Consider the following 107464-nt stretch of genomic DNA (forward strand, 5'->3'; position numbering starts at 1 on the left):
CAAATCCTCTGCTTCCCTCTATAGCATGTGGGTTGTCTTAGCTTTTGGTAATCTCATCTATGGCCACCACCTAAATGATGGCAATTCCCAAATGACTCTCCACCCTAGATCTCTCTCTGTTGATAGCCTACTGGTCAGTTTTTCCAGTATGCCCCAGAGGCACTTCTGATTCTATAGATCTTAATTTGAATTATCATGGTTTCCTTACCATCACTTCTCTTTTATTCCCCCTCTTAGTGGTGCCAGCAGTTGGGGCTATTCTTTTTCTCTTATCCCCCTGCATCTGATATAGTTTTGATGTGTGTCCCTGCCCAAATCTCATATTGAAATGTAATCCTCATTGTTGGAGGTGGGGCCTGGTAGGAGGTGATTGCATCGTGGGGGCAAATTTCTCACGAATGGTTTAGCACCATCTCCCTAGGTACTGTCCTGGGGATAGTGAGTTCTTGTGAGAGCTGGTCGTTTAAAGGTGTGTAGCACCGCCTCCCTCCCCCCTCCCCCCGAAACGCTCTCTTGCACCTACTTTGACCATGTGACAGGCCTCTCCAGAGGGCCAAACAGATGCCAGCATCATGCTTAAAGCCTATAAAGCCTGCAGTACTGTGAGCCAATTAAATCTCTTTTCTTTATAAGTTACCCAGTTTCAGGTATTTCTTTATAGCAATGTGAGAATGGACTAATATAACATCCAATCAGATACCAAGTTCCATCACTTCTGTTTCTGAAATCTCTCTCCATTGGTTCCCTTCCTTTGCATGGCAGTTGTCACTGCATTAGCTCAGACCCTCATTCATTTATTCTGGATGTATCAGCTCTGTCTGAATTATGAAAAATTTCACCTAGAGTCTCATGTCTAACCCTTTGTTTTAGCTGTTTGCTCAGCCTGGTTTACCCTTCTCTACCACACCTATTGGGCTACTTGAAGACATAGATTTAAATCACTGATATGGTTTGGATCTGTGTCCCCAGCCAAATCTCGTGGTCGAATTGTAATCCCCGATGTTGGAGGTGGGGCCTGGTGGGAGGTAATTGGACCATAGGGACAGAGTTCTCATAAATGGTTTAGCACTATCTCCTGGTGCTGTTTTTTGTGACAATAAGTTCTTGAGAGACCTAGTTGTTTAAACATGTGTGGCATTTCCCTGCCCCACCCCGCCTTGCTTCTGTTCCAGTCACGTAAGACATGCGTGCCTGCTTCCCCTTCACCTTCTACCATGATTGTAACCTCCCTGAGGGCTCCCCAGCCATGCTTCCTGTGCAGCTGCAGAACCATGAGCCAATTGAACTTCTTTTCTTTATAAATTACCCAGTTTCAGTTATTTCTTTATAGCAATGTGAGAACAGATTAATATAATCACCTTCTCAGAGAAGACTTGATTCTTTTCATCAACTCCTTTCCTTTAAATTCTTCTTCTCTGTGCTCCCAATAGCACATCATGCTTAAGTCTATCATATCACACATTATGTATCACTCACACATTGGGTACAACTATCAGTACCCTGATAATTGATTTGCTTGTCTTACTCCTTCCCTGGATTGAGAGGTCTTTGAGGACAGGGAGACCATGTCTAATATCATTATCTTAATACAACCTAGCAGATTGTCTGGGAGGAAATCAATAAATGCTCCAGAGAATGAATATCCATTCACACTGTAGACTCCTTAGGAAGATCTGAGAGAGTTTGTTCACATAATATTATAGCATTCAACGTGTTTATTTAGTCTTATTAAATTTTGACTGCAATTTAAAAAAAATTTGCATAGTTGCATGGTTGAAAATAATCAGTGGTGATGTTACTCAGTTGTGCAAAATATTTGGGATAATAGGCAGCACTATTCGTGCTTATGTTCTCATTCATATTGGCAGCAGCTTCTTCCCTTATCCTGTTAACAAGAGATTATAATTTATGAATGGTAATTTGAAAAGTGGACTCTGTGTTGAACTTTGGTTTAAGGCTCAGGAGATTTGCATCAACACCAATGAATAAACTAACCTCTTAGAGGTTGCTTTTTATCTTTCCTAGTTCCTGTCCACCAAAATGGTCACTATACCAAGAAAATTCCTTGAAATAGATTATCTCAGAACCTAAGCCATTGCTAAATCTGAAGGTTGGACTTCCTTTGGGATGGTTTTCATTTACATTCACCTTCCTCATGTAACTCAGATTTAGGTCTCATTCTAGCTTGGCCTGTGTCTGGTTTGGGCCAATCTCTTAAATCTTCCTGGACATCAGTTTCCTTATTTTTTTTTTTTTTTTGAGACAGAGTTTCGCTCTTGTTACCCAGGCTGGAGTGCAATGGCGCAATCTCGGCTCACTGCAGCCTCTGCCTCCCAGGTTCAAGCGATTCACCTGCCTCAGCCTCTCGAGTAGCTGAGATTATAGGCACCCACCACCACGCCCAGCTAATTTTTTGTATTTTTAGTAGAGACGGGGTTTCACCATGTTGGCCAGGCTGGTCTTGAACTCCTGACCCCAGATGATCTGCCCGCCTTGGCCTCTCAAAGTGTTGGGATTACAGATGTGAGCCACCGCACCCAGCCCAGTTTCCTTATTTTTAAAATCAGGTTATTTGCTAAAATAGCTAGGAAGACTTTTCAAGCTCAAATATCCTACCGTGGGTTCTTTTATCATCTTATTGCCCCTGTCCTTTTTCTCTTCCTCCCTGACTGGTGAGCTGGTCCTCCTACCTGCCCTAGCATGGCACATGTAGATACACTGTGTTATTCAGCACTTTGCTTTGACCTAGAGGTTTTCTTCAACTTGGAGGGCTGAGAAGCAATGTTTGCTTGTGTCGTTTGGAATGGTGCCTGTTGGCGTGCACAGATCCTTTCCACAAAGGGCCTGTGAGTCCCTTCCTTTTAGGAAGCACATTCCTGACAGTGGTTGCAAAAGTAGAGAGGGATTGCAGAGTGAACACAGATTCTTGTGTCAGAGCGACATTCCTAAATGGCAATGTTCAGCAGACTTAGGTGATTGTGATCTATGGGGGATATGGGGAATGAGTAGGTATGCGATTCATTATGAATGTCACACAAATGAAGTGTCCAAGGGTTTGGAGCAAGGAAGCACTTCATAATACCTCACAGCTTCTGGATTATTTTGTTACATTTTTGTTTAATTGAGGGTACAACCAGTTAAGTTACAAAGCACTTCAAGTGAAATCATTGTTTCATCAAGAAGTGTCTGTATTTTATGAGGTAAACTAAGATTATTCCCGATTTGATTCACAGGTATTCTAATTTCATCATTAGATGCAAAAGGACAAGTGAGGTACAAGCTGTTTTTTGATGAGATGTGCATGGGAAGTGTTTCTATAAAACAGTTGTCTGCCACGTGGGAAGGCAGGTCTGGGCTGTTAGAAGTAGAAGAAAGAGATTTAAAGAGCTGGGAAGGAGGGAGAAAATAAAGAAAGGTGGCCTGTGAGGATATGTACAGACAGAGAGGTAGCAGGCGCTTAAGGCCAAGAGGTGAGCTGTCCCTGTCTGGGCAGAAGAAGTGCGCTAGGGGCAGCTGCCTGCACCCCCTGCTCTGAATTCCTGCAACAGCGGTCCCAGGAGAACAAGAGACAGGTCCTGACAAGCAGTAGAGTCGGTGCAGCGCGCCCGGGTTCGGATAGGGTTAAGGCCAACACCTGCAGCTGAAGTACGACCCACATGGGAAGTAGGAAGTGCGGCGCCTGAGCTTCCTGTATAAATAAACGCGCTGCTACCGCTGCTGGCGAGCTGTGCCCCACGCTCCCGCTGCAACAGTCCCGGGCATCGCAGCTGCCAGTCAAGGCTAGGAGGCGGTCGGGGACTCCGCCTCCTCCCGACCCGTAGGTCTGGGAGCGCAAGTCCTGTTGCAGTCTTGCAAAGTGTAAAGCTGTCAGCCGCAGAGCACGGAGGAAAGACGGAGAGAATGGAAGAGCTCCTGTCCGGTGTGCCAGCAGCCCGGACTGGCGGTGAGCGCGAGGGAGGCTACTGAGAAGCCCGGCGACGGAGGAACGCAGGTCTGCTGCCAGGTAGGTTTAGCGAGCTTTTTAAAGGCTACAGGCGTTGCAAGACCGGAATGGTGTTGCTGGACTAAGGAAAAAGGACAGGAAACTCACTGTGACACCACAATTTTTCGATTTTCTGTCTCTAGTGCTCAAACCATACAGAACTGAATTCATTCTGAATGCCTTAAACACCTGTTAACTTAGAAGAAAAATGCCTTTGTTAAAGGAAAGTAGTTTCATTTCTAATAAAACAGTTTCTATAATAGAATGTATTGTAGAATCCGAGATTAGACCAGACCTCTCCCTAGGTCTTAAGGGGAGACCAAAAGTTGGCATAATCTCGGATTATGCATTATAGTGCTTATTTTATCAGGTAATTGCTAATGAAACAGTGAAACTCTGATACTACGAGAGCCATTCTCAAATTTAAGTTAAAATCGAACTGATTGTCGTTTGTGCAGGGAAAAGGTAGGTATCTTTTGCTTATTCTTTCTAAAACACCTTTTGTTTTTCTCATGAGTTTCAAGGATCCTGCTGTAAGTCTACTCCTCATGCATATACACTATTCACATAAAGATTTCCCAGAAATTAATTCCCTTCTCTGGGAAATGTTCTTTTTTCATGTTCTCATAACAGACTGTCAGTTTCATATTGCTTTCTGCCACATGTATCTTATCAAAACATTAGCTCTGAGGTTCTTAACAGGACTATCTCTGCTCTTCCGATTTGGCATTTCTGGACGTTTATTTGAACATTGAGAGGTATAAATTAAATGGCAATGTATCTAACATTTCTGAGGAAGCAGATTAGGGGGTGTCTGTGCCCAGAAGCAAAATAAATGAACTTTGGGATGACTCAGTTTTTAGGGTGTGGGTAAGAGGCAAAAGGAACCTAGCCAGTCCTAACTGAGTTGCTGGCTAATTAGAGTATCTGTCTGCCGCAGCTTTCACTGAAATGAGCCTCTTGGTCCCTTTCACATCAAATCCCTCTGTGAGTCCCTCCTTCTCCTTAGTTTATCTTTCCTTCACAACCTGGGTCCTTTTCATGGACAGCAGTGCCTTAAATACTTCTAAAACTATCCTGAGGGGGAGAAAAACCTATAGCAGATCCACAAAGCCACTTGTAGATAATTGTATTATGAAATCCAAGGTCATGGTTTCACACAACTCCTGCTCTGCCCTTGCACACCTTTGACTGGCATTTTTTTTTTTATTTTTGTCGTGGGCATAAACTTAGAAAAGTGGGAAAGGGAAAAACCTCAGTTTCAAAAGTAGTCTCTGACTAATTAATTATCTTGATTAAAAAAAGGTAAACATATATAGTGAACGTGAAAAAGATGTTGAGTAGTAGAATTGGGTTGCTTGGCTTTTTATTTAAAACAAACAAAACTCAACCAAAAAAACCCCCCAAAACCCCAAACAATCACCCTAGATAACTTTCTCCTACACTACTGTGCTGGAAGTCGGGCTTGAGTGTGGTCAAATCCTGCCCATTTACCCAGAGTTTTACAAATATTTACAGTCATCTATGCCAAATATCTTTGTGCTGAGTCCCAAAGAACATTCTCAGCATTCAAAAGGCCCATTCTCATGAATGGTTTCAGTTCATTGGCAATTTAAAGGCATTCAGGCTTCCAAACTAGGTCAGCTTAAGACATGTCTTTTTAAAATAATCAGTTTTTGGGTCTCAGATTATGAACCAGGTTTTTGGAGCCAAACTCTACAGCAGAGAGAAGAGTATGCTCTCTCTGGAAAGAAAAAGCTTATTTTATCTACCTGGTATGACCATTTAACTTCCTGAAAAACGTCTTTCTCCTCAGTAGTATGAATATTTTTCATCTGAGGAGGTGCACTTAAAATTTCCTTCTTGAAAAGTCATTTCAATATTTTAGACGTTTAGAAACATTTATATGTATGTCAGAATCCTTTCTCCGAAGTGTTTCTGCTAATCCTGGCTTCTTTGTTTCCCCTGGCCTTGACTTTATGACATTACTTTCTTGGAGAGTGAAGTTTTTAGTGTTTGAAATCTCCAGTTTGAGATAGAGGTCAGGAATCATGCTGAACCCAGATGTTACTGAAGGAACAAAGTCTGAGCAGTTTTGGGACTAAGCCTACTTTGTACAACTGATTATTTTGGATGTGGGAAAAGGGCCAAGCTGCCAGACAAGTCATGCTTTTCACTTGGACTTTGGGGAATAGGTATCTGTAGCCATTGCTCCTAAGTACTGAAACATTTCTTTCAGGGGTGCCTACCTTAATTTATAGAAGCTCCTTACCTGAAACAAATGGTCAATATTTTCAGCTTGTGAATTTCTGGAAGTGAATACAGATGAGAACCAGGCCTTTAATATTTTCTCTCCTCCAAGTACAATCAGAAAAGTTATCCACTCTACTACTGAGTGACTGATTTGCTAGGTGCTAGGTTAGATGCTGGGATATAAAGATGGCTAAGATGTGGTCTCTGTCCGGAAGAAATTCTCATAAGGTCAGAAGTGACTTGGGTCTAGAGTGGTAGTTCTGAATTCACATTGCTTTGCCAGATTATAAAAAGTACTTCGATGTTTGTCACCTCGATCATCTTAATTTTCTTGGTAGTGTTACCTTGACCATTTGACCATTAAGAGGTATATGACACCTAAGTTAATTTATGTAAATATTTTAATTCATAATTTTTACCTTTAGGTGTATGTGGGAGGTCTTGGACTAAAGTTTTAGTTTTATTAACTTTGGCATTTGCTATTTACCCAGTCGGTGAGTACTTTGGAACCTAATGCATCATACCATAGTTGTTATTAAAAAATGGATAACTATATATTAAATGAGTAAAAATGACCAATGCTTCTGCAACGTGGAATGAGGATCTTCTCATCTATGAGCAGATCTCTTTCTTGAATTCAAAACACAGCAATCTAAGTGAAATAGACTTTTCTTATTCATAGCTGGAGATACTTCTGATCACATGGCTTGGAGTATTTATTAAGAGCATACTTTGAAAGCCATGTCCCATTGTTTTCTAAATCTTTTGAAGTCACGAGTTTGAGTCCCAGCCCTTCATCAACTTGTTCTTTGTTTTTCTTGGGAAGATAAAACAAGACAACTCGTTTCTGTCTGTTGAACTTGTGGCTGAAACCATAAACCCACACATTCTCCTGCATATGATTATATGAAATCCTCTGTTGAAAACCTCCTCAACTAGTTGACTCTTAATAAGTAGGAGCTGGGTTTAATCACCTTTACATCCCTAGCACCTAATGTGTAGAATTTGTTCTTTGTGTGTTGACTTTGTTTCCTTCATGATAAATTCCTGTTATAGGAAATTAATTGGCAAAGACATACAAAAATCTACACCTGCACTTTGCTCAGGTGGGGTGAAGATTCCTCTTCCAAACTGGTTTCCAATTTGTTTCTAATTAAAATTTCTATATGAAACTTTTAACTTTAACAGGAGGGGGTAATATTGGCACATGCTTTTATTCATTTGAAAAAAAATTTTTGATTTAGATATTCGTGCTTTAGCGGCTCTGGTTTTCTGGTAATGTCCTGACCCAAGAAATCAGCCTGGCTCTTGCTCTATAAGGCTCTTTGAAATACCACTTCTCCTTGATTGGTCAATTACATCATTGTCTGACCTGCCTTTAAGTGGCGTTCCTTCCTGCTTCTGAGCTTTGTTGTTATGCCAGGCATAGGGAAGAAAATTATTTAGCAGGGCTGTGTGAATAATTGTGGGAGGCAGGGAACCACTGATTAAAACAGGAGTGGGCAAGGCACAGTGGTGATATTGAAGAGGTAGCTACCATGATGAATGCAAAATTGCCATGCCAAAAATATCATTGAGCTGTTATTCTCATATTCACTCCCACCTTCTTTGATAAGTTTATATTGTTTGGAAAACTGGGAATGGATTTCTACCTCTTGGGCCTTACCCTGTAGGGTAATGAGAACATGGAAAGAAGGCAAGAAGAAATGTGCTTTTAAGAAAAAGCCAGTTGCGGTGGCTCATGCCTGTAATCCCAGCACTTTGGGAGGCTGAGGTGGGCTGATCACGAGGTCAGGAGATCGAGACCATCCTGGCAAACACGGTGAAACCACATCTCTACTAAAAATACAAAAAAATTAGCCAAGCGTGGTGGTGGGCGCCTGTAGTCCCAGCTACTCGGGAGGCTGAGGCAGGAGGATGGCGTGAACCCAGGAGGCGGAGCTTGCAGTGAGCCGAGATCGGGCCACTGCACTCCAGCCTGGGGGACAGAGCCAGACTCCATCTCAAAAAAAAAGGAGCAGCAGTTTGCAAATGTTAAAACTAGATGTGCCAAGGGCCAGGCGCGGTGACTTACGCCTGTAATCCCAGCACTTTGGGAGGCCGACGCGGGAGGATCACGGAGGTCAGGAGATCGAGACCATCCTGGCTAACATGGTGAAACCCCATCTCTACTAAAAAAAAAAAAAAAAAAAAAAAAAAATTAGGTGTGGTGGCAGGTGCCTGTAGTCCCAGCTACTTGGGAGGCTGAGGCAGGAGAATGGCGTGAACCCAGGAGGCAGAGCTTGCAGCAAGCTGAGATAGCACCACTGCACTGCAGCCTGGGCGACAGAGCGAGACTCCGTCTCAAAAAAAAAACGATGTGCCAGATGTTCTGTCCTCTGTAGGATTTGGAGTTAGCTTATCACAACGTCATGTACATTGTTGGCCATGCTTGGACATCAGCACCAATATATATTTTGTAAGAAAAAATATTAGATCTCACTAAATTAGTTGTAACAGACTTTATTCATAACCTAATTTCAAGCAGCAAAGAGATTGTTTGGAAAACAGTTCTTGCTAATACTTTAAGATGCTTCTCCTTCCTGATGAAGTGCCTACTTTTTTTTTTTAACCCACAAAAAGGTTAATAGGGCTATATTTGCATATCAGTTCCATTTTTAGAAGGTTAATAGTCTCCAAGTTACAAAGTTGTGATCTCATTGCCATCCTAGAAACTGTTGAAATGACGATGTTAAAACTAAGAAATTATAGACTAAATAAAGTGCTTTTTGAGCACTTTAAGCCATGAAACAGTGGCGAGAAAACAGAAGTCCTCTTCTCTACCACAGGAGGCACAGTGATACAATACTGCCACCTCACAGAGCCTGAATAGGTGAATATTTACTTTCTTACATCTAAGACCTAAATATTTCCTGGGTTTGTTTATGCTAGAGGATATTTTCTAATCTATTTCATTTTTTCAAATAATGACAACTTATGTGTAATATCATGTATGTACTCATTGAGTTTGAGCATTATTCTTTTAAAAAGGGCAGATCATGAGGTCAGGAGATCAAGACCATCCTGGCTAACATGGTGAAACCCCGTCTCTACTAAAAAATACAAAAAATTAGCTGGGCGTGATGGCGGGCACCTGTAGTCCCAGCTACTAGGGAGCCTGAGGCAGGAGAATGGTGTGAACCCAGGAGGCAGAGCTTGCAGCGAGCCGAGATCGCGCCACTGCACTCCAGCCTGGAGACAGAGTGAGACTCCATCTCAAAAAAAAAAAAAAAAAGTAATTAATAGATATACAGTTTATTTAAGTAATTGCAGTTCCCTGACTACGAGAGGGGCAGCCTATGTTTCCATTTGTTCATGTCCTCTTAGGTTAGGGCATGCATTAGAACTGTTTTTCTGATTGAAAGAATGTACGCTGGTTCATCTTGTCCTTGAATGACCAGAGAGCTGGTTGGAGATGCAAGCGGAGAGTAGAGCTACAACACTGGCCACAAAGGAGGTCTACCATAAGCCCTTGCTTCCTTCATTGCTGTTGCTACTGCTACCAGCCAGCAGGTCACCCTGCCATTGTATTTGGATTGTATTTAGGGTAGAACTTCAGCTAATGGCTGATAATGCTCAGCACTTTACTAGACTCAATTAGTACCATTGGGTTCACTAATAGTTTCTGTTAGGAAAAGGAACCAGTAGCTAACCAAACTACTCTATTGGGCAGAAGTACCAAGATCAACATAATGCTGATTTTCAGATTGCATTGAGTGGAAACTGGTTGCCTGGTGTGTTCTTAGCTGATATGGGGATAGCTTTCCTAACAAGGCAAGGATGGGACCTTTAGATTGCTGCTCTTTTTTTCTGCTTTATTAGAATATTAGCTTCCCGAGAATATGTCTCCATTTTACAAGGCAACACTTCAGCCTTTCTTCATCACCACCCACCCTTCTCAAAAACTTTCCCCTTTGCTACCTCCCTCCCATATTTATGCATTCATATCTGTTATTCTAGCTACTTCACAGTGATGACTCGATGTCTCACAAAGGCATATAAACACATTGAGAGTATACATATGTCTCCTCTTCTGTTTGTCCCCTGTACTTGAGTAACTCTTAGAATTTCATAGCATAGCTTGGAATTAAGACCTCAGTGCAGATCAACTGGATTTTTATTTACATTAATATCCTGTGGCATCAGTAATATCTAGCTGATTCATTTTAGTAGCTTTCTATTTCTCTTAGTCTCCTTAGTTGTGCTTTAGCAGTTTCTCCAAATTTTAAAGTTTCTGCATAATAAAGTAAAAATTCCAAAATAATTAGGGATAAGTGTCCTAATAATAATTAGGGTAAGTATCCTAATAAAACATTATCCCTTCCAATTACACTATCTTTTTGTGTAAGGGAATAACTGTGTTGATTTTGGATAATCAAACAGACATAAACTACATTGGTTAAAAATACTTTGAATAGCTGGGTGTGGTGGCTTACACCTGTAATCCCAGCACTTTGGGAGGCCGAGGTGGGCGGATCATGAGGTCAGGAGTTCAAGACCAGCCTGGTCAATATGGTGAAACCTCGTCTCTACTAAAAATACAAAAATTAGCCCGGCGTGGTGGTGGGCACCTGAAATCCCATCTACTTGGAACGCTGAGGCAGGAGAATTGGTTGAACCCGGGAGGTGGAGGTTGCAGTGAGCTGAGATCATGCCACTGCACTCTAGCGTGGATGACAGAGTGATACTCCGTCCCCTACCCCCCAACCAAGAAAAAAAAAAAAAAGCTTTGAATGTTGGCTCTCCCATCATTTGCATTTTTGGAGCAGATTGCTTTTTCAGGCCATCAGCAGAATATGAAAATTCCTTATACATTCTGTGCTGAAGTATTCCCTTCTTTGACAATTCTAATGACAAGACACGAGGGGAAAGGCGACTTTCCATTCTTTCCTATCAGATAGTACTTGCTTCTCATATAATGAACACTTTATAGTGCAAGAGACACATAGAGCAGGTAGAACTGCTGGTTCTCCTTTCCTGGTAATTTAGTGCAAACTCAGACGTTTCAGAATGGCTTTCCTTCCTTACATGGCCCAACCAATCTGTCTTGTTCTATGATTAGGTATATATAAGCAAGTGATACCTGCTACCAACCTTAGAATGCCTAAACTTGAAAGGCAGCTGTCAGATTTCAAGGTGCCCCTTGCATTCTCTGCCAAAATTCTTTTCACAAGGGGTTCTTGACACTCGGTGAGAGGCACAGTCACATCTATAATCACTGTAAAAGTAATTATAATTGTTAGCTTTTAAAATCAAGTGGTAGGGTGGATAATTCAAGTCACTTTCTTATTTTTGATAGAAATGTGAGGTATGAGGCAGTAGGAGTGAGTTAGCCTCTTTCTGGAATGAAGACTTTTCTTGAAACCTGGAGGGGAGTGGATGTGAATTGCTTGTGCCCCTGTGAAGTTGTGGCCCAATGGGAGGGACAGGAGGAGCTGGGAGTGTGTTATCAAATGCCCTGAGCTTCCTGAGGCTCTACTATTGGGGGTTTCATGCTGTGAAGACCGGTGAATAGTAATATGACACAAAGGAAGAAATGCAAGGAAACCTTGGAGCCATTCACAGGCATCTCAGGTGTGGGGAAATTCATTAGAGGCTTTCAGGATTCTCCTGTTTACTGATTGAAGAGCTCATTTTGCAATGAATCAATGGTGAAAGGATTTCTTGTTTGATATTCTTTTTTTTTTTTAAATGAAGTGCTCACTGCATTTCATTCATTTTTTTAACTATCCATTGTTGGTTTTGCCCAAAGTGAGAAACGAAAGGGTTGGTTTTTAGTCTGTGCATGGTGCAGGTTTAGGCTTCTGCAATGGTGCCTGGGGGGCTGCTGAGTGGGGAAGGTCAAGGGGACTGGCTCTGGACACCCACTATTGGGTGCTGGCACTTGTCTACCTGAATCTCTTTTATACAGTGGTGGTTTGACTAAGATTTTTGTTTTTGAAAGCTCATTGCTTGAAAAATGTCTGAGAGCCATTGCTTTAGGGAATTGGTGTTATTGTACACAGAAAAATAAATCACTTTTTGAAGAATCATTTTGGATTGTTCACATCTCAAGGAGATGAAATATGTAACTTTTTTCCTCTATGTCACTGAGTCATAAGTCCTGCCTTTTTGGAATGCTTGGAATTTTTTAAAAAACAAAATGCATCTCTGCTATGTAAAGGTTTTTCTATTATAAAAATTACATATGTTTTTTATAACTTTGACTTCATAGCCTATAGGCATGTAACTCCTTAGTTTTAAGGAGTAAAAACTTACGTACTGTTTATAGTAAGAGACAATTATGTTTCACATGGTCTTGATTACCACAATTTTTAGTTCTACCTTCAAAAGAAGACTATTTCTAAGAAATATCTAATTATAGGTATTCCATTATGGATAATAATTGAGGTATTATTAGAGGAATCCAATATGTCTTTCAAGAGTATCCAATTAATTTCTAAGAGGTATCCCAATTATGTCTTTGTTTTTCAAGAGTACATTAAAACTTTGGCCTGTTTAATATTTCCTTCTAAAAAAATAATATAGAGTAAGACTGAGAAATACTTGGATTTCTCGAAGAGTACCTAGATCTCTTGCTAGGTCAGAACAACAGGATTGGCTATTCACACCAGCTTTCTCCACATGGCTAAGTGTATTTGACATTTGGGGTGTGGGATGGTTCTGGCCTGTGTCATTACCCTTTTTCTCCTACTCAGGAAGCATTTACTACCTACGTTTCTTCTTGTTGTTTTACTTGGGATTTCTCTTGAAAGAAAGATAATTCAGAATAGATTGCATAAGCAGTGAAGCAGCGTTGAGAATGTACAGGTGAGAAGACAACAGATGGGAAGTTGGTGGGACTGTGTGCCATGAGCCCGGGAGTACTGGAGACGCAAGCTGATGACAGTTGTTTAAGCATGAACTGGGAGGAAGGAAAAGGTAAAGTCATTCATTTTTACCCGTATGTTTATCATAAAGAGAGATTTTTTACAAAAACTCAAAATCCTGAATTTGACGTGCAGGTCTATTTGAATTTAATTTGCTCTTGGATGACAGCTCCTCAGTAGTTAATGGAATAACGCTGTGTCTTGAACTTTATCCGGCATTTGCTGAGAAAAAAACCATGTCTTCCACATGGAAACTAACCATTAGTTAGCTTCCTATTTAATTATTTTGAATCAGGTTTTCTGGTACTGAGTACTGGGAGTAGGTGAAAAACCTTGAATGCTTCAGGTTGCTCGAGTTAGTAATCGTTGACTTTCTGGTATGACATTAAGAAAGTGGATGTGGACAGATTGACAAGCAAATATCTCATTTATTTTTTTCCTTTTCTATCTAATCGAATTTGATTTTCCCCTACTTGTTTTAGTACTTTTGTACTTACATATTGAGACTTAAGCTATTGTTGGGAGTAGGTAGCAAATGATTACATGTAATTTCTTTTGTCTGAAAATTAAGAGGAAAAGAGCTTGGTTCTTGTAGGGGGAGGTGTATTTGCAATTATTTCTATGGCAGAATTTATTAGAATTGGCCACTCTTTAAAAATAGTAAGAACTATAGGATTTTGCTTTTGTTTAACCAGAACATGAAATTTCCAGATGTGATATAAAATATGAATATGTGGAGAAATTATTTTCACAATTATTTAGTCTCTTTTAAAGATAAAGATTCAGAATAAAAACAATCTAGTAGAAGAACTTTGGCTGTAGTTTTTATTTTTCAGTCTAAAGATGTCTTTTCCCATGGTCATGCTGTGTGGGGAGACAAATTTTGTTTCTGTGCAGCTTCAGGGACCTTAAGGATAGCTGTAGTCATGGACTTCAACTCTCTTTTCCTCTTTCTGTCCCCCTTCCTCCTTCTTTTCTCTGCTTCGTCTGTCCATGTGATATCCACACAAGGCAGCTCTGGTGTAATGGATCTGGCACTGGGCTTGGTGGCCTCAGAAGGCTGAGGATTGTCTTCTGCTCTGCCATGTACAAGCTCTGAGAACTTTGGCAGATTACCTAACTTATCAGTATCACAATTAATCTATAAAATGGGGAAAACAATTATTTCATCATCCCAAGCAGAAACTCTGTACCCGTTGAACATGCCAGGTGAGGAAGCATACCCTGACTCGGGAGGTGGAGTCGGGAGGGTCATGTCAGTCCAGGAGTTCGAGGCTGCAGTGAGCTATGATTGTGCCACCACACTCGAGCCTGGGCAACAGAGAGAGACCCTTTCTCTAGGAAAAAAAAACCCCACAAACAGTAACTCTTCATTTCCCCCTCCCACCAGCCCCTGGTAACCTCTATTCTTCTTTTTGTCTCTCAGAATTGACTACTCTAGGTACCTCATTTAAGTGGAATCATACAATATTTGATTTTCTGTCTGGTTTATTTCAGTTAGCATGATGTCTTCAAGGTTCATCCATGTTGTAGCATGTGTCAGAATTTTATTTCTTTTTATTCCACTGTATATATAGACCACATTTTGTTTGTTCTTCTGTCTTTTTAATTTTTTATTTTTTGAGACGTTTCATTCTGTCACCCAGGCTGGAGTGTGGTGACGCAATCTTGACTCACTGCAACCTCTGCCTCCTGGGTTCAAGTGATTCTCCCGCCTCAGCCTCCTGAGTAGCTGGGATTACAGATGTGCCACTGTGCCTGGCTAATTTTGTATTTTTGTATTTTTTGTAATTTTGTATTTTTAGTAGAGACGAGGTTTCACCATGTTGGCCAGGCTGGTCTTGAACTCCTGACCTCAAGCAATCCACCTGCCTCGGCCTCCCACAGTGCTGGGATTACAGGCATGAGCCACTGCGCCCAGCCTCATTCTTCTGCTGATGGACACTTGGGTTGCCTCCACTGTTTGGCTATTGTGAATAATGTTGCTATGAATATGGGTGTACAAATATCTCTTTGAGACCCTGCTTTCAGTTCTTTTGGGTATATACCCGATTGCTGGATCATATGTTACCTCTTTGTTTAACTTTTTGAATGACATTCTATTTTAAGTACTTTTTGAGTCTGTTGAATTGATTGTAGTGATGCAACTCCTAAATATGTTTGCTCATAGTGATATTTCCCGCCCCTGACCTTCATTAAGGTATAATTGACAAATTACATTTGCAGTATACAATGTGATGTTTTGCTCTATGTATATAAATGCTTAAATCAAGCTAATGAACATCATCACTTCACATTTTTCTTTGTGTGTGTGTGGTGAGATCATTTAAAATCTACTCTTGGCCATTTTCAAGTATACAGTGTATTATTACTAACTCTAGTCACCAAGCTGCGTGAGAGCTCCCCAGAACTTATTCATCTCATCTAAATGAAACTTTGTAAGCTTGACCAACATCTCCCCATTCCCACCCCACCATAGTGGTCTTTTAATTTCCATAGCTCATATGATGTGAATCAGGACAGTGAGGTCAGCTTACATTTCAGGACTTCAGGGATACCTTGCCGAGGTAGGTGAACCACTCTCTAGCCCGTCGTTCCCAGAAATGCATTAGCTGTAAGTTTTGGGATAACTGAGGGTGAGAATTTGATCAGCTGGCCTCCAGACGTGTTGGCTAAACAATAGCTTTATCAATCCATATAATATTTTCTGCTTTGGACCTTTCTATAGGGATTGAGGAGACTGAAGAATGCTGAAGACAGGCTGATGGGCTCAGCTGGTAGGCTCCACTATCTCGCCATGACTGCTGAAAATCCCACTCCTGGAGACCTGGCTCCGGCCCCCCTCATCACTTGCAAACTCTGCCTGTGTGAGCAGTCTCTGGACAAGATGACCACACTCCAGGAATGCCAGTGCATCTTTTGCACAGCTGTGAGTTTTCCTTGATGCTTTCACTATGAGAAAATACAAAGGGAAAAATCATAAAAGTAGGATATATTTCTGTGGTTTACTGAGAAACCAGAGTGTGCTACAATATGATCCTGCTTTGGAAAGCATTTCATATTTGAACCTATTTCCAAATAGTATCTTAAATGGTAAATCCTGGGTTTACTTGTTTTAGCTGAGTATAATTTATGTTTGAAATTTAATTATTGGTTGAATAAATAGTCTTTCTGTTAAGGTTCAAACTATGGAACAGAATAGAAAAATTTTAACATGCTGGCCAGGTGCGTTGCCTCACACCTGTAATCCCAGCACTTTGGGAGGCCGAGGCGGGCGGATCACAAGGTCAGAAGATCGAGACCATCCTAGCTAACATGGTAAAACCCCGTCTCTACTAAAAATACAAAAGAAATTAGCTGGGCTTGGTGGCGGGCGCCTGTAGTCCCAGCTACTCGGGAGGCGGAGGCAGGAGAATGGCGTGAACCTGGGAGGCAGAGCTTGCAGTGAGCCGAGATCAGGCCACTGCACTCCAGCCTGGGCGACAGAGCGAGACTCTGTCTCAAAAAAAAAAAAAAAAATTTAACATGCTGTAGTTAACTACCACCTATAAGAAACTCACCAGGTATTTTAAATGATGGAGAAGTCAGGTAGTAATTTACTTTATGTACTGAATTTTCATTCATATACTTGTTCATCTTCTACAATGTACATGATATAAATTGTACTTTGTCATAGCTCCTTTTATGCTGTTTTCACAGTATGCTGAATCCTTCTTATTCCACTTAATGAGAGCCCTATAGACCTGCAGAAGTGGGCTTATCTCTTTTAGTGTGACACCTGGTATCAACACCTGTGACCTTTACTGCCACTTTTCCTTGAAGGTTGGTCGGTTAAGGTATAAAGGTAGGAAATAGATTGAGTTCCTGTAGGCTTCAGTGATGACACAGAATAGCATTGTTCATTTAATCAACAAATATCTGTTGAGCAGGAACTATGTCCCAGGAATGGTTCTAGGCACGAGGATTTATCAGTTAAGGAAACAAAACCCAGCGAAGTTTCTTGCTTTTAGGAGCTTATATTCTATATAAGAACGTTGTGTAGGAGTTCAGGGCTTAGAGGATGTTGCTGTTTTAGGTAGGGGGATCAGAAGTAGGCCTTGCTGAGGAGTGATGTTTGTGCTGCCTCTCCTTCCTCTTGTTGTTAGTGTGTGTTGCTTTATAGGAAGTGAGGAAATGGCCTTGTCATCTCAGAGCAACTTCAGTTTCCTTTGGTCTTGCTTTGTTTCTGAAGGCTGTCCTTCAAAACAATTATTTCTCTGACTTTCTCACCCTTGCTGCAGACCCTTGCTAATCCTTGAAACAAATGAGTCAGAAGCAACATGTGGTGAAAATCAGTATGCAAATATTTCACTGAGGGTTACTGCTGTTTAAAAGAATTCAATTTTTGCTATGACATTTAACAGTGCAGAATTTAAGCGTGTGCGTCAACATTGGGGAAATAATACATGGTGAAGGTTGTATTTCATCTTCTCAGGGAGCTAACACTGTCCTGTTATTGTTTCAGTAGATTTTAGTTCCTGATTCAAAACAGCATGGCTGCTTCTCATTTCTCTTTCAGCAATTTGAGGGTAGGAGTTAGTACAGTTAGCTTTTTCAGTCATCTAGATTCACACTTCCTCATTGTTAGGGAGTGCTCAAAAGCAGAGAGTCAAATGGCTGAATGTTTTTTGGTATCCCTCAATTTTGGATCCTTTTGCACCTAGAAACATTAACTTTCCCTGGCATCCTGTTACCTGTTACCTGTGAGCTGCCAAAATAGTAAGCGGTGTATGATTACATTAGTGTCTGTAAAATTGTAATTTGAATCAGATTCACCTGAAATACTCCTCTAACTTTCTTTTGGTTAGAGATTTATTTCTTGTTTTTAAAAAAATGACTTAAAATGTGTCTAATACTTCCCAGACTTTAATTTGCATCTGTATTCAGTATCAAATGTTTTGTATTTTCGAGGCTGAAAAGAAATTTGTAACTTTTTCATATGCCACATACTACTGACTTCTACTTTTAAACAGAATTGGATGACATCTCCCAATTGCTTGTGCCTACCATATATTTAAAATGGTTTTACTGAGAACCACCCCCCTGCCCCAGGGAGTATCCACATGTAATGATCTTCCTGCTAGATTTGATGTTATGCCGGTATATACTGGTATATGTAATGTATATATTTTTTCTTTTCATGTTAGATGGATAATGTGCTTATGGTGTAACCAGGTTTGAGGGAGGCATATCTCATGTGACTGGGAGAAGCCAATCATCATGCTTATGAACTACAAGAGGATCTATACTGGTATATTTTCTTGGATTTAATAAAGCTTTAACAATATTCTGTCATTGTCCTGTCTTCTGTAAGAGGCATCCCTGGCCATTTTGCTGTGAGCCTAGCTTTTTTTGTTGTTGTTTCCAAGATCACCACACTCCAATTCCAACTCTACCCCAACTCAGCTGTGTAATTGGGCACATGATTAATCTCTTTGGGCCTCTGATTTCTCCTGTGTAAAATGAAGGTGCTAGGATCCTTCACAGTGCTTCAAATAGGGGGTGCAGTATACTCTGGGTATGCAGAAGGGACAGATGTGGAGTATCTGACTTGACCATTGAATGTTAATCAGTTATTTCCTTATCTTTAGAGAGACCTGGCCTTTAAATAGATGCCCCAAGTGTGTTCCACGGACCACCAGCTCTGGGAAACAGAGATATCCTTGAATGAAATGTTCCATGGTCAAATTAGCTTGGGAACTGCAATGTTCTTCTGTTCCTTTCTTAGAGGGATGTAAGGCACATTTGCATATTAGAGGCTCTGTGAAATCTTGTGGTTAAAGGGAAAGCAGGGGAATCTTGTTTAGCTTCTTCTGATGAAGCATTTCCCTTTGACCGTGCCACCCTTTTGAGTGGAACATCTATTGCCCACAACCAGTGCTCTGAGGAACACTGCTTTAAATTATTTCATGTAGGTAATTCTTGATTTAAATAACATCCAGGGAAAGGAATGTGGTAGATGTTGTCTCAAATAAGCCATCAATATTATCTAGGTTCTTGTTAAAGGATGTTCTAGCTGTGAAGATGGTTTCTGCTAGACTGTTTGCTCAGTTTTAATATGCAGAATAAAGTGTAATATAAAGCAAGAGAAGCTGCATATACAGGAAAAATTGGGCATAGTTCTTACTGGCATGACTGACGTCATAGAACATGAGGTGTATTACAGATCCAAAGAGGTTGATGTCTTGGGGTTACAGAGAAAAAGATGTAGCATAATTACTTGTTCTATTTTGAAGGTTAAATATCTCAGGGATGTTTGTCTGTTTATGACATGCAAAGAGTATCTGTCTCTCCCTTCCTCTCTTTTGCCTGTATATTTAAATAACCCAAATATGAAAATTCTAACTTTCCTTTTCTGGGTTTGCAATGCGTTCTTTCAGATAATGCCACATAATGTTAATTCAAGCGAAATAAATTCACAAGTCAGTTATCAAAGTAATGGAAATTTGTGAGTTTGCTCCCTTGTGTACAATATTTGCTTCTGATTTATTTTAGAAGTGATTTCTGTCAGCCGTGAATTAAGGAATAGTGAAAACACAGTTGTTGCTTGTTTTTATAACTTAGATAATTTCACCTGAAAAGAGTCGGTATGTTGGGCATGGCCTATTTACCTTTCAGATTAAATACAGGATGTGCTAAGCAAAAAGAAAATAAAGTCCAGCCATATTCTTGCCTTTTTTCCATTACGTTCTATTGGCTCTAGGTAGTTAGAACTCCTTTTACTATTCATTTCTTGGAGCCAAATGGATTTTCCAATGTTTAAAAAGTGAGAGGAAATATAAAACATTTTAGACCAAGCCGTTCTTTCCCTTGGGGCCTGTCGGGTGACCTTTAAGAAAAGCCCACAGTTGGTTTGGGAGACCGTCTTAGTCCATTTTGTGTTGCTATAACAGAATACAGAGGCTAGGTAATTTATAAAGAAAAGAGGTTTATTTAGCTCACAGTTTTGCAGGTGGAAAGTTAGAGAAGCACGGTGCTGACATCTACTTGGCTTCTGGTGAAGGTCTCATGCTAGGTCAAAACACAGCAGAGAAGGTCAAAGGGAAAGTGGACATGTGAAAAGAGACAAAACCCAAGGGGCATCCTGGCTTTCTAAAAACTCACTCTGGCAGGAACTATTAAGAATTCATTCCCGCAAGAACTAATTCATTCTCGCCACAGCAAGAACTCAGCCACTACCTAGAGAGTGGCACCAAGCCATTCCCCAACTAGGTCCCACCTCCCAACACTACTACACTGGGGAAGAAATTTCAATGTGAATTTTGGTGGGGATAAACAAACCATATCCAAACCATAGCAGAGACATTTACAGTTTGGGAGGATTTGCAATGTGTATGTGCACACACAGTTTGGTAACTTTCAAATGAAGCATGAATCTGTGGTGGATCTTTCCTGGGTTCTAACTGTTACCTGCATTAGGAGAAAGTAATGCCACTTTCCTATTTCTACCTCTGTTTCTCCCTTGCAGTATAGCATAGTGTGTTAGAATGCAGATATGGAGATAAGAAGACTCAGGCTCAAGTTCAGGCTTTGTCATTTGATGGTGTATGATTTGGGGCAAGTTGTTTGCCTTCTCTAGACTTTAGTTTCTTTGCCTGTAAGACGGAGGGAGGGAGGGGTTGACAATACCTACCTTTATTTCCTAAGATCCATCAGTGTGCTGAGCTGTTACGTTCTTCAAAAAGATTTCAGAGAAAGGAAAGCCTATAATGATTTGACTGGCTTCCTCACTAGCCTTTTATAAAAAGGTGGTTATATAGGTAATTACAACCTCACTGCTATTCTGAGATACTCAGAGATTAGCAGTTAGGATAGAGAGAAATGTCTCTTTTGGATTTGTTCAAAGTGTGGCTTTGAAATATTTAAACTAAATATCTAGAATTAGGACTTAACAGGGAAAAAAAAGTGCCAATACAACTTTGACAGTAAATAGATGAGCACATTTATGGTGGATATAAAAGATTCAGATGAAAGGGTGTTTCAAAGTACCACATATTTAAGAACTTGCTTACTTCCAAGAACATAATAATATAATTACTTGTTGGCTTGATATGTTAGTCTAGTATCATTTTAAGTTCCTTTTATTGAGAATTCTCTGGAACCACAAGAAATAATGAGGGATCTTACTCAAGGCCAATGCCACAGAATGATTCTCTGTCCCCTCTTCTGGTCATGAGACCTGCCAACCTTTCCCAAAGCTTTCAAATTCTCCAGCTCCAGATTCCCACGTCTTCTACTACTATTAAATGGGCCGAACTAAGTTCTGCCAGTTCAAAGCACTGTATTATTCTGTTGGTTTCTGGTACCTAAATATGCTTGCTTGCAAGGTTAGTTTTTTTCTTTATTATTATTATTATTATTATTATTGTTATTATTATTTTTGAGATGGAGTCTTGCTCTGTTGCCCAGGCTGGAGTGCAGTGGCACAATCTCGGCTCACTGTAACTTCCGCCTCCCGGGTTCAAGTGGTTCTCCTGCCTCAGCCTCCGGAGTAGCTGGGATTACAGGCATGTGCCACCAGGCCTGACTAATTTTTTTTGTATTTTTAGTTGAGTTGGGGTTTCACTATGTAGGTCAGGCTGGTCTTGAACTCCTGACCTCGTGATCCACCTGCCTCGGCCTCCCAAAGTGCTGGGATTATAGGCGTGAGCCACCGTGCCCAGCCGCAAGGTTAGTTTTATGCTTTCCCTTAACTTTGCTTGGGGTGGTTAGCAGTAAATCAGTGAATTTGTCTTTGTTTGTGAAATAACTTCAATATACTCACTGCTTATATCCATTAAGAGATTTAATGACAATACTATGGTGACTTTTGTATTTATTGGTCAAGTCACAGGTTTACAATGCCGATTTTATTGGCACTATATTTTTCCACTGACAACGGAGCCACTGCAGGGTCAGATGGCATCTGTGGAAAAAGAGCAAACAGTAACAGCATGAGAAATGGATTAGAGATGACTCAAGGAGGAGCTGGCTTCCTGGACCTATGATCTCATCCATGCCTAATGCTTACCACTTACTTATTCAAGGAAAGTAGTAAAATGTGGCAAGAGAGGAAAGAACAGCAGAAGAAAACCATACTATTAAGGCCCTAATGTCTTTGTCATAGCATCATAGTCCTAGAATTGTAAGTGACCTTAGATCTTCTAGTTCCCCCACCCTCCTAATGAAAGAAGTCATTTTCTGGGATGCCAGTATGGTTTGGCATTTAAGAGAATGGGTCTCAAGTTTGGTAGCTTAGGCTTTATTTATTCAACAAATATTTGCTGTGTCTTGCATAGTTCTGATGGTTTGAATATAGTGGTGAACGATCAGATTAAGCCCTGGTTTTCAAATAACTCAACTTTTCGTATGAGACATAGATGCTAACAAGTAAATACAGAAGTCAGGTGATGGTTTGTGCTATGGAAAAATAGGGTGAGGGGGGTCAGGAGTGCTGTGGGGAAGAGGGACTTCTACTTTATTAGATGATCAGGGAAGTCTCAGTGATAAGGTGTTATTTGAGCAGAGACCTGAAGGAAATGGGGAACAAGCCATACAGATATCTGGGAGAAGAGGGTTGTAGGCAGAGGGAAGCAGTATGGAGGTCTTAAGTTGGGAGTGTGCTTGGTGTATCCTGTTACAGCAAAGGAGGCTGGTGTGGCTGGAAAAGTGTGTGTGTGTGTGTGTGTGTGTGTGTGTGTGTGTGTGTGTGTAGGGGGAGTAGTAGGAGATGAAGGCTAAGTCCCATGATCTTCTCTCTGCAAGCTGGAGACCCAGGAGAACCAGTGGTGTATTTCCAGTCCAAGTCTGAAGGCTTGAGAACTAAGAGAGCCAGTGGTATAAGTCCCAGTCCGAGGGCAGGAGAAAACTGATGTCCCAGCTCAGGCAGTCAGGCAGGGAGACGAATTCTTTCCTCCTTTTGTTCTTTTTAGGCCCTTAATGGATTGGATGATGCCTGCTCGCAATGGGGAGGGTAAACTGCTTTACTCAGTTTACCGATGCAAGTGCTGATTGTATTAGTCTGTTTTCACACTGCTATAAAGAATACCTGAGATCTATAAAGGAAGGAGGTTTAATTGACTCACAGTTCTGCATGGATGGGGAGGCCTCAGGAAACTTACAATCATGGTGGAAGGGGAAGCAGCCACGTCTTACATAGTAGCAGGCGAGAAAGAGAGCACCACACTTATCAAACAACCAGATCTCGTGAGAATTCACTATCATGGGAACAGCATGGGGGATACTGCCCCTATAATCTAGTCACCTCCCACCAGGTCCCTCCCTCAACATCTGGGGGTTATAATTCAAGATGAGATTTGGGTGGGGACACAGAGCCAAGCTATATCACTGATCTTATCCAGAAACACACACACACATGCCCAGAAATGAGGCATATAGGAGGCATCCTGTGGCCAAGATGACACACAAAATTAACCTTTATGCATAGAGAATAAACTACAGGGGCCAGGGTGAAAGCAAGAAGACTACTTAGAAGGCAAACGTAATAATCCAGGCCAGAGATGATAGTGGCCTGGACCAGCAGATGGTAGGGGTTAATGTCTTTGGGCAGTCTATTGGGTCATTTTCTTTCATGTAATATAGGGATAATAAGAAATCATCTCACAAGATTATATAGAAGATTACAGTAGATAATCTAGATAAATTACTTAGTACACTGCCAGAATACAGCTAGCATATATAGCTCTACTCTTTTTAGTGTGGTTATCTAGCTTTTGACTGATAATTTCCAGGATTGGGACATACCATAGTACTGACTATTCAATTATTGGAAATTTCTAAATTGAAACCATCTTTGCTCTACATTCATTTGAAACTGGTTTCTATGTAAATTCTAACTATTAGCGTTACTTCCACTCTCTAAAATAAAATTGGTTAGAATCTAATTTTACTATTCCTGGTTGAAATCTAATTCTACTCACTAGCTGCATATTATTTGAATGAAGGTTATCTTTTTTTTAGAGGGCGGACGTCAGATTACTCATGAAAAATTCTCCTATAGTGCTCAGTCCAATGTAGGAAATAGTGAGCTATCTAGTAGTGAGATAAGTAGGCCTGCTATTAGTTCCAATTCTGTCAATAACTCTATGACTCGAATCAAGTTATTTCTCTAGAATTTCCTCATTTGTAAAAATGGTGGCTTGGTTTGGAATTTTTCTTTTTCTTTCTTTCTTTTTCTTTTTTTTTTTTTTTTTCCAGACAGAATCTCATTTTGTTGCCCAGGCTGGAGTACAGTGGTGCGATCTCAGCTCACTGTGACCTTTGCCTCCTGGGTTCAAGTGATTCTCCTGCCTTAGCCTCCTGAGTAGCTGGGATTATAGGTGCCTGTCACCATGCCCGGCTAATTTTTGTACTTTTAATAGAGATGGGGTTTCACCATGTTGGTCAGCCTGGTCTGGAACTCCTGACCTCAAGTGTTCCTCCCGCCTTGGCCTCCCAAAGTGCTGGGATTACAGATGTGAGCCACTGTACCCAGCTTGAGATTTTTCTAAAACCATGATTTCTTTTTCTTCATCATTTTCTCTTCTTTAAGCTGAGAATCCTCAATTACTTTAACCAGCCAAATTGTTTTCCTATGGGAGGTTTCAGTTTGGTAAGGAAGATATATCATTCATCTTACTAGTTACTATTTTAATATGCATTTATCTTCTACATTTAGGTCCTGTAATCAAATTAGCATGATCTTATTCTATTTTGGATGGAAACATGACTGTAGTGGAAACTGTGGCATTCACTCGGATCCCTCTTCAGGGCAATGTTTCTATCCTCCATTTCCCAGGGACTGGCTTATGGAACAATGACTGATTGCTACAGGGATATAAAGGTCTTTCCCTTTCAGCTTAATGAGGTGCCGCTGCGAAGGGCCCTTCCTACCTTGAGAGTACCCTGTTGGAATGTAGGGCCAGATCAGACCCTGGCTGCAGCTGCATGGCGGGTCAGGATCTCCCTCTGCCCACTTCTATTCTCCTTACTTCCTTATAGGCATGACTTTGGTGAGAGTATACCCCATACTCTTCTAAATGGAATTCTCCATCCCTGAATCAATTTCTAGGGAACACAGTTAAAGACACAAATCCGTGAATTATTATTTTTCTTCTGGTAATGCCTCCACCTATATAGTCCAGAAAAGTGTTTTTTTTTTTTTTTTTTCTCTGCAAAATGAGCATCTCATGACCTTTACAGGGTCTGCCTTTCATCCCATTGCCTCTAAGTTAACTAATAAAGTGTGATATATTCCTTAAGTGTGTTATATTCCTGCTTTATTAGTATATTTACACAATTCTATAGAAACTGGAAAATTTGGCTAGGTGTGGTGTCTCATGCACTTTGGGAGGCCGAGGCGGGTGGATCACTTGGGGCCAGGAATTTGAGACCAGCCTAGCCACCATGGTGAGACCCTGTCTTTACTGAAAATACAAAAATTTGCCAGGCACAGTGGCGCACACCTGTAATCCCAGCTATTTGGGAGGCTGAGGCATGAGAACTGCTTGAACCCGGGAAGTGGAGGTTGCAGTGAGCTGAGATCTTGCCACTGCACTCCAGCCCGGGCACCTGAGTGAGACTGTCTCAAAAAAAAAAAAAAAAAAAAAAAAAAAACCCTGGAAAACTCTTCTTTTTCTGGGTAGATCTCTTTGAACATACTTTAACATATCTTACCTTCTTGCCATAGGTATATTAAGAAATAGTAACTTATGCCCTCCCCCACCCTCTTGGGTTGACAGAATTCTTTTGGGACAAACTTCACTTGCATAACCTTTTTTTTTTTTTTTTTTTACTTTTTGAGATGGAGTTTTGCTCTTGTCCCCCAGGCTGGAGTGCAATGGCACGATCTTGACTCATTGCAACCTCCGCCTCCTGGGTTCACGCAGTTCTCCTGCCTCAGCCTCCTGAGTAGCTGGGATTACAGGCAGGTGCCATCATGCTGGCTAATTTTTGTATTTTTAGTAGAGATGGGATTTCACCTTGTTGGCCAAGCTGGTCTCGATGTCCTGACCTCAAGTGACCTGCCCGCCTTGTCTTCCCAAACTGTTAGGATTACAGGCGTGAGCCACTGCGCCCCGGCCTACATAACATTTTTTACTTCGATCATAGGCGTAACAAGTACTTTAGGCTTGGTATTCGGGTAAGGGGTGATGTTATAATGTGGAACAGAATTTTATTTCTTTTTACAAAGGAAGTTGTGAAAAGATAGTTTGGTGATCTGTGCTTGTATGTTGTGTAGACTTTTCCCCCCTTAAGCATGCCTTTGCCAAAGTTTAATTCTTCAAACCACATATCAGAATGTAATAGGCTGGCCAAACATGCAAATCATGACCAGAGAGCAGGCAAAAGTTGGTTTCTGATGAGAGAACTTTTCCATTGTTGCCACTAAGTCACCAAAGTTTATGTATTTCTTCTTTTGAAGTTGCACCCTTATTCCAATATTCTCTAAGTCTATTCCCACCTTTGTCCAGACTCTACTGATCCATTTGGTACTAGTGTGTGCCAGGCATGGTGTTAATTGTGGAGCAAGTGGCAGTCATCAGACACAACCAGCCCTGCTGTTATGTGGGCAGTAGACCCTCTGATAAAGGAAGTACAATATGTTATAAAGCATACAGAAACCCACCTAAAATAGACTCAGGGAGGTAGGAGGTTTCCTAAGGGCTGAGACTGAAAGATAATAGGGATTGCTTGATGGCATTGTTGATGGGGCTGTGGGTGAGAACAGTGCTCCAGGGAAAAGAGGCCAGCCACATGTGAGAACACAGAATCAGGGAAGAGTGACCTGCTGAGGAACCAAACCGGAAGATGTTCCTGGGACACATTGTTGGAAGTGTGGGTGTGCTCAGGCAGGAGGCCAGAGAGGCAAGCAGAGACTAGATGGAGGGCCTGGTATGCTGTGTTAAAAAAACATTATGGAGCCACTGGAAGGCTTTGTTTGGGAATGAGATAGGGAGGATGGCGTCGGTACAGGATAGAGAATGGACTGAAAGTGGGCAAGGCTGGAGCAGGAGGAGGGAACCATGGCAGGCTGAAGCAGAGCTCGGAGAACAATGTCCTTATCAACTTAGGATACATGTGTATGGCAGACTGCAGTTTTGATGCCTGGAGTATTTAAATTATTTTTGTGCCCCAATTTCTCTTTTTTCCTATCCATTTGGGATACTGTCAGCTTTCTTTTCTTTTTTTTTCTTCTTTTCTTTTCTTTTTTTTTGAGACGGAGTCTCATTCTGTTGCCAGGCTGGAGTGCAGTGGCGTGATCTCTGCTCACTGCAACCTCCGCCTCCCGGGTTCAAGCAGTTCTCCTACCTCAGCCTCCTGAGTAGCTGGGACTACAGGCACGTGCCACCACTCCCAGGGAATTTTTGTATTTTTAGTAGAGACGGGATTTCACCATGTTAGCCAGGATGGTCTCGATCTCCTGATCTTATGATCTGCCTGCCTCGGCCTCCCAAAGTGCTGGGATTACAGGAATAAGCCACCGTGCCCAGTGAAAGTACATTTTTAAAAATCATGGCTAGTACTCATAGAAGAAATAGGACCCTAAAGTACAAAATAATCATGTTTCAGGGCTCTCTTGGTTTATTACATTGAAGATAATTTTTAATTATAAATGTAACACATGCTAATTTAAAAATAAACCAAAAAACCTCAAAAAGCATGTGCATGATTCATATATATATATATATATATATATATATATATATATTTTTTTTTTTTTTTTTTTTTTTTGAGACGGAGTTGTGCCCTGTCGCTCAGGGTGGAGTACAGTGGTGTGATCTCGGCTCATTGCAATCTCTGCCTCCTGGGTTCAAGTGATTCTTCTGCCTCAGCCTCCCAAGTAGCTGGGATTACAAACATGCGCCACCGCACCCAACTAATTTTTGTATTTTTAGTACAGAGGGGGTTGGCCAGGCTGGTCTCGAGCTCCTGACCTCAGGTGATCTGTCCACCTCAGCCTCCCAAAGTGCTGGGATTACAGGCGTGAGCCACCACGCCCAGCCCACCTGTACTTTCTTCTAGACTCTTTCCCTGTGTACTTACGCACATCACTTAATAGAGAAATGGGATCTTTAACTACAGATACTTTTAACTTGAGTTTTACAAACATAGTACATTGTGGACAAGTTTCTGTGCAAAAATATACAGACCAACCTTCCTTTTTAAGTATTGTATAGTGTTCTATGATATGGTTGTATGAAAATTTATTTAACTGGGCCCCTCCTAAATAATGGATTTTAAGGTTGTTTCTAGTTTTTGCTATTATGAATACATTTTTTTTACTTATATAAATGTGAAAATACCTGTCCTTAGGATAACTTTTTAGAAATAGAATTGCCTAACCAAAATAGATGTACATTTTAAATCAGTATGTGTTACCAAATTACTGTTCCAAACTGTTGCACCAGCTTGGCAACTCCACCAACAGAGTAGGAACAGAGGCCTCTCTTTTGACACTCCGGGTATTTTCCAACTTTTCACCTTCTGTAATCTGGTATGTGAAAAGAACATATCTCATGGTTTAATCCATACTTCCTCTTTTTAGGAGGAAGCAAATTGTTGTAAGAGAAGCTCATCTCATGAATCTATCTTTAAAAAACATACAGTATGCTCAGTGCCAGTATAGTTTCAACTGATTTTATACCTTGGTATTAATAGTAATCAAGTTAGAAAAAAATGGGCCATATCTAGAAAAGTATATTACACATAGAAGACATGAATGAATGAAAAAATGGTGGTGTTCAGACTGAGGGAGATGCCTTATCACACAAAAAAATTCATGTCCAGTGACAAAATGTTACTAAGTAGGTAAAGGAGGTTTAAAAAATTTAGGCAAGTTGAAAAAGGGTGGTGAGTTAACTAGAAAATTCAGTTTTTTAAAATCCCATTTTCTGTATATTTCAGTTCATTAAAGATTGGTTATATAAGGCTTATCTATGTGGATTCCAGATATGCAGTGTACCCCTTGGAATCAGGTGAGACACAGTGCCTCATTTCCATGGAAATACATGGCTCTGTGTTAACTGAAAGCCTCCATGGTTTTGAATCATTTCCCACCCACAGTAAGGAGGTCTTTTTGGTTTGACTCTTCTGGAAAATATGTGTGAGGTATTTACTACATGAATGTAGGGTATTTTTTCAATCTGCTTAAACCTCATTTTATTCATCTGTTTAAAAAAATTACGGAAGGAAAAGCAAGGGCATTTGAGTACCTTTCATATAATATGTAATATGCAAGGGTACTATTTTTTCCCCCATTTACTCTTCCAGTTTACAGATAAACCAATTCAGAGTTAAATAACTTGCCCAGGATCTGTAATGTTAATCCCTACATCATAGTGTCGTTTGGAAGAAATAAAAACAAGCTCTGTGAAAATATATAATGTATGGCCTAGCACATAGTATGTGGTTCCTAAATTTTTTTTGTTAGCATGAAAATGGATGAAGGCCCATATTTGGCTTTTGTGATCTTAACCTGAAATGTCTAAAGCTTGACAATAGCCTATAAAATGCAAAATTGACAACTGGCTACTGATTTTATATACGTAAAAGTTTAGTCAGTACAAAACAAATGTAAAGAACTACTGGTTTAAAAAATCCAAGGAGTTTTTCAGAGAACAGAAAGTATGTAATCAGAATATAGTGGTGGCCATGGCCTCATATTAGAGATTGAGCATGAACATGAGTGTTCTGTGAACTTTCCACTGTGTGATTTCGGGTAAGTTATTTGAGGAAACCAAGGCCGAGACATTCAGAGGTCTGATTTACACAACTGGAAGTTCCCAGTGCATTTAGCATATTTTCAGATGTTGAAACTGAAGTCAAGGTTCAAGGCCAGGCATTCTGCCTCAATGACTGATGTTCTCCCACCCTCCAGGCGCATTGTGTCTGTGGAAGTTACTGGTGTTCTTAAGAGGACCTCAGTCTGACGGTTGTTTCCAAGTGATTCTTCTGTGTTGAGGGTGTTTAATGCATGGGTTACTGCAGAGCACAGAGACCTTTTCTGCAAATGGAAAAAAATATTATAGCTTAACATCTGCTTTCCCTAGGTAATGTGTTAATTAAAGATTGTTTTAATATGGAATGATGTCTAGCCTTTGAAAAACTTTATCTTACGGTTTATGGTATTGATAACCTTCAGAAAAGGAAGACTGGTTCAAATTATGTCAATTAATATGAAAAAAGCCCACTCAATATGAAGCCCCTTGACTTCTAAAAACTTGCTTTTTAGAAAATGTTAAAAAAAATTCCAGGTTTTGCAGGATAAATCCTCGGGGGAATATTGTGAGGTGAGGAATAGTCGTGGTCTTGATGCAATGTAACTTATAATTAGAAAGATGCTGATTTTGCTGTGGAGTCATTGAATATCATTATTTCAAAATAATTTTGAATAAAATGAGATTTCTAATAACCAACCTAGTCATTGTCCAACCTTTTCTACTTTTTCAGAGTTCAGTTCTCTTAAATCTAAGAGATTCTCTTTTGTAATGTAGCTCAAGAGGAAGTTTAAGGGTTAGGTCTATTCTTAACTGATGTCCCTTGTTCCTATCATTCCATGTATAGAAATAATATCTTCTTGAGGAAACTGTTAAGCGTCACTCTTTCCCAACTTTTGGGTCATTAATATGAGCTATTTTGCATGCTGGCTTTGTAGGTTATATCCTGTAGGAAAAAATGTTGGTGATGAGTTAGCTTTATTCTGTCACTTATACAGTGTTAATATTCTTTTAAAATTTCAAAAATTCAGATAGTTATTAATATTGCTACCACTAGTTTTATTTAAAAATGTTTTAATTTGTATAGATACGTAGTAGGTATATATATGATTAGTTTTAATTAAGATATTATTTCATTATAATTTATTCAAACTGGTTTAAATACTGAGACAGATTTTATTTAAAATATAGGATTTCTGCTTTTAAGCAGTATTAAAATCTGAGATTTGATGAATGGTATAAATTTTATCTTTTGCTTTTAGTTTTAAAATATTGTACAACATCCTGTTTCTATTCTTGAAGGTGAAAAAGAACAAAAACTTTTAAAAAGATGGAAAAAATTGTACAACAGTTTGTTATGAAACAAGATAAAGATTTTTACAACAAATACCTGTAGAGTTATCCCTTGGTATCTTCAGGATATTGGTTCCAAGCCCCTTCCCACTCCCCACCCCAAAGATACCCAAATTCATGAATGCTCAAGTCCCTTATATAGAATGGTGTAGTATTTGCATGTAACCTATGTACATCCTCCCATATACTTTAAATCATCTTTAGGTAACTTATAATATCTAATACAATGTAAATCTATATAAATGGGTTTTCTACTGTATTTTTTGTGTATTTCTTATTGTGATTTTAAAAATATATTTTCTGTCCGTGGTTGGTTGAATCCATGGATGTGAAATCTGAGGACGGGGGGCTGACCGTATACCAACTATCTCTTAGATTGTGCCTAAGTCCTTTTGTGTTGATATAACAAAATACGCGAGACTAGGTAATTTATCAACAACAGAAATCCACTACTCATAGTTCTGAAGGCTGGAAAGTCCAATATCAACGTGCTGGCAGGATTGGTGTCCCGTGATGGCGGCTCTCTGCTTCCAAGATGGCGTCTTACTGTTGCTTCCTCTGGAGGGGAGAAATTCTGTGTCCTCACGTGACAGAAGAGATGGAAGGGCAAGAGAGCACTCCCTTTAACCTTGAGCCCTTTCATAAGGGTGCCAGTTCCATTCATGAGAGTGGGGTCTTCGTGACTTAATCACCTCCCGTGGGGGTTCAGTTTTAACGTAAATTTTGAAGGGGACACCATCATTCAAATCATAGCGGATTCTAACATTAACTTTTTGCTTGCTTTATCACATATCTCTCCGTCTGTTTAGCCTGCTGTCCTTTGCATGGTGTAGTTTAATATTCATTCTGCATTCTCTAGTGGAATGTGAGTACTCAATGTGTTTGCTTAGATTGGGTTGAATGGTTATATTTTATTCAGGTGACTAGCATAGCCGTACCTCATGGTTGAAGGGGTTTCTTGAACCTTTACTAACTTGGGTTTTGTTTTTTTTTTCTGTGTTGCTGGGACCTTAAGTGCACTTTTAGAGATTCAGAAGCGCTAACAGTTCAAGCAGAGACTCTAATAGTAGGAGGAAGAATGAAATGACAAATGAATTCAGTGGAATCTGGCTATGCTGAATCCGTGGTATGCTTATTCTCACTGCCTGTGCTGGGTCTGTGTGCTAAGGCTTTGGTGTCAGCTGAGGGCTTACAGTTCTGAAGGCTAATGTTTCTTTGGAGAAAGTAGAAGGATGTAAACTTGGCAAGCCTTCTTGTTTTCTTTCTCCTGGAATGGTCAGTTACTTTTCTGAGCATACTGTGTCATAAGATAGCACCTGGGCCAGAGGGATCTCTTTGGGATTAGTATAAAAAGTGGGGCCTCCTTCTGTTAAGAAAGGCAGCACAAGTGGGACAAAAGGAAACTCCTCTGAAAGGTTAATGGATGAGTGATTGAATTACTCAAATTGGAAGCAGATTTTTCCAACGCTAGTGCCAGTTCACTGCTCTGATTGGAATGTTCTTCCATTTTAGCAAATTTGTTTGGCTTTCTTGTGAAGCCTGGACCAGGCTGCAGCATTTCCAATGGGTTTCTCTTCAGAGCTATTTCTGTCATAGAGTTTCTTAATTTAGATATTTCATGATCATTTGAGATAAAGATAGACGTGTTTGATCACTCTTGGTTGGTGGGAACTGGAGGTACTTTTGATTGGAGTCCAGATTTAATCTCCCATATTGAATGACTGTCCTCAAACTTACAAGGTGGATCTTAGTAATCTTTTCCAGAAAATGTAACGGCACTATTTTGGGCTAAAGTATTTAAAGGCTCTCAATCAGAGTTTTAAATTTTGCATATATAATTTCCCCCTTAAGCTTCCTTTGCTGTTTCTTTTGGAACTAGCTGAATGCTTGTATTCTCTATGGAGAGGTTGGGTAGAAAAGAGTGATGAGGGGCATAAAAGTATCTTCCCTGATTAGAATGGAGGGCATGGGTGGTACTGAACTAGTGGTGCTTAGACTTGGTTGCAAATGGGAATCACTTCAAGAGTTTAAAAATATTGATAACAGTTCAGCAAGGTGGCAGAATATAAGATCAATGTACAGAATCAATTGTATTTCCATATACTAGTAAGAAATAATATAATTGCATTAATAAGAAAATAATTCCATTTACAATATCATTAAAAGGAATAAAATATTTAGGGATAAATTTACCAAAGTAGAAAATTCTCTGAAAACTGCAAAATACTCTAGAAAGAAATTTTAAAAGACTAAATAAAAGATATCCCATCTTCATGGATTGGAAGACTTGTTAAGGTGGCAGTACTCCCCAAATGGATTTACAGATTCAACACACCTCTTGTAAAAATTCCGACTAAATTCTAGGCTTATCCCAAAATTCCTATGGAAATTTGAGCAACCTAGAATGGTGAAACAATCTGGAAAAAGAACAGAGTTGGAGAGCTCTATTCCTCATTTCAAAACTGATTACAGAGCGACAGTAATCAAAACATTGTGATACTGTCATGAGGATGGACAGATAGATCAATGGAATAGAATTGAGAGTCCATAAATAAATAAATAAATCTTATTTTTTGTCATTTGATTTTCAACAAGGGTGCCAAGACAATTCAAAGAGGAAAGAAATGTTTTTCAGCAAATGGTGCTGGACAACTGGATATCTGTTTGCAAAAGAATTAAGATGTCTGTGATCTTCCTCATACCACAGACAAACATTAACAAAAATGGACCATACACCTATAACAGCTGAAACTATAGAACTCTTAGAAGAAGAAAACATAGGAAAATAGAAAAATTTTCATGATCTTGGGTTAGGCAAGACATTCTTAGATGTGACACCAAAAGCATAAGCGACAAAAGAAAAAGCAGATAAATTGGACTTCATCAAAATTAAAGACCTTTTTGCTTCAATGGACATCATCAAGAAAGTTAAAAGATAACTCACAGAATGGGAGGAAATATTTGCAAGTCATATCTCATAAGGGATACAGCTAGAATATATAAAGAATTCTTACAACTCAGTAATGAAAACACAAATAACTCAGTTACAAATAGATGAAAGTATAGATAGTTCTGAATAGGGACTTCTTCAGAGATGATGTACAAATTACCAATAAGCATGTGAAAAGATGCTCAAAATCACTAGCCAACAGGGCAATGCAAATCGAAACCACAATGATATTCGACTTCACATTAAGATGGCTATAATAAAAAAGACAGAAAATAACGAGTTTTGATGAGAATTTAAAGAAGTTGAAACTCTCATACACTGCTGGTGGGAATGGAAAATGATGCAATTGCTTTGGAAAATCATCTAGCAGTTCCTCAAAAGGCAAAGATAGAGTTACCATATACCATACCTACTCCTAGGTAAATATCCAAGAGAAACGAAAATGTATGTCCACATGAAAACTTGCTCATAGCAGCATAATTCATAATACCACTCAACTGGAAACAACCCAAATGTCCATCAACTGATGAAAGTATAAACAAAATGTGGTATATTCACACAATGGCATACTATTCAGCAATAAAATAAATGAAGTACCAATACATGCTACAACATGTATGAATCTTGAAAACATTATGCTAAGTGAAGCCATTGACAAAGGACCATATATTGTATCATTCCATTTATATGAAATGTAGAGAGTAGGAAGATCTATACATACAGAAAGTCAAATGGTGGTTCCCTAGGGCTGTGCATGGAGGATCTGGGGGAGAAATGGGGAGCATGTACTAATGGGCACAGAGTTTCTTTTGGGATTATGAAATGTTCTAAAATCAAATTTGGTGATAGTTATACACTGTGAATATACTAAAAATACTGAATTGTACACTTTAGATGGGTGCATTGTATGGGTACGTGAATTATATCTCAGTTATAGATATCTGAATTATATCTCAATAAAACATGACATAATATAAAATATATAATATTTACATATCATATATAATAATGCTATATATATAATATACACTGACACCTGGATCCTTCTCTTAGAGAGTCTGAATTAATTGGTCTGTGGTATGGCCTGGGCATTGGACTTCTGGAAACCTTCCCAGATAATTCTATTAAAAAGCTGATGTGGAGAATCTTTGACATGGGTCTTGGTACTTACAAGTGTGGTTTGTGTGCCAGTGGCACCAACGAGACCTGGGAACTTACAAGGAGGGCAAAACCTCAGACCCCACCCAAGATCCACTGAATCAGAATCTGCATTTTTGATGGGATCCTCAAATAACTTGGATGGACATTCAAGTTTGAGAAACATTGTCAGTAAGGTAGTTGAATAGTAAGGCAGGCGAATGTTATCTCTGAAGTTCCTTATCCTCTGTCCATCCACCCCTCCTCCTCCTGCCTATGGCTTTTTATTAAGGATACCCTTCCCAGTAGTGTCCCATATCTTCCAGTGTTTCTTGTCCATAAAAACATACCAGGCTTAGATCATTTTCTTCGGGGGCACTGCTCTCTGCTAGGGAACCACTGGCCTTTTGGGATATATTCTCCTGAGAGCAAATAGGCAGTGGACTAGCACAACTGGTTCTATATAGCAAATGAGGCGACCCAGGAAGAAAGTGTAGAAAGAAGAGAGTTTAGGTCCTTTCCTGAAATTCCAGCATTTAAAAGTTGAGTTGAGGAAAATGCAGAAGATTGAGAAAGAGTGACTAGAGAGGAAGAATGAAAACCAGAAGAGTATGGGATCCAGAAGACAAGGGGAAAAAGGGTTTCAGGAAGGTGGGAGTGGTTAGCTGTGTGTGATACTGCTGTTGAGAGGTTGGGAAGGAAGAAATGTGTACTGGATTCAGTGACCTAGAGCCACTTCAGTTGAGTGGCAGGGAGGAGTTGGGATGGGATTGGTGAAGGAGTGAGGGAAGACAACTCTTTCAAACATTTGATTGTGAAGAGTTGAGGAGTGAAGAAGGCAGTATACAGCCAGGAAGAGGAGTGAGAGAGGGCTGTTCTATGCTGTTTTATTATGACTTTTCTTTGATTTCTTTGATTAGGATATTTTGAACATGTTCAAGTATAGACAGGACAAAATTCAAGACATAGGAAAGAAAACAGGTAATGAATAGGTAAATTTCCTGAAAGGCAGGAGGAGATGGGAACCAGAAAAGCAGAGTTGGCTCCTATGTGTCAAGAAAAGAAGAACAGAGGATGGATGTGTGTTTGGGTGGGTTCATATGTTTCAGTTATCAGAGGTGAAGGAGCTTGGCCACAAAGTTGAGCACAGACTGAGTATCCCCTATCTCCTTATCTGAAATGCTTGGGACCAGTAGTGTTTCGGGTTTCTGATTTTTTTTTTGATTTTGGAATATTTGCATTATACTTACTAGTCTACCATCTCTAATCTGAAAATCTAAAGTCTAAAATCCTCCAATAAGCATTTCCTTTGAGCACCATATTGGTGCTTAAAAAGTTTTGGATTTTGGAGCATTTCAGATTTTGGATTTTCAGATTAGGGATACTCAACCAGTAAGTGCTGGATTCAGGCTTCCAGCTCTCAGAGAAGCCTGAGTGTCTACTATGTGCCAGGTCCTGTGATTGATTAGGTGCTTGTAGGGGACATGAAGAGGAGCAGATATAATCTAGATCTAGAAGGAGCTTCTAGGCTATAGAGGAGGCAGGCAAGTTGATAGTCATTTGCAATGCAGCATGCTGGGCGTGCTACATTGCTCATGTGTACAATAAACATCTGGTGTTACCTACGGTCATCATAGAAAGGTTGGCAAGTAGAGGAGGAAAAGCCAAGTCTTCTGGAGAATTTGGGGAGCGGGGGAGGTTGCATCATTTATAAAATTCCTTCTGGATAGTCTGATATTCTAGTATGTCCCCAAGTGAGAAGGCAATACCACCAGCCTCACTGCTATTGAGAATCAGTCCATTCTCCCTCCTTTTGATGATTTTATGTGGCTTCCTTTTGAAGGGGAAAAGAATTGGAACTTAATATCAAACTATTTTAAAATTTCCTTTATTAGAGTCTTACGAAAACTTATACAAACATGATACTAAGTAGTATATAAGCATATTTAGGCATATATCTCTTAAAGAATAAGAACACCACAATAATTATACAAACTTAATATTGATTAAAATTACAGACCAATAAGGCCAGGCATAGTGGCTCATGCCTGAGATCTTAGCACTATGGGAGGCTGAGGCAGACAGATCACTTGAGCTCAGGAGTTCAAGATCAGCCTGAGCAACATGGCGAAACTCTGTCTCTACCAAAAATACAAAATAGCCTGGCATGGTGGTGCGCACCTGTGGTCCCAGCTACTCAGAGGCTGAGGTGAGAAGATTGCTTGACCCCAGGAGGCAGAGGTTGCAGTGAGCTGAGATCGTACCACTTCACTCCAGCCTGGGTGACAGAGTGAGAAACCATCTCAAAAAAAAAAATTATATATTATACACACACACACACACACACACACACACACACACACACACACATATATATAAAATAAAATTACAGACCAATAAAATGTAAGTTAACATTAATGTGATGAGTGATGTTTAACTTTGGGTAAATTGCTTTTTCCAGTTAGGCTCTGAGTTTGATGTGTTCCAATGACTAAGTGGTAATTCAGTGATCTTGTCACCTTTCTCTGTTGGAATCACTAAAAATTTTGACGTGTTCAGCATTCACTGGGCCCAGATTCTTCTCTTCTTTTTTTCATTTGCCTGTGACAATGATAGCACCCCTACGTGGCAAAGCAGGGTGGCACCACAGACCAAGGGTTAGCACGGACACTGGGTGGAAACAGGAAATTTCCTGAGGTGGTTCCAGGCATGCTTTTATTAAGAGCATTGAATAAACATAAAATGGGGAAAATCTTGCCATGAAGAACTCTTGGGTTCCCAAGAATACACCTTTGCACGCAGTTTGAAAAATACAGTGCGAGCTGGGCCTTAGGGTGCTATGAGGGCAGACGGGCTGGGTGTGCTGCCACACTAGGGGATGAGGCAGGGAAGGCTTCTGGAATGAAAAGGGATGAGGGACGAGAACTGTCAAACCAAGGTCTCTTTTAAACTGTGCTTATTTATGGCTTGCTGTTTGATTTGGTGCTTTTTCCTTTAATCATTTGGTGCCAGGTTTTCCTATCAGTCCTTTCATGTCCTATATGGTTGGCCAACACCTACAAGGGGGAGGTTGGTCACCTAAGTAATCTCATATTGGTGAAAAAGCCAAGGTATCTGAAAGGGGTTTTGTAAGAAAAATTTTAGGATCGGACTATACCAGGAAACAGCTTCCTGCCTAGCTATAGGTTGTTAATTTGTCTGAATATTTTCAAACCAGGATGCTTTTGGTGTGTTGGATAGGCTTTTGAGTAGGGAGAGATACTATCTTGAATTGTGCTAATAATTTAACTCAACAGCATCTAACAAAGGCAGTCTTATTCTTGGATCATGTGTACAGATCATAGTCTGAAGTGGAATAAGCAGAATGTTGTTCTCAGTGTGAGATGTTATTTAGAACACACTGGAAACATTGTGATGTCATTGTGCACTGAGGCAGGGAAATGTTAGTCTACATTTTATGGAATATGTACTTCAGTGTTTGCATTGTACCTGGAGTGATAAAAAGCAAAACAGGTACTCAAGACCTGTCTGGGCTTTGGCCTTTGGGCACATTCCCCCTCATCACCTTCCTTCCCACTTGGCTGAGCTATGGATGAGAAAACCTAGGTCAATAGTTCACCAACTCACCTTCAAGCCAGGTGGGCTGACAAGTCCTCCTTTGACCACAGGACCCCAGCGCCTGCATCCAGAAGCATCTAAGATCCTGGAAGTCAACTTAAATTTTCAATGAATGGGCCAGTTGCAGTGGCTCACACCTGTAATCCCAGCACTTTGGGAAGCTGAGGCGACAGGATTCTTTGAGCCCAGGAGTTTGAGACCAGCCTGCTTGGGCAACATAGACCCAATTTCAATCAATCAATCAATAGTCGAGTGTAGTGGCAGGCATCTGTAGCCTCAGCTACTGAGGAGCTGAGGTGGGAGGATCACTGAACCCAGGAGTTTGAGGTTTGCAATGAGCCATAATTGTGCCACTGCACCCTGGGCAACAGAGCAAGACCCAGTCTCAAAAAAAAAAAAAAATCAACTAATGGCACTCATTACCTCCTTCCTCTCAACAGTACCTATTCTCTTACCTATTCACCTCACCCTCATGAAGCTTTTCTAAGGTTCCTATTTGTCTGTGGACTTTCATTTCTGCATGCCTGCCTATTCAGAAACATCTATTCCATTCTCCAATTATACTTTACGTTTGCATACCTCTTTTCACTTTTCAAAGTGAATGGGGGACTCTCCATTTTCCCTGAGAGCAGCTTAGACAGGTGATATTGTCCCATTTTATAAATGAGAGCACTGTAGCTAGAGAGGTTAATGACTGGCTCAAGATGTAGAGGAGACTTTAGAGCTTGTGCTTCAACCTACATGGCTGGAATCCAGTTTCATTGGCTATAGATTATAATGCTTTATTTTTTCTTAGAAAAAAAAACTTTAGGTAGGGCATAATTTAGTGATAGAGAATGAGGAACTATATAGTACGTTTTTAAAAATATACATATATTCCCTGCCCACTCCTGTGATTTGTTCTTGGGTAGGTACATAGTAGCTTTGTCTTAACACTGTGACCCTTTTTGCCATGTCCATCATAATAGGTGAGAACACCTTATATGAAGAATGCCTGTGACTTTGGTACATCGGAATCTGATACCCTTGAAAGGGGTCTAGGAGACACCTGTTTCTGAGTAGATTCCATTGCATACAATTCATAGACTCTCAGAGTTGGAAGAGACAATATGAGTCGTCTGGTTCACCAGGTGTTTGGTTACATTTTTGGTTAGATCCCATATGAATCCTTAAAGGTTGTGGAGTGAGTTTGACGAACAATCCTTATTATTTTGCATGACCCTTCATGGCCTAAAAATAATTCTGTGTTTTACCAAACTAAGTAAAATGTTGACTATACAAAAGAAAAAGGTTTTTTTCCCTTGGGTCATTTGGGTTTTGAGATGTTCTATTTGAAACATTTTCCTTACAATTTGTTACCTGTTAAGAAAATTGCTTATTTAAATATCTGTTGAATGCTACTTAATAAATGTAACTTTCAAAATGTGACTAAATGGTGGTAGTTTTCTTTGTTAATAGTGATTATTTTATTTTGCCATTGTTGCATTGCTATAATTTGTTTTCATTTTCTTTGTTTCTCTCTTTATAAGCTAGATGCCAGTTTTCCCCCCTAGAATTGTTAACCATTTACCTGTGTTTTGTATGACATGCACATGGGATTCATGTGAACGTTTTCACTTATTTTGCACTTTTTAGCCAGAGATACAGAAGAAGAGAGGGACACTCGAGATTAAATGTTTTAGTGAAAGTTAATGGGCAGCATATAACAAGCCTGGGGTACTTGAAAATTCAGTAAAAAGCAATAACTAGGGCTGGTTGTTTTCCCTCTTTGCCTTTGAATAGAAATGCATGCCCACACTGATGGAATGTCAAGTGCCTGTGCTGTAGGACTACTTAGCAACCTGCCCTTACAAATCTCTATCTTGAACCAGTGTTTCTTAGCATTAAAAACAAAGGGTATGTGTACTTAAACCCTGGAGTCAGTGTACAGAGGTCTAACTTCTCACCCAAAATCGTGGGTCATATAATATTGTGGCCAGGAGAGTGCTTATAGGAAGTTTCAAAATTCATTTAGTTGATATATTGTGGTTTGTAGTGTACCTAGGAACATTACATTATTAGTAAGAGGCACATCCATTATAAGCTCTTGGGAAGGTGTATATTTCAACTTAACACATTTGCAGTTATATTTGAAATGAATGTGTTTGCCTATAAGGACTCACTTAGTATCTTTAGTTCCTATTTAATGCTAAACTTATTCTGTAGACCCAAATATTTCTAAGAGCCTTGCATAGAGGCACCTGGGATATTCTGTTACAAATATCTGTTCTGTCTACACAGCTTCTCCACCTTAAGTGGTTTAACTGGTGCTTTGCAGGGAGTGGAGAAAGGATATCTCAGAAGGTCAAAGGATTAACATTTTCCCACAAAGTCTTTGATGGAAAGTCTAAGACCAGGAGAAGAGGAGTAATAACATGACCTATTATTCTGTAATTTGCAAATTCATGAAGGGCTTCCATATATAAATTTCACGTGTATGTGTGTATGTGTGGGTGTGTGTGTGTGTGTGTTAAAACCTGTGAGGTAACTATAACAGGTATTATTGTCCCTACTTTTTAAATTAAGGAAAGCAAGTCTAGGTCATAGGCTAAGTCATTTTCCCATTGTCACCTAGTAAAGTGGACCCTCCACCCAGGTGTTAGGATCTGAAGTTCTTTGCATTGTTCACTTTGTTTTCCTCAAACACCTTCCCCTTGAGCCTGGAGACTATATCTTTCAGTCTTTTTACTTAAATTTCTTTAAGTGGCTGCTGGGGGTCAGTGGGAAGATCAAGGCAGTAACAATGGAACAGGTGTGGCTGATGGAAGGCTGAGATGTCCTCAGCAGCAGAACAGGATGGACAGGCTTTCACACTGTTTATTCATTTGTCCCCTGGCAAAACACTCCTTTTGGTGAGCCGCCTTGACTGTTCCCCTGGGTGTTCGCCTGCCCATTGACATTCTTCCCCATATTTCCTTGCTGCTGCTCTCTTCTATGTCCCACTGCTGCTGCTGCTGGATACCATGTTTGGCACAGTAAATCCTAGAGCAAGTGATTTTTCACCCTTCTGTTGAACAAGGAAGTCAGGGTTAAAACACAGTAATTATATGGCGGTCAAGTGCAAGAGAGGAGTGACTGCAGAGGATCCCTGTTCCCAGATACCTTTTATTCCTGAATTTATACTAAATCATGAGCATTTGTGCATGTCTTTTAAATATCATTTGAAGACTCTTTTCATGATTCTGCACATTCTATCGCATAAATTTAGCAACATTTATTTCAGTGTTCTATTTTGGGTATTTAGGTTATTTTCTAGTTTTTGCTGTGATGAATATTATAGAAAAAATTAACTCCTTGGAGAAAAAAACTGTTAACTATTTGAAGAGATACAAGTCTGGTTTAAATGGTTTGCCCTAGTCATTGATTCATCAGTACATTGTAAGTTATTTATAACCAGATAAATACATGATTAGTTTTCTGAAGTAATATAATAGTGATACTAGTTTTATTTTCAGGTGGAAAAAATGAGTAAAGATGGTCAATAACAGGGATAGATTTCACAATTACATCATCAATATTCTGACCCTAGAATTTTACTTTTGGCTCATGCTTTTATAAAAAGTTGGTGCAACAGCAATATTTTTAATGCAGTAAGTTGATACATAAATGTATAAATCTGAAAAATCTAAACCCAGTTGTAAATAATCACCACTTTGTAAGAGTCGTTGCTTCAGTGGCTGGCTTAAGTATTTTTGGTGGAATGTACTCCTCAACATTTGAACTTGACTTTTTTTTGGTCATGCATGTAGAAAAGGTTTACCGATTATGAGCAAATTAGTAGAAGTTGAAGAACCAATTACTTAGAGGTTTATTTCCTGGAACTACTGCCTTCAATTTCTTGTGCAGTTGCATAGAGAGGAATAGGGTGAGGCATTACAGGTTTCCATAAAGCTATCAGTCCCTCTCTTAACTTTTCAGTCAGACTCACATCTTCACCCACTGTCCAACATCCAGACACAACAGGCAGTGAGCAGACCAACTTTGTTCCTGGTGTTCTCCCTCTTCTCTCTGGGTTTCTTTTTTCTTTTCAGTTTCTTCTCTGGGCTTCTTTTTTTCTATTCAGTTTCTTCTCTGGTTTTCTTTTTTCTATTCAGTTTCTTCTGTGGGTTTCTTTTTCTATTCAATTTCTTCTCTGAGTTTCTTTTTTCTATTCAATGTCTTCTCTGGGTTTCATTTTTTCTATTCAATGTCTTCTCTGGGTTTCATTTTTTCTATTCAATTTCTTCTCTGGGTTTCTTTTTTCTATTCAATTTCTTCTCTGGGTTTATTTTTTTCTATTTAATTTCTTCTTTCCCCAGGGGACCAGTGCCTTTTTTCCTACTCCAACCTCCTTAACATGGCATCCACCAAGGCCCATATTTTTGAGGTCTCATTGTCTTTGGGATAATGTCTTTGGGACAATGTGTCTCTTGTCTTTGGGAAGCAAGTTATCTTTGCTGTCCCCAGTCAGCAGGAAGTCACCTGACTTTCCCAAATTTGACATTATCTTTTCCAGGTATGTTTGCTTTTAAGCGTGGTCCTAGAAATGTCACTGCCTTAAGCTTACTTTGATTGTGTGGCTAGCTCAGTGCAAGGGTCACAGCGTTCTGTTCTAGTTTTGGGTAAACTTTGATGGAGAGGACCACTAGGTAAAAATGGAATTAGGAACTCATATTTTTTTTTTTAAAGGAGGGGGCCTTTAGGGTTAGAAAATAGTGTTTTTTCTTTTCCTGATCTATGGTGGCTGAAATGTGTGAGCATAGGGAAATCTGACTTGAATAAACTCTTAAGATGAAGTCATACATAATTAATTGCCTGTCTCTGCATTCTTTCCAAAGTGATGGCTCTTAGTATTCACACTTGTGATAACTTATGTTTCTTGAGTACAAGAGCCTCAGGACAGCCAATTAAGGAAGAAGACACAGTGGTGGTTCTGTTATGTAACCTTTCTGCTACTGTAATGGAATGGGCAATTGTCTTTTTTTTCTTAACTTCCAGTGCCTGAAACAGTACATGCAGCTGGCAATCCGAGAAGGATGTGGGTCTCCCATCACTTGCCCTGACATGGTGTGCCTAAACCACGGGACCCTGCAGGAAGCTGAGGTATGAATGACTACCATCATCTTCCCCTCTTTCCTATTTATGTTATTTATTAGGATCTTGAGTCTTTATGTATTTCCCTACCAGGGAGTCTAGCAAGAAAATACAGAGGTTAACTTTTTAAAGGAGCACTTTATTGCAGCTTACCTTTGGACTTTTTATACAAACTGTTAAAGCTGTCATTTATCTCAGTTCTATTTACATATACCATCTTGAGTGTTGAAGAAGCTATAGAATAGGCAAAGTACCAGAAATCAAATTTACCAAATGTGAAGTTAGGAGGCTGATATGATTTGGCTCTGTGTCCCCACCCAAATCTCACCTTGAATTGTAATAATCCCCACGTGTCAAGGGTGGGACCAGGTGGAGATAATTGAATCATGGGGGCGGTTCCCCCATGCTGTTCTCGTGATAGTGCGTTCTCCTGAGAACTGATGGTTTTATAAGGGGCTTCCCTGCCCTTTGCTCAGCACTACTCCTTGCTGCGGCCATGTGAAGAAAGATGTGTTTGCTTTCTCTTCTACCATGATTGTAAGTTTTCTGAGACCTTCCCAGGTCTGCAGACCTGTGAGTCAATTAAATACCCAGTCTTGGGTATTTCTTCATAGCAGTGTGAGAATGGACACATACAGAGGCTGAATAGTGAATGGTCTTGTAAATTGTAATACCCTAAAGATAAATAGACCATGGATTAGCTGCAGTTATGGAAAATATAAACTATTGTGATTCCACAATGATAGCCTGAGTTGAACCATTTCCAAAGAGTAGAGACCTTTCAATTGATCTGTAGCAGGCATCTGAAATCTTTTTCTTTTTTTTTCATATCCCCTCGTTTGTTCAATCACCGGTTATTGGTTTGCCTTTAAATCTTCAGACTCTGCTCACTTTAAATTAGAATATAATGAACTCTTGTTTATTCTTAGGGTGTTTGTAAGCCTCTGAACGACATCCCAAGAAACAGATGAAATCAGTTGTTCATTTAGCAAACACAGAACACCTGCTTTGCACCAGGCACCACCACCCCCCAGTTGTTTTCATTGCCAGTATACTACCTAATCCTCTCAACAGACCTCATGAAATTGGGTGTTGCTTTCAGATAGGGAAACTGAGGCCCAGAAGGTTTAAGTAACTTACCCAAAACCACATATCTAGAAAGTAGAAGAGATAGGATTCTAATCCATTGCTTTCTGACTGCCATAATTACGTGGCTTTGAGTAGAATTAGGTTGGCCAGGTGCTGTGGCTCACACCTGTAATCCTGGCACTTTGGGAGGCCAAGGCAGAAGGATTGCTTGAGTTCAGGAGTTTGAGACCAGCCTGGGCAATATAGCAAGACCCCCATATCTACAAAAATAAAAATTAGAAAATTAGCCAGGCATAGTGGTGCATGCCTATAGTCCCAGCTACTCTGGAGGCTGAGGTGAGAGGATTGCTTGAGCCCTGAAGGTCAAGGCTCCAGTAAGCCTTGATCACATCACTGCACTCCAGCCTGGGCAATAGAGTGAGATTTCATCTCTTAAAAAAAATGGGAATGGGGGCATAGAACTAGGTAGGTAGATAGAATGTATGATAAAGGACTTAATAATTGGAAGCTCAATTTGTGTGTGTGTGCAGACACACATGTAGATGTGTGTGTGTGTATAGATATATATACTGTACATGCTTTGTTTATGAATATATATTCTTTTACATATATATCCTTTGCTTTGTAAGTGAAGCAGTCAGAAAGTTAGTATAGACAGTTTTTAACAATTTGTGTCTGGGCATCCTGTGTTCAATTTATTGATTAGTGGCTGAGTGCTACAAGTGAGATATAACGTTTTTTAGGGAAGTATAAAAGGAATATCTGTTTAGAAGTGATTTAAGAAAATCATGGAATAACTTTTTTGGTAAAAAGGTAATATCGAGTATGTAAACCCTGTGGAGAGATATATTATTGACTTTTGTAGGGTAAAAAGAGCTATAGTGGAGAGAAATTGGACTAGTTACTAAGAATATTGTTGATCTGTGTCACTTCAGAATTGTTTTTAAAATGAGTCTTGGGTATTTGGGTGTATCTTTCTATGCATAATCCTTCCAGGAAAGACACTTCCTTTTTGACTTGCTTCTCAGGTGTCTGATGGGTCAGCAAGTCTTAATAAAGACCACAGTGTGTGCCTGGCCCCATTCCAGGCTGGGCTGGAGAGGAGAATAAGAAAGGCCCGCTAGTGCTCTTCTTATGGAGCTTCTGGTCCAGCAGAGAGACAGTCAACTTATAACGAGTCAGATAATTATAAAAGTGAAATGCAAGAAGTGGGGCAGGCAACAGGAGCTGTGTCTGCTATGAAATCTTAGTGAATTCATGCACATAAAATCTATTAAACATAAGTGAATAGCTTGGTGAAATTTCAAAAAAAGTCCATGACATTTATCGGATTCCTGTATTCTAGACCTGTGCTGACTAATCCAGTAGCCACTAGCCACATGTGGCTATTTAAACCTAGACTGATTTAAATGAAATTAAAAATTTAGTTCAATCATGCTAGTCAGTAATTGCTGAGTGTTCAGCAGTCACATGTGGCTAATGGTTACCAGACCGGACAGCACAGAATAAAATACTTCCATCAGTGCAGAAAGTTCAAATGCATAGTGTTTTAGAATTTTCAGTAAATGGTAGCCACTAGGCACTGACATTTTGAGTATCTAATGTAAGGGGCCAGTGTGCCCAGGTAAGTGGATCAGGACAGGCTATAGTGTCTGTCTTGCAGTTCTCTAGAGCAGAGCTTAAGTAGTCTTCTCATTTTCTTTTTTTCTTGCTTCTTGCTTTCTCTCTCTCTCTCTCTCTCTTTTTTAAAACCTGGTTTTCCTCTGTTGCCCATGCTGGAGTACAGTGGTACAATCACAGCTCAACTTCCCAGGCTCAAGCGATCCTCCCACCTCAGCCTCCCAAGTAGCTGGGACTACAGATGTGCACCACCATGCCTGGCTAATTTTTAATTTTTTTTTTTTTTTAAAGAGAGGGTCTCTCTATGTTTTCCAGCCTGGGCTCAAGCAATCCTACTGCCTCAGCCTCCCAAAGTTCTGGGATTACAGGTGTGAACCACCACATCTGGCTTCATTTTCTTTGAATAGACATTTTCTCTTTGTATTTCCCCCCTCCTTTGTTCTCCTTATCCTTTCCCCACTCTATCCCTTCTCTGTCCTTCTGGTTCTCTTTATCCAGTTTTACTATAAAAGCATTTTACTTTTGTGCATTAAAACCAGACAAACCCATAATGAGTCTTAAAAATTACAAAAGGAGGCCAGGTGCAGTGGCTCACGCCTGTAATCCCAGCACTTTGGGAGGCTGAGGTGGGCGGATCATGAGGTCAGGAGATCGAGACCATCCGGGCTAACACAGTGAAACCCCTTTCTACTAAAAAGACAAAAAAATTAGCCAGGCATAGTGGTGGGCACCTGTAATCCCAGCAGGGCTTACACAGCCTAACCCAGGAGGTGGAGGTTGCAGAGAGCTGAGATTGCACTACTGCACTCCAGCCTGGGTGACACAGCGAGACTCCATCTCAAAAAAAAATAAAAAATAAAAAAAAAAGAATCAAATGTTCTCTATCAACTTGCTACTGTCTTTTTCAGTGATAAAAATACGTGGTAGTGGTAATTGATAATCATTTTGAGTTGAAAATGGAATAGAAGATTATATTGGAGATATGGGTAGCTGCATCAGTTTACATAGGCCTCCTCCTTTGAAAGTAAATACCACACACATGAATTGGACTGTACCACCTTCATTTCTAACTTGCTTTAGATCAAGATTTTATTGCATACAGTTATAACATGTGGCTTATAATCTATATATTACTGAGTATACCACAATGGGGTTCATTCACATATGCTTGACTAGGTTCTATCTCAATGACTACTACTTCCTTCTGCCTTTTAAAAAATGCTTAATTACACAGGTAACACATAAATATACTTTGCTTGTTAAAAATAATTCTGATTAAGCCTGGTTCTCTTTGTCTTGCTGCTATTTATATTACAACACGTGATTCTTCATTCTTCTCTGTCTTACCAAATGCATTTAAGTCTAACATTTCTTCATCTTCAAAGGATGGCAGGAATGTAAGCTCTTTCCTCTGAGTGCTTCCTTGTGCAGGTCTAGCTTACAGAGTTGGCTGTGCTCCATGTACCTGCCTTCTTGATTTTTCCAAATTGGCTCAGCTGTGATTATGCCTCCTAAATTTTATCTATGAAGAGTAGCCTCCTTAGTGACGCACTTAATGCCCAGTTCAAGTACAATTGAACCTCAGTGTCCATGGGTTCTGCATTTGGGGATTCAACTGCCCATGGAGAATACTCAGAAAAAATATTTTTACTGAACACGTGCAGACTTTCCTTGTCATTATTCCCTAAACAATATAGTATAATGAGTTACCTAGCATTTGCATTGTATTAGGTATTATAAGTAATCTAAAAATGATTTGAACTATACAGGAGAGAGGATGTGCATAAGTTATATTTTAGTACTACCCCATTTTATATCAGAGACTTAAGCATCTGAAGATTTTGGTATCTGCGGGAGGTCCTGGAACCAGTGCCCTTCAGATACTGAGGGATGACTCTACTGTTCCCTTGTATAGGAAATGGTAGAAAACGGCAGCTTCCCTTTCAGTGTCATGGAAGCTGGTGAGAGACAGTGACTCAGGAGGACTTGTGGCTAGAGGTGAACACACTAGGAGCCAGGGAAAAGTAAAACTTTCCTCTATTGCATCATCTGGTACTTTTAGCTTTTGCTCTGCAGAGCTTTTCCAATGTACTTGATCTTGTAATCATGTCCAACATGAAATTATGAGAGGCAGGACACAGATTGTTTATTCCAATAGCATTACTTCAGGCGAAGCCCTTGCTTGAAGTTAGTAGCCCTGTTAAAAAAGGTGATGTCTAATTTAAGCAGTTCCCATGTAGTGTTATTGAAGTAGCATCCATCACTTCCTGGGAAAGTTTGAACCATTTGTCTGGCCTGTGCGAATTTTGAGTGGTGAGTGCATATTCCTATTTGAATAGTACCTGCCATTACATGGCCTGAGAGTTTTAACTTCTTCCAATTGCTAGGTGTCAGTGGAGGGCAGGGAAGAGCTTCTCACTCACTAATCTTCTTTCTAAGCCCTGGAGCACTGAAATGACCAGCCTGCCTTTTACTGCTAGTGCCGCAGTGTGCACCAGAGAAAGGGTGGGTGCAGCTGAATGGAGGCTTCAGAATTTCTGTAAGAAGGGAGTTAGGGCAGGGCATTCTGGAGACCTGGGGTGGAGGTATGGTGGAGGAGGGATCGAGTACTGGGGAATTTGAAGCTATGTTTGCAAAATAAATACAGTTTTTACTCAGATTGCATATTTAGTTGGGTGGCTTTGGGAAAGTTGGCTACAGTGATAGGGAATCCAGGTGTTCTTCCCAAATCCTCTGCCTCCACTTGCCATCTCTTAACATTCTTCCTTCCCATTATCATGGTGGGAAGCTAGGGCAAAGGAAGGGTGAGAATGCCCAGGCAAGAGGCCATATTCCTGTTACTGTGGTGTAAGGATCTGAATGGGAAGGGATGAGTGTGTCTGTAATAACCTTTGGCTGCAATACGTGTTGGCTGGAGAAAAGTAAACCTTTGAGATGGTGGGGTTAGAGGAATCCGCCAAGCCAGAGTTAATAGATATTTTTGAGTTTCCTGGCTGAATCACATTTTAGAAAGTAGTTAAAACTTTGTTTTAAAATGTACTTAAAACTGTATAAGTGGGTAATAAGGTTTCTAAGAAAATTCTTTAACTAATGGCACATAGAAAACTAAGCCACAGTGAGTTGAATGTGTCACATGAGTGTATGGATATGTCCCTTTTTACTTATGACTGAGTGGAGGGAGAAAAGACGGGATGATATATGGAAAGATGATCTTGGTTAGATAATGTACAGAGACTTCTATAGCACATGTGAAACAAAGACCAGTGAAAGCTGCCCTCTACAGTGGACTGCGAAGATCAGTGGCCCTGGAATTCCATTTCTTGCCTTCTGCCTCTCAGACAGTGATGCCCACATATGGTTTCCAATCAGGATTTTTAATCTAGTATTCAGGTGAGAGACTTCAGCTTGTTAGTTTCACTCAGGTGAATGGGTGAATGTGCTGTTTTTCTCCTCTGTTAGGAAGAGCAGCTCTCGTTCTCTGCGTTGTGAAAACATTTTTAGTTCCTATGTTAATGTGATTAGACATTGATCCGCACAGTGAGTGTTATTTCCCCTGCCCTGGATTTTGCAAGTCATAGCATCCCCCAAATTGCCCAAACCTTGACAGGTTGTAATGATCCACTTACTAGTGGTCAATTCCATCTCCAGATGTTCTGATATGTTTTATTATTTGTTCAGCCTGTTTAATTTTTAAAGCAACTGTAGCAGAAGCATGATTTGAAGGACCAAACCTAAGTAAAGTCTGGGCGCTTTTTCCTTCTGTTTGGGCTTTCCGGACTCTGATGGGTAGCAGTTCTCTAAAGCCTATCCCCAATTTCTGTTTCATTTTTTTAATTGAGTCTTTTTTTCTTAACTAAAAAGCAATATACATTGTATTTATTAACACTTCATATGGGAACACACACCACTTTTGGCATAAATACTTTTGTGGTGAGCAGGCTTCACTTTCTGCCTCCCTTTTTTGCTTTGTTTTTTTCTGAGAGGGGGTAAGGTCAGTGTTAGTGTAGATGGTGATGCTTGTTTAAATATTATGATCGTGGTTAATACTGATTAACAGGTGTGCCTCACTTTTCATTTCTTCTTGGTTGTGGACGTTAGAGAGATTAAATCACAGTTGTGTGTAACAGTTACAGCACTCCCGTGTGTAGGTGTGGTCTGGCTTCCCTGGATATGCTCTGCTAGGGATGAAATGGAAAAGCAAAGACATTCAGCTGAGTAGGAACTGAGTGTTTTTGTTTTGTTTGTTTGTTTTTTTAGACAGAGTCTTGCTCTGTCGCCCAGGCTGGAATGCAGTGGTGCGATCTCGGCTCACTGCAAGCTCCGCCTCCCAGGTTCATGCCATTCTGCTGCCTCAGCCTCCTGAGTAGCTGGGACTACAGGCGCCTGCTACCACGCCCAGCTAATTTTTTGTATTTTTAGTAGAGATGGGGTTTCACCTTGTTAGCCAGGATGGTCTCAATCTCCTGACCTCGTGATCCACCTGCCTCGGCCTCCCAAAGTGCTAGGATTACAGGCGTAAGCCACCTTGCCTGGCCAGAATTGAGTATTTAATAAGGATCATAAGGTTCATTTTTATCAGAAATGAAACAAAACAAAATAGTGATTGTGGACAATTAGTAGCTTTTGTTGTCATTATTCTGATATTATTGCTCTTATTCTATTAACATGAAACTGAATTTATTTTATCTTTGAATTAAAGTTTGGGTGTTTTCCCCCACCTTTGGAAAGAGTTTCTAGAATGATCATGAGGACCAAAAGTTGTCTTTTGTGCTTGGATAGGAGAGAGAAATTTCTGTTTAACAATAAATAAATTAGCACAGCTTTCAAAGAAGAAGTAGCAAAAATTAACTTTAAATTAAAGACCATTAAGTAGTTGATCTCAGGGTAGTGGTCTCTTGATAGCTGAGAATATACCTAGGGAGCTTTGCTTTTACTGCTCGAATATGGATTTGGTTAGTAATGAATTAGAAGCCACTGAATAAAATAAATGTCTGCAGTCTATGCTGACTGAAATTTAAAAAATGAATAAATAGAGAAGGGACAGCTTTTTCTTACAGTGGAATTTTAATCACCAAGTACAAAATGAATGATAGAAATAGAAAAATCACTAAGCAAATATTACAGTAATAATTATTTTTGGCAAGAATTGTCAGTGGATACAAAAATTAGTGGGCAAAGTTTGATTAGAAACAGGATTTTGCGTAGTTTCAGAATATCTCCCTACAAGGTAATTGTTAATTCCAAATGATAGAGAAGCTGGCAGATACCACCTTAACCACATTAAAAAGTTAACATACTATGCAGCCATAAAAAATGATGAGTTCATGTCCTTTGTAGGGACATGGATGAAGCTGGAAACCATCATTCTCAGCAAACTATCGCAAGGACAAAAAACCAAACACCACATGTTCTCACTCATAGGTGGGAATTGAACAATGAGAACACATGGACCCAGGAAAGGGAACATCACACACCAGGGACTGTTGTGGGGTTGGGGGAGGGGGGAGGGATAGCATTAGGAGATATACCTAATGCTAAATGACGAGTTAATGGATGCAGCACACCAACATGGCACATGTATACATATGTAACAAACCTGCACGTTGTGCACATGTACCCTAAAACTTAAAGTATAATAATAATAATAATAAAACCCACCTCAAATCACACACTAAAAAAAAAAAAAGTTAACATCATCAATAATGAGACATGTTGTCCTCATGTAGCTCCTGATGGCCCCAAGGACACGTCTGTGATATTCTTGCCAAAAATTCATAACCTGAATCTAATCATGAGAAAGCATCAGACAAATCCAAATTAGGGGAACACTGTACAAATAACTGGCCTGGACTCTTCAAACTCATCAAAGTCACAAAAGGCAAAGATAAATTGAAGAACTGTCCCAGATTGGAACGTCAAGGAGATACCACAGCTAGGTACAAGTTGGTTACCTGGATTGGATCTTAGACTGAAAAAAAGACCTTAGTGGAACAATTAGTGAGATTTGAATAAGGCCCGAAGATGCTTTAATTCTATTGTATCGAAATATAAATGTCATTATTTCAATACTATGATTATCATTAGGGGAAGTTGGAATGGCATTTAGCAACTAAATTTAGAAAGTGTTATTAGGGGAAGTTGGGGGAATGGCATTTGGTAACTCTCTATACAAGTTTTGCAACTTTTTATATAATGGTCTGGTGTGATTTTGAATGATTTGGAAATTCTCGGTTGGCAGAAAGAAGATAAATGCATACCACAAGATACCTCTTCATAATCTCTTTTATTCTCTAGGATTGTCAGGTGTAGCAGTCAATTTTACAGTACTTGTGAATATCCTCAAAAAATTGATTGTAGCCCTTTTACCTGCAGCCTGATTTAGTCTTCTAATAATCATCCTAACACAAGTATTAATATTTCAATTTTACAGTTGTAAAAATGGAGGTCTTGAGCAATAGTGACTTAGCTCCAAATGACAGTGGAACCAGGAATTTAACCTTTTGTATCATTTGTTGTTGTGTTTTTTTTTTGTACAGCTCTCATCTAAAGCCAAAAATATAATAGAAATATTTCAGAAAATTAGTTCTAATCTGCAAAATCCAACAGACAACATCAAGGGGTAGATCTTTTGTAAATCTTATGTTTATTGCTTTCTAAGTAATTTCAGCCTCTTGAGTGTAGCTTCTGTATGTCCTGTCTCATTGTATGCTAGGCTTCCAGACCAAAGCTTTACTCATGGTAAGCTGTCAACAAATATTTAGAAAAAATGTGACTGGGTGCAACTGGCTCATGTCTGTAATCCCAGCACTTTGGGAAGCCAAGACAGGAAGATCACTGGAAGCTGGGGGTTTGAGAGCAGCCTGGGCAACATAGCGAGACCCCATCTTTACAGAAAATTAAGAAATTAGCCAGTTATGATGGTGCATGCCTGTAGTCTCAGCTACTTGAGAGGCTGAGGAGGGAGGATTGCTTGAGCCCGGGAGTTTAAGGCTACCTGAGCTATGATTGTACCACTGCACTCCAGCCTGGGTTGACAAAGTGAGACCTCATCTCTTAAAAAAACAGTAATACAAAAGATGCAAGTCTAAATGAGGGGAACTAGGGAAGAGAATGGTGCATTCTATGGGTGTCTTCATTCCAAAAGGACCAAATAGAATGAGAAGCAAAGTAATTAACTTCTTGTAATCACAGCTTTCAATTAAAAAATTGATTTACCTTAGTAAGTCTTCGTTCCATACAAACCTTTGACTTAAATGAGAAATCCAAAGTACCATAAAAGACAAAAAAATTAGAAATCTATGACTTCCCTGTTGGCAGTAGTATGTACTCCAATGAAATTTATTTTTCTAATTTAAAATTAAACATCCATCTCTACAGTTGTTTACTTTTTACTGCATTAATTTCTGTCATTTTTCACATTAACATTTCATCTGTATCTAAAACATCTTCCGTTTGCCTTGTCTTCCATAAACTGTATTTGACATTTATATAAATTGCTCATCATTGAAAAAGAATCAGAATTTTTAGGGGTTGACTTTGAAGGATTTAAAAGGAGGTCATCAGTCCACAAACTATTTTAGATGAGGGTGAGTGGGGTACAAGACTGTCTTCTGGAATCAAAGAAGGTGGTGGTTAAAAAAAGATTCATAGAATATTATTGAGGTCTCTTGGGCCCAGATGGTATCACCCCCCAAGTCATGTTGGTCCAGAAGCTGACGTAGCATTTGTTTGTCCTCCACCCATGATGAATTAGCGACAAAGTCAGGAACTGAACTCTGGTTCCTAAATGCCTCCTATCACTTCATTTGCTTGTACCTTCTGTCTCCAACTCTGAATTTTATTTGAGACATCTTTGTCTTTCAGGAAAGATGTCTGGGTAGCATTATAACAGATGAATAAAGTTGACTTTCAGTGTAATAAAAGTCCAACCACACTGTTGAAAGAACTATGGTAAAATACATATAACATGATATTGCGCATAATTTTTTTTGTAAAGATTGCTAAGGAGCTTTAAGGTACCAGATGAAAATGCAACATTTTCTCCCCAACTGGAGAAAGAAAATTTGGATAAAAATGTTTTTATAATTAAAGTTATGTTTTACCACACTTTACTTGGAATGAGGAAGACCAAACTTGTTTTGTGGTCCTTTATACATTTTAGCTAATTTAGATTCATTTGCGAAATAAACAACTTGAGATTATTTATAAGGGAAAGGATTAGATTTTGAATGCATTATAAAAGGTATAATATTTGTTAAATACAATTTTAGCTGCATCATTTTCTTACTCCAGTTTTCTCAAAGCAGATGTCCTTTCCTTAGTTGCAAGAACGTCAATGTAGGTGTGTTTTGTGCCAAAAAAAGGTGATAGTTTAGAGTTGGAGTTGTCAGGGCTAAAACTCTGTCCTGTATGAACTTACTGGATGTCTGGAAGGCTAATATCAAATGTGATTTGATTTGATTTATATATGATTTATATATGAGAAAATCTTTATTTTCTCATATATAAATCTTTAAGTTATGTCAATATATTTACATTTGACATCAATGGAATTAAAATGTTTAGAATGCTGGTTTAAGAGCAGTTAGCTTTTCCTGCATCTGCCTTTAAAAATAACTAATTTGAAATGTCATTCAGTTAAGTGTGAATTGTTGTTGTTTACTAGTAAACCTTTGGTTTATGTTGCCATCTGAAATGGAAATAGGAGTCTAGTTGCAAGAAATATTTTAGGCATTTCTTTTCTACCAGAGTCTGAGATGTCAATGTCCCATAACCGAGGGCTCTAGGAAGTGACTCTTGTCAGAAGACATGATTTTTATATTGTTTAAAAGGTACTCTTTCCTAGGTGACAAATGACATTTGCATAATTCCTGAGATGCTGTCTACCTGACTTTAGTTTTTCAGGATTCCAAAGCTAGAACTTTAATTTCAAAAAATTCTTAAATGAAGATATAGAGAAAGGAAGCATCTTTAATACAGGAATATGAATAATTTTAGAAGTCCCTGTAATAAAATTTTGTTGTCTGGTCTTGGTAGCCACTGACTGAAGGTAGAAGGTGATCAATGAGTTTTGTAACTGCTCCCTTCAGCAGTGATTCTCAGCTATGGTGGTGGAGTGGGGATGACTTGAAAATTGTTGCATGTGTTTTACTACATGAACAGTGTGGAGAAAAAGAGGTTTGCAAACAATTGGTGTAGAGAAAGTATAATAAGCAAAGCCAGAAAGAGAAATCAAAAGGCTGGTAACTCAGGGCACTATGATGACTGAAGTCTCAACCTTTTATGTCTCTGGTTTCAGATTGCCTGTTTGGTACCTGTGGACCAGTTTCAACTTTATCAGAGGTTAAAATTTGAAAGAGGTATGAACTCTTCTTTTTTTCCTGATGATGAATGTGGTTTTACATGTGTCATTTTTACACTAACCCACATGGAAGATAAAGGCAGCTATGGGCTGTCAACAAAGCCTCAAGGGTACTCTAAAAGGAGAATACTGTAATTGCAACATAAAATTTCAAGCCTCTAAGCTACCACCAGAAAAAAATGCAGACTAGCAGGAAACAGAACTTTCCTTATGTTGTTTGTTTTGTATTTTTAATTTGGCTCATGTAAGAAAGGTTTTGCAAAATTTAGATGGCTTTATAATCACAATAATACAAAAGAAAGTGACCCTCGAAATGGGTTTTACCACTAATTTTCGATTCTTGAAGATCACTTCGAAACATTACCAGCCCAAACATTTTTACTGCTCCTCAGAATACATAACACCTGTTTTTTTGATACTACTTTTGTAATCATGGTAATAACAGAGTATGGATATGTATCATTCTTGTGCAATTTACAATGTATTGGACTGATTTTCTTTCTGACTTTGGGCTTGGGGTAACATATAGCTTTTCTATTTAGCTATAAGAATTATATTTTTACTTCATTTGGCTTTTGACAGGTCTTTTTTAGGAGACCTTTCCCTCTTGTCATACCCTAATCTATTTTTGAGGTAAATGGACTATTTCTTAGTATCTCAGAAGTAGGAAAAAATTGTTTCTCCCAGAAGTTATTGGACTGGTCTAGTCTCATTGAGTATATTAAACTTGAATCTAGCCTGAACATAAAGTTTTCTGATTGCTAACTTTTAAATATGTATTCATAAAGTCTAGAGGTGAGGGTGGGGGGAAAATGAATATTTATTTGTCATGTGCCAATAAGTTTGGTCAGTACAATTATCTTTATCTCATTTAATTTTTACAACTACCCTGAAAAATAATTCTTACAGGAAAAAAGAAAAAAAACGTACAGAGCATGAAGAGGGGTAGAGTAGGAATGCTTGTTGGGGATACATAGGTTAATAGCAACCTTAGATCTAGATCTGGCTTGGTCTTATAGGAGAATAACACTGACTTTGTTTTTGTGGTGTTTTTTTTTTTTTTAAAAATCCAGCAGCCAAAACCAGATTTATCTCATGGGTGGATTACTTAACTCATAAGGCTGATATATTAAGCTAAATATACCAAAAAAAAAAATCTTGGATTAGGTTATTTGAATTCCAAATGGTGGGTACGTTTTTGCTCTATATCCAGATGTGAAGTAGGAAATAGTTTATAATGTTGAACATGGAATCAGAACCAGGGAGTCAGAAGGATTTTTGGTTTAATGGATGATGACATAATCTGATGCTTCTGTTCTGTGATAAGTTAATGATGGGGGTAGTTAATATTGACTCTCTCTAATCCATCCACATGGGCCGATTAGATTGAGCATTATAACACCAGATATGATAGCTAAAGATAAGAGCATCAACCATCTGCCCTGCCATTTTCCCACTTTATCCCAACATCCTCCACTATAAAAATCAATTATAATTAGAACATGGACATTCCCAGTATTCACCCTGTGGATGCCTGGCTGGTAGCAAGTACCATGATTTGAGTGCTTTTACCTGGAGAAAGCCTACAGAGTTAGGTTGGATTTTCAGGCTGCTGCTTAAATGGTGAGATATGACATATCAACCACGTCAGTCCTACTCAGTCACTGGAGCTCAGTCTATTTACAGTATTCTCATGCCTCCATCAGCACTTCTCCTCTCCCATGACTGCCTGTTACTTCCCTGGCTAACTTCACTGCCCCATATGTCAGCAACAGGCCTTGTTCCTAATTGTTTACATTTTAGGTAACATATCTGTTAGCTCAAATGTCTTTTTTGTAATTAGAATATTCTAATATTACCAGGAATTACAACTTTCTGTGGGTTGTTTCTCACTGATGAATATAAAGTTTTGGTTTATTTTAAAATCGTAGCTAAGACCCTGAGTGCAATTGCAGGCTCCACCACTGGTAAGCTGTGTGACCATGGCAAGGTCCTTAATATTTCTGCATCTCAACTTCCTCATCTGTGAAATGGGGATAACAAGTATCTCTGTACCACAGGGTTGTGATGAGGATTATGTGAATTAATACTTGTAAAGCACTTCCTGTGAGTGCTTCCTGTGTCTCAGTGTTCAAAATTTTAACAGTTGGCAATAAAAATAACTTAAAAGTAGCACGTTTTAAATTAAATTATTCTCAATGTTCTTCTCCTGTACACTTTTTTCCCAAAGAGGTAATCATACCGTTCTTCAGGAAATATCATCATACTGAAGTAGATATTATTGATTGTCTTGTTGTCAGTGGGATTAGAACACTTGAAGTTAATTGGCAACATCCATCGTTATGTGGGGCAAGGTAGATGTGGAAAATCATTGGCTAAGATTTCCACTCTTTCCCCAGATAGTGGTTGGCTTTTTGACTTTTCAGTAGTATTCAAACCTGCTTGTAACTGGCTTATTCTTTCATTAGACGTGATAATATATTCAGTCTAGCTACAATTAAGTTGGGCAGGCATCTGAGCCAGTCTATCTTTTTTAGGTGGTGATGCATATTTCTACTTTGCTCTGTTACAAATTGATGAAATAGTTTTATTCATACATGGAATTTATTTTTTTCTCACGAGTTCTGGGCAGATGCCCCACTGTGGATCCCATGCATTAACAATTCATGTTGTTATTCTTATTTTATAGATGAAGAAACTGAAAACAGGACAGATTGAGACTTGCCTAGGACCACATAGACTGTGGCTAACCTTCCTTATCTATACAAATGTTAAAATTCTATACTTTTCTTTTTGTTATTAAACATATACCTAACATAAAAGTTGCCATTTAAACCATTTTTAGATGTGCAATTCAGTGACATTAATTACATTCATACAGTTGTGCAGCCATCACCACTGCTTCTAAAGCTCTTTCATGATCCCAAATTCTGTAGCCATTAACCAATAAGTCCTTATTCCTCCTCCCTGAAACCCCTAGTAACCTCTAATCCACTTTCTCTTATTTGCCTAGCCTAGATATTTCATATGAGTGGAATCATACAATATCTGTCCTTTTGTGTTTGTCTTATTTTACTTAATATATGTTTTTCAAAGTTCCATTCCTGTAGTAGCAGGTATAAGAATTTCATTTTTTAAGGCTGAATAACCTATTGTATGTTTTTAACGTCATTTTGTTTATTCATCTGTTGATGGACATTTCAGTTGTTTCCACCTTTTGGCTACTGTAAGTAATGCTGCTGTGAACACTGGGGTATAATCTGAGTTTCTGCTTTCAGTATTTTTGGGTAAAGTAACTAGAATTGGGATTACGGGATCATGTGGTAATTTTACATTTAGTTTTTGAGGAACTGCCAAATTGTAAAACCCTATAATTTAAATATAAATTTAATAGACATCTTACTGTCATAAAGTATTGCAGTGTATTAAATTTAGTGGCCTTTTGATTTAACCTCCTCATTTTATGAAAAACGTAACAGGCCCAGAGGCAATTTCCTCTTAAGTGATTTTGTTTTTGTTTTGTTTATTTTTTTTGAGATGGAGTCTCATTCTGTTGCCCAGGCTGGATTGCAGTGGCACGAACTCTGCCCACTGCAACTTCCGCCTCCTGGGTTCAAGCGATTCTCCTGCCTCAGCCTCCCGAGTAGATGGGATTACAGGTGCCTGCCACCACACTTGGCTAATTTCATATTTTAGTAGAGATGGGGTTTCGACATGTTGGTCAGGCTGGTCTCGAAGTCCTAACCTCAAGTGATCCACCCACCTCGGCCTCCCAAAGTTCTGGGATTACAGGTGTGAGCTACCGTGCCCGGCCTCTTAGGTGATTTTGGAAGGCAATTTGTAATCGTGTAATTCTTCATTACCATCCGTTATAATTATTATTGGAAAATGGACATTTCAAATAAGAGTAAATTTAAGTTAATGAAGTGCTACATAATGGAATTTACATGATTGGGATACACTTTATCTAATTCTGTCTAAACTTTATCTAAATTATGTAAAATAGACTTCTTATCTACCTCAAACTCGAGACCTTCATCAGCTAGGTGACTTTGAGACTATGTTGTGAATATATATTTGATGTGAAACCATTTATAAGGGGACTTTGGGGTGCATTAAATACCCACTAATACTGTAAATGAGTTAAATGACTAACCAACTGAAAGAAAATCTCATTGGCTGGACTGTGAGACAGAATTGTAGAGATTGCTGCTGCTCTGGAAAAACGTAGAATCAGAGTAGATGCAGTACTATTTCTTAGTTATAAAAAATCATCCTTAGTTTTTTCCAATTCTTAGTGCCTGCCAAGTTCTTTTAGTCTTTAGCTTGTTGTTCAGTGTGTGAATTGTCCTCTGCTTTGTGTTACGTATTTGCTCAGCTTGTCCTTTATGTCTTTAAGTCTGACGGAAAATATTTTGAATAGGATTGCACAAAAATCATCCTCCTGCTTACACGAAGCAAAGAAATACTATCTGATATTGGTTGGTTATTCTACCCGCTTTCCACCCATCTGTGACTTTTTGTCTGGCTGCCACTATGTTTCTGGCTTTCTCTTTCTGCATCAGCTTTCCAATATTAACAAGGAAAAGGGAATGCTAAGTTTGGCATGGATTAATGATCACTGCTTTACTTTCCAGTGGTTCTCAAAGTACATGCCCGATGATTAATGCAAGAATTTTTCTTGCCTCTTGTTTCCAGAGTCTACTTTTTCAAAATAGTTTTTTTTTGAAAATTGGGTTAAGATGATCCATCTTGAGTTCTTACGCACTTTTCCTTTTTTTGTGACCCTGTTTGACTTTCTGTAACTGCAAGTTGCTTCCGTTCCTTGCTAGGTTGATGTATCTGTTCTTGAATATTTATTTATATTACCATATAGCAGTTTAAGAACTCTTACAGAAGGGTTGTGTCATATTGTTCTCCTTCATTTAAAAAAAAGTGAAATAGGAAGTTGTCTTTCTTTTGCTGTCTGTTAATATTACTGACTTCACTCCTGTATTAAGTATGTGCTTATTTATGTATTGCGTGTCTATCCTATGCCAGGTGCCATTCCAATGCTTCTTCAAGCTGTGGTTCCATCTTTCTTTGAAAGCCCTTTTGTTCTCAGCATTCTCCTCAAGCCTCCTTTCATTTCATGTCTTCACATTTATGATATTACTCTAGTTTCACCTTGCTCTTTTATTTGTCCTTGGTGAAATGCTTCCACCCCAGCTTTTGTATCTGATCATAAAGGTTTTATTCCATCAGAGCTCCCTATGTAGTTATGTAGTTTCTTTTAGTGTTTTTTTCCCTCTTTGTAGACTGTGTGATGCTTAAGTACTTTATTGTCTGCTCAGTTTGATTTTTTTAACACCTCCCATCTCTCATTAGTCTACTGAAACAGTTTTATTTATTACAGCTGATAGTTAACTCAAGTGCATGGTGTTTCCCACAATAATAAAAGTTCGTTTGATGTCTTTTTTGGCACAATGGTGGAGAATGGCAGAAAAACCACTCCTGCTAGGACAGAGAATATACAACAGAATCAAAAGCAAACTCAGCATATGTAATGCTGATGGTGCCAGTTGGGAAAACCAAGGGTTTTAAATTGAGATTTTGAAATCTGAAGGCAATCATTAAGGTCAGATGTGGTCTTTAGGTCTCATGGCAGTTTTATTTCCCAGAATGTTTCTGTTTCCCAGTAATAGTCAGAATACAGAAGTAGAAAATAGTTTTAAATAGCATTTCTTGCCTCGCATAATTTACATGAACATGCAGAGTCTCAAGATCACATAGCTGTGGGGCTTTGCTTCAGTAATCAATTCTACTTTTTGTAAGTAAATTGCAGTTTAAGTCTTTGAATTTGTCTATCTCTGATGTAAATATGTCAGAGTTAACCACTTCTAAATCATGTATAGTAATATAAAATTTTGAAGGCACTATTATTTAGGGGCTGACTTACAGGGCCCTGGTTTCTCTTTTACTAGATTTCTGAACTTTTTCCCATCTCAAAGCTACATAATGTTTTCATCACTGCTGATGCAGAAGTAATTAGTTGACTAGGCATCAGTTCACTTTCTTCCAACATTGGAATAGAAATTTGAAGGGAGGGCAACCGGACCTTAAACTTCTGGATAATTGTGCATTTTGTATATCTGTATTATAACTGTGTTTCCTAGGCCAAAAGCCAGGAGGTAGAATTGAATTTACAATAAAAATAATAAAAGGTGTTGAAAAAAATATCCTGTGACTCCTGTGGGCACTCCACTTTGTCTCAAATTCCTTATAGGTCATTAGTGTGAGAAGAGAATGAGAAGAACAGCTCTTCATGTGATAGCAATCTGACTTCCAGCTGGTGTCTACCAGTTTGTTCCTTTTAGCTTGGGTTCTGTGTAGTCCTGTTAGATGCCAGGGCTGCTGATGTCTGATGACTCTCTGCATTTTTTCTATTTCTACTAAACCTGGCCTCTAGGCCATGTGTATAATCTGTTACATGAGGTATATAAGACAAAACTATTCTCTTAATGGGATACTGGAATTATAATACATTTCCTTAAAAAACCCAGCTCTTTTACCTTCCATTGGCTTTTCCTTGTATCTGCTCTTCTAGGAGCTGAGCTGAAGGGCATTGTGAAGTGTAGGTGCCATGCTGTGCTCAGATATCTTTTCAGTGGAATCTGGCCAGATTTCTATGTCTGGATCCCTGTTTCTCCGGGGGAAGCACTTTTACAGAAGTGCCCTTTTGCAAATATCTCTCTGGGTTGTTATTGCTGTTCTCTGGAAACACCTGAATGTAGGGCTGAACAAAATAGAACTTGGCTACATATGCTACCATTATCTTTTTTACTATGGGAAATTGATGTACTGATGCTATGTCTTATATTTCTGTTATGTCACTCCATTTAGTTACACAAATGCAACATTCTAGGCATCTTGCTGGGTCAGTGATTGTCAGAGAAGGGTGAATGGATCTTCCAGGGATATTTGGTGATGTCCAAAGACATTTTTGATCGTCACGACTTGGGTAGGAAGCTACTGGCAGCTAGTGGGTAGACGCCAGGGATGCTGCTCAACATCTAATGCATCATTCATTAAAGTTTTATTGGTTCTATTTTAGGGTGTGTGTGTGTGTGTGTGTGTGTGTGTGTGTGTCTGTGTGTGTGTTGTGTGTTTGTTGGCTCAACAAATATGTCAGGACATCTCCATGACGGTAAATTATCCAATCCAAATGTCAATAGTGCTGCTGTTGAGAAATCCTTTCCCAGCTGATGGGGAATACAGTGATCATCAGGACAAAATCCCTGCCCTAAAGGATCCTGTGTATGTGCATGTGTGTATGTGGGAGGTTAGATAATAAATAAATAATATTAGATGGTGGGGGTATATCCTTTTATATAAATAAGGGTAAGGGGAAAGAGATAGATGGGGGAGGCTATTTTGGATAGGATTTTTGTGGAAGACCTCTTTGATGAGGTTATATCTGAAAAAGGACTTGATTTGATGTGAGCAAGCCATATGGATACTTACGGGAAGAACATCATTTCAGGCAGAGGTAAAGGTACCTACAAAGCCCCTGAGGCAAGAACAAGCCTGGTTTCTGTTTGAGAAACAGCAAGGAGGCCCTTATGATGGAGCTAAGTGAGCAGAGGGGAGAGTTATAGGAGGTAATTTGAAAGTGTTAGTCAAGGGCCTGATCCCATAGATTATGAAGATGAAGTCTTAGTGGGATGAGAAGCCATTGGAGGGTTTGGATCAGGGGAATGTCGTGAAATGATTTCCATTTTAGAAGATTACTGTCGCTGCTGCAGAAGAGTGGATGGTAATGGAATGACATGGCAGCAGGGAGATTTATTAGGAGGCTGTGGTAGTGATCCAGTCCAAAACAGTACAGTAGATTATATGTTAAAAGCAGAAGCATTGAAAATGCCCAGATTTGGAGTCTGTTTTCAAGGTGGAACTGTCAGGATTTCCTGGTAGAGATACATCTGGATTATATGAGTCAGGATCAGTAGTATAAACTTTGGAATCGTCAGCATAGAGGTCAGGTTTAAAGCTGTGACACTGAATGAGCGCATCTAAGAATTAAACATAGCTAAAGAAGCAGTTTCAGGACTGAGCCCTGGGACACTATAGGTTTTAGAAGAGGTGGATCTGGCAAAGGAGATTGACAAAGGATGGCCAGAAATATGAATCCAGAAGGTGGGTGAAGACAGTGTTTAAGGAGGAGAGTGTCCACTGGGTCCGAAGCTACTGACAGATGAGGAGAGATATGGTCTGAGAGTTGATAACAGAGGTCTTTGGTGATCTTGACAAGTGGGTTTTAGTGGAATGACAGAGAAGTGCCAGCTTGGAGAGGGTTCAGGGTACTATGAGAAGAAAAATGGGTGCAGTGAATATATTAACTCTTTCAAGGAGTGTTTTTTGTTTTGTTTTGTTTTGTTTTTTCTTGAAAGGAACTTATGATCCAGCAGAAAGGGATGATACAGGAGAGGGAGGGGGGAGGTAATTGCAGAAGCCAAATCCTTGAGAGTGTGAGGGGAACGGATTTCAGTGCCAGATGGAGGGATTGGATTTACTTGGGGGTAGGTTTAGGTCATCTCTATCAGGAAAGAAGGTGGAGAGGTTACGGACATGGATGCAGGCAGCCTAGTAGATTGGTCTGCATGGGTTCTCTTCTAGTTGCTTGCTTCCTAGGTGCAATAAGAAGGAGGGTCAGCAGCTGAGAGTGAGAAGAGAAAAGGGGTAATGCAGATTTGAAGCAAAAGGAGGAGCTTTATGTAATATGAAAGTATAGCGAACCTAGCAATATTGAACGTGAAGTTTACAAGATACCTCCCAGGTTGCATCCATTCATAAATCATCCAGCAGATATTTATAGAGCACCAACTTTGTGTAAGTCACTGTTTTTCAAAGTATAGAACTGTGACCCAGAATAATAAATCCATTTTATTTTGAAAGCCAGCATGCACACACACACACACACACACACACACACCCCACCCCCAAGATAGAACCAGCAAAAGTTTCATGAAACTAATGTGAGATGCACCCTACTTTCTTTTCTAATCTGTTTCATTTTTATGCTGGTCACAACCTATTAAACTGATACCTCAATCCCCATTGTTTGAAAAGCATCATGATAAAGAATATAGATTTGTTTGTCCCTTTCAAAGAGTTTAAAGTCACACATTAAGGTTGAGGATTGGGGGAAATTTCACTAATTCTTGTGTAGAACCTGCTTCATGTCAGGCACTGTGTTAAGTGTCTCGTTTACAGTGTCTATTCAATCTTGAACATCTCTATTTTATAGGGAAGAAAGAAGTCTTGTGTTAGATGGTTTCTATAGTGAGTAGAACCACACTTTCTCCTATGATAACCCTAGCTGGGTTCAGTGAAAACTAAAGACTACTTCCATTCTGGGTTTTTCTGCTTTTGTAAAATTCACCTACTTTATTACATGTGAGAATCTCATTTACATCTGTATTATTTGGATAAAATGTGGAAATCTTTCAGATCAAAACTATCTGTAGATTGGTTGCTTATTCATAGTTCTAACCTATAGGTTTAAGTGCAATTTTTAAAAATGTGCAGCTGTCAGTAACTCTCAAAAGCAAGGCTTAGAATTGGCTCAGTGTGATCTGGTTCTCACAAACGTAATCATCTCAAAGGCTTTATCTCTAGCAATTTTTTTCTTTAAAAATTATAAAGGTTTTAACATTTTTATTTCACAAAAATCAATAATACATAGACAAGAGATAAATCTAAGAAATATACAAAAGTAAAGAATTAAAATCCCTTTATCTAAAGATCAGTTGAAGTTTGCTTTACCCTTAATATTTTTAGCTCTATTCATTTGTATTGCATGTATATTTACTAAAAACAAAGAGCTTATCTTATGTGTTAATCTATTTAATGAATTTTTAAAAATTGACAGATAAAATTGTATGTATTTACTGTCTACAACGTGTTTTGAAGTATATATATATATATACATTGTGGATATAACTAAAATTAACATATGCGTTATCTATCTTATGTAGTCATTGTTTTTGTGGTGAAAACATTTTACATCTACTTTCTTAGCATTTTTCAAGAATGTAATATATTAAGTATAGTCACAATGTTGTACAATAATCTCTAGCAATTCTAAGTTAGTAGTTACCCAGTTGAAAGAGCAATAAATGTACTTTGAGCTCAGAGGTGCCTACTGTGAATCAAAAATAGAGAAAGTAGATGGAAAAACAAATTGTATAAGTATTCTTTGTGCTTTCAGACAGAGTTACCAATTTCCCTTTTCTTATCCAAAAATGCCATTTATGAATTTCTATAAATGATCTGTGTGTAGCTGTTTGACTGTAAGGGATAAGTCAGCTGTCACTGTTCCAGTTTTGGTTTCTCCTCTTTTTGTGCTGTGCAAATTCTGCACTTTCCCAGACTTGTCTGTGCTGGATGCAGGTTTTATATTAATGTATTGATATGTTTACTTCCAATTCATTACTTTCATGGCCTGTGTTTAATGAGGTGTTGGTAAACAGTCTTTGGCGGGATGAGGGGAACAACTCTGATTTGTAGTGCTTGCCAGTTTTTTTTTTTTAGATGGAGTCTTGCTCTGTCACCCAGGCTGGAGTGCAGTGGCAATATTTCAGCTTACTGCGATCTCCGCCTCCCGGGTTCAAGTGATTCTCCTGCCTCAGCCTCCCGAGTAGCTGGGATTACACGTGTGTGCCACCAGGCCTGGCTAATTTTGTATTTTTTAGTAGAGAAGGTGTTTTCACTATGTTGGCCAGGCTGGTCTCGAACTCCTGACCTCAGGTGATCCACCCACCTCGGCCTCCCAAAGTGCTAGGATTACAGTTGTGAGCCACCACACCCAGCTGAGTTTCTAAGGTGTAAATATTAATACTTCCACCATGGCTAATTTTAAGCTACCAAGGTAATGTCACTGAACTTGGAGTTGGAAAGAGACACAATTGGTTCTCATGAGCTGGCAAGATCCCACTTCGGGATGTGAATGCCCTTGTTCAGTGTTTTCTTTAAGGACAGAATCTTAATTCTAATATCCAGAAAAAGTCTGTTCTCTCTTCTACAGCTTCTAAATGCTGCCTGCAAAGTTGCTACCTCAGGGATTTTTTAAAAAAGATCTGTTGATATGGTGCTTTATCTCTTTGTAATCTAATGTCATTGTGTTTTGTCTCAGCATGTGTTTCCTGCTTTGTTTTATGATTAGGAGGGACTAGTTTTACCCCCCTGTTTTTAGAGTTGATTAAAGGGGAAACTACATTTGGATATTTGGATAAAAAAATCATAACAAACTTTCCATATATAACTATTAAATATTTCTTACCTCTACCCCAAGAGATCCTCATCAATATTTGTTGATAATTTCATTTTTGTTATCTCATGGGATGCACTGTCATTTATTTGCATTGCTTGGTTTCCCTTTTCTTTTTTTGACATTGTATTCATTTTAAACATCTATTTCCTTTTCATACTGTGAAGCTTCTGAGGAGGAAAGCCTCTATTTTTCATCTCCATGTGCCCAGGGTCTCTAACAAGTACCTGAAACCAGTCATTTGTTGAATAAACAATGAATAATAGACATGTGTCTAATTTTCAGTCTTATTGTCATAAGAGGTCATATCTGGAGAAGTTATTTGGAATAATCCAAATTTAATTGAAGTCGAGGCTTACTTACGATATGAGTTCCGTAAATAAGTATGAAAGAAACCTAGAAGTAAGACCTGGATACCATCCATGGATGGGAGAAAGAAAGCAGTATTGATGATAAAGGAGAAGGGACCATGAGAAGAAAAGAGAGGGCAGGGCCTGACACATAGAAGACAGAGTGACGAGAAGTGTCCAGGGTCAGAGATGGATTTGGAAACATTTGCTGAATGTGACTATAGAGGGATGTCACTTGTAATTTTTACAGAGCAGTTTATTAATGTGTTTAGAGCAAAAGTTCATTTCAGATACTTAAGAAGGATTTGAGTGGATAGGAATGAGAACCAGTGAATGTGAATTGCTCATCCAAAACTAAGCTGAGATAGGAAGTAAAATAAAAGTTATGTATAGAGAATAGAATTCTAAAAGGGATAGTTATTTGTTTTAATGTTAAAATTTGTTTTTCATTGTTGCCCTTGTAAGTGATACTTCATAAAGGAGGTTTAATGTTTAAGTGCTATATGGAAAGTTCCAAGTCTTGCCAAATCGATGACTTTCGAAATTTGAGAGCCCTAATTGAGGTGGGTGGAGAGCTATGGTCTAATAGAAATCATAACATACTTTCAACACCAGGACTGATATTGGATGATTTTAATATGCTGTGCACATCTGTTGATGAGAGTACTAGAAGTGAATTGGAAAATTCCAATACAAGGCAATTCAAGATGGTATTATTAGTATGTGCATTATAAGTCAATTGTTGGCATAGAAATACATCTATATGCTTTTGAAAAACCCAGAAATTACTGCTCTGAATCAATAGGTGGGCATCCCCTCACTGTTTCAGGTAAGTTGGAGCACACAAACAGAATGAGAAACAGCCTTGCCTACCGTCAGAGAGGCCATCTCCATGAAATGAATAGACAGCAGCAATTAACAAGATGCCGATTCTGTGCTCCTTCCCCCAAATTAAGGCATGTGCACAATAGAAGGTAGTTCACTTAAGAATGGATAGGTTATGACTTGAAGAAGAAAGGGAATTTTTAGGGGAGAGGAAAAGCATAGGATGAGAATTGTGTATATGGAGAAGAATATGAAACAAAGGGGAAATTTGAATGTGTTTCAGTATTATAAAAAAGTAAATGATTTTTCTAGGGGACAGCTTAGTTCCAGAATTGCTTTATCTGTTTGTACATATGCAGATCAAAGTAGCTTTTTAAAACCAATTTTAAAAAATTATAAAAGTAGTACTTGACCTTTTTTAAAAAAAAATTTCAAGTTTAGAGATGAAGTAAATCTTTGCCTCCTCTCCTAGCCCCTGCCTTTACTCAAGAGTAACTGTTATGTTTTTTTAATATTCTTCTGCAAATGTTAAAGTATATTTCTATATATACATATTTTTATTTTATTTATTTTGAGACAGTGTTTCTCTCTGTTACCTAGGCTGGAGTGCAGTGGCATGATCTCAGCTCACTGTACCTTCTGCCTCCTGGGCTCAAGCAATCCTCCCACCTCAGCCTCTCAAGTAGCTGGGACTATAAGTGTGCACCACCATGGCTGGCTACTTTTTTGTTGTTGTTGTGGAGATGAGATTTCACCACTGTTGGCCAGGCTGGTCTTGAATTCCTGGGCTAATGTGATAGGCCAGCCTTGGCCCCTCAGAGTGCTGGGATTACAGGAGTGAGCCACTGTGCCTGGCCTATATATACATGTTTTTATAAAAATGTTTCATTTATACTCTTTCTGTCTGCTTTTTTTTTTTTTTTTTTTGAGATGGAGTCGCACTCTGTTGCCCAGGCTGGAGTACAGTGGCACGATCTTGGTTCACTGCAACCTCCGCCTCCCAGGTTCAAATGATTCTCCTGCCTCAGCCTCCCTAGTAGCTGGGATCACAGGCGCCCACCACCACATCTGGCTAATTTTTGTATTTTTAGTAGAGATGGGGTTTCACCATGTTGGCCAGGCTGATCTCGAACTCCTGCCTCAGGTGATCCACCCGCCTCAGCCTCCCAAAGTGCTGGGACTACAGGCATGAGCTACTGCACCCAGCCTGCTTTTTTTTTGTTTGTTTTTTTCTTACACTTAACATTATATCTTAGAGGTCTTTCCAAATTGTTATATTGATTTATTTTTTTTAAAAAAGCTATGTGGCGTTCAACTGTATGAATGTATATTATTTGCTCACCTACATAGAAACCTTATAGACATGGCATAGCATGTTAACTTTTTACAAAGGTGTATCAATTTTTATTGTACACAATGTTTTCTACAGGATACTGTATGTGGATGCATTTTTAAATTTCTACTTACATACACATTTCCATGTGCCTCACATTTAGAATGATAAAATCATTGGTTTGGAAAAGACTTTAAAAGTCATCTTGGACATGATGCTTTAATCTCGTTGATAAAATATCTACCACACAGGAGGAACAGTCCTTGTTTGAACTGGGTACTTGCTTGCTATTACCAGAAATAGCCACATCAGCTAAGATGCTTTCAGCTGCAAGGAACAGAATGCCTGCCTAAAAGTGACTTTAACAGCAAGGGCATTTCAGTACCTCACTCACAAGTCCAGAGGTAGGCTGTCATGGGTTTTGGTTAATTTATTAGGTTGGTAAAATTGCTGTTTTTGCCATGTTTTTAATGAAAACACAAATTATTTTTTACCAACCTAATAGCATCTCTGAATCATTTAGCTTTCCCTCATAGCTGCAAGATTGTTTTGATGATCCAAGCATCATAACCTCACACAGTTGGGTTCAAAGGCAGAAAAACAGAAAGGCCTTTCTTTCCTATGTATCAAGGTGGAGATCCAGTCCCAGAAGCCCCTTAGTGGACCTGCCTTTGCCTCTCATTGGCTAGAATCATGTCACATGTCCAAGACTTAGTTTCATGGAATTGTGGGAAAGAATATCTCTAGAATATTCAGATTTTATAGTGATAGGTCTTCATAAGGAAGGTTCAAGGGGGTTGGGAGAGATGTTGAATAGACGCTCTACAGAGTTGGCTAGAGTAGTCAATTTCCTTTTTGGATAGAGTCAAAATCTGTCTCTTAGTTACTCCACTAATGCTCTTAGTTAAGCTCTGTAAGCCATTCCTAAGGAATAAGGACTTCTAATGAAGGAAATGTGTAGAAAGCTGTAAAGTTTTCCTCCTTTTTCTTTTTCTACACTCCTTTGCATGGACCTTTATGTGCTGTCATAATAGTGAAAAATACGGAAGTTCAGTGTTTTCTCTGGCTCAAACTCTTTCCTTGCTTTCAACGGACTGTGCCATAGCTGCACTGCGCCATAGCTGCACTGCTTACTAAGGTCCTTTCTTTATAGTAATTCATCAAAACCTATAATTTCTCCTTTATTTATTTGTCTGTGCTTCCCTTTTGTCACCCCAGATACCTGAAATAATAAGCTGGTAGAAACAAGTCGGAACTTCTACCAAGTAGTTTTAATTGATTAGAGCTATGAGAACAAATTGCATCCTTGTATCTTTTTAAGGTGATCACTAGGGATGCTATAAATTTTAACAGTAATATGTGTTTTAAGTTTCCTTTTCCCTTATTTTTCCTTCTTTTTCATCAAACTTTTAAAAGATCTCTGATTTAGAAGGGAAGCGAAGTAGATATTTGATATGGGAGTCTTTCACTCTAAGTTACATACTAACCTTCATTTCTTTGGGCTTAGTATTTGTGAAGCGGTTGTAATAGATTGGAAGAAAATATTAAATGGTGTAGAAATAAAAGACCAAGGCCTTGGATCCTATGTGTGCCACTGTTTCCTTGACTTCTTAAGGTTTTAGTGATCTTGGAGGGTCCATCTCTGTTGGGGTCTGAGCATCTGTGAATTATAGAATTTCCTCCTTGTGATTGCATTTGTGTGAAGGGTTCACTGTTCTTTGACCCCCACCCTCCAGAATTCCTAGATAAGACCATATATTTAAGGATGCAATTTTTGAATGAAAACTTATAACAAGATAGATCCAATTATTTCATTTCTAGGCGAGACATTAGTGGAGACAGTATTTTATTGGAACATTTCAGACTTTCTCCTTGATATTGAATGTGTAAAATTATTAACTGTAAAAACTAAATTCCTACTTAATACCTTTATTTTCTTTTTGCACCATCCTTTGGATTTGTTTGCCTCCTGTGTGTACATTTCTAGGAATCATGAGCCCTAGGACGTTTAAAACTAGAATGTTGTCAATTCAAATTTTGCAAAATACCTGAGTTCAGAGAAAAAAGGGGTACTCTACCCCTCAAATAACATCATTTTTTACATGGTATGTTCCCTTAAAGGTCATAGTATATGGAAAGAACATGGGGTCTGCTACTGAATAAAAAAGAGATACCAAGCAAGATTTGCAAACACTTAAATAGATGGCTGTCAGTTCTCCAACTCTATCTTCTTTCCTGTATGTCATATGGAACTAGCCAATGTGTTATGACTAGCTATTATAATGGTCTGTGAAAGTCTCTCTGCCTTTTGTTTCTAGAACATGTGGGGGTTTTTTTTGTTTGTTTTTTGTTTTTGTTTTTTTTGTTTTGTTTTTTTTGAGACGGAGTCTTGCTCTGTTGCCCAGGCTGGAGTGCAGTGGTGCGATCTCAGCTCACTGCAACCTCTGCCTCCCGGGTTCACGCCATTCTCCTGCCTCAGCCTGCCAAGTAGCTGGGACTACAGGCACCCGCCACCATGCCCGGCTAATTTTTTGTATTTTTAGTAGAGATGGTGTTTCACCCTGTTAGCCAGGATGGTCTTGATCTCCTAACCTTGTGATCCGCCTACCTCAGCCTCCCAAAGTGCTGGGATTACAGGCGTGAGCCACAGTGCCCGGCCCACATGTGGGTCTTTCACACATTGTCCCTAAGTTGCACATTGGTAGGGAGCAGAATATCCAAACTGACAGGTAATCCAACTTCTTGGCTAAGCCACACCAGATACTGTTTAATCCCTAAACTATTTGATTATTTTCTTCCTTGTTCTTTAATTTCCTGGGAATGTGGAAGAAACCTCACTATCTGTTTCTCAGTGCCTGAAAGGACAAAGTCTTTTTGGAAAAATATCTTATTAAAAATTTGCTTTTTATGTCCAATTCTCTTCCAAGATAGTGCCCAAATAATTGTAGAAGGGATTTGAGATTTTTGCCTATTTTACGTGCTCAAAGGTGGGAAATATTCTAAAAGTCTTGTGAATTTTGTTTACAGAGAACACTTTTTATCTGTTCATAAAGGCAATGGTAAGCTATTCTGTTAGTACCTACTTTGAGAAATGTGGCAGGGCTTAGCGACCTTGTAAATGATAGGTTTGGATCCATTATGAAGACTAATAGTAGAAATCCTCACCCTTGTTGTATTATACTTCCATAAATGTCAGTTTAAAAAAGAGGGTAAATGGGGCAGGTGTGGTGGCTCATGCCTGTAAAATCCCAGCACTTTGGGAGGCCAAGGTAGGCAGATCACCTGGGGTCAGGAATTCGAGATCAGCCTGGCCAACAAGGTGAAACCTGTCTCTACTAAAAATACAAAAATGAGCCAGGCGTGATGGTGCGCACCTGTAGTCCCAGCTACTCGGGAGGCTGAGGCAGAAGAATCGGTTGAACCCAGGAGGGGAGGTTGCAGTGAGCTGAAATCATGCCACTGTACTCCAGCCTGGGCGACAGAGTGAGACTCTGGTTCCAAATAAATTAAATAAATAAGAGGGCAAATGAAGGTGAGAAAGACTCAAACATGAATCGGGCAGACCATCACATTTTCTTTCTTTACACTTTAGAAGTTCATCTGGACCCCTACCGAACATGGTGTCCTGTTGCAGACTGTCAGACAGTGTGCCCTGTTGCCTCGAGTGACCCAGGACAGCCTGTGCTGGTGGAATGCCCTTCTTGCCACCTGAAATTCTGCTCGTGTTGCAAGGATGCTTGGCATGCAGAGGTCTCCTGTAGAGACAGTCAGCCTATTGTCCTGCCAACAGAGCACCGGTAAGAAAGGAAACTTTGTCTTTGGGATTATTCACTAGTTTTCTTAGAAATTCAACATACCTTACGTGTAGAAGGAGTTACGTTGTGATGGCGTTTAGAGATTGGTTATTTTCCTGCAGAACTTCCCTGAGAAGTGTCTCAGAATTGGTAAGTTGCCAACAAAAAAGCATTTCTAGTTGTTTGCCCCAGAGGAATCTTCCAGATATTGCTGGAATTAAAGTTTGTATGAGTTTTGCTTTCTCTTTAGGTAGTGAGGCACCGTGGTCTACTGGTTCTCAGTAGGAAATCATGACTTGTTCCCGCTCTTTGCTCAGATACAGTATCTGCCTGTATTGGTATATATCATTCTTGTTGCTTGCAAAATGAGAAAAGAAATTTTCTTACCTGACTAAATTGCCAGCTCATGATGTGTGACAGTCATATTAGAAAGAACACAACAATAGAAACAACGGTCCTAAATTCTTTCAGCACGTAGAAAGGAGGGTTCTCTCATGATATTTTATGCTCTGTAAAGGTTGAGATTTTATCGTGATAGGAAGCAATTAAATCTGTACCTTTTTAGTACAGCGGGTTTTTTTTTGTTTTGTTTTGTTTTTGAGACAGAGTCTTGCTCTGTTGCCTAGACTGGAGTTCAGTGGCACGATCTCGGCTCACTGCAACCACTGCCTCCTGGGTTCAAGCGATTCTCCTGCCTCAGCCTCCCGATTAGCTGGGATTGCAGGCACTTGCCACCACGCCTGGCTAATTTTTCTATTTTTAGTAGAGATGGGGTTTCACCATATTGGCCAGGCTGGTCTTGAAATCCTGACCTCAAGTGATCCACCCGCCTAGGCCTCCCAAAGTGCTAGGATTACAGACATAAGCCACCACACTTGGGCGATACAGAGGGTTTTTATGGCAACAGCAGTGCCCAGAGTGAGAGACCTCTGTGTTTCATTCCTGCTTTGCTTGAGGCTATCGTTGTTCTGCATCAGCAAGAACAAAATACGAGTGTTGTAATCCCATTGGCTTAATCACACAGTGCACCCAGAATGTGTAGAACCAGGCTTCATGAATAGTAATGCTACTTGGCTACGATGCTGTGCTTGAATCTCAGAACAAACAAATGGAGAGGAATAGAGAAGCTAATACACATGGCAGGCATGTGCCCTCTTAGCCGGATTCAAACCACTGTTGCCTACATTTTCGTGGCCATAGCAGGAAGCTCCGTGGGTATCACAGGGCAACGTAAAGAACTCAGAGGATAGGAGGATTTGCATTCTGACATTGTCACTCGGTATCTGTGTGTCTCATAGAAGCCACTCAGCCTCTGTGAGTCTGTTTCCCTATCTGAAAATAAGGGAATTAAGATACAAGTTGAGCATCCCTTATCCAAAATACTTGGGATAAGAAGTGTTTCAGATCTCAGTGTTTTCAGATTTTGAAATATTTTCATGATATGTTTATTGGTTAAGCATCCTTACTCTGAATACCAGGAGTCAGAAAGGCTTCAATGAGCATTTCCTTTGTCATGTTGGCACTCAAAAAGTTTCAGATTTTGGAGCATTTTGGATTTCAAATTGTGGACTAGGGATGCTCAACCTGTAATAACTGTCTTATGACAATATGAGGTTATTGTTCATACGAAGTCTGATAATAGATTTGACAACACTCTGTGAGTTGGATATCTCTGTGTGCTGGGTGGTGGTTTTGATGGGCAGTAGCTAAAGTGTTACATGGTGCTATCGCTCACTCCAATTCCTGTTGCTTATTTTCTGTGCCCCTTGGGGCTGTGAGCCTGTATTGGTCTATTCGTCTGTTTGGAGAAGGTCTTTTGAAAGTATTTGACATTATTTTAAAGTGTTTATATTTGAGAACCCCTTCTCCATTTGTCTAATGAACAGACCATTAGATAGATTATATACGCCCAGTTTGGACCCTGACCTAGTTTCTCTGCTGTGTAGCCAACTCCTTGCCATTCTTATTTAGGCAATGCATGCTTAGGGAATGAAATATTAATTTGACAAAATAGTGAGTTAAATCAGTGGTGGAAACTGTAATTATATAATTCACTGAAAGCCAAAATAAATAAAGATTCCTTCTTGTATGAGTTATCTGTACATCTAATAATGTTTTTGCCCACACCCTTTCTTTTGGAAGTGAATTAAGCATGGATAACTGTGAGTTCATTATCTAACCATCAGGAGCCCTGGGAATTCAACTGATGACCATCAGCTGAATGCCATTTCTCATCCATTTTGTTTCTAGAGCCCTCTTTGGGACAGATGCAGAAGCCCCCATTAAGCAGTGCCCAGTTTGCCGGGTTTATATCGAACGCAATGAAGGCTGCGCTCAGATGATGTGCAAAAACTGCAAGCATACATTTTGCTGGTACTGCCTCCAGAACTTGGATGTAAGTTCCACCTAGGTTTGTTGTATGGTGTTTCCTATACTGTATCTGCACCACAGCTGATATCCTACAGATTTTCCTTTAAAATATTGGGGCAATTTTTGTCCTGCAAAAGGAATTTATTTTTCTTAATGAGACTTACTAAGCCTGATACTTTAGATATCTAAAAACATCTTTTTGATGACCTTACATATGCCACCCTGGTGTTAAAGGCAAGCTTTTGTTTTCAGGGCATTTCTTGCTATTTGCACATTGTCTCTATTATGTAAAGGACTATTAGTGTCTTCATTTTATATTGCTGTTGTAACGAATTAGCACATACTTAGTGGCTTAAAATACCACAAACTTATTATCCCACAGTTCTTCACTTTGGAAGTCTGACATAGGTCTTGCTGGATTAAAATCAAGGTGTCAGCCGGGCTGCATTTCTTTCTGGAGGCTTTAGGGGAGAATCTGTTTTCTTGCCTTGGAGGCTGTCCGCTTTCCTTGGCTTGTGGCCTCTTCCTCCATCTTCAAAGCCAGCAACATCAGATCTCTCACTCCCTTCTTTCTTAGTCGTTGCTCCCTCTGACCACAGCTGGGAAAGGTTCTCTGCCTGAAGGACCAATGTGATGAGATTGGGCCCATCAGGATAATGTAGGATAATCTCCTTTATCTCAAGGTTCTTAATTTAATCACACTTGCAGAATCCCTCTTGTCATATAGGGTAACACATTCACAGATTCTGGGAATTAGGCCATGATATCTTTGGGAGGTAGTTATTCTGCCTACCACTATTAGATTTTTTCTTCGTTTTGAATTTAAAGAAAAATGGTTCAAATCAATGGTGTCTCCTAACTCTCTTCTCTCCCTCATGCTCTCTTGCATGCTCTCACTCGCTCTCTCTCTCTCTTGTTCATGAGCATGCAGCAGTATCGCTACTGTTTTGACAGTGTTCCCTTCCCAGATCAAGGGGCTTGGCTTAATTTTTTCTCACCATTCATGAATCAAGTCTCAAATTGAGGTGCAGTTTTATTCAGCCCTGTGCCAAGGCTAATGGTAACTTCAGAGTTAAAAATGCGATGCAAAGAGTTGGTGAGAAGGTCTTACTTCACTTCTGGTCTTTTAAAGTTTGGGGTAACATAAGTTGTTTATAGATAACACTCTGTTTTGGCAATTTGGACCTCTAAAATATGTCCATATCAGCGTAAGCCCTCAGTTACCATTGAGTTGCTATTCTTTTCTCAGCTCTTTGTTTTGATTGCTTGATTTGCTTTAATTCAACAAGCGATTTGTGTAGTGCTTTAGTTCAGACATGCTTAGTGAGTGAGTGTGCAGTTAGCATGTAATGTCATCAAGCAGGCCACCACCTGCTTGATGTTTAATGGAAAACTAGATATGTTGTTTAAGATGACATGTATGAATAAGAATAATAACCTCCATCTTAGTGATTTAAGAAGAGGTATAAACTGAGGAGAAGAAAATGGACATTTTAGACTCTAGAAGTTCAGCAGCTCAGTTTGGAAGAAATATCTTCTATTTAAAAATTGATTTATCATAGGCCCTTGAGTTACAATTATGTTTGATATTTAAGACCTAGCATGCATCTAAGTGAGTGATATTCTGGATGAGGATTTTACTGATTGTACATTACACATGCATTACAAATGAAAAACAATTTTTTTTTGTTTTCCTTCAGGTTTCACCAGAATATTAATTGGGTTCATATCCACAAGGAGGCTGAGCCCATGAGGTTCTCTTTAGGAGGCCAGAGTGTAAGGGAACAAATATGTGCACCAGATCTCCATCCTTTGGTTGAAATGTGTTTGGGGGATGGTGTTGCAAAGGACATGCTGTTCTGTCTCTTGTGCTGCTCTGGTTCTGGAGATGAAATGGTGCAGATGTTAAATGGCTGAATACACAGACTTCAAATATTGAAGCATCTTTTTTTCTGGTGACTGTTTTCTAAGATCTCATTTTCAGTTTTAGCCAGGGGCATTGGATTGTTGGTAATGATGTTTTTCTCTACGCAAGTGGAGTTCTACATCAGATGGTGGTGTGGATCTCTGTTTATAGGAAAGTTTGAGATCATGGGGCCAGGAGAGGGGTGATTGTCTAAAATCCAGGCCTGAGACGGACACCAAACAGGAATTTTGAGTGTTGTTGGAGTTGAGCTTGTTCCTGCCTTGATTCTCACCCCTGTAGTTTCAGAGGATGAGTTACGCTTAATTGTCTGCTTTAGAATCCTATTCCTGTCCATAGCCTTAGAGACTTGAGCTGTTCAGTTATCTCTTTCCTCTCCTGTGGTTTCAATTTCCACTCTCCACTCTCTCAACATATCCATGCATTCGGCTGTGTCACATTTAAACACGAGTAAACATTTTTCTTAAAGCCTACTTCTTTTCCTTACTACCCCTCTATTTATCTTTCCTTTAGAAGCCAAGCTTCAAAAAAGCCTAATCACCTCTTGCTACTGACATTACTTACCTTCCAAATACTGCAATGTGTTCGGATTGCCACGTAGTCACACCCCGACTGTACCTCTTTCCCAGATTTTGAGTGATTTCTTATTGGCAGAATCCAATAGTACTTGTTTTTAGCATACCTAGATTCTCTGCTGCATTTAACATCTTGACCACTTCCATTTCAGTGATACCACCTCTGTTGGTTTCTCTTCTACCTTTCTGGTCATATCCCAGTTCCCTTTTTAGCCTCTTCCTCGATCCAGTCTTAAATGCCTGTGTTCAGCAGCCTCTTTGCTTCTCAGTTTACCCCTCTTCCTAGTTAATCTCAGTCTCTTCTATGGTTTCTTCTACCCCATGTACACCGATGCCCAGTTGAGTCCCCTTTCTCCATTTGTCTAATGAACAGACCATTAGATAGATTATCTACACTTAATTTGGACCCTGAGCTAGTTTCTCTGCTGAGGTCCAAGTTTTTTTTTTTTTCAGTGTAGATCTTTGTGATGAACTGCCTTTTGAACAGCCCTGCTTGGATGTCTCAACCATCTCTCAAGTTCAACGTGTCCAAACTTATCTTCCCAACAAACTCCATCTCTATGTTGTCACTTCTCTCAATAAAGCGACTGCCTTCTTTTAACCCAATCACTTTCCCTTCTCTGTGATTGCTTCTCCTTGTTTCTCTCCAGTTACTTTCTTAATATCTGAGGACTGTAACTTCCTCTTCTCCATCCATCCTCAGTCACTGGCATTTTCTCTCTCCTGGTTTGCCACACCAGCCTTTCAGCTGCCTTGCTCCTGGTCTTCCCATTCCATTGTACCTCCGCCAGAGCTACCTTGCTAAGATAAGTAGTCAGGTCATTACTACTCTTTTTTTTTCTTTTTAAAAATAATTAATTGAGATTCGTATTGATTATGATCTGCTTTCACTTTGGTGATTTACAAAACTACCAAGATAAAGATTACAGGCTTGGAATTCCTAGAGGGGGTCACTGATATCACCAGAGAAAAACTTTGCCTTCCATTTGGTGATCTGATGTGGTCTGTATTCATTTCTCAATTTAAAACTGCATATTTACTGAAATCAATCTTTTTATTTTTCAGAATGACATTTTCCTCAGACATTATGACAAAGGGCCATGCAGGAATAAACTTGGCCACTCAAGAGCATCAGTGATGTGGAACCGAACACAGGTACCCTGACCTTATAGGGAGCGTGACATAAACCAAAATCGTGATGGCTTAAAGAGCCCACCTCTTCGCCTTTCCTCATTATTCCCTCCTGGGAGGTACCATCCCAGCCTGGGAGCTTCTGGGGAGTGTTAGGGCAGGGCTAGGGAAAAGTAATGGGGTAAATACCTAAAGTTAATTCATGAGCACAGTCTCCTTAAGGACAAGCGGAGAAACAGGGGCACCAGAGCTGCCAGGCAGTCAACAGTGACGTGCAGAATGCAGGCAGATGTTCTTTCCTCTTGAGAAACAGTGGAATGACTTTCCTAAAGCCCTTTAAGGCATATTACCTATCAAAGGCAGTGTATTAGTCTGTTCTCACACTGCTAATGAAGACATACCTGAGACTAGGTTAGTTATTAAGGAAAGGGGTTTAATGGACTGACAATTCCACATGGCTGGGGAGGCCTCACAATCATGGCAGAAGGCAAAGGAGGAGCAAAGTCATGTCTTAAATGGTGGCAGGCAAGAGAGCTTGTGCAGGGGAACTCCCATTTATAAAACCATCAGATCTCATGAAACTTATTTACTACCACAAGAACGGTATGGGGGAAACCACCCCCATGATTCAATTATCTCCACCTGGCCCTGTCCTTGACACGTGGGGATTATTACAATTCAAGATGAGATTTGGGTGGGGACACAGCCAAACCATATCAGGCAGTGCTCTAAAACCCTGTGAGCCCCTTCTAGGGCTTAGATCCCTGTGTACATGCCATTGTGTGTTTATGTGGCAGGTTCAAAAGGAGTCATGGTTTATTTTTAATTTTTAATAGTGTTTTATATTTATTAAAGGCGGTATTCCTTTGGAGGGAGTCAGTGCTAATATCCTAGTAATCATTAACATCCCTTTGAGCTAGTTGAGGAAATTCAAGTAGAGAGAGAGCACCAATACCAATAATTCATGACTATACTGAGCTTGCGACAGCTTGAGTTAGCATTTGGATGGTTTCCATCCTTGATTTGGTCCTTTGTATCTCTCTGGCTTCTCTCCAATTCAGATCATTGCTGGGCACTAGCTGAAAGGTCCCAGAAATGTAACTGTTCTGTGTGCCTGAGATGATGTCTTGTTCAGGCTGCTATAACAAATGACCATAGACTGGGAGGCTTAAAGAACAGAAATTTACTTCTCATAGTTCTGGAGGCTGAGAAGTCTGAGGTTCAGGTGACAGCATGGTCATATCTTAGCAAGGGCTCTCTTCCTGGTTTGAAGATGGCCATTTTTTTGCTGTGTCTTCACATGGCATAGAGCCTAGAGAAAGAAAGCAAGCTCTCTGGCATCTGTTCTTGTAAGAGCACCAATCCCATCATGAGGGCCCTGCCCTCATAAACCAACTAACTTCTAAAGGCCTCGTCTCCAAATACCGTCACATCGGGGATTTAGGGTTTCAACATATGAGCTTCAGGGGGACACAAACATTTGGCCCACAGCAGATAACAGTATAGTTGGAATAAGTATACATATTGAAAGACTTAATTGCTGAAATATGCTTTTCTTTGAAATTTCCAGGTGGTGGGGATTCTCGTAGGCTTGGGCATCATTGCCTTGGTTACTTCACCCTTGTTACTCCTGGCCTCCCCATGTATAATCTGTTGTGTCTGCAAGTCCTGTCGGGGCAAGAAGAAAAAGCACGACCCATCCACAACCTAAAGATCTCTGTGTTCATACGCCCCAGATATGTGAGTTACATGAGATGGCACAGTGATAAAGCCCCATTTAGTGACCTTGCCTCCTTCTCCTTGCCAACTTTGAAAGTGCCTCCGTGTCCAGACTTTGAACTTGCCTGCCAGCCTTCAGCATCAGGAAAGGCCAAGTCCTGGGTGTGAGTGTTCCTGTGTAACAAGAACTGGGCTCAACGGTCCAGCTGTTTCTATGGAGCTTTGGGGTTCCTTGAGATGAATGAACATATCATTTTATCATCCAAAGGATCTCACTGGACTGTTCAACTTCCAGCCAAATTCAAGGAGCTTGCGGGAACATTTGATATAACAAATGTGTTGTCATTGTTGGCAACATACAAGATAACCAAGAAGCTGGAGTCTGTTCTGTGTTGATTTGACTGCCATGAGAAACACAGGGGAAACCTGATGAGGAGAAGGATAAGACTGCGTAAGGAGAAATCCTCATAGGAGCTATAAAGCAGGCTGCTGATCTCAGCAGTTGATATGGTGGTTGTGCCTCTGCTGGCTACTGGGTGTGCTGTCCCCATGTTCCCGCTGTGATTTGGCAGAAACACAATAGGCTTCTCCTTGTGTGATCTCAGCTTCAAGCAGGTGAAACTGCTGTGCAGAGGGAGTTGCCCCTTCCCAGTAAAAGAGTTGCAGCCTGTTAAACAATGTGGTCTAATTTAGTGTCTCTCCCTTGGCAAATGTAAGTTTTCTAAGTTGGCCAACTTGTCTCTTACAGCCAGTGGCTGTGGTCTACAGAATTGTTTCATATAAAATACGGGTAGAGTGGTAGAGTTTCAAAACTTTCGTCATAGATATCTGGGACCTTTCTCAGGATCTGTGTTCACACAGCCAATAGATTTGGAATCAGGCCTAAGAGTACACATGGAGGGTAAATATTAAAGTGCGTATTATGTACATCTAGAATCCATGTGACTTGCAGCCTACCTGTAATTTCTATCCATTGAGCATGCATGGATATACCCAATAGTACACACAAAATAAATGTTTACTTAAGAGCCATTCTATCCTTTTGTGACTGAAATGGTTTATTGTAAATCTGCCTAAAGATTTTTTGCATATTATATATGTGAATTTTGGTTGTAAGTTCATAACTTACCCAAGGGTATAGACTCATAACTCTTTTAAAACAGTGCTTAGTACAATATCCTGCCATCTCTGTAAAAACGCTAATTGATAACCGAGTCATTTACATGTTTTCGAACACAGAATAGCTCTTTTCTCAGCATCATTATTGCTCTTTCAGCATCTGTTAGGACAGTCTGAATACTTTCTGTTTCAAGGCACTGATAAAACCGCAACAAAAACATGTAAGAAATAAAATAGAAATGCTTTATATAATTTAGTTTAAATTTATGTATCACCTCATTGTGACTTATTTTTTCCATTATACCATTAGTCAGATTTGAATAACGAGGTTTTGAAAGGATAAAACCTTTTCTCCAATGACAGGATTATATAATTGCTATTGGCAATGTAGCCTGGTGCTTCATGAGACCTATGCTAAATGTTACTGGAGAGTTCTTGAAGCCAGGGATACCATATCAGGAACTATTCAGGATCTATGATATTTTCTGAGGTAACTGGGTAATAGAATATCAAATTGCTGCTATCTCGGACCTATTGTTAAAGGATGATGCTTTGCCTATGTAATAGGATATATCCTAAGTGGGGATGTGTATATTTCAGGAACTTTAATTCACAAGTATATATTGATATCTGATGTGTGTATAGTACATCTGTTGGTTATGTACATTTTAATTTACATGTTGTGTAGAACATAGATGAGAACTCTGGGAAAACTTGGGAATGGCAACCAACCAAAATCATTTTTAATCATTTATTAGAAATTTCTCAATATTGTGTCTTTTTCTTTTGAAACTCTAAACACTTCAGAAAAAAACACTATCAGTGTAGTTCATGTTAGTATAATTATAGATTTACATATATTTGAATAGTTAATTTGCTTTGTTTTACACGTAGCCCACTGCCTCATTATAGGTAAAAGGCATTTATAACTGCTCAGGGGATTACGAGAACTCAACTGAAACTGAATTTTTGTAACAAGAATGTTAATAGTGGCAAAGTCCTCTGTCAGTAAACTCTTTAAGCTTGGTGCTGCAAAGAGTCTTTAAATGGGGGCTGATTTCAAGTAACCTAAAAGACTGTGTTATCAGAGGAAGAGGTCCCAAATTTGGAGTAAAGATGGGAGAAAATAAATATGTGCTATTTCCTTGGCGAGTTGAGGGAATTTGCCACCTTACAGAGTTTGTATCACTGAATTAGCTGCTTTTGTTTTTTTTTTTTTTTTTTTGCCAGGGCTATGGAGTGGGGGTTGTTTGTCAAACTGATTTTCAATAATTGGATTTAATTTTTTTTAACATTGAAAAGTGCCTGAAAAATGGTAAATTCTTAAATGTGTGTGAGATTGTCAGAATCAACAAAACTAGGTTGGTTAAACATATCTCTGGTACATCAAGGGGCATGATACAAACCAGTCTAAAGACTGTTTATAAAGGAGAGAGCTGGCGACTTATTTTTATTTTTATTTTTTGGACAGAGTCTCCCTTTGTCACCCAGGCCGGAGTGCAGTGGCATGATCATGGTTCACTTCAACCCCTACCTCCTGGGCTCAAGTGTTCCTCTCACCTTATCCTCCTGAGCAGCTGGGACTACAGGCACACACCACCACACCTGGCTAAGTTTTGTATTTTTTGTAGAGATGGGGTTTCTCTGTGTTGCCCAGTCTTGTCTCAAACTCCTGGGCTCAAGCGATCCACCCACCTTGGGCTCCCAAAGTGTTGGGATTACAGGTGTGTGTCACTGTGCCTGACAGCTGACAGTTTTAACTGACAACTTTGATAACAGAGGCTGCTATTTTTGTTTTAGATAATTGGCCAGTGACAGAGTTTACCCTTGCCTCCTTTCTTGGTCTGCCAGCTTTGTCCTTTCTGAGTGATTCTCTTTCTGTATTGAGAGGAAGTGTGGGTCTACATAGGGATGTTTGGATGCTATGGCAAGAATCTTTTTGTGTTTGGAGTGTAGTCCATTTGCAATAGAAATAAAAAAATCCGTCACCAAATTGTAACCTGGATGTTATAGCCCAGCATCTAGAAATCCTATGAAACGTATTAGCACAATATCTTGCCATTGTCCCATCTAGGAAATTTTTTCTTGTTGTGAGGTAGGGAAGTGAGGAGGAAAGCCATGCCGAAGCAAATGTTAGAATCTTAGGCATCCTATTTGTTCATGCCATGGGTATTTGCTTTGGACTTGGAGTCTGTACTTTGAAAGAGGCCTTTGAAAAACAAATAATTCTGTGTGAATTTTCTTGTAGCGTGCTTCATGAAAATATCTACTTATCCAGGTTTGCAAATGTACATGTTCATTTGAATGTAAATCACCATTTCTTGGAACCCCACGTTTTTTCTTAAAAATTATTCTGAATTAAATGTATATTTCTTTAGCCTTCCCTACACAGTACTAATAAAAGACTTTTCTTTCTGTTCATGAATGGATGCCTTTATGTGATATAGAGTCATGTGTGTATGTGTAGCTTTAAGGGCAATTTCAGAAATGCATTAGATGAATGACATTTTATAAAGCGATCACAATTGATATCTACAGGCTATTATGTCTCATGTTGATTCATGATCCAGGAAGTTTTATGTATTTAAAAAATTGCTATCGTGTTATATTTTTCCAATTTTTGGAGAAGAAAATAGCTGTTTAGGCTCTCTAGCCACAATAAATGTAAGCAGGAAATCAAGTGTGTTAACCTTTGTTGCGCTGCACAATTCTAGGCATGTTCAGTTTTATCCTTTGAGAACCAACCAAGTTACTGTTAAATCCTAGGTTCTGAATTTACAAAATGTACCAGAATTTGCAATACCATCTATGGAAATAACTCTTGGCTACTTTACTTCTTAAAAGAAATAGGGTCAGGGGGTCAGGTGTGGTAGCTCACGCCTATAATCCCAGCACTTTGGGAGGCCAAGGTGGGCGGATCACCTGAAGTCGGGAGTTCGAGACCAGCCTGGCCAACATGGTGAAACCCCGTCTCTACTAAAAACACAAAAAATTAGAACCCTGTCTCTACTAAAAATACAAAAAAAAAAAATTAGCTGGACATGATGGCACATGCCTGTAGTCCCAGCTACTTGGGACGCTGAGGCAGGAGAATTGCTTGAACCTGGAGGTGGAGGTTGCGGTGAGCCAAGATTGTGCCATTGCACTCCAGCCTGGGCAGCAAGAGCGAAACTCGGTCTCAAAAAAAAAAAAAAGGGGGTGGGGGGGTGGCAAGTGTAATGCCTTTGTTACACACTTTCTTCTTTGTAGGTGTGATAGTCCACACTGCCAGTGCATAGGAACTCATCATTATCCAGAGCAATAACCAATAATACAGATCTTTGATCATTCTAATAAAAAATGCTGCCAAGTGTCAAAGCCATTTGTTCTGTACAATAAAGGTTGGACTAAACGCTAAGGTCAGTTCTAACCTTCCAAAAGTCTGCTAGAGGCATGTGTTTCCTTGTTATGATTTTTTAAGAAAGGATTTAAGAGTGTTAAGGTCATTTCCATTTGAATTAGTATTCGAGGCAGGTCTTAAGTTGGGTGCCAAAGATTACTTAACAACTAGAGCTTGTGTTTCCATAAAACCGAAAGCTCACTCTCCTGTACTGGTGTTGAAACCTTTTTATTGAAGGCTGGATGCTTCTAAAATGGTACCTGCATACAAAGGTTTACAACTGATGTACAATTCAAATTTCATTTTCTAATCATTCAGTTTTGAGGAAATCAATAAGATCATTTAAAAATACTTTTGGGTTATGGTTTCTTAATTTTCTTAATCATCTCCTAGAATGTCAACATTATTTCATTTTGAAAGTGTGCTTATTGTTTGCTAACCTTGAATTTGCATTCCCAAAGAAATATTGAATGAACCATTTTATATAGCAGTGATTTTAATCAGTGCCCTAACCAGCAAACTCATTGCAATTTAAGTTATGAATCTGATGATTTGGAGGAGAATAATAATTAGGTTTTTCTGTAATTCAATTATTTTCATTTGTTAGATAATAAATCTAGTTTTCTTTAGACCCTAAAGATAATGCCCAACACTATGAGAAAAAGGAAACGAATCTGCTTAAATGCGTTAATAGCAATTATAATGTTTTATTTGTATATTTTTACGTAAACTAAAGAACTTTTGAGAACAATCCTTTGAGATAAATGGAGCAGATTAGATCCATTTTATGAAGAAAGCAATGTTTTGTATTCATGTCTTGCTTAGGTTCATACTGATGAGTGACAGCCAGGAAAAGAATGCACTACGACTTGAAAGTTCTATAATGCTCTTTCATTAGTAATTTCGAGTCTTTCACTCCCAAATCTGTGAGTCCTAAGAGAACATAGTACCCTCTCATTTATCTGCATCAGTGGAGATGTATGTAAGAACATATTTCAAATCATCACTTAGAGGCTGTGTTTTGGTGGGTACCCCTGAGATCCCCTCACCTCACTCCTTGAAGTTTGGCTAGAGAAGGACAGTTGATGGAAGGTAACTAGAAAAATAACAAGGCGGTCTGCATCTGACTTGCTAGTATTGGAAGCAGAATTATAGCTGAATCTATATACTTACCCCAAATGCCCAAGTGCTTGCCTCTCCCCTACAAAGTACATTCTCACAAGTTCCTTTTGATATTTACAATCAAGATTCAAAGGGACTGTTGACTCAGATCTAACTCCTTTCTTATTAACACTGCCAACTTGTACTCAAATGTGTATTTGTAGCCTACCATTAAATCAATTGGCAGTTTCCAAAGCTAGAAAGGGGACTCCAAGTAATGAACTTAATTTCTCATACATAAAGAAGTCCTTTCAATTCCATTTTCTGCCTTTATGATTTTCGATTTTTATCAGTGCTATATTTGCCCTCAGTTTTGCTTTTTTTTAGCTGTTAAATCAGGAATTCGGGCTTTCGATGAGAAGGAAATTAAGTTGAGTGTTGGTCGTTTTATCTTGTAGTTCCTTAAGGACCTGACATGATTCAAGAAGATATATTTCCTTTTGTGGGGAGTGGAGGGGTGGTTAACATCAATAGTACTGAACACATTCAGATAAAATGAACATGAAGGTATTTTTGAGGTAAGTTATGGGACTTCTGATTATTGATCAGCCTCGACTTATGTTTTGAAGACAAGCCAATTCATTTTAAAACAAGTTCAGAAATCCACATACCACCCTGTGTGGTGTGTCCTGAATTCCAGCCTGGCCCTGGGACTTTGGCACCACAAGGGCATGTGAACAGGGTGCTGGGAGAGGGCTGGCAAACGTGGTGCCACCCTGGCCACAGAACAAGTGTGCAGCGTCCTCTGTCCTCCCGGCCCTCTGCCAATCCAGGTGGTGTGGGGTTGGAGGCAGACGCCCAGCTGGCAATAAGATGGCTTCAGTTCTAGGCCTGGCTGTGCTCTTGACTGGTGGTATGGTCTGGGGCCAGCCCTTTATTGTATAGCGTCATTTCATCCCTATCTCAGGTCAGGCTTAGGTGGATCGAGTAAAATCCCGAATGTCAAAGTGCTTCTAAGTGTTGGTTGTTAGGGAGGTGTGAGGAGAGCGAGCCACTGAGTTAGGTGTGCTTGCAGCTGTTAAGTGTAGTTGATCAGTTTTTTGTTTGTTTGTTTTGAGACAGTCTCGCTCTGTTGCCCAGGCGGGAGTGCAGTGGTGCTATCTCTGCTCACTGCAAACTCCGCCTCCTGGGTTCAAGCAATTCTCCTGCATCGTCATCCTGAGTAGCTGGGACTACAGGCGTGTGCCACCACGCCCAGCTAATTTTTGTATTTTTAGTAGAGACAGAGTTTCACCATGTTGGCCAGGCTGGTCTTGAACTGCTGGCCCCAAGTGATTCATCTGCCTCGGCCTCCCAAAATGCTGAAATATTACAGGCATGAGCCACTGCGCCTGGCCGAGTCAATCAGTTTTTAGCCAGGCATTGTTCTGAGAGGAGAAGAGGGGGCAAACTTGGGGCAGGAGGAGGGTAGTCCTGAAATACATTTCAAGCTTGTCTGTGTTGAGAGAAGTATGACCCCCTCCGTAAATGTATTTTCTTTTTAGGTTTAAAAAAAAAATCCTATGTCATTGTTTAACAAATATTTCACAAAATAGTTAAATCTAAGTATATGCTTCATTAAAATGAGGGGAATATGTGGAAAGAAATGCAGAATTTATATCAACACATTGATTTTGGGGGGAAGGTTTATGGTAAGAACTTAGTGTTTAAATAATGCCTTATAGTATGCAGTTTCCTTTTGCTCTTCATACTACTCTAGAAAGTAGATATTACTCTTCACACCCCCCCACCCCCAATGTACAGATGGGAGATGAGACTCAGGGGTTAGAAGACATGGTGCAGGTCGTACAGCAGGTGAGTGGCAAAGCTAGAACTTGAACCCACATCTTGCATGAACTAACTCGGGACCTGTTTGCATTATTTTAATTTTTAAAAGCATCTAAAAACAACACATTTATTACTTCAGTTTCTGTAGATCAGAGGTCTGACGTGATGTTGCTGGGTTCTCTGCTCGAAGTTTCACTGGGCTAAAAATCAAGGTGTTGGCCAGGTGTGGGGGCTCATGCCTGTAATCCCAGCACTTTGGGAGGCCGAGGTTAGCGGATCACGAGGTCAAGAGATTGAGACCATACTGGCCAACATGGTGAAACCCTGTCTCTACTAAAAATACAAAAATTAGCCGGGCGTGGTGGTGGGCACCTGCAGTCCAACTACTCAAGAGGCTGAGGCAGGAGAATCGCTTGAACCCAGGAGGTGGAGGTTGCAGTGAGCTGAGATTGTGCCACTGCACTCCAGCCTGGCCACAAAGTGAGACTCTGTCTCAAAAAAAAAAAAAAAAAATCAAAGTGTTGGATGGGGCTGTGTTCTCCTCTGGAGGGAGGCTCAGAGTCCTATTCCAGGCTCTCTGGGTGTTGTCAGAATTCAGTTCCTTCTCACACCTTCCACGTGGCCCCCTCCATCTTCAAGCTTGCAACAGCTCATTGAGTCTTTCTCATACTTCAGACCTCTTTGGCTTCCTCTTCTGACACATCTCTGGCTTCCATTTTACATTTTAATGGCTACGAGAGTATGTATATTTGTCATTTTCAAAAGGAAATTTAGCTTTTTAAAATCTGTTCTGTTTCCCAGCCCCATGAAGGCAAAGAGTTTTCACAGGTAATAGAATCTGCTTGAAGACATCACAAACTTGGGGAAGAGTTAGCAAAATCTAACTTCTACCTGGGAACTGTTGACTTACCGTTGGAATTGGGTCTAGTATAGCCAAGGAGATCAGCAATTCTGCTTCTGGCTAGTGTCCTTGGGAGGTCCATTTGGTCTATATGTGGGACAGATTTTCTTAAATGGACTCAGAAGAAAACCTGATCTGAGCTTTCTAAACAAACCTTCAGAAGATTCAGGATTGGATTGAATCTTGTTTTGGATTCAGGAAGGACAACTCTTTTAAGAGCTGGCTTAAAGTACAGGATGGTGTTTCCATTCAAGTCAGACCAGTAAAGCAGATGGATCTGAGTTAACCAGTCACTGCCTGTTGTTGAGGGACGTGCAACAAAAGTCAAGGTCATTGCCTCTTCCCCTCTCCCACCCCCAGTGCAGCAATACAGACCCGGCCAGATGCTGTAGATGTTTTAAACTAGCATAGCCATGCTTTTGACTAGAAATGAAAGACTGGAGGGAAGTTTGATAGCTCTCCTAGTCTCTTGTGGACAAGTTACAATTTCTCTTGGCTTCGGTTGCCTCATCTAGAAAATTAGGAAGTAACTGTTTTCTAGGTTCAGTACAAACCTAACATTTTGACTAAGATGGAAAAAACCTCCAGCCCCCTCTGTGAGCTCTATATGCATGAAACTAGTTAGCTCAAGGGAAATTCTCCTTCTTAGACAAAGTAATCCTCAGAAGCAGCTTCCAGATGCTGTTATGGATAATGCCAGAAGCATATGAAATATATTGCCAATTTACTTAAAATGAGCAAATTCAAAGAGTAGTGGTTGAACCTCATGGTTTATCTACAGCTCTTGGTGGCTAAAAAGACCTATAATCAAAGTTGCTTGGGGAATTTCCAGGGACATGTTTCTTCTAGTACCTATACAAAAAATATCAGGACCTCACTCTCCTTATTTGAAGCACACCATGGATTATTATGAGTGTGTTAGTCTAAGGGGCTTGTTATTAATTTTTTTCAGTATACATTGTATTTTCTGCAAATTGAGTTAAATTTAAGGTATATATATTGATAGCATATAGGATAGTATATATGCATGTATGTTTGTGTGAATGAGAAGATAAATAGGCACATCGACTTTGTTAACAAAATTTTTATTCAGTCTTTAATGAATTCGATTTTCAAAAGTAGAACACAAAACTACTTGTGAACTTTGAAAAACGGTAAATAAAGAAATAAGTTAATTAAAAAAACAAGTTAATTAAATATTCAAAGAATGCTTTAAAAGTTTTAAGAGTGGTCATACTAAAACTCAGTCCTCATATTTACATCTGATATCACAAGTGTGTCATAGCCAAGGAAGTAAAATAAGAACTTGTGGTGGGGCATGGTGGCTCACGCCTGTAATCCCAGCACTTTGGGAGGCCGAGGTGGGCGGATCACTAGGTCAGGAGATCGAGACCATCCTAGCTAACACGGTGAAACCCCATCGCTACTAAAAATACAAAAAAGTTAGCAGAGCGTGGTGGTGGGCGCCTGTAGTCCCAGCTACCTGGGAGGCTGAGGTGGGAGAATGGCATGAACCCGGGAGGCGGAGCTTGCAGTGAGCCGAGATCGCACCACCGCACTCCAGCCTGGGTGTCAGAGCGGGACTTCGTCTCAGAAAAAAAAAAAAAAAAAAAAAAAAAAAACTTGAAAAAAATCTTCAGGTTTAATTTCTTTTACCTACCTTAAGGAAAACAAAAATGTGTGTTGATTGCACCTTAAAATGAAAATGATAAAAATAAGTGGTTGTATTCTTCTCCCACTCCCCATTCATAATCTGCAGGGTATTTCTCAAACAATAAATATCCTCAACTGGTGTAAGAATGTTAATTTACTACTGGAGGGAACAGAAGATGACCTGGAAGCATTGTCCCAAGCTAACTGCTGAGGGCTAGACACTTATTTGAGGTCTCTGGTTTTATTTTTTAATTTTATTGTTCATTTAAACATTCATTAAAAATTATAACCTCCATACTATTTTGATTTTAATTAAGTAATTTTGTTTGTAGAGACAGGGTCTTGCTTTGTTGCCCAGGCTGGAGTACAGGGGCACGATCAGGACTCACTGTAGCCTCAAACTCCTGGGCTCAAGCAGCTTCCCACCTCGGCCTCCCAAAGTGCTGGGATTACAGGTGTGAACCACCACAACTGGCCTGATTTTATTTATTTTTATTTTTGAGACAAGGTCTTGCTCTGTCGGCCAGTCTGGAGTGCAGTGGCGTGATGATCTCGGCTCACTGCAGCCTTGACCTCCTGGGTTCAAGTGATCCTCCCACCTCAGCCTCTTGAGTAGCTGGGACTACGGTGCATGCCACCACACCCCGCTAATTTTTTAATTTTTTTGTAAAGACAGAGTTTCACCATGTTGCCCAGATTGGTCTTAAACTCCCGAGCTCAGGCAATCCTCCTGCCTCAGCCTCCCAAAATCCTGGAATTACAGGTGTGAGCCACCAGACCTGGCCTGATTTCATTTTAAAGATTACATTTTAAATTATTGAAGTAAGATTAACTTCTTCTTTTTTCTTTTTTTTTTTTTTTGAAGACAGAGTCTTGCTCTGTCACCCAGGCTGGAGTGCAGTGGCACGATCTCGGCTCACTGCAACCTCCACCTCCTGAGTTCAAGTGATTCTCCTGTCTTAGCCACCCGAGTAGCTGGGACTACAGGCGCACACCACCACACCTGGCTAATTTTTGTATTTTTTAGTGGAGATAGGATTTCACCATATTGGTCAGGCTGGTCTCGAGCTCCTGACCTTAGGTAATCCACCCGCCTCGGCCCCCCAAAGTGCTGGGATTACAGGTGTGAACCACTGTCCCTGGCCAAAATTAACTTCTTAAAGATGCTTTATCTTTGTCTTGTATCCTCCAGTACCCCACAATACCCTGGGGTGTTACATACACCTGTTTGAGAAGCATGAGCAAGTCTACTAGGTTATTTTAATCACCAAACATATATTGAATGCCTTCTTTGTACAAACAAATGTGTCTCAATTAGTTGTTTCAAGTGGCTTAGTTAGGTTTAGGAGAAAGAATACGTTGGTCTACAGAAAAAGGAATGACTGCATTGGGTCATGCCTGGTACATGCCAGGTGATTGGTGTAGACAGGTGCCATGAACCTGTGGAGAAGGAGTGAGATTGTTGGAACTTTTCAATTCACATTTCATGGAGATGATGCTGATCAGGGTGTTGAGAGACAGGATTGTGATCAGCAAGGGCATTACAGAGAGGAGGCATGATGACAACAGTGTGACATGGGGAGTGAGAAATAACTGAATGAAACAGAAATAAAGCACCTGTGGGGTGCAGAAACAGAGAACCTTGAGTGCCAGGCTCCCGTGTTGACAGGTTCTTTTTGGGGTGAGGAGCCATTTCAGGGTTCTGTGCTTGAAGAGTGGGGTGAGGTGCAGTGACTCATGCCCATAAACCCAGCACTTTGGGGGGCTGACATGGGAGGATCACTTGAGCCCAGGAGTTCGAGACCAGCCTGGGCCACATGGCAAAACCTTGTCTCTACCAAAAGTTACAAAAATTAGCCAGGTGTGGTGGCATGCACCTGTGGTCCCAGCTACCTGGAAGGTTAAGGTGGGATGACCACCTGAGCCTTGGGAGGTCAAGGCTGCAGTGAGCCGTGATGGTGCCACTGCACTCCAGCCTGGGCAACAGAGTGAGACCCTGTCTCAAAAAAAAAAAAAAAAAAAAGGTATGTGCAAAGCTACATTTTAGCAGGTTAATCTGACAACAGTCTGTTGGTTAAATTGCAAGGAGAGAAGCTGGAAGTGGCGTGGCCAGTTTGAGGACAGTACTACAATAGTCCAGGTATCATTTAATGAGAGCCTGATCCAGGTTGGTGTCTGCAGGGAATGTCAGGGGAAAGCAAATGAGAAAGATCTTACATAAAACAAAACCAAACCCAATAACACTTTGGTAACTATAGCATCCACCAAACTAGTGCTTTAAAAAAGTTTTCCATTGTAATGTTGTTTTGTACTCGAACATGTTACTGTATTGAATATTAAAACCTCCATAAAATTGCTATCAGTCTTTACTCAGAGCCAGCTTAGAAAGGGTTTCATTAATGTGAGGCTTATTCATAGGACTCACCCTTAAATCATTTTTGGAACAAAGCAGGGAATAAATACAATTACTCATAGGGTATGCTGAAGGAGCAGCCAGATTGGATGCATAAAAACTGAGTGGGAGATGCATTTCTACTTTGTTTTATAACTTTAGTTAATTCTTATGAAAGTAGGGGGTACAGGAGAGTTTCTTAGAGTGATGAATTAATTCATTTAAGAAATGCTTTCAACCCAAATGCCTTCTCCTTTTTGGGGGAAAGCCAGGAGCACTGAAGTACATAACTAGCTTGACAAAGACGGGAAATGGAGTTGAGTTCTGAAAGTGCTTTGAGGAAGTTAATTGACCATGTTGTTTTCATTTACTTGGAAAGAAATTCTCTTTGAAAGTGCATGAGGTGTGTCTTCCCCTCTGCTGCCACTCTGTCTGCTCATAAGATAAACTGATGCAATCTGATGTTATATACTTCCATTTTGTATGTGAAGAACTAAAGCTTGTCACAAAACAACTTAATTATTCTGCTATAATTGATGATTAGCTTGTCCTTATTAGAATATTCTTTTGCCCTATGCCCATGGAAACTTTTTGCTCTCTGTAAGTCTGATAGAGTAGCTGTTAGAGCTCTGCTTAATGTGATTGAACCCAGAGACCTGGGAAGAGAGAGGAGGAACACTGTATTCTGGTCAAATTGGCCTTCTGTTAATCAATATCCATTACTTTAGGAGGGGAAAGAAAGGAGAAGCTGCCTGTCATATGAGAGACAAGCACGGCATTCAATGCAACAAAAAGTGTAAGAAAAGCTCAGCATCCCTAGGTTTCTTGTGTGTTGATCAGTTAACGCTTAGGGAGGATAAGTGAAACTTGGAGACATGCTTGAACAGTTTTCCCAAATTGTTCCATAAATGTTGGAAATGTTCCTCTATCAATTCTGTTAATACATACATGGGTTATATATATATATATATATATATATATATATATATATATATATATATATATATATGTGTGTTAAAACATGTGCATCACTTCTATATGCAAATGTTCCTCTATCCATTATGTTAATACTACGTGTTGTATTGAGAGGGTGAAAATTTTAAGAATTGAGTTGTGTAGAGGTCTTTAATAAGTAAAAACAAACTCTGAATCTCAGAATGGTGTTTTTATCTGGTTTCCTCACAGTTGTTTCTTCATTGCCAGATATTTGTCTATTTCTTAGCCTTTTCAGATAATGAGCTCTTAGATTTATTAATTTGATATTTGCTTTCTAATTCATTAATTTGGTCTTAATCTTTATTAATTTTTCTTCCTGCTTTTCTTGTGTTTTTTTATTGCCTTTTTTTAACTTCCTGAGTTGACTGCATCACTTATTTTCATTCTTCCTTGTTTTTTTAAAACTGAATTTTCCTTCCAGTATAATTTGATAGCCTTGAATAAATAATGTTATTATTGGTTTTTTCTGCAAAATAAGTAATCATTATGTTGATTTCTACTTTCATTTAACGATTGTTTTGGTTATGTAGGCTTTGGTTTTCAAGCATATTTTGTTTTTCCATAAAAAAAATGACAAATTTCTAATCTCATTCATTTTTGCATTGGAGTCTTGTTGCCTGTACAATCTCTACTTCTGGAAATTCACTGAGAATTTATTTGTGGAAAAAATTAGAAAATATTCCATAAGTATTTTCTGTGAAGGGCACAAAGTTTGACATATAAACATTGAATCTTGCTTATTAATTCTATTATACAATTCCATGTTGTCTTTGTTTACTATTAGCTTACTTTATCTACATGGAAAGAAGATGTTGGTCTCTCCATATACTCTCACTTTTATCGATTTCATTGTAGTTCTAGTGTTTCTTGCTTATGTGTCTTAAAATTATTTAATTTCAATCAAAATAACACTCACATTTTAACATATTAGGATATTTTATTAATACAAATTTAAGAAATGATAGGATAAAATAAAACAAGAGCCTCTGACCTCTTCTTTCTATTTTTAGTAGACCCCAGAAACCCCTTTTAATGATTTTGGTTTTGAGTTTATTTGGTGGTGTCTCTGCCTATCTAAATGGTATGTATACACCACAAATTCTTGCTTGGGAAATTCAAATTTGACATAACCACCGTATCAATTGATTTCTTGCCATGAGTTATGAGGATTTAACTCACTTATACACTCTCTCCTACCCTCCTGGCTCCTCCCAATGTTGTTACATCATTACTTTTCATTCCTTTCTTGGCCATATTTCCAGTCTTAGGAATTAAGACCTCCATTCCTCTTTCCATCAACTGTAGATAGCACCTCTTGACTCCGTACTTTATAAAATAAAGCTATGCCCATCTCTGTCCTTTTCTCTACCTCTCTTTCCATTCTCTCCCCATTTTAATTTGTAAAGTTTATCAATCGTACTTAAAAAAAATTTTTTAAACTAAAAACAGAAGAGGAAGTATCAGTATCTAGTACATATTAAAATGCTCATTAAGTATTTGCTGTTAATGTTATGTTTATTATTATGAACAGGGCAATGAAAATACTTTGTATGATACTATAATGGTAGATACAATAATATGTATCTCAAAACATATTATTGTATCTACCTATTGTCCAAACTTATAGAAGGTACAACAAGAGTGAACAGTAATGCCAACTATAGACATTGGGTAGTCATCATGTGTCAATGTAGGTGCATCATTTGTAACAAATATACAACTCTGATGGGAGTGTTGATAATGGGCCAGACTATGCATGCTTGAGAGCAGGGAGTATATAGAAAATCTCTATACCTTCTGATATGTTTTGGGTGTGTCCCCACCCAAATCTCACCTTGAATTGTAATAAACCCCATGTGTCAAGGGCAGGGCCAGGTGAGATAATTAAATCATGGGAGCATTTCCCCTGTACTGTTCTCCTGGTAGTGAATAAGTCTCGTGAGATCTGATGGTTTTATAAATGGGAGTTCCCCTGCCCAAGCTGTCTCTTGCCTGCTGCCATGTAAGACATGTCTTGCTTCCCCTTTACTTTCTGCCATGATTTTGAGGCCTCCCCAGCCTGCGGAACTGTGAATCAATTAAACTTCTTTCCTTTATAAGTTACCCAGTTCTGGATGTGTCTTTACTAGCAGCATGGGAACAAACTAATATACCTTCCTTTCAATTTTTCTGCGAACCTAAAGCTGCTTTGAAAAAAAAAGCCTTGAAAAATAGAAGTGAGTAGGGTATATAGTATAGTAACTGAGAACTCTGCCTCAAGAGCCAGACCATTCTTATTTTTGACCCACTCACTCATTACTGTCTGTGTGACCTTGGACAAGTTATGTAACCTTACTGCTTTATTCTTTTTCTATCTGTAAATTGGGAATAGGGGTTGTTTCTAAGTTCGATGTCTGGCACATAGTAAATGCTCATTGAGGGTTTGTTGTTTTTATTACTATCAATACATATCAAAGTAGATTGTATTTATTTATTTTTTATTTTTTTGAGATGGAATCTCCCTCTCTTGCCCAGGCTGGAGTGCAGTGGCATGATCTCAGCTCATTTCGACCTCTGCCTCCCAGGTGCAAGCTATTCTCCTGCCTCAGACTCCCAAGTAGCTGGGATTGCAGGTGCCTGCCACCATGCCTAGCTAATTTTTGTATTTTTTGTAGAGACAGGGTTTTGCCATGTTGGCCAGCTGGTCTCAAACTCCTGACCTCAGGTGATCCGCCCGCCTTGGCCTCCTAAATTGCTAGGATTACAGGAATGAGCCACTGCGCCTGGCCTTATTTTCTATCTTGTAATATAATTTGATCCTTTACACTTACATAGTCAACTGATTCTAAAAGGAAATATTTTCATTGTATGAACATTTAACTATACTCATTATAGAGTCAAGCACTCATTATAGAGTCAAGCTGTGTGATATGATTATGTTTCCTTAACTAGATTGTTATTTCTGACTCTCACTAATTGTTCAAAATGCTGTATTTTGGACCATGTCTTTGTTAAGAAGTTTTTTGTTTATCCTGGATTTTCTGATTGCCTTTTCCAATTGAGAAAAGAAACATTTATCTTTAGTATTAGATCATTATAATTTTTAAAATTCCTGATTATTCTATATTTGCTTGAAATTTATTTTTTGTTTCAGAATCCATTAAAGTGCTTTTTTTTTTTTTTTTCTTTTTGAGACATGGTCTCTCTCTGTCACCCAGGCTGGAGTGTAGTGGCATGATCTCAGCTCACTGCAATCTCAGCCTCCAGAGTAGCTGGGATTACAGGAGTGCACCACCACGCTCAGCTAATTTTTGTACTTTTAGTAGAGTCAAGGTTTCACCATGTTGGCCGGGCTGGTCTCAAACTCCTGGCCTAAAGTGATCTGTCCGCCTTGTCCTCCCAAAGTGCTGAGATTACAGGAGTGAGCTACCATGCCTGCCCAAGGTGCTGTTCTTATTGGTTAATTCCTTTTATATTGATACCCAAAATTTTTGTATAACTTTTTGCTTTTCTCTGAGTGTTGCGTATCTTTTTTTTTTTTTTTTTTTTTGCACTTGCGATTTTATAATGTATTCAGGCACTTCCCCTTCTCAAATTCTATCTAGTCAATGGTATTTTCCCTTTCCCCAGTGGCTTCCCGCCCAGAGCCCTCCTTCTTCCTGCCTCCATCTGTACCTCTATGGTCAGTTCCATAGCTGTCATGCTGAGACCTCCCTTCCCTGCTCCTGGTTCTGGTTGACTGTCCCCTGGATCCTGTCTTTCTTTCTTTCTTTTTTCTTGGTTTGTCCCCTTCCTTACTTTGCTGGAGTAAATCCTTAACTGAAATGTGTGTGGGAGGCAAGTGTTCTGAGTCCTTGCTTGTGTGAAAAATTTTTTTTTTTGTCTTCTTTCACATTTCATTAATTATTCAGTTAAGTATTGAATTTTAGACTGTATACTAAGAATTCTAAAGACATGAATTCTGTATCTTTCAATATCTAGTTTGTTTGCAGGGGATTTTCCTCTGTTCTTAACTTTCAAAGTAATGTTTATAGCTGTGAGCCCTTTTCCTTTATCCTGCTTATTAGCTGGTAAATCTTTTCAATTTGAAAACACAGTTTCTTTTTTTTTTTTTTTTTTGAAAACACAGTTTCTTAATAAGCCCTGGAAACCTCCTTTTATTATTTCTTTGCCTCCATTTTCTCTTTTTAAAAGCCCTATTAAATATTGAATTTTCCGAGTTGATCTTATGTGTCTCGCCATTTCGCTCCCATTTTCCATTTCTTTGTCATTTTGTTCTCCTTTATGACAGACTTCATCTATTGTTACCTTTTAGCCCTTCTATTTTATTGTGTATCTTAGTGATCCTGTTTTTAATCTCCAGGAGTTCTTTTTAATTTTCATATTCTCCTTTTCCATAGCATCCTGTTATAGATGCAATCTCTAATTTCTCTAAAGATATGAACAAGAATTTTACTTTTCAAAAAGGTTCTCCACAGTTCTTTTCTTTTGTATTTCAGGCTTCATTGAAATGTTTGATGTCTCTTGGTTGTCTGGTTATATTTAGAATGAGTGAATTGAATGGTCAGGAGCTCTGTGTAGACAGTTGGGTTCTATTGACTGAGAGACTTCTCTTTGAGCTGAGTGGACAGGGAATTTATGCCTTACACAGTAGCCCTCTGAGTGTCACAGTTAGGAGGGATTTTCTCTAATGCGCCAATACCCATGCTAATTGCCCTAGTTTCCTCCAGATATTTTATCGATTTTCTTTTGAAAAGACTATTTATTTATTTATTTATTTATTTATTTTTGGCCTAGGAATAAATGCCTTGTTTCAGCTTCTGTTGGAAGAAGAGAAGGAGGCAGATAGGAAGCTGTGGTTGGCTGTTCCTTGCATAGACCTTCAACAAATTCCCCTGTTTTCAGATCTGGTTCTCACTCTTTATCTCTGTTGTGTATGCTTGGAGTAGGAAGCCAAGTAAGTTAATTCCCTTCATTGCAGCAGCACCTTCCCCTCCTCGTTTGTATATAAAGCGGCTGCTTTCTTAGCTCTGCTTTATCCATTGGTCAATGTTTCTCCATCTGTGTTCTGTATTCCAACAATTTATTAAACTCTTTAATCCACTGATGGCATGATGTCATTATTCTGTATTTTTGGAGGTTTATACTTTTAAAAATTACTACTATAGTTATAATGAGGTATCAGAAAGAAAATAGAAACTTACATTTCTTCAGACCTACCATTCAGAAATGGAATTCTGTTTTATATAATTAAACATGCATGCTCTGTTGTTTGATGCAGGTATGTTCAGGACTGTCATACCTACATTTTACATTCTACCTTGTGCAAAAAGAAAATTACTTTCTTTTCTTTTCTTTTCTTTTTTTTTTTTTTTGAGATGGAGTTTTGCTCTTGTTGCCCAGGCTGGAGTGCAATGGCACAATCTCAGCTCACTGCAACCTCTGCCTCCTGGGTTCAAGTGATTATCCTGCCTCAGCCTCCTGAGTAGCTGGGATTAAAGGCATGCACCACTATGCCTGGCTAATTTTTTGTATTTTTAGTAGAGATTGGGTTCTAATTTTTTGTATTTTTAGTGGAGACGGGGTTTCACCATCTTGGCCAGGCTGATCTCGAACTCCTGACCTCAGGTGATCCACCTGCCTCAGCCTCCCAAAGTGCTGGGATTACAGGCGTGAGCCACCGTACCTGGCCAAGAAAATTACTTTCTTTGTCCCTTTTAATGCTTTTTGTCTTGAATTTAACTTTGATATTAATATTACAGCTTTCATTCTCTTTTTAACTGCTGTAATTTTTTAATCTTTAGCATTTATTTTATTTAATATTGTGAGCAGATAGTACAGAGTTCTCATAAGTCCTTTCTCCTTCATACGTGGTTTTCTCTATTATTAATCTTTAGAGTTTTCATGCTAAGATAAATATAACATCTGGTCAAGGCAGAGAATATGATTTCTCATAGATTACCAGGAACACTTCAGTAATAGTAGTCACAGGAAAGAATAAACCTAAACAAATCTAGAGAAAGAGTTCAATACTAATAATAGAAAAGACTTAATAGGTCCCTTAGCTCAGAGATACTTTAATTATAGAGGGTCCTGGAATCTCTATCACTGGAAAAATTTAAAGGATAAATATCAATATGGCTTTGGAAAGAAAAAATACATTACTTCTACAATTAACTTGTTTTATCTTGGACAAAATGTTTGTGAAGCTCCTACTGTGTACTAAAAACTTTGGTGGGTGTATGGAGTACAAAGACAAATGAAACATGAGCTATGCTTTGATGTCTAAATAAAGAGATAGACATGCAACCAAATAATTTAATACAGTGTTCTAAGCATAATAGTCTATTCTAAGTGAAGTCCTGGAACAGAAGAGGGAGTGAGCAGTTTTCCTTGAGTGGGCCCCAAAAAGATTCCAAATAATTGTGGCTTGAATTTTCTATCTTGACTACAAAGATTCATTCTGTGGTATTTATACCTGGAAAAACAGCATTTTACTTTTCTAAAACAATGGCCTTTTTGCATCTGGAATTTCACAGATGGTTCTCAGGTGTATAAGTCAGAATTCAACCAGAAAATAAAAGCCACACAGTCATTAGAATAAGGGAAGTTTAATATGAAGAATAACTATCCATGTGGGATTAGAATGATAAGAGATTGGCTAGTAAAAAGTAAAGAGAACTCTAAAGAATTTAGGAACTGCAGATACAAGGAGAAGCCATGATGTATAGGACTGAGACAGAGCACCCAAGGAAAAGGATTTCCTCTCTCTCAGGGCTAAGATACATACCTCATTGGAATGGGCATAGCTGTGGCTCACCAGATAGTGGAGGAGTCCCTGAAATACCTTGATGAACTTGTAGGAAATCTTTCCTCTGAGGTGCTGAGAAAGCCATTGACAGGGACATGCTGTGCTTTGCAATTCATTGCAATGTTACCTGAGGGTTTGTTGGGGAAGGTATTGGCCATTGAGTGCTTCTGGCTGCTGGAGCCAGAGGCCAGGTGCTAGAGGAGCTCTTCACTATAGGAACTGTTTATTTTAGGTGTCGGTGGCAAAGCCATGATGGCAGAAGCCTAGTGCTGAAGAAATTGGGTACTGTAGCAGCCTAAGAAGAGGAGTGTATAAGAACCACCAAGAGAACAATACCATTTCTCCTCCAATATCTCTCCTCCCTCCACCAACAAAGCTTAACATGTGCCAGCTGGTGAAAAGAAATTGTAAAAGACCCATATGCATTTTACAGAGCAGGATATGAAAGATAGATTTTGAGCCTCGAGGCAAGTAAATTGATAACTGACACAACAGGATAAATTTTTGTGACTTTCTCTAAAATGAATCATCTCTTTGAAAGTTCACATCGTATTTCAGTGTTCATCTTACTGATGTCTTACTGATGGTTTACTGGTTTTCTTACTTGCAATATCTGTTTAGGAAACTTTTGACACTTTCATTTTGACATTTCTCTTGAGGTCTAAAATTTAGAAGCATGTCTGGCTTCAAGGTGTTTTTTCTCTGCCTTGATAGAACAATAGCATTTTGTGGTTTTCTATCTAGAGAATTCTAAATTTGTGGTTCCTTGGTTAACTAATCCAACCTTTCACTGAATCTTTCTATGGTAACTCTGCTCATCATTTTCTTTCTCTGGTCCCTCCTTTCTCACTATATGCTATTGCCTTAGTCTTCTTGATAGTCCAAGAAGCCCAGGGTTTTTTGTAGCTGAGAGTTGGAATTGGTTTTATAACCCCTTAGGATTGAAGATCATCGTCTCAAAGTATTGCACAGAATGTAACACTTTCCAAATGTGGTGTCTAGCATGATACTGATATGAGACATCCTTACCCCCTGTAATCAAGATATTGTATATTTCCTGGCAAGTAAATTTCAAGCCTTTTGGCTCTACAGATTCTCTGTTTCTTGGTTTAGAGGAAATTTAGCAGGTGATGTGTTATAGTATGGAGTCACTTATATGTTAAAAGCTACATTGTGACATGGGAGATTTCAGTGATGAAAAACCGGAAGTGGGAAATCTGCAGTTGGCAACTTGATTAAGGAGAACTTTCTAGAAATGTAGGGGCAAGACACTGATGTGTTAGAAGAGGGAAGATGGTAGCCCTTAAAAAGAAACAGTGTGACATACATGCTGAAGGAACCATAGTAACTAAGAAGCAACTCAACGATGATTAATGACTAATATTGAAAAAACATTCCGGAAGCAGTGATCCAAAAAAGGCTGGGAGAACTATAGAACTGTGCCCAAACCTCCTTTTTGGAATTCTTTTCAATGCTTGTGGAGATTTTGGAGAACGGAGATTGTATAAGACTTTTTTGCTGTGATACATAATCTGAAGAATTCATGCTTGTCACATAATCTTATTTTTCCCATAGCAGTGGTAATAATATATTTGAACGTCTACTATGGGCTAAGTACCATTTAAAACATTATTTACCACCACTTATCAGATGCAAGTTATAATCATTCTTTATGGGAAAACTGAGTCTTACAAAGTTTAGACAACTTGATGTGGGCCAAGTTTTGGACCTGGTATAAGTTCTGTGAAGGCAGATATTATAGCTGTTTTGTTCAGTTGGTACCCCTGGGGGCTTGAAGAGGGTCTATCACATAATAGGTGCTCCGTAAACATTTGTTGACTGGATTAATGATTCCCATATCTGAATGTTTTTTACTCCCTCTTTTTCAGTATTTCATATTGAGATTATTTAAGAGTTTGGGCCATGGCTCTCCTAGTTCTCTATAATGGATATTCCAATGGGTTCTGAGAGTAGGAAGATATTAGATGAAGGTAGTAATGTTGAACTGGTGAGCTGGAGGTCCTTGCAGGTGGGAATAGGCTAAGGCTGGCATAATTGTATAGAACTCACAGCAGACCTAGAAAGGTAAGTCATCATTTAGTAAATGGCTTTGTCCTTCCATTTGATAGATTTCACACAGGAATCTTTAACCTAGGAAGTATCGTACCCAAGGGGGTTCATGGGAGGTTCCCAGGAAGCCCACTGATTACTGAAATTGCATGTAAAGTTGTATGGTGATGTATTTTTCTGGGAGGAGGGTACACCATTTCTAGGGGGCTGTGACACTAAAAAGATTAACAGTATTCAATGAGAACACTTATCATTTACCTTCTGCTCGACCATAAAGTGTATTGTTTTGTAATATTGTAGTATTTTTTGTAATTTTGTAATATTGTAGTATTTTTGTGTAATATTGGACTTGACACATTCTTTTTGTTGATTTTTATTAAAAGGAGAAATTTCATTTTGTCCTACACATAGTGAATTTTAAATTATTTTTAGGTATAGTTGACATTTCCGAGCTTAGGCCTGGGGCACTTCTCTTACTGAAAAACCTATGTCACTCAGAAGCCCAGAGAAAATATTAATTAATTTCCAATTTACTTGGAGGCAGGATGAAAATAATAGGTTGGTCTCTCCTTCTGACCACCCAAGATGCCAGCCACCCTGAATGCTTTTTCTTGTCCCTTCATGTTTTGGATCCAAACTAGCTAAATCAGGATCTTTTAGAGGTTTTCTCTAAATAAGCTAGCAAGCATTTACCTGTTTGAAACAAAACCCACAGACCTGCTTGCCTAATTTTGGCAACCAAAACCCTGTGGCTGTGAGCAAGTTTGCCTCCGTTTTGATCCATGATGTGTATGACAATATATTTTTTGGCTGTTCTAAAGCAGACTGCCAATTAGATCCAAATGTGTCAGACAGACTCAGAGAGGGTACTAGTGGCCAAGTTTCCATTAGTGGTTACTACTGATTGATGCCTGCAGCTTTCTGTTCATGTACAAATAGAAACCTATTCTCATCTTTGATCTTGGGGTTGGGAGTTGAGGTAATGAGGAGAAAGTCCCGGAACACAATTAAATCTCTTTGTATCTCTCAACTTGTAACTTTTGTTTTCCATTTAACACAGGAAAGACTCTGAATATTAGGAAGTTGTGATTCTCTTGTTCAGACTAGGGCATGCTTTTCATTTGCTCAGATACAGAAGGATATAGGGAGAAGGAAATAAACCATGTTTATGGAAACACAGCTCTGTGCCTGTAACGGTGTTAGATGCTTTCCCACGTGACCTCATCCAATTCCCTAACAACTCTAGAAAACGAGGATTCATATTCCACATACTCTTAAGGAAACTGCGTTTCAGAGGAGAGGGAGAAAAATACATTCTTCTGTGTTGCGCACATTGTAAGTGGCAAAACAAGTTGAAACAGGCAACTGTTGGCCTCAATGGCCTGTGGTATTTCCACTCCACGGTATAACAATGTAAGTGATTATGGTGTTAATCCTCCTGGTACTGCAAAAGAGCTTTATGAAAACCTTGAATGCACAATGGGAATGGGAACTATTCTGAACAGTTTATTTAGTCTAGAAGCTTACCTGTGAGTCATCATAGACCAATACAAAAAAAATCAGAAACCTAATTTCTAGATTTTAGCCTTTGCATTAATACTTAGAAATAAGCTGGTCTGTCTATCTATCTATCTATCTATCTATCTATCTATCTTAGTCTCTGCCTATAGTTTCTGAAACCAGAATCTTGTTCTGAGAAGTAAACTGTGCAAGGGGAAAGGATGAAGGAGAAAAAAAGCCAAGCGAACCTCTTTTCTTTGTAATGAGTCATATTGCCTGCACTTGGATTTTCACTGACACCAGCTAGGACAGTTTCTGCCCCTCCTCTCTCAAGGAAGACCTTAATGATGGTTCACAGGGCCTGAATCTTATCTGTGGTACCAATTAATTCTGGAAACTAAAAGTGTACTCATTTGAATTTATGTTTAAAATTTTTTTCTTTCTCCCTCCTATACTTATTTTCTAGGGAAGTAATTTGACATTTGGGTCTGCATTACACCAAAGTGAGTGAAAGATACTTTGCTACAGTTTTTCAGGGAAGGGAGGTTTATTTAGCTGTGGTAAATAGCCTAGAACAGAGGTTGGCAAACTTTTTCTGTAAAGTGCTGTATCGTAGGTACTTAAGGCTTTGTAGGCCATACGGTCTTTGTGGTTACAACCCAACTGTGCTGTTGTAGTGTGAAAGCAGCCAGTCAACACATAAATGAGTCAGTACGGTTGTGTTTCAATAAAACTTTATTTATGCAAACAAGAGAGGGGCCACATTTGGCCCCTGAGCTGCGGTTTGCCAAACTTTGGCCTAGAACATATCTCAGGTTTTTCTCTGTGTTTGACACCTACTGCCAAGCACATAGTAAGTGCTCAATAAATAATAAATGTTTTTAAATAACTGCACATGTAAAGGAACAATAGAACTCTTTCCAGACTTTATAACTAGCAACTATGTTATACATTAAGGAATGAGTTGGTAGGAGTAGAGTCAATCTACAGATAGAAGAATAAAGCATGAGAGGTTAGGGCCTCAAGAAGCTGCAGGCAAATTTTCATGTAGAATTCAAGCTCCCTGACTCTAATCAGTGGTGCATTTACTGAGCTCCTTTGGTGCATGCAAGTTTATATTATTTTACCATTTATTTTAAGGAAATCTATGTCTTTCAAAGAGAATAATATTAATTTCTGTTGCATCAGATAAGCTCCTCTGGGTTGCAAGAGATAGAAAACCCAGTTCAAACAAGCTTAAACAATACAGGGAAGTTGTTGGCTGATGAAACAGAAAAGTCTTGATATAGAGTAGGCTCCAGGCAAGCTTGACTCAGGCACCCAAAGTCACCAAGAATCCAGTTCCTTTCTGCCTCCTTGTTCTGCCTATCACTTGGTCATCTTCATTGTCAGATTCCACCCTATGGGGTGCTCCTTAAGGTTTTCTTGCTTGGGATGGTGGAATAGGGAAAATGAACTAAATCCTCCTCAAACTTTTGCTGACCTTGGCCAATTGAAGAAACAGAGCACAGATAAAAAATGGACTAACGTGTCCTGGCTGGTGAGTGGGAAGCCGAATGAAACTGGGCAAGTCAACTGAATATTTGGCAGTCCTGAAGACTGGGAACAGACCAGGGAGTAGATGCATTCTAGGGAGAGGAACATCTTTGGAGGTATGCAAGAGTCCAGCAAGTTTGCTTAGTCCAAAGTTGTTTAGAATCACTGGAGTATAAAGAGTAGGGGGGATGTAAGGATGGATGGACAGGTAGGAGAGGACCAAATCCTGAAGTGACTTGAAGAAATCAGCTTTTATCTCCAAGATAACTAGGGCATTGCTAAAGTTTGAGCAAGGTAGTGACGAGATGAAACTTACGTGTGAGAAAAATTATGTTGATAGTTTTGTGGAAGGAGGTTGAGGGAGAAGTAGGGAGAAAAGCAATGAACCTGATATAATTAACTGGATGTAGCATATGATGGTGGGTATGAACAAGAGAAGAAGAGTAAGAGAGCCATTTAGATAGAATGAACCTGCTGGATATGGGGGAGAGTGAATCAACCAGAATGATGCTGGTCTTCTATTTCAGGAGCTGTGTGCATGGTAAGGCCACAGATCATGACAAATAAATAACATTTCCCTGCATTTCCTTTTGAGGGCACGGACATGGGAATCTGGGGTGTCTTGTTTATTTTTCCAGATATGCTGAATGGGAAGAACCCGAATAAAGGTGACAGTCTCCAGACAGTATTCTAGTTGCTCAAGTCATGGTAGAGTCTATGCAAGGTCTGTAACCAGTTTATACCCATGGTCC

The 107464-nt window shown here is 39.3% G+C and overlaps 1 protein-coding gene, 1 long non-coding RNA gene and 1 other non-coding gene across 4 annotated transcripts, besides 3 other annotated features; 2 read left to right on the top strand and 1 right to left on the bottom strand.

Annotated features, from left to right (window-relative positions):
- Window positions 1-3722: 3722 nt before the first annotated feature.
- Window positions 3723-85243, top strand: RNF144B (ring finger protein 144B). Of its 2 annotated transcripts, NM_182757.4 has the most exons (8): window positions 3723-4003; window positions 15872-16072; window positions 43954-44058; window positions 56057-56117; window positions 73528-73732; window positions 75980-76124; window positions 79664-79753; window positions 81300-85243. In NM_182757.4, exons 2-8 carry the CDS (start codon window positions 15908-15910, stop codon window positions 81438-81440), a joined length of 912 nt encoding a protein of 303 aa, NP_877434.2. In that variant the 5' UTR covers window positions 3723-4003; window positions 15872-15907; the 3' UTR covers window positions 81441-85243. The 2 variants fall into 2 exon arrangements, with proteins under 2 accessions (NP_877434.2, XP_047274550.1); XM_047418594.1 differs by lacking the exons at window positions 3723-4003; window positions 43954-44058.
- Window positions 17143-17242: an enhancer, noted in NCBI's record as "active region_24121". NCBI's record gives its function as "activates an Ori minimal core promoter by ATAC-STARR-seq in GM12878 lymphoblastoid cells {active_cell/tissue: GM12878}" and the evidence as "EXISTENCE:reporter gene assay evidence [ECO:0000049][PMID:35858748]".
- Window positions 17353-17402: an enhancer, noted in NCBI's record as "active region_24122". NCBI's record gives its function as "activates an Ori minimal core promoter by ATAC-STARR-seq in GM12878 lymphoblastoid cells {active_cell/tissue: GM12878}" and the evidence as "EXISTENCE:reporter gene assay evidence [ECO:0000049][PMID:35858748]".
- On the bottom strand, window positions 18324-18425 carry LOC124901544 (small nucleolar RNA U13). Its single transcript, XR_007059975.1, has one exon. It is a non-coding gene; the product is annotated as a small nucleolar RNA U13 (small nucleolar RNA).
- Window positions 31005-32204: an enhancer, noted in NCBI's record as "MED14-independent group 3 enhancer chr6:18414863-18416062 (GRCh37/hg19 assembly coordinates)". NCBI's record gives its function as "activates an origin of replication core promoter dependent on BRD2, BRD4, P300/CBP and CDK7 cofactors, and independent of MED14, by STARR-seq in HCT116 cells {active_cell/tissue: HCT116}" and the evidence as "EXISTENCE:reporter gene assay evidence [ECO:0000049][PMID:35650434]".
- On the top strand, window positions 37664-40365 carry LOC124901271 (uncharacterized). Its single transcript, XR_007059487.1, has 2 exons — window positions 37664-38832; window positions 39906-40365. It is a non-coding gene; the product is annotated as an uncharacterized LOC124901271 (long non-coding RNA).
- Window positions 85244-107464: the final 22221 nt, after the last annotated feature.

Source organism: Homo sapiens, chromosome 6, assembly GCF_000001405.40.
Source record: "Homo sapiens chromosome 6, GRCh38.p14 Primary Assembly".
In the NCBI taxonomy this organism is placed as follows: domain Eukaryota; kingdom Metazoa; phylum Chordata; class Mammalia; order Primates; family Hominidae; genus Homo; species Homo sapiens.

Excerpts from the sequence above, each read along its gene's own strand:
- RNF144B (NM_182757.4), top strand. The coding sequence starts at position 15,908 with ATGGGCTCAGCTGGTAGGCTCCACTATCTCGCCATGACTGCTGAAAAT. Across the intron at positions 16,073-43,953 it reads AGTGCATCTTTTGCACAGCT|TGCCTGAAACAGTACATGCA; the intron begins GTGAGTTTTCCT and ends CTTAACTTCCAG. Across the intron at positions 79,754-81,299 it reads TGATGTGGAACCGAACACAG|GTGGTGGGGATTCTCGTAGG; the intron begins GTACCCTGACCT and ends TGAAATTTCCAG.